The sequence below is a fragment of the Pseudorca crassidens genome, chromosome 18, assembly GCF_039906515.1.
Source record: "Pseudorca crassidens isolate mPseCra1 chromosome 18, mPseCra1.hap1, whole genome shotgun sequence".
NCBI classification, from domain to species: Eukaryota; Metazoa; Chordata; class Mammalia; order Artiodactyla; family Delphinidae; genus Pseudorca; species Pseudorca crassidens.
Genome location: NC_090313.1, coordinates 58,031,626 through 58,175,804, shown reverse-complemented (window position 1 = coordinate 58,175,804; position 144,179 = coordinate 58,031,626). Strand labels below are relative to the sequence as shown.

The 144,179-nt window shown below is 44.4% G+C and overlaps 3 long non-coding RNA genes across 3 annotated transcripts; 2 read left to right on the top strand and 1 right to left on the bottom strand.

Moving 5' to 3' along the window:
- Window positions 1–46,034: 46,034 nt before the first annotated feature.
- On the top strand, window positions 46,035–58,335 carry LOC137210878 (uncharacterized). The gene is made up of 3 exons (XR_010936767.1): window positions 46,035–46,099; window positions 56,400–56,475; window positions 58,102–58,335. It is a non-coding gene; the product is annotated as an uncharacterized lncRNA (long non-coding RNA).
- An 8,169-nt stretch (window positions 58,336–66,504) lies between these two features.
- Window positions 66,505–101,395, bottom strand: LOC137210875 (uncharacterized). The gene is made up of 3 exons (XR_010936761.1): window positions 101,291–101,395; window positions 68,388–68,466; window positions 66,505–66,672 (listed from the first exon to the last, which is right to left on the bottom strand). It is a non-coding gene; the product is annotated as an uncharacterized lncRNA (long non-coding RNA).
- Window positions 101,396–106,850: 5,455 nt separating this feature from the next.
- Window positions 106,851–108,646, top strand: LOC137211185 (uncharacterized). The gene is made up of 3 exons (XR_010936940.1): window positions 106,851–106,978; window positions 107,141–107,265; window positions 108,392–108,646. It is a non-coding gene; the product is annotated as an uncharacterized lncRNA (long non-coding RNA).
- The last annotated feature ends 35,533 nt before the right edge of the window (window positions 108,647–144,179 follow it).

Genomic DNA, 144,179 nt, shown 5'->3' with positions numbered 1-144,179 from the left:
ATGTAGGTCCTCTAAAGCAGGGACAAATAAAATGCACGAGACGCAATTAAGCTTGACTTCAGATAAACTAGGACTAATTCTTTAGTGTAAGCGTACACCCCAATTGCATAGGATATACTAAGATATCCTACATGTACGGATATATACTGATTTAGTACAATTCCATACTTATACTAAAAAATTGTTCATTGTTTATCTGAAATTCCAAGGTAGCTGAGCATCCAGTATTTTTATTTGCTAAATCTGGCAACCCTCAGGGCAAAGAAGACGCTCTCTCTTGCCCAGGACTAAATGCAGTCGTGGGCTCCAAGAGTTTTATATGGAACAGAGAAAAGAGACAAGCAGATCCCTGAATTCTGAAAATCTTAGCCGAGACTCCTGTGGGAGGAATGTTAAATATCCTTTCTAGCTATTGCAGAGGTAGGCAGAATCAGAGAGGTTAATTTCCTACCAGGAATGTCTGTGGGAAACCAGGAGATGAATTCTTCTCCCCCAAATGTTTCTTTAATCATGAAGCCACGGAATGTTATTGGTTCATTCTGTCATAAAGCTTGAATAATCCTCAACTCTTCATTTATTTATTCATTCATCCATGAAATATTCATAAAATCTTTTTTTGTCCCAGGCACATAATATTTAATAGTTGAACAACCCTATGAGGTAGATGTTATTATCTCGATACAGAAATGAAGCTCAGTGAAGTTAAATAATTTGCCTAAGATCACCCACTTTGTGCATTACAGAGGCAGAGTCTAAGCCTATGTTGTTCTGACTCCCAGCTCCTAGGGGAGATGCGAGCTGGGGTGCAGAAGGGAGAGGAAAACTAATCATTCTTTACTGCTTATTATACCCCAGGCATAACTGTATGTGCTTTAAACTACTAACAATCTTTGTTGTTTGTCAGATTGAGTTCTGACCTTTCAGGAAAAAAAAAAAAAAAAAAATGGAAGAAATACAGAATTGTTTCCATAAGATAAAAACTGTTTCCATAAGCTAAAAAAAAAAAATTGTTTGCTCTTCCTTAAACATATTTGGAAATGCAAAGGACATAAATTGCCAAAACAGTTTCGTGAAAGAATAAAGTTGGAGGACCGACACTACCTGATTTCAACCTATTATAAAGCTACAGCAATGAAATACATGCGGTGTTTGCATAAGGGTAGACATATAGGTCAATGATAGAGACTTGATTCCAGAAATAAACGTATACATTTGTGGTCAATTGATTTTTGAAAAGGGGGGCAAAAGGTGAAAGGATAGTCTTTTCAAAAACGGTGCTGGAAAAATCGGGTATCTATTCGCAAAAACAAACACGCACAGCAACAACAATAAAATACTTAGACCCTTAGCTCACACTATACACAAAAATTCACTCAAAGTACACCATAAATCGAAATACAAGAGCCCAAACTATAAATTAAAAAAATTTTTTTGAAACCTGCTGTTCTTCTTAAGAGCTGAGGATTTAGTAGTGAATAAAGTGTCAAGAACCCCTTCCACCGATGGGCTTACATCCTAGTGGGGATAGACAGATACTAAACAAAATAAGTTTAAAATTGTATAGTTTATTAGTTGGTGATAAGAGCTATTGAAAAAAACAAATCAGGGAAGAGATTGTAAAGGGGTAATAATTTTTTTTTTTTTTGGCTGAGTTGGATCTTCCTTGCTGCACACGGGCTCTCTCTAGCTGCGGCGAGCGGGGGCTGCTCTTCGTTGCGGTGCTCGGGCTTCTCACTGCGGTGGCTTCTCTTGTTGCGGAGCACGGGCCCTAGGGCGTGTGGACTTCAGTAGTTGTGGGGCGCGGGCTCAGTAGCTGTGGCACACAGGCTCAGTTGCTCCGTGGCATGTGGGATCTTCCCGGAACAGGGATCGAACCCTTGTCCCCTCCACTGGCGTGTGGACTCTTAACCACTGTGCCGTCAGGGAAGTCCCAAGGGGTTATAATTTTTATAACTGCTGTCTGGAGGGCACCATTGGGAAGATAAAATGTGAACAAAGACTTGAAGGAAGTGAGAGAGTGAGACACAAGTTATCCTGGGAAGAGCATTCCAGGCAGAGAGAATGGAAAGTGCAAAGGTCCTGGGGTACAAGGAGTAGCAAGGAGGCTTGTGTGGCTCCAGGAGAGCACATGAGGGAAGAGGGCTCATGGCTCAAGTTGTCGTAGGTCTTGCAGCCCATCAAAAGGACTTGGGCTGTTATTTCTAGTGAGGTGAAGAGCATCACACTTGATGGAATTAGAAGTTTTAAAAGAAAAATTCTAAGAGAATAATGTTTTTCACTATGCGATTATATATTATTTTTCCCTGTTGGAGAACCACCCAAAGACCCTTGGCATAAGCACGCTGATCCTCAGTACCTTTTGGAAAAAACTAGTTCATAGGAATCAGTTCAAACTCCTTACCAGGACCTCTAATGCTCTGTAGCCTAAATCTCTTTAAAAATTAAAACTCCTCACATTGTGTATATACACCCTCCAGGTGTAGACATCGTATATGTACACATACACCAGACCGCATTCCACTCCCCAGGCCCTTTCACTTGGCTCAAATGGCGCTTCCACTACGAATGTTTCCTTCATTTCATCAAATTCCCTCTCTACTCTCAGTGAACTTAGTAGACACCTGAATTAGTCAGGAGAGGTGGATAACAAACACTCCCTAAGTCTTACAGGTCTAGAAGAACCGCGATGTACTTCTAGTTGATGCAGAGTTGGCTGTGGTTTGGGGGCCTCTCTTGGGTCGCTGACCTCATGTGTTGACTTAGCGTTGCACTTGATGGCAACTCATCCTTCCACAGTCACTAAGACACCAGATGAAACCTCTGTGGAGTCTCACACTGGCAGCTAAATGCTTCTGCCCATATCATTTTCTCTGACATTTATTGACTAGAGCAACTCGCCCCTGCCTGGAAGGGTAACTAGAAATATCGGTGGATGGCGTCCCGGTTACCATAGACCCTCTTTAGGACTGCTTGTCAGGCTTGTGGTGGTTTGTTTATACGTGTGTCTCCCACACCCCATCACATATGAGTGTCTCTCTCGAAAGTATCACAATTCATCTTCTTGATTTATCTTGGCCTAGCCCAGCACTGCACCTGGCATGTAGTAGGTGCTGAATAAATGTTTTGTTTTAAAACAAAAATATATGTTCTTTATGGAAAGCTCACAGGTGTGGTTCAGAGAAACTGTGTTTTCTGCATTTTTGCATTTTATTTTCTTCCTAGTGAAAAGCAGCCCCAGTAAAGATGCAGACATAGAGAATGGACTTGAGGACATGGGGAAGGGGAAGGGTAAGCTGGGACGAAGTGAGAGAGTGGCATTGACATATATACACTACCAAATGTAAAATAGATAGCTAGTGGGAAGCAGCCGCATAGCACAGGGAGATCAGCTCGGTGTTTTGTGACCACCTAGAGGGGTGGGATAGGGAGGGTGGGAGGGAGACACAAGACAGAGGACATATGAGGATGTATGTTTATGTATAGCTGATTCACTTTGTTATACAGCAGAAACTAACACACCATTGTAAAGCAATTATACTCCAATAAAGATGTTAAAAAAAAAAACAAACCAAAAAGATACAGGTATCCCAGGGTGCATAGCAGCACTATTTACAATAGCTAAGGCATGGAAGCAACCTAACCATTATCAGATGAATGAATAAAGATGTGAGATATATGTATATATATATATATATATATAAAATACATAAACCCATGCACGCAATATACACACACACAATATTACTCAGACACAAAAATGAATGAAATGATGTCACTTACAGCAACGTGGATGGACCTAGAGATTATCCTACCAAGTGAAATAAGTCAGAAAGAGAAAGACAAATATCATATGATATCACTACATGTGGAATCTAAAAACATGATACAAATGAACTTATTTACAAAACAGAAATAGACTCACAGACATAGAAAACAAATTTATGGTTACTAAAGGGCAAAGGGGGGAAGGGATAAATTAGGAGTTTGGGATTAACAGGTACACACTACCATATATAAAATAGATAATCAAGAAGGACCTACTGTATAGCACAGAGAGCTATATTCAATATCTTGTAATAACCTGTAATGGAAAAGAGTCTGAAAAAGAACATATATATATATATATATATATATATATATATATATATATATATATATATATATATATATATAAAAAACTGAATCACTTTGCTGTATACCTGAAACTAACACAACATTGTAAATCAACTATACTTCAATTAAAAAAAAAAAAAAGCAGCCCCAAATCCTCAAGTTTCCATTTGTTATCCCATAAATCAAAGGATGATCAACTGCATTTCTCACCACTTGGCTGTGTCAAATCATAAGGGACATTTCTCACAACTTGGCTGGGTCAAATCATGCAGTTTACGATTTTCAAAAATTACAGAAAAGGACTGTTAGTTTCTCACTGTTGTTGGAATATTTATAACAGTACGATTTTTGCTCATACCCTCTCTCCAGAGAGCACAATGTAGTTACAGGCATTACCTAATGCAGGCAGGTCTGGGGAGGGGAATGGAGGTACAATAACCTCCGTTGTCTGGGATGCAAACTCAGCAAGGTCTGGTGATTTACACAGGTACACATGGGAGCCTGCAGCTCTTCATTTCCTGACTTTGGTTGAAACGTGTCTCCATTCCCTCTGGTTCTGTCTTAATTTTTCAAATCCAAAAAATGTACAAAAGAGGCCAATTTTACTTGGCCTCTTTGTAAGGAATTATTTTCCTTTTCTAGAGTCTTTTTCATCTTCTGAACAACTTGGGTTCAAAATAATTAATATAGTAACATATCCACCAAAATGGCAAACAATATTGCTCTGAAGCCAAGGTCACTTGTCAGGTTGGGCTGGATAAGTTCAGAGCATCAAATTAAATAACCGCACAGGACCCATCCTCTTTTAAGATTCCATGACTCCACAGTAGAGAACGTCTCCAAATGAAATCTATCCTCATTTTAGCAAATATATCCAACCCGCTTTCCAACGGCTGTCTCAGGATGTTTGCCCAGTGCACTAATGGCCTTGGGTGGTCAGTCAGCCACTCTGGTTTCTATATTTTTGGGAAAAAGTGATTCAGAGGCTAAAAAAACCCCACCATATAACATTGTGAGTCATCTGGCTTTTACACCTTTTTCCTTCTACTTCATTTGTCAGTTCATTCATTCATTTCTTTATCCATTCATCAAGAATGTACTGAGTGCCTGCTCTGTGGGGGATTACTGCAGGGCACGGAAAAGCACCTGGTCTCTGCCCTCTGGCATCTCATCATCCAGTAGGTGTACGGATAATTACAATCCAAGGTGGTAAGTGCAATAATATGCACAAAATATTTTAAGAGTCCTGAGAAGAGGCTCCTCACCCAGTCCTGGGGTGGCTAGGGAAGAAGTCAGGAGGGCTTCCTGTAAGAGGTGACACCTCAAGGCCAGTGTTCAGGTATGAAATACGCATCCAGGAGAATGAGAGAATGAATGGAGAGGGATGCGATAGGATTGCCTGGCAGCACTGAGGGTCTTTTTGAGTTTATCGGTCATGAATTTAAACTGAGACTGAGGAGCCTGACAGAATGTTTTCCTCCAGCCCAGTTCAGATGCTTGGGTACAGGTACAGAGTAGGTGGGGCGTTGAATTTTCCAGGGCTTGGTTTTTCCAATGAGTACGAAGAAGGGAAAGAGGAATAAAGATTTAAGGGTACATGTAAGGAATGACTGTATTTATGGACAATGACACCAGAACTGGGAAGAGAATGAGGGTAAGAGAAAATGAAACTGGAGGACTTTTGGAGTTTGAGTTCTGGACTTAAGGGAGTGAGGTGGAAAACTAAGAGGAGTGGAGATTGGAGAGGGCTATACTTGAGAGTGAGATTACGGAAAGGCTATGGTTTGAGGAAAAGGCAAGATCACGAGAATGGGGCCTTTGGAGGAGGGAAACTCAAGGAACTGAGGGATTGGAGGGTATTGGATGGACTGTCTACCCCATGCAATGTTAAAGTCGCCAAGGCTTATGACAAGAGTTGTATTCGTTTCTATTGTTGCTGTAACAAATGACACAAATTTAGCGGTTTAAGCAACACAAGTCAATTATCTTACTTTTCTGTTGGGTAGAAGAACAACACAAGTCTCATGGGCTAAAATCAAGGTGTCGGCAGGGCTGTGTTCCTTTCTAGAGGCTCCAGAGGAGAATCTGTTTCCTTGTCCTTTCCAGCTTCTAGAGGCTGCCTGCATTCCTTGGATTGTGGCCCCTTCCTCCGACTTCAAAGCCAGCAACAGTGGGTCAAGTCCTTCTCTCATCATATCACTTTGACCTCTGCCTCTTGGGCTAAAAGTCCAAGACCAAGTGTTGGCAGGTTTGGTTTCTCCTGAGGACTCTCTCCTTGCCTTGAAGACAGCTGCCTTCTCACTGCGCCCTCACGTGGTCTTTCTTCAGCGTGTGCATCCCTGATGTCTCTGTGTGTCCAAATTTTCTTTTCTTATAAAGACTTCCATCGGTTTGGATCAGAGCCTAACTTAAGGGCCTCATTTTAACTGAGTCACCTCTTTAAAGGCTCTGTCTGCAAACGCAGCCGGATGCTGAGGTGCTAGGGGTTGGAGGTTTAATATACAAATATTGGTGAGATGCAATTCAGTCCATATCACCATGTCACATATTCACAGGTTCCAGGGATTGGGACACAGACATCTTTTTTTGGGGGGTAGGGTGGGGTAGGGGGCAGGCATTATTCTGTCCATCACAGGAGAAATGTTGAAGAGATTAGCCATCATCCCAGTGCTGAAAACTTCCAAGAGCGGGGATGTGCCCAGGATGTGTGTAGGAGACACCCACCAGGAGTTCTGGTCTGAGAGTAAGTGTGTGAGGGTCGCTGGAGGTTGGAAGGAGAGGCTGGAGGAGAAATGAGGAGACTGGCCGCGGGTCGCTGGGGGGTATGTGTTCAAAAGCACTGCTGTTTGAAGGGGCTGCATGAGAATCAGCTTCTTTCCCGTGGAGCCAGGGGTAGTTAGGGCAGGAAGGTGACAAGAGCTCTTAGAGAAAGAGGATCAGAGGGTATGGGGAAGGGTGAGGTAGGTTAGGAAGAGAGTGAGATTTGGTCTGCATAGAAGGATGCAGAGCTGTTCAGGGGACGGGACCTGGTCTGGGAGGCTGGGGTTTCCCTTGGTGACTGATGTAAACAGAGACATCAGGGACCTTCCAAAAACCTTTCCCCAGCTTGCACTAATCTCATTCCTCTCAGTTTCTTCACAGAAGATAGCATTTGGGTTTGTACTTAGTTTTTCTTTGTCTATACTGTTAGACACCCGTATGGTTTGTCTATACAATTTGACCACAGCCTCTTCTAGGGGAGGGGCCCTATTTGATACCCCCAATAATGCCAAGGACAGTCCTGGGCTTGTAGTTCAGTTGTTCAATAAATAATTGATTAAGTTCCCTGTGCATTTTATTTTTAGAAGGGAGAACAGGCAGGATACTTCCACCATCTTCCATGCCTCCATTTTCTTTCTTACAGTGCCCAACCTTCCAATGACTTGAGAATTTTGCTTCTTCAAGTGTAGAGTGATCTTGTTTCCTTCCAGATGCAAAATGACAGCTGACACTTTCTGAGCACTTTCTTTGTGGGGCTGCCGTGCTCCAAGCACCATCTCATTGAATTTAATCCTCCCAGCAACCCGATGAGGGGGTTACATTTACTCTCCTCATTTTACAGATGAGGAAACTAAGGTCAGGACAAGTTAAGCAACTGTTCCTGAGGCCGCACAGCTGAAAGGTGGGTGGAACCCAGAGTCCATTCCTTCTACCTTTTGATGGTCAGCCTTCCATTTGTCAGTCATCCTTTCTTCTTTAATCATGAAACAGCAAACAATAGTGCTTAGAAAAGTGTTACTTGCACAAGACGACTGCTTTTAGACTTTACTGTAAAGCTTAATTTTTGTTGTGCAAAATATAAACCTCCAGACTCCAGTTCTTGCTATGACTTCAGGATGGGTGTGTAGCCAAGGGGCTTCTGGACATGAGGAAATGAAGTTTAGAGTAGATCTTCTCTGACTTGCCAGGAGCTCCAGCATCCTTTCTGGTCTACTCTAGAGAACTCTGCTTCCTGTGATGTGTAAACATGCCAGTGAGGTTGAGAAATGTTGCTACCAGGGACATAAGCCTTGCGATCAGTGTCCGCTCCACAGGTCTTTCCAACTGAGGGAAGAATGACACATGTTTTCTAAGCACGTCATTTAAAGCTATTGTTTATCAAACTTGAAAAAAAATAAGTAATTATTTTAATTTCGGTGTACTTGTACAATTTTTAAAAAATTTTATTTTATATTGGAGCATCGTTGATTTATAGTGTTGTATTAATTTCAGTTGCACAACAAAATGATTCAGTTATACATATATTTATTCTTTTTCAAATTCCTTTCCCATTTAGGTTATTATAGAATATTGAGTATAGTTCCCTGTGCTCTACAGTAGGTCCTTGTTGGTTATCTATTTTAAATATAGTGGTGCGTATATGTCAATCCCAAACTCCCCATTTATCCCTCTACTCCTCCGCTTCGGTAACCATAAGTTTGTTTTCTAAGCCTGTGAGTCTGTTCTGTTTTGTAAATACGTTCATTTGTATAATTTTTTCAAAGATTCCACACATAAACGATATCATATCGTATTTGTCTTTCTCTGTCTGACTTACTTCACTTAGTATGAGAATCTCCAGGTCCACCCTTGTTGCTGCAAATGGCATTATTTCATTCTTTTTATGGATGAGTAATATTCCATTGTGTATATATACCACATCTTCTTTATCCATTCATCTGTCAGTGGACATTTAGGTTGTTTCCATCTCCTGGGTATTGTAAATAGTGCTGCTATGAACTTTGGGGTGCATGTATCTTTCTGAATTATAGTTTTGTCCAGATATATGCCCAGGAATGGGATTGCTGGATCATATGGTAACTCTACTTTTAGTTTTTTTAGTTTTTTTTTTTTTTTTTTTTTGCGGTACGTGGGCCTCTCACTGTTGTGACCTCTCCCGTTGCAGAGCACAGGCTCTGGATGCGCAGGCTCAGCGGCCATGGCTCACGGGCCCAGCCGCTCCGCGGCATGTGGGATCTTCCCAGACCGGGACACGAACCCGTGTCCCCTGCATCGGCAGGCGGACTCTCAACCACTGCGAAACCAGGGAAGCCCTAGTTTGTACCTCTTAATCCCCATCCCCATTTTGCTTCTCCCCACTTGGGTCTCCCCACTCGTAACCACTAGTAAATGTCTTTTTTTTTTTTTTTTTTTTAAAGCAAAAAAGTTTATCAGTTTGTTCTTTATGTCAGGGTGTGGGGGCAATTAACTTGGGAGCAGAAATTCTGTCAAGGTCCAGAGTATTTCTGCCTTCATGGTCTTTCTCCACATTTTCTATTTCTTTTTGCTTGTGTCTGGAGAAGTTGCATTTCAATTGTACCAGCCTGTTTGACCCAGTGCTGTAGGATGGAGAAAATGTTCTAAGCCCTTCCAGGAAACAGCCTGATTCTCTCTGAAGGTCACAGAATTTCAAGTCACATATGTGTAGCCAGAGCCGCTCTTTAAACTCCTCCAGAGAGAGGGCTTAATGAACTCCTGAAGTCTCCAGAGAAGGAAATGCCAACAGCATTTTTTGCAATGAATTTCAGTGTCTCACAGCACTGCGATTGCAGAGTGAGTTTTACTAGCTAACAGAAATCTCCGCTTCGGAGAAAGCCAGACTTGGACTTTGTTTTCCCCTTGGTGTGCCTTGCCTTTCTCTCTCTGATCTTCTTGTAGATTGCGTCTCTTGGGAGCCATGACCCAAACATTATCCCTGAGCCCCTCTGAGTGCACAGCACGCAGATGCATGAGCTGATGCAGAAACTCTAAGAGCTTGTTTGCTCTGGTCCACTGTTGTAATTAAGCATTGGAGAAATCTCCTTAGTACCCCTGTGAAAAGTCAAGCATTGATCTGATTTTGATGGGCACCAGCAGGTGGACACTTGGGAACCACGGCTTTGGTTGGTTATTCTGTTACAAGTGGATACAGGGTCTGGTAGTGATTCTCCAACATTGGTGTGTCCCAAAAGAATATAGAGCCTCTAGCTCTTTGAGGACAGGGCCTGGATCTTTGTACTTTTAGGAAGTTCCCCATGAGATTCTGATGCAGATCAATGTTTAAGAACCACTGTTGAAAGCACAGCGCTAATTATGAAGTTGCATGATGGTAAGATGCTGTGCTTATAAAGGAAACTATGTTTCTTGTGGGTTACCTTTTATAAAAATCGTTTCTTATTACATCTGGAAGAGAAGAAATAGAAGGTACCAAAGGTACTATCCTCTTACTGGGCAATCAGGAGAAAACATGAATCGTTGATAAGAACAGTTGCTAAGCAACCACTTGCGGCCAGGATGATAAAAATACTTCAAAATAAAAACTCTGCTCAATATTCTGTGACAACCTAATTGGGAAAAGAATTTGAAAAAGAATAGATACATGTATATGTATAACTGAATCACTTTGCTGTACACCTGAAACTGAACACAACATTGTTAACCAACTATACTCCAATATAAAATAAAAGGTTAAAAAAACAAAACAAAACAAAACAAAATTTGAGGCCTGGGGAGAGGGAGCTTTAGGCTCCAGTGAAAGAACTGTTCTTCACTTTATTTGGCTTTCTTCCTTCCTTTCTTTCCTTCCTTCTTTCTTTCTTTTTCTTTTTTTCCTCTTTATTGGAGTATAATTGCTTTGCAATGGTGCGTTAGTTGCTGCTGTATAACAAAGTGAGTCAGCTATACATATACATATATCCCCATATCCCCTCCCTCTTGCGCCTCCCTCCCACCCTCCCTATATTTGGCTTTTTCTTATTGCTGGTCAACACAACTGAAGGCAGCATCCTTGTCAAATACTTAAAGAAATGATATATCTAAATATCTAAATGATATTTCAAATGAAAAGTAAGTACAAGAGTTAAGGAAATAGTTCTTAATGAAGGGGAACTGAGTAAACTTTTGAGTTTAAAAATTGAGTCATTTATACTTGTGTGTGAAGTTTTGCTAAAGGACCGGTTTCTCATAGAAATGTGCAATGGTATTGCCGTGAAGATAATGAAACCTGGTAAGGGAGCGCTTTAGGCAGCAGGCTGCCCCAAAGGCTGACCCTTATCAGCCCTGCTGGGATTTGAACATTTGAACCTCTGTTTCTCAGAGTGTACAGGGGGGTTTCCATGCTGCTCCAATATATGGCTACAATATACTCTTGCTGTCTCACTCTCACTTCCATGACAGGCCCCATCAGGCTGTTTTTTGTTTTTCAATGGGAATTGAAAAACAAAACAAAATATCAAAACCAAGGGGAAAACTGCTACTAAATGTTCGAAGAGACTCTGCTGGAAACATTTTCCAGGGACCTCATAACTACTGGCATTCCCATGGACAGCATGTGTGTCTTTTTAAAAAGGTCTGGGCTTAGACCTCTGCAAAGAAAGCGACGTCCAGTGACATCCTTCAAGGCAAGTGTTGGCTTCCTGTTAGCGCCTCCAGGACACACTCGAAGGCTCTACAAGGCTCTTTCCAGGCCCAGCCGTCAAACCCAGTACTGATGGGGCCTCTTAACACAGTGGACCTGTGTCTGCCCAGCCGCATCTTTCTAAATTCAAATTTATAACCTGGGCAAGTATTTGTTTGGGGGGCAACGGCATGGGATATTTGAAATCACGTCTGTTGTTCAAAACTGCAGAGGTATAAATATTTTGTCCAACTCCGGTGCTGGTGTTCAACCACCATGTTCTCAAACTTGAGGCAAGTAGAAGACGGTCTTGGACACAATTTTCTCTCCAAACATGCTCCACCTGGGAAAGATTTTGAGGGGCTTATTCGAGGTTGTATTTACCAGGTTTGCTAATGTTCTGACTTTAATCCTATAAAGAAAATGTGAAAGGGAGCCTTTTTTCTTTTTCTAAGATGCCCTGATTTTTTTGCATTTGGAAGAGAATACATTTTCTGTATTACAAACTTAAATAAATATTTGGTTTGGTTTAAACAGTTAGAAATGCTGGCCTGGGAAAAGTCTCTTGCCCTTTCTTGCTTCTGTTTTTTTTGCTCTCATACTGTCAGCTTCACGTGGTCAGCTCCACAAAGCCACGGCCCTTGGCCTGGCGTCCCCTCAGTTCAGGTGGGCAGAGTCAGCCAGGAGCGCGGTGTTTCTGGCTCCAGCAGGCTGCTGGGCTATGTGTGTGTGCTGGGCTGTCACACCGTCCACTCGTGTGTTGTTTGGGCCCAAATCTAAGCTCCCAGTGCTCCCTTGCTGCAGAAATGCTGATGTGATCTCAGCCTCCCTCCCTTCATCGAACAAAGACATTCCCGCCACTGTGGCCAGCGCTCACGGGGCTCCAAGCTGGAGATGTGGTGGGTCAAGGACATTCAGAAACCTGGGATGGAAGGAGAGAGGAAAAGAGCATTTATTGAACTCCTGCTCTGGGCCAGCTATTTTATGTTTGTACTTCCTTAAAACGCCCCCAAACCATTTTGTGAAAGACAAAATGTCACCCCCATTTCATGGATGAGAAAACTGAGGCCGTGACTGGTGAAATCATTTGCCTAAGGTCATGCAGCCAGTAAGTGGCCAAGCCAAGAATGGAGCTCAGGTCTGCCTGATTCCAAATATACAGCATCTCTGCCTCATCCTGGAGTTGGGAGGTTAGAATCCATCTGATCTGGTTGAAGGGCGAAACGTTTTTCCAGTGAAGCTCCTTCTCTCAATGGGCCTTTGCCACTGGGAGACTGACTGACACAGCACGCCATCCTCCTTGGGGAGAATTCTCCCCGGCACCCTGTCCTGGGTGGAGGCAGCAGTGGGGGAGGGATGTGTTCAGGGTTCTGAGGGCTTCCTGTGACCCTGCATAGCTGCGCTTCTTGTCTGTGTACTCAGCTCCCCAGACTAACTATCCTCCGGTCTTCCCCCCAAAAGCCTTTCCAATACACCTTCCCTGCTGAGCTTAGCTGGGTAGCTTTCTGTTACTTGCAAACCAAGGACTCTGACAGCTCCGCCCTCCTAGAGATAATTCCAAACCTTCACCAAACAGGAGTGAGGATCCGAGCTCAATGAATGGGAGACCCCCTGCTCTGTTTTCTCCTCTCCACTCCCCTTTCCTTTTGGACATGTTTCTCCATTCCTAGGGAGTGTGCAAGCTCCAATTGCCATGCATTTTCCCAACAAAACTACCCCCAGGAAAGATTCTGAAATGTGTTTATCTTAAAGTGAAAAGGCTGACAAGAACTTTAACTAGACCTCTCCCCAGGGGAATTTGCAATTTAACAGGCCAAGCCTAAAGGCAAAGGCTTGAGACATCTGAGGAAACTAGGCTCCAGGGAGACTTAGGAGGGGTCTTAGAAAAGGAGATTATCCTCCAGTGGTCCTGTGGATATGACCGAGCAGGCCCACATTAGACCCCTAGCCAGGACCTCTGCAGAAATGTGGGAACCTCTGAGCGTTCCCACATCTGCTGTCAGGGCTTGTCTAGCCTCTAACGAAGGAGGTGGACTTAGTTCCACTGCACTTGTAAGCAGACAGGGTAGGGGAACCAGGGGAACCAGAGAAAGAGAACCAGGCGTGGCTTTCTTGACATAAGAGAAGCCATTTTTACCCTAAGCCATTTTGTGATCTAAGCCTGGCCAGACAGAACTAAGGCCCCCATCCAGGTGGAAGATGGAATGATGATGTTGACCTTTTCTGACCCTCAGGACTTCAATCGACTAAAGTTTGGACTCTGTCGACCTTTGCCCCAGTTCTGTGCTGAATTCTCCTCTGTTCAAGCCCCCTCGGGAATATGCATGTACCCTTAGCTTAAAACTTCCTCAGTTTTACTATTCGGGGAGAGAGTGTTTTGGGAAAGATCCCCAAGTGTTCTCCTTCCTCGCTGCAAGTAATAAATCCTTCCTTCTCCCAGTCTTTGGCTTGGTTGTGTCTTTTGGCTCGATACCCACCAAGAGGCGAATCCAGTTTGATGAGGCCATCAATGAGACCCCAGTCCTGAAGCGGGGCAGGTGGGGAGACCACAAAAGGAGATTTCTCTGCTGGACACTATCCATCACCAGAGAATTTTAAGGCCTCTGTATTCAGACTCCCTTCACACGCTGGTCACGCAGAAGTGACTGAACCACTCTGAACTTCAGTTTCTTTTTCTGACAAACAGACAAAATAATGACATCTACCCCAAAGAGCTGTTTGAGAGGCCTCTAGGAGATAATAATGCTCTAGAAAGCATTTAAAAAATAGTAAAGAACTGTTCACATATATCTTTCTAATGTGATATTATTCCAATACTAAAATGAATGAGACTTTTTCATGGTAAGGGAGCTTTCTCTACACGGTCTCTTTTGAGTTTCTGTGTAGGTAGCTTTTTGTTTCTCCAGTTCCCCAGAGTGATAACTGTATTTGTCCTATTCGGCTGGGTCTCCTTTTGTCCTCTGACCCCTAGGTGGGAAGAAAGGGTCTGAGGCTGCCAGGGAATAAACCCTTAGAGGAGAGTGCCAAGTCCTCACACCTATAGAACTACGAAAGGACTTTGAAAGGCTTCAAGGGAAGGATGCTGCCTTAACAGATGATTTTTTTTTTTTAACAGGATTTAAAAACTGGAATCTCACTTAGGAAAGTATGATGTGATGGCTAAGTGTAAATGCTTGGAGTAAAAGCCTGAGAGGAGAGTGTCTCCACAGTGGAGCAGAGTTTTGAGTTTCCTCTTCGAATGGCCAGGCTTTGCCCTCTATCTTCCCAGGGCTCTGCACTCTCGCTGGGAGGGCTCGTGGGCAACGAGTCCAACCAAGTGGATCAAGAGAATCCTGACTCTGGATCCTTAATGCAAGAGGTTGTTTTGGGGGCCACAAGCCTCAAGAAGCCAGGCGCCCAGCCTGTGCACCTCTTTGGAGCCGCGATTGGCGGGGAGCGGATTTGGGGGTTTGAATCACGACTGAGAGGTGCAAGCTGTGTGAGCTTCGATAAGTTATTATTCCCCAGGAGCATCATTTTTCTCATCTGTTCAATAGGGACAATGATAGAACCAACCTCATAGGTTGTGAGAGTTTGTGAAAATGCATGTAAGGGCCTGAAATTACACAGAAAGCATGTAGGTAGGGTGACAAGCTGTCCTGGTTTCCCCAGGACAGAGGGATTGCAGGGGTGTGGGACTCACAGTTTTAAAACGAGGATAGTCCCAGGTAATGGGGACAAGTCGGTTGGATACCCAAATACAGGTGTTCAGTACGTGGTAAAGTCACTGGCCACAGGGATAGATGTGTGAGAAGGAGCCCTGCTTCTTACAGTAGCTGCAGACACAAACCCAATGCACAAGTTAGGGAAAATGGCCCGGGGCCCAAGGCTAGTACCAGCTGGGGGAAACCTCTCATGATGTGAGGACTCCCAGTGGTGAAGAGCAGGTAGGAGTAGCCCTGGGCAGGTGGCAGGGAGTCTGTTCTGCCGGCACTGCCAGCAGCTTGGAGTGGCGGAGGTGGGGTTTGTGTGAGATCCAGAATAGGGCTGCCCAGCTCCGACGCAGCCAACCAGGACGCGGCTGGCCTACACGCCAGCTTTGCTAATCTGCTTCTGATCCACGGGGAAACCAAGTCAAGCATGCTGCCGGCAACAGCAGGGGCAGGGCCACCGCACCAGAGGCCATGAAGGCAGATGTCCCCAGCACACCAGAACCTTCCTCCAGAGGGCCTCAGCCTCCTGGCCAGGATGGGAGACGGATGGGCTGGTAAAGACAGGAAGTCTGCAAAGCACATACAAACAATCCCTCAGTGATTAGAGACTTTAAGAGACCTAAAAGTCAAAAAGAAGAGTTAGACCCGCTACATTCAAAGTTGAGAGACCCCAGATCTTGCCCTCACCTCAACATCGATGTGCACTCTATCCTGCAGAAAGTCTGTTCTGTGTTCCACTTCTTGGACCCCAGGACCTAGCTGTGAAATGAAGTTGTTGGATTAGATTATCCCAAAGCACCTTTCAGCTCCCAAATTTTTATTCCAAGAGGGCCCAACTCAAAGAGAGGGCGTAGGACCTGCCTGTTTTCTTTCGCGTGTCACCATCGTGGAATATTTGAATTTTGGAGTTTAAAATATATATTCTCAACTGAAGGGAAGAGTCCTCTGCAGCACAGGTGTAAGCCCCTTTTATTAACCACCCTCCAGAATAACTCCTGAGTTCCATGTTTGTGTCACCCTCTTCCTTCACGACGCCTAACACAGCCTGTTTCCATCTCTCCTGCTCAAAGGCGCCTTGCTTGACGCTGCCATGCCAATCTGCTTTTGCTATCACCAATGGCAACCGCACTCACGACAAAAACCGTCCACGGCTGCCCCTCATCACAGGGACCAAGTCATCACCCAGCTGTCCCCCTGCCAGGCCTAGCTGCCCTATCCAACGTCTCCCCTTCCTCAGGCCACAGGACTTTCTAACGCAGCTTCCTGCTCCCAAAACGCTCTTGGTCTGACCCTTCTCCAAGCCTTTGCTGAAGGACTTCACTTTTTTTTTTTTTTTTTTTTTTTGCGGTACGCGGGCCTCTCACTGCTGTGGCCTCTCCCATTGCAGAGCACAGGCTCCGGACGCGCAGGCTCAGCGGCCATGGCTCGCGGGCCCAGCCGCTCCGTGGCATGTGGGATCTTCCACATGCACTTCCACAGCACTCCCTTCTCTCAGCCTCGAGACCATCAGTATTCACAATGTAGCCCACCGACCACCAGCACTGTGTGACCTGGAAACTGGTTAGAAACGCAGAACCTCAGGTTCCACCCCGACCGACTGAATCGGAGCTGCCTTTTAATAAGATCTCTGCAAGATTCTCACAAATATCAATGCTTGTGAAGCGCTGTCCAGGACCACTGGAGGCTTTAACTTTTCTGTACTGGTTTGTTTCCAGGCTCCTCAGAGGCAAGATCTATATATTATAACTTTTTGTTTCCTCAGAGGACTTAGCATAATAATGTCTTATGGAAGGTGTTCAATACATTCCTTTTAATTTTACCAACTAAAGTGGGATGGACCTTCTAAGGGGTGGAAGAGAAATAGCAAATGGATTCTCCTTTCTCCCTTCCGCTTCCCTCCACTTACACACATCCTGGCCTGAAAAGGTCATGGTGGTCAGGGACTCATACTCCTTAGAGAAGCTAGTCTGGGTCATGACCCTAGGTAAGCCACTAGGGCCAGCAGATGTGGTGGCTGAAGATAAGAGGAATCAATCAAATAGAGATGGCAGAAGACAGAGATGCTGAGTAACGGCCATGAACCTGAAAACAGATGCAGGGTAGGGAGCTATAAATTAAATTTCCTGATTGTGGTGGGTATAAAACTCTAACCATTTCAGCCCCGTGGGGGACAACCATTATGGGTCGCATATGCTCCTGAGCTCACTGTGGGATTGGACAAGGTTTTCTTGTGCCTGTATTGGTTTGACTTTTCTCTCTGGCCAATCCTACCCCCTCCCCCTCTCTTCCACAGCTGTTGATCCCTAATTAATATCCTGTATGCCAAACTCCATCTCAGAGTCTGATTCTAGAGAAACCAGAATCACTACCAACCTGCAACAATTGGTGCTGAGAGGCGTCCAGGCAATAAGATGGAGTTTTTTTTTTTTCTTTAGCGGTACGCGGGCCTCTCACTGCTGTGGCCTCTCCCGTTGCGGAGCACAGGCTCCAGACGCGCAGGCTCAGCGGCCATGGCTCACGGGCACAGCCGCTCCGCGGCACGTGGGGTCTTCCCGGACCAGGGCACGAACCCGTGTCCCCTGCATCGGCAGGCGGACTCTCAACCACTGCGCCACCAGGGAAGGTGAAGCCCCTAGGATGGAGTTTTGAAGCTGCATCACTTGCCATCCACCCAGTGAAGAGGACTCCATCATTAGTGAGAGCTGGAGCACAGAGAGCGCCTCACACAATGTGGTGGTCCAGTTGCTTAAACTCTCACCAGCGGTGAATTGGGAGCGTACATTGTTTGAAGAGAATGCATCGACTAGAGCAATTTGTCGGGCATTTGAGAAGAGAAGGAGAGTCATTATAAGGACTGATTTTGATCAGTGACTTTGAGTAAAATCCTCAGCACAATGGTTCAGAGGTATCTATGTCAAAAATCATAATACAATCTTATCGTGAAGTTCAAAAAATTTCTTGGAGGCCATAAGAACTTTTATCATCCAGGAAAATGTCACTGTCATTGAAATAATGCAACTGAAAGTTAAGAACTTCAATATCTAGGCATCCTCTGGATGCCCATGGAATATGAATTGACTCACTTTTTTAAAAAATTAATTTTTATTTTATATTAGAGTGGATTTACAATGCCGTGTTAGTTTCAGGTGTACAGCAAAGTGATTCAGTTATGCATATACCTATATCCATTTTTTTCAGATTCTTTTCTCATATAGCTTATTACAGATTGAGTAGAGTTCCCTGTGCTATAAAGTAGGTCCTTGTTGATTATCTATTTTCTATATAGTAGTGTGTATATGTTAATTCCAAGCTTCTAATTTATCCCTCCCCCAACCTTTCCCCTTTGGTAACCATAAGTTTGTTTCGAAGTCTGTGAGCCTGTTTCTCATTTGTATATAAGTTGAATTGACTCACTTTGAATAAAGAATTGAAAAACTGGTACTAGAGATCAAAATTTAAACTCCTGAAATTACTAGTTAATGTAATTTAGCTTATTCAAATTTAATTTTCACGGGTGGAGGTGACCCACCCTCTCTTTGGTAAATACCAATGCCTAGGTATCAGTAAGCAGCTTCATGTAGAAATTCTGATTCCCCATCACTGTCCTCCACTCTTTGAGCTGGAAAGACAACTGCCTAGTGAGTCCTGCCTGCACCCACCTCCCTGAACCCAGGCTGGGTTGAGTGTTTTATGAGATGCATACCCTTTGGATCCCTTGATGCTAAAGAACATATTATAGAAACTCTTGCCCCTCTGCCTCAGTCCAAAGACTTTCCAGCTTGCATTTCAAGATGTGTTCCGTCGTCAGCTGCTTGCAAACCGTTCTGCGAAGCTCAGCTTCATTAATCGGCAGCTGCATTTACTCTGGGCTGAGTTTTGTTGCATGGAAACGAGAGGAACCCTGGGTAAACTTGAGTGTTCACCTATTTACAGAGATAATGACGCAGTCAGGCGGGTGGAGTTCTGCTGTGTGCATAGGGATCCCCAAGGAACACATCTAAGTTGTGAGTCATTGCTCTTTACCTATAAGAACAGTTCTGCCAAGAGCCCTGGGTGTGGAGGCCCAGAGGTAGATATCGGGCCGCTGTTTTGCCTTTTCCTTGTGTCTGTTTTATAATAAATACTGTTTTATCTCCTTGATCTTACGTAGCACTTTATGTCTTCCAGACCTCTTTCAACTGTTATCTCATTTCACCCTCTTAAATAACCCTGCAAAATAAACAATTATCATCTCCATTTGATATATGAAGAAATAAACTTCAAGTTCATTGAATGTGATGTTTAGAAAACTTGAGTAATGAATATCTTTAAATAAAGTTCTCATAGACTCTAAGTGTTGACAAATTATTTTTCTATAGAGTTATATAAACATGTACAAATATTATTATTTTTTTAAATTTGTTTATTTATTTATTTATTTATTTTTGGTTGCGTTGGGTCTTCATTGCTGCGTGCAGGCTTTCTCTAGTTGCGGTGAGCGGGGGCTACTCTTTGTTGCGGTGTACGGGCTTCTCATTGTGGTGGCTTATCTTGTCGTGGAGCACAGGCTCTAGGCACACTCAGGCTTCAGTAGTTGTGGCATGCAGGCTCAGTAGTTGTGGCACATGGGCTTAGTTGCTCTGTGGCGTGTGGGATCTTCCTGGAACAGTGTTCGAACCCATGTCCCCTGCATTGGCAGGCGGATTCTTTTTTGGGGGGGGGGGCCAGCACCATTTTATTTATTTATTTTTGGAATTTTATTTTATTTTATTTTTTTATGCAACAGGTTCTTCTTAGTTATCTATTTTATACATATTAGTGTATATATGTCAATCCCAATCTTCCAATTCATCCCACCATCAGCCCCTTCTCCCCCCGCTTTCCCCCTTGGTGTCCATACATTTGTCCTCTACATCTGTGTCTCTATTTCTGCCCTGCAAACCGGTTCATCTGTATCACTTTTCTAGATTCCACATATATGCATTAATATACGATATTTGTTTTTCTCTTTCTGACTTCACTCTGAATGATAGTCTCTAGATCCATCCATGTCTCTACAAATGACCCAATTTCGTTCCTTTTTCTGGCTGAGTAATATTCCATTGCATATATGTACCACATCTTCTTTATCCATTCGTCTGTCGATGGGCATGTAGGTGGTTTCCATGACCTATCTATTGTAAATAGTGGGCAGGCAGATTCTTAACCACTGTGTCACCAGAGAAGTCCCTGTACAAATATTCTATATGCTTATATTCATTACACAATCATTGAAAATCTACTAATTAAATATAAACAAGACAAAAATATTGATAACTTTTAAATTAATAATATTTGTTTGGTATGTTAGCTGATGTTTTGCTGAAAGTAAATTGCTAATATTGGTCTTACTAGTAGACCCATGTATCTACATTTTTCATACTTGTCAACATCATTCCTTTTATTAGTTTGAGTCACAGTATTTATCATAGTCACCACTCTCCCATTTTAACCTGACCTTATTTTATTTATTTATTTATTTATTTATTTTGCGGTACGTGGGCCTCTCACTGTTGTGGCCTCTCCCGTTGCGGAGCAACAGGCTCCGGACGCGCAGGCTCAGCGGCCGCGGCTCACGGGCCCAGCCGCTCCGCGGCACGTGGGATCTTCCCGGACCGGGGCACGAACCCGTGTCCCCTGCATCGGCAGGCAGACTCTCAACCACTGCGCCACCAGGGAAGCCCCCTGACCTTATTTTAAACCATGCATCCATGGTTGTGAAGGACAAACCAATTGAAAGGTGTAAATCAAGATGCCTTACTCAAAGTTTAAAGAGTTAGTATTTAATGAAAAATCCTCATTGCGTATTTGCTGTAAGACTGTTGACGAACCATTGGAGATCGGTACAAACAGGAACAGCATCCAACGAAAACGTTTACTCACAAAGTGATATTACTCTGAATGATGACTCTGGGATGAGGCCTCCATTCTTCCACCATATTTCTCCATTTCAATTACCCCCTGTTAGCAAAGCATTCTAATACCTCCCTGCACGGCACTCCCTTCAATGTTTATTAAAATCTGTTCAATCCACAGGGCTGATTCAGATGCTTCCTCTTCTTGTATGAATTCATACCTCCTCTCCCCACAATCTCACAGTTTATCTCTGTGATTTCATCCTGCCTTGGGTTACAGTTAGCAGTTGCCTGGTTTCCACACTGTGTGGAAAACTTTTAAGCCAGATACATTTTCATCATCTTTGCGGTCCCCAATACGGATGAAATGTCCTAATTTAGGGGGAAAGCAAAGTAAGGGACCTTCATAGGATATATACTTGAGCTGCACAAGAAGCAGAAATCAAATTGCTTGCTTTCTGACATAACGGAAACCTCTCAGCATGGGTCGGTTGACAGAAAACTTGAAATATTCAAAACCTGAGCAGATTTAGGCCTCCTCTAACCCAATTCATCTCATCCAAATCTCTTGCTTTATAGAGGGCGAAACCGAGTCTTGGAGAAATGAAACGACTTGCCCAAGGAGAGGTCACACAGCTAAATATTTGCAGGACCAGTATTAGCTCAGAGCTCAGCGGCTCTCCTTCATCAGGCAGCTCCTTGCATTCAACGCTTCACTGATCCCTAGAGAAGCCATTCAACGCTTCACTGATCCCTAGAGAAGCCATTCAAAACAGCCTGTCCTGGACTCAAAAAATAGGCTCGATCCCATTGCTCAGTAGAAGTTCTGGAACAGTGAGTTATGCTGCCTGCTACTATCCAACTTTTAATTTTCTTAACCGATTCTATCTACATCACCAAAAAATGAAGTCTTGGGTCATATTAACAGAGACAAGGCGAATTAACAACAGAACTGTAGTGTAGGCAGCATACAGTATGCACCCTCCAAAACTTTTATGTTAGAATGAAGGAACCAACCCTCCATATCCTAAATCTCATGACATTATAAATCCAGACACGAATGAAATGAACATAAGCGCTTGCAAGAACAAGTTGCAGACAGTGAGAGTACAGAGCTGACAGTTTAGGGGGTCTTCCATTTTACCGTTCACACACGACATCAGGGCTTGGCAAACTATGGCCCTTGGCTCAAATCTATTACTACTTTTTGTTAATAAAATGTTATTGAAACACGACCATATCCAATTGTTTAAAAATTGTCTGTGCTGCATTTGTGCTGGAAGAGTTGAATGATTGTGACAAAGACCCTATGGCCCACAAAGCCTAAAACCTTTATTATCTGGCCTTTTACAGAAAAAAACCTCTAGACCCTTGACCTCGATGTGTTTCTTCATCTGGAGTTTGTCACTCCAGTAGGATCTGTAGACATACTTCTAGAATTATACCAGAACTTAAATAAATAAATATATATATATATATTTTTTTTCTTTATTTTTGGCTGCATTGGGTCTTCATTGCCGTGTGTGGGCTTTCTCTAGTTGTGGCGAGCTGGGGCTACTCTTCGTTGCGGTGCGCGGGCTTCTCATTGCGGTGGCTTCTCCTGTTGCAGAGCACGGGCTCTAGGCACGCGGGCTTCAGCAGTTGTGGCTCGCGGGCTCTAGAGCACAGGCTCAGTAGTTGTGGCGCGTGGGCTTCGTTGCTCCGCGGCATGTGGGATCTTCCCGGACCAGGCTCGAACCCGTGTCCCCTGCACTGGCAGGCGGATTCTTAACCACTGCGCCACCAGGGAAGCCCTATACAGGAACTTTTAAATGTTGTGTTTCATGTCTATGATAATCTGGAGTTAAAGTGAACATGAGCATGCTCTGTGTCTTCCGCACGGCTTCTCCAGAACCTGATCGCAGTGCCTTGTGTTTTAGTGCCAGCAGTTGGATCTGGGTTTATGGTTGTTAGAAACATGAGGAGGTGGAAAGACCTCACAGCAGGCTAGACAAACTCCCTTTAGGAGCATCCAGGGCTGTTCTAACCACTTTGCCTGTGACTTAGAGGCATCTACCCACAAGTCAACTCAGAGCCAGAGAAAAATACACAAGCTTTCTCCACCTGCAAGAGACTCATCCTGGCATAGCCAAACACGCTTTCCCAGCTCCAAGGGAAAAGGAAGGTAGTTGTTTCTGCTATATGGAAAAGGAAGGTAGTTATTTTTCCTATATGGAGGAATGTAAGGGGGGTCTACATTAAACTTTGCATGGGGTGCATTTTTCTTAGTTACTGGACCTACAAAGTTTCCAGATATTCATGAAGTGGTCAGTAGGTTTCCAAGGACCTGGCCTTTTGCCAGGGGAAACCAGTGTTACTCCATCTGGATGGAATGATTGTACCACTTTTCTCCCAGACTAAAAATGTGCCTCTTGCAGGAAGTATAAAGTTGGGCTTGATCATCCAATTAAAATGGTGTTCTTGAGCCGTTTATGCATCCTTGGGGGTCTACATCAATCCAATCAGATTCATGAAGAGAGACAAGGAGATAAAAGCAGACAGCCTTTTAAAAGTTCACGGTCTATGAAAGATAAGACTGACTGGTTTGAGGGGGAATTTTCAAAGCAAGAAAGCAGAACTTGACTTATAAATCTTGAAACCCATGATAAGGCAATCAAAATACTGATTTCCCCAAAGTAAAAGACCTTTGTGGTATTTCAAAAGTAACTGCTTAGAGAAACTCAATTTCAGTCTTGACTAGTTAAGATAAAATTTACAATTGCAAATGGGAATAATCCTTTGGGAAAGAGTTTTATATGTAGTAGGAGACAGAAAGATAATAAATGCCTCTAGACCCAGTAATTCTACCCCTAGGTATTTTTCTTAAGGAAATAATGCACGGAAACGAAAGAATGTGTCAACAAAAATGTTCACTGCTGCATCATCTTTAAGATAAAAAATAAAGAAACATTTATGTAAAAATATCAATGCTAGGAGAATGTTTAGTCAATTATGCTGTATCAATATTGTAAGACTCTTAAAGTGAATAATTATAAAGAACATGTAGAAATATGGAGGAAAGTGCTATAATTTAAGTAAAAATAACAGTAAACAAAATAGAATGCTCACTGTAATTGTAGATATGTAAATATTACATGCAAGAGGTAATATCAAAGAATGAAAATAGTTTAATTAGGTAGTGTGATACTAAGGGTGACATTTTAAGTAGTTTGTTTAATGATGTTGTGTTTTTTCAAAAAAGAATTAGGACGGTCACTAATTCAAAAGCTCAGGTAAGGGCAAACATGAAAGAAACACCACATTTTAATTTTGACATAGATTTGATATACCAGGAGAAAATAAAATCACTTTATTCAAAACATCACAAGGTTTCCGAAAACAATCTAGGCACTAAAAGTCATGCGACTCTCTTGTGGGAGCTAGTGGGAAGTGGTCACTTACTGTGTGGAAATGTACTTGAGTCTTCAAACATCCTTTGCAGCCAGCACTAATACTATTCCCATATTTCAGAGGAGGCAATAGGAGTAAAGAAAGGAGGAGATTTGCCCGCGATCATACAGATAATCGGTGGCAGAGCTGGGATTTTATCCAAGTCTGACTTGAGGGCCAGTGCAGCTGTTGAGTTGGAAACCCTTCAAGACTTTATGCCCAGGGAGACACACTCTCAGACTAGAAAACTCTTGGGATGAATAGGTACTTGATCATCAGACAGACCTGAGTTTGGATTCCACTTTTTGCATCAGCCAGGCTGCTTCTGATGAAAGGGAAATAGAATCTGATTCATCCTGAGGTAGACACTTAGGAAATTTACTAGCTTGTGTAACTTGGAGTCCAGAGGTTGCCCTGGCTGTGGGGTGGGTGGGGTTGGCTGCTCAGTGATGCCACCCAGGACCCTTGCTGGCTTTTCCTCTTGCTCCTCCGCCATCCTTGGAGTGATCTTTGCTGGGGAAAGGATGCATCACAGCCTTATCTGAGGAGGAAGAGAGAGCACCCCATCTAGGACGCTGTCTCAGGAGAGGGAAGCTTTCCTCAGAAGACTTCCAGCAGAAAAGTGTCCCAGGATCATTCCTGAGCTAGTTCCTGGCTGGAGATGGTCTGATTCGTTTACAGTGGCGTGGAGGCGTGGACATCAGGGAGTCAACCACGAGGTCCACTGCTCTCTTCTCTCAGTTACCTAACTTGCTTGCATTGCCATTTCTCTGTCTGTAAGAGGGTGGAGCTGAGGGAGGATTCAATGGGATGAAGGTTGGATGTGCCTGGTCAATGGGGACATTCAGTCACTCCAGCAGCAGTAGAGGGATAGTTTGATAAAGAATGAGGTGCTGGGCTTCCCTGGTGGCAGAGTGGTCGAGAGTCCGCCTGCCGATGCAGGGCACACGGGTTCGTGCCCCGGTCCGGGAAGATCCCACATGCCACGGAGCGGCTGGGCCCGTGAGACATGGCCGCTGAACCTGCGCGTCCGGAGCCTGTGCTCCACAACAGGAGAGGCCACAACAGTGAGAGGCCCGCGTACCGCAAAAAAAAAAAAAAAAAAAGAAAAAAAAAAGAATGAGGTGCCAATAGTCCTAAAATTAAAAAACAATTTTTTTCTCCTTTTTTTTAAAAAAAAAACAGCTTTATTGAGACATTATCAACATATAAAAATTGTATATATTTAAGGCAATGTTTTGATATACATATACATTGTTAAAAGATCACCACAGTCAACATAGTTAACATCAATCACCTCTACATAGTTACTGTGTGTGTGTGCATTCACACGTGTATTGAGAAGATTTAAGATCTAGCCTCCTAGCAAATTTCAAGTATATGACACTGTATTATTAGCTGTCATCACGTGCTGTATATTAGATCTCCAGAACGTATTCACCCTGCATACTTGAGTTTTCTCCTCTCTTCTTGTCCTGGGCCGTCATCCTACTTCTCTATCAAATTTTTTTTAATTAGTTAATTAATTAATTTATTTTTGGCTACGTTGGGTCTCTGTTGCTGCGCATGGGCTTTCCCTAGTGCGGCGAGCGGGGGCTACTCTTTGTTGCGGTGCATGGGCTTCTCATTGCGGTGGCTTCTCTTGCTGTGGAGCACGGACCCTAGGTGCGCGGGCTTCAGTAGCTGTGGCACGCGGGCTCAGTAGTTGTGGTGCGTGGGCTTAGTTGCTCCGCGGCATGTGTGATCTTCCCAGACCAGGGCTTGAACCCACGTCCCCTGCGTTGGCAGGCAGATTCTTAACCACTGTGCCACCAGAGAAGTCCCTTGAATTTCTCTAGTTGATGAGAAACGTGCATACACCCAGAGTTTTAAGATGTTATGAAGTTCCATTATTTAAAAGGTGGAAATGAGATTTCACAGAAAATTCACAGTTTTCAACATCCAAGCTAAACTAACTTTTGCTGTTCTCCTCCACTCTGCTGGTCTTTGTTACTGGTGTTTCTCTCAGGCTGTTTCAGTTTAGCCTTGAACAACAGAATTTCTTGCTCTGTGTTATTACTCAGTTTTTATTTATAGTAAGCGAAAAGACAATGAGTTTTACAAATTGTAAAATTCATGGGCCTTAACATTCGCGGCTCTTCTCTCCCTGGTCCCCTCCTGCAAAGGCAGAGGGCATCCACTTTCTCAGTGAAATGTTTCTGGATGCCCCAGTCCCCTGGAGGACTATCAGGGCACCCCGGCTCTGACTGCTTCACATACTCATGTACAGGCTGAGCTGCTCTCTTCTGCTCCGTCTGCCCCACCCCCCATCTCTGGTGACATGCGTGTGACAGATAGAATGACCCCTGGGGGTCAACACAGGAGCTATAAGTAAAGAAAAAAAGAAAATAATTGGCAGTGTTTGTTAGCATGAATACATGATTCCTCCCCTCTTTCTTCCTTCCCTTCCTTCCTCCCCCTCTCCTGGTGTCACGTGGACTGAGCCCCTGGATGTAAGTTGTAGTTCCTGTCAAATCAGTCAGTGGGGTTTCAGAAATCAGAGGCACATCTCCTTATCTGAGTGACTGTCAGCCCCACTTTGAAGCCCAAGTCCTGGTGTAGTTTCTCAGTGTATATGGATAGAAAGACATACTGATTTTGGCGTGTCTAGTTGAATGCCGTAGAAAGTATGATGTGGTTAGCTCTGTACCGAGTTCCTGCTTAATTCCCCAGGTTTCACCCATTTATTGCAACCCAAAAGCCCTGCACACACATTAAAAACTATAAAACCAATGGGCTAAAGGCAATCGAGTTCAACCTAGAAGAACGTGGCTGTAGAGTAGTAAATCGTTTGTGTGAACTTTATTATAAAATGACAATATAATACTTAATATTTTAAAAGGAAAATGTTACTGAGAATTCCTTTGCTCAACACTACTGTCTTTATTTTGTATTTCTAGGCAGCATTAGCCATATGTCTACATTTTCAAATAGTTATAATCATAATGTATATGTAATATTATATAAAATATATGTAATGCGTGTGTATATATAATGTGTATACATATGTAATATAATTTTATATATTATGAATAATAGTAGACTGTTCACATTCTTGAATTTGACATTCTCACTTTCAGTTGTTTGCCTGGGACATCAAAGGTCCCAATAGTTTGCAATTTTGCAGGGGATTGACTTTGAAATGGCTGGGTCTAAAAGCTGGTGTGCAAGAAAGGAAGAGATCACATATGGTGAACAAGCCCGCCCACCATTGCTGGGAGCAGCGTTTCAATACAGCTTGCTTTTGTGCTTGCCTAGGAGCTGGTAAGGAACTCTCATAAAGTGATAAAGATGTCGTTTCTTTGCGGATTTAGGTAAATTTAGTAAGTACACTAATGATGTGATATAATGCAATCTAGAATTTATTTTATTGGCATAATTTATTTTTATAGCTTTATAAGCAAATCCTTAGCTCATAGATTCATTAAGAGTCTCGGGGGTTCCTTCACATTTTTAGTTATTGCATTTTAAATGGGGCAGTTGTATGCTACAATGTTTTTCACTTATCTGGGACTTTGCAAAGGTATTAGGCTATATTCCTCACGAATGTCAATAGTGTACTCTATTCTACCTTTTCACGTGACAGTTTACTTCCTATAAATATTTTCCCATGGTGTTACATAATCCACATAAAGACCATGTTGAATGACCACACAATAGTCCATGGAGTTGTTGTATGATTGTTTAACAAACCATTGTCCTGTCACTCCACATTCAGTTTGTTCTCAGTTTTGCACCGTTAATGTTGCAATGACGAACTTTGAGTCTATTTTTGAAATATTTTCTTTGGATAAATTATTACATTGTTTTCCAAAAAATTTATATAAATTTACAATATGACCATCAAAGTGTTACCGAGTCCAAGCTCATACCGAGTCCACACAACAGGCCAATAGTCGAGAGATGAGTTGTTGAGGCAAGGAACAGAGACTTCATTTGGAAAGCCAGCAGACCTAGAAGATGGTGGACTCGTGTCCCGAAGAACCATCTTACCTGAGTTAGAATTCAGGCTTCTTCTGTACTAAAAGGGGAGGGGGTGTGGCTGCTTGTTGCTAACTCCTTTGTTCTCGCAGCTCTCCACTAGGTCTGGTCACAATGTTCCTATAAGCCTCCAACAAGACAAATGGCATTCTCTATTCTGCAACTTTTTATCTCTATACAAATGGAAAAGTGCTATACATTTAAAGGTCAGAGCTTTGAGAATGGGCTATCCTATATATTTCAGGCTATAGGCAACAGTCTTTTATAAGAGGTGCAGAGCCAGCATGACTAAGCTCAGGCAACAGAGCACAAAGGTTAAAGCTAAAGGAATAGATCCAATATGGAGTCATGTTGGTTCTTCTCTGTTACAAATGTACTGATGTCCATTGAGTGATACAAAACAGATGGCATCGTGCATGGTTAGTAATGTTTTGCTAGTTAAATGGGTATAAAATGGTTCAATATTATTGTTTTACTTTTTGATGCTTTGACTTGTGCCCAGGTTGAACATTCTAAATATATTTAGAATTCAAAGTTTCCTTTTAAGTGATGTATCTGTTCATATCCTTTGCTGGGTTTCTTTTAGGGGGTCCTTTTGGGCTTTGGAGTTGAGACAGGTAGAGAGTTTGAATTCCAGTTCTGCCACTTACTAGCTGTGTGACCCTGGGCAAGTTACTTAACCTCTCTGGTCTCTGTGTCCTCACCTGTAAAGTGAGCATAACAATGTGTCTCTCACAGAGTTGTTAGAGGATGAACCAGGTTAGCACATGTGAAGAAGTACTGAGCACACACATTAAAATCATTTCATGAGTTTTTAGTCACACAATATGGTTTTGGTTTGTTGGTTTTGTTGGTTTCTATCTCAGCCTGAGCCATCAGTGGCTTCCCAATGCTCTCAGGATAAGCCCTCCGAGACTTCCCAGCAGCCTGAGTGCCTCTCTCATCTCTGTGTTCGTTCTCCCAATTCACTCTTCACAGGGAGTGTCTTGAATGTGTCTTTGTTGTTTCAGAATTCTACCTATGCTTTCCTTCAAGCAGCTCCTCCCATCATGCCCTCATCAACCTTCTTCATCTAGCAAACTCCTAATCATCCTTCAAAACATCTTCTAGAAGTTTCTCTGACCCTCCAATCTAACTGTACTCTTCTTCCTCCCAGAGACCCCCATGCCTGTCCCCATCACAGCATTTACGGCACTATTCTATAAAGCCAATTTACTTGTAACTTTTCTCTAATAGGCTTTAAGCCCCGTGTGAGTAAAAGCTATGTTTTATTTGATTTTGCAGCTTCACTTGTAGCACAATCCTTGGCGTGTGGAAAGCACTCAACAAATATTTGTTGAAAGAATGAATCAATACCTACATTACTCATCAGGTGTGGATTCAAATGTCTCAAAGAGGAAAGGAAATCACTTTCACAGGACAAATATTTGCCGTCACTGGGATTGGTTGGCTTTAGGGCAGTCCTCGTGGGAGAAAGGGTTTTATCAATCAATCAATCACCTGAATGATTCCCTAAAACCTCAAAGGAAAGAGAATTGCTGTAGGCTGTTTATTGTGTTCAGTGGTGTATGATACGTACTCTAAAGTCAAACCCAAAAGAAGAGTCCCCAAATTAGGATGGGGAGTGGCCTTACTGGAGGAAGTGATTAATCGCCCAAGATGAGTACTTTGAAAAGTGACAACATCTATTCGATGATTAAGTTCTGATGTAATTGTCTAAAAAATAAAAGTAGGTACATGTTTTGACGTATCACTTAAGTGCTAAAAAATACACACATAAGGGGTATGGGCAGAGTCTGGTTGGCAAAGCTTGGAGTAAGTAAAACTTGAGTTAGGTCTCGAAAGAAAGGAATAAGTAGAGAGGAAGCTGTCTTAGCAGGAGAAAGAACAATAAGACATGCGGTGTGGAAATAGAGGGGGCGCAGTTCTGGCTGGAACAGAGGAAGCTAAGGAATGGGGGTGGAGCAGGTGGCATGCTGGGAACTGGAAGGCTACCCCAGGGATTCCTTAGTGCATCTGTGCAGCTGCAAGAAGAAAAGGCAGAGGCTTATGCTGGTTCCCTGGAAGCAAAGCGTGAGATAGAGATGTGCGCGCCTCTGACTTGCTGAAGAGGTGTTCTCAGGAAAAATACCCCAGAGAGCCAGGAAGCAGGTTAGGAAAGGGGAACGAACTTAGCAGAGAGTAGCCTTAGGCTGATCCTCTGGGGCATGGGGTGCAGAATTTTCCCCATGCTGAGGCGGGGGGGGGGGGGCTGGCCTTTTGTGCCCCTGTATCAGTCTGTCCCTGGCTGTCAGCCATCCTGTGAGGCAGGAGTGGCTCTCTCTCCGCTGGGGTGCTGTGGTCAGCCAACGGCAAACCTCAGAGCTGGGGAACAGCTTGGAGCCATGAGCAACAGAAGCCCCAGCTGCCCTACCCGCTGAGGGGATCCGAGCGAGACCTCAGCACCTCCGTTACATCCGTGGAAGCAGCTGATGAATTCTCGTCCTCCCCAACGCCGCATGCCTGTATCCTTACCCCTTTGAAAGACTTAGCTGAATGCCTGTCCTCCATAAAGCCATGGTCTCTCCACCGTAGGAGTAATCTCTCTCTTCGCACTTCCTAAAACACTTCATCTGCACCTCTTTTGTGGCACTTTCCACTTAATGGGTGTCGTTTCACTCGCTGGTGTGTGGTCCTATCTCACCTACTAGCCTGTCAGCCTCCCCGTGCCAGGAATCATGGCTCATCCAGCTCTGTATTACGTTGACCCCAGCATGGTGGCTGGCACATGGGGTTCACAACAAGTGCGTGTAAAACGAGTGTTCAGAGAACGCTGTTGCTGCCCAAATTGGGAAAGAACTTCAGCTGTAAATCCCTTTTTTCTGGGTTGGCTGCTAAATGCTCTTGGTTTATCATCAGATCATAGCTCTGCAAAGTCCTTCATAATCCCACCCCCCTGAACGTTAATATCATCTTTTTAATATCCTTTTGCCTGTGTGCTATTAGCATGAACAGCAAAGTAGTGAAATTACAGTAACTTTGGAATTGCAACCTTGGGTGTTTTTTGGAGGATGCTTTCACACATGCTTTCAGTGTTCAATTTCACAGACCCACGTTGGTCCTATGAATTGAGCATACACATGCTGTTTTTGACATGCCCATCAATACATAATATCCGTTACACTGTGGTCTGCAGCCAGGCTGCAATTCTGAGCCTGCCTTCCAATTTTCTAGAATTTTCTATAGGAAGTTCTGCTGATCGCTTACCAGCAGAACGGAGCAGTGAGATGCTGTGGAAGTTGTTGCATGGAGCCTTCTTACTTTTGTCCTTCAAAGCCCCCTCGTGTTGGCACTGCTCTCACACATGCAGGAGAACACAGGAGAGATGGTATAGAGCATCTCAAGGCAGTACAGGGCTCAGTCAAGGTTGCCTGCACGCTCCAGCTTGTTGGGTGTTTGGACTGAAGGTGGAGAGCCACGGGGGCTGGGGAGGAGCTTTTATTCTAGCACAAGGGCAGCCTTTTCTGTACACATTCTTTTGGAAGAAGGTCCAGGATGGTGTGTGTTTCATAACACCGTGCAACATGATACATCCTGGACAGGTTGGATTCATGGCTTACCATGTGTTTTTTAATCAAGCCCAATCTCCTTAAAAATGTTATTGGCAGAGCTGGGGAACAGGTATTCCACAGAGCTTCTGTTGCTAAGTGTGGGAGTGCTGAACTTTTCATAACCTGCACCCTCCGAACACCAAACATGTTACCTATGTAACAAAGGAAATGAAATAATCCAGAAAAAAAAACCCCAGTGAATTCTGACTTGTTTTCTATACTTGGAGACCTGCATTCAGTCAGGTTCTTTCCTTGAGCAAAATTACTCACTGGCCAGAGAGATCATTAACCACAGGCGACCAGGATGCCCATGTGGGATAGGTGCTGTTTGTGGTCCTGGGAATAATTAACTCTGGAGATGCTGACCAGGTCACAGTTAAGGCCTTTTGTAAATTATTGATGCCAGGCTCTTCCCAGGCATCAGTCCCTGTGCTTCCCAGAGCCCTCAGTCCAGCTACTGCAGGATGCAATCAACCAGTGGCCAGAGGGACCCAGCTGACGCCATCCGGAAGTGATGAAAACGGACGGCACCCCAGAGGGTGACACCTTCTTGTCCTTCTCAGGGGCCACCACTCCTTTCTATCTTCAGTCTGGTTAAGCCCAGAAAATTTTAAAATGACTCCACTTATTAGATTTAAAGTGTTGGCTCTGTCTATATTTCATTTTTTTTAAAATTTTTATTTATTTATTTATTTTTGGCCGTGTCGGGTCTTCGTTTCTGTGCGAGGGCTTTCTCTAGTTGTGGCGAGCGGGGGCCACTCTTCATCGCGGTGCGCGAGACTTTCACTGTCGCGGCCTCTCTTGTTGCGGAGCACAGGCTCCAGACGCGCTGGCTCAGTAGTTGTGGCTCACGGGCCCAGTTGCTCCGCGGCATGTGGGATCCTCCCAGACCAGGGCTCGAACCCGTGTCCCCTGCATTGGCAGGCAGATTCTCAACCACTGCACCACCAGGGAAGGCCCTGTCTATATTTCTTGATTGGCACTTGTTAATTTCATCTGCTTTGGCTCACTTGGAGTCTCGTAGACGTATGATCCTGATGAATAAAGCACTCAAGGGCCAAATGTTGTAGTGAACGTTACGGACGTGAACATTACAAACTTGATGTGAACGCTACTGGAGAGTGGCATGAGGTACAGATCAGGTCCTGGAGATGCATGTCTCCCAGAGGAAGACGCGGAAACAGCTGTGCTGCAGTGGACCGCATCCTCCACCTGGGGTCTGAAGACTTCCTTCAAATACTGAGTCTGCCACTAACAAGATACTGGGTCAGGCGGTTGCTTCACCTTCGTTTCTTTGTGCGACCGTGTGATACATAGTATTAGTGTTTGTAATTTTGCTGTCTCTCTCTGGGGGAGGATTTTGTATCCTGGTCCTACGGTGCCAGGCGTGGCCATGTGATTCTTGGCACCCATCCATCGTTTCGAAGAGTAGGCATCCCTGCCCTGTTGACATCAGGCTCGACTATGGGATTTGCCTTGGCTGGCAAAAGCGAGTATGAATAATTGTGTCACTATTGTAGAGATACCTTAAGGGCCATTGTGTGGTCTGCCACCTCTCCTTCTCTCTGTCATTGGGGCCTGGAATGAAGAAGACATGAAGATGGGCCGTAGCTGACCCATAGCGCATGTGTGATGGTGACATTGGTGAGAATCAAATCTGTGCCACAGTAAACACTGAGATCGCCAGGTTGTACGTTATTGCAGCGTAACTTAGCTTAAGCTGATTAATACAATTGAGAATAGTATGATATATCGGATGGGCTTCTTGTGAGAATCCAATGAGAGAATTAACTCAGAAATGTACGTGTGCTTACCGGGTACCAGGTACTGTGTTCTGGGTAGAAGAGTGACAAAGGTGCGTAAGGCAGGGAGCTCATCCTCCAAAGAGCTCATAGTAGAAGAGACAGAGGTTTCTACAAAACGTTAGTAACACTGTGTAGTAGACCTACAGCGTTTGTAAGGGATTCAGCCTGGGCGGCCACAAATCCCCCAGTTCAAGAAAACCTCTTTTTTTATACTTTTTAAAATTTTTTATTTAACATCTTTATTGGAGTATAATTGCCTTACAATGCTGTGTTAGTTTCTGCTGTATCACAAAGTGAATCAGCTATACGTATACATATGTCCCCATATCACCTCCCTCTTGTGTCTCCCTCCCACCCTCCCTATCCCACCCCTCTAGGTGGTCACAAAGCACCGAGCTGATCTCCCTGTGCTATGCGGCTGCTTCCCGCTAGCTATCTATCTTACACTTGGTAGTGTAAGAAAACCTCTTAACAGATGATTTTCCTCAGAAAATGCTTGCAGAACAGTGAGTTGAGAACGGCAATAGTGCACCATGATGGTGCTGGGCAGCTGTGTGAGATACCTCACTCGTTGAGTCACTCATTTCTTTTGCATCGAAGCGCTATAGATCAAAGTACCAAATCTCATGGAAATATTTTATTTTAGTTGCATGTGGTTACTTGTATGTAGTCAAAATTTTAAAAGTAAATCATTCAAGAGCCGAGTATACATGGTATGTTACATGGCAGTACTTGATACCCAATATGTTTATCACTTGGTAAATGGCTTAGAGAATGGGGCAACTTAGTGAAAGCCACAATGTGTTTGTTATAATCAGAGGAGGTTGGGTTCCCAGAAAGAGAAACCCGCTCAAGCCAGCTGAGCGAAGGAGGGGGATTGGAGGGTTTCAGGGACGTCTCATGGGCTCCGCAAGTCCTCCAGGCGGTACCTTCTCCACTCATCATCTTGATTCCTCGCTGAAAATGCCCAGTTTCCTCTCTTACAGCCTTGGGTTTCCTCATTCAGTCTTGCCTGGGTTCTGGCCCCTCTCTACGTAATGGTTAATTTTATGACTCTAAGAAAACTGGTATAATTTTATGAATAATGTTTGATCAAACATCTGGGCACCCCATTTCCCAACTTGACTGGACCCCAGATATTTGGTCAAACGTTATTCTGGGCATTTCTGTGAAGGTGATTTTGGAGGAGATTAATATTTAAATTGGTAGATTGAGTGAAGCAGCTCCCCTTCCCCAGTGTGGGTGGGCCTCATCCAATCAGTTGAAGGCCTGAATGGAACAAAAAACCTTGACCCTCCCCTGAGTAAGAGAGAATTCCTCCTGCCTGACAGCCCTCAGATTGAGACATTGGCTCTTCCTGGGTGTCAAGCCTGCCAGACTTGCCTAATCACTTTGTCGATCTTGGGGCTTGCTGGCCTCCATAACTGCGGGAGCCAATTCCCTATAATACATTTCTTTCTATATCTGTATGAGTCCCATTGGTTCTGTTTTCTTGGAGCACCCTGACCAATGCAGTGATTGTACAGCTGCAAGCTCACAGATGCTTTCATTGTCCTTTCTTTTTTTTTTTTTCTTTTCTTTTTTTTTTGCGGTACATGGGCCTCTCACTGTTGTGGCCTCTCCCGTTGCCGAGCACAGGCTCCGGACGCGCAGGCTCAGTGGCCATGGCTCATGGGCCCAGCCGCTCCGCGGCATATGGGATCTTCCTGGACCGGGGCACGAACCCGTGTCCCCTGCATCGGCAGGCGGACTCTCAACCACTGCGCCACCAGGGAAGCCCCTAATTGTCCTTTCTATGTGTCAAATCCAGTCCTGTGGGAGAGCACCTCTGACTTACTCTCAGTGGTGACTCTCGCTGGTCCAATCAGCTCTGGAGGAGGGGTGTGTGGGTCAGAGACCCCGGGCATTCAGAGTAGGGACACAGCAGGTGCTTGAAGGTGCTGTTATTCTTGAATGAATAACGTTTCTCTCACTGTTTTCCTCTCCTGCGAATGCAACTAACCTCACCTCTGTAGACTGAGGAAGAGGGTTTTACACTATTATGAGGTCATCTTGGGGTTGACATCTCTGAGTGTTCCACTTCTCAGAAGCCTGACATGTTACATGGTTCCCCCTTACCCCTTTTGTATTGCTTCCCAATACAAAAAAAAAGGCATAGCAACACTTTGAGCTTGTGACTGTAAATGTACTTTTGTCATTCTGGAGACAAGGCTATTGTCCACGATTGCCCTTCCAGAGCACTGGACCAGGAGGTGCTGGATGAGGGTTTGTTACAGGCTCTGCTATCTACCAGCCCTGTGGCATTAGGCAAGCTACTTCTCCTCATGGGGCCTCAGTTTACTCCTCTGTAAAATGGGGTTAATACCCACCGCCGGAGATACAATGAGGTGCTGTGGTGCGAACCCCCTTGACAATTTCATTATGATGTACAACGTTTAAGAATTCCAGGATATCCTAGCTAGAAGGTATCATAAAGAACACTTAGTCCAACCCCTTAATTGTAAAGAGTATGAAACCGAGGCTCAAAGAGATGTTATTATTGCTGTGAACATAAATAATCATCCTCATAATTCTGGGCTTGTTCTGGTCCAACTTTTCCACCCTCCACGAGGCATTTGTTTTCATAGCTGGGAAGGTTAGGATCCCCAGGCTGCCTTCCCTCCTTCCCCTTTTAAGGGCTTTCTTTGTTTCCTCCAGGGCCACTTGTTGGACCCCCTCTGAGGTCAGGTGTGTGATCTTCCCTAATCAGGAAGCCTGCGCAGACCAGCTGCTCTTCTGGGGGCAGACTTGCCAAGGGTGGGCATTCAAACTCCGACGGCAAGAAGACTCAAAAGCTATAGATCTGAGTGAGGATTAAGTCGCATGGCAGGAAAAAAACGCACAGCACACAGGCATGCAGGCCCTGTGGCCGGGGTTTCCCGGGATGGGGATGTGCAGTTCGGCAGAGACAAGCCTGGGGTGCCCAGCAAACAGCTTTTGATCTAGCGCCATCCTGGTTTTTGAACTCAGAGTGCAATGCCTTTAATCGTTCCTGGCTCCGATTTCCCAGGTTAATTTCCTGACATCTAAGGAGCTTTGTTTAGTGTGTGTAACTTCCTGCCTTTTATGTCAGAGCCTGTGAACTGACGGAATCAGGGTACGAGCCAAGATAACCTGGCGATGGGGGCAAGCATTTGAGACTCCTTTCCTAGTTTTCTTTCCCTTTAGTCACACACTCACCCTTAGTCACTTTTCCCCCTGATATTAACACAATAGGAGGCTCTTATGTAAGATGTTAGAAGGGGTAAGGAGGGCCCTGGAGGGAGCGTGGAAGGAGGCCGTCATGTTGGAGTGAAGGGCTGGAGGGGTTTTATCTCAGCGTTCTGACTTTGCACTGATGTCTCAAGCCTTTGGGGGGCAGTCATAGAGGGCCCTTGTCCTGGGGCCTGGGTCCCCATCTCGGTTCTCACTACCCTTCTTTTCTCCACCATTCCAAAGGACCTGGCAATCCTGGGACTTCCCTGGTGGTCCAGTGGTTAAGACTCTGTGCTCCCGATGCAGGGGTCATGGGTCTGATCCCTGGCTGGGAAACTAAGATCCTGTGTGCCAGGGGAGGTGGGGGGGAAACCTGGCAACCCTGGACTAACAAAAACACAGCTAGAGACTTCCCCACCCTGTTGCGTGTTCTATAAGCCCCTCTCTCCCTCCACTTTCACCAGTTCTGCATTTGCATTCCCGTCGTTGGTCTGACAGCACCATCTTCTCAGAGTTTGCTCTGTTGTTTGTCCTTTCTATGGGCAAGCTCCAGGGTTTCTAGAAGCATCTGGACAGCTGGGCTGTGCCTCTTTGACTTAGAGCACAAGACGCCCCAAGCACACCGGAGCCTAATGAGTGTTTCTGGGTGTGGCAGACGTTGCCACACTCACCTCTCCCCAGGGGCTCTGGCGAGGTTCCATGACCAGCTCTGACACTGTGAGTGCCAAGTGGTTAAATCTGGGAACGCAAATGTAAACAACTAGACAAGAAAAACATGATTCCTTTTACTTAGTAGGGGCTGAATTCTTTAGCTTGGGAGATAGAAGGAAGCCCTCTGGCCACTAAGAAAATATTTAGAGACTGTTGGATGGGAAAGGCCCTTGGAGGGTGTATCTTATAAGCCTGTTGATGCCCGGGTCCATGCGGGCTGTTTCGCTTTGTGTTTCTATAACCCAAGGCTGTCCCTGACATCCAGCAGGGTCTCAGGAAATGACTGTTGGATCAAGGACTGCAACTGCTCACACCCTGACATCTCAGAGGAGCAGACTCGCTCCACAGAAGCTGTGATGGAACCGGGAAGATGAAAACCTGTCTCCGGCCCCTCACGCTAGAGCTGCTTAACTGGCTTGTTTCTGCTGTGTGCCTGGTGTGGCCACTCAAGCTGGGTCTGAGGGCCCTCCCGCTTCAGGAAGCTCTTCAGAAGCCCACTCCTTGATGAGAAGAGGAGCCCAGCAGGGCGCCAGCGGGAGACCCGCTGCCGTCCTTGGGGCCAGTAGGAAGCCCTGGTTGGGAATCTGAGGGAGTCTCTTTCACACTTGACCGGGTCCCGACCATCTGAAGATCCAGATATATCTGGCCAGGGACAAATGCTCTCAGAGACAGTGTTCTCCAGCCAAAGGTCTCCCCACAGCCCCACTCAGGGCTGCCTCCAGAGGCAGCTGTTAAGAGGACACTGCGACACGTGGTCTGGCTTGGGTGGAGCCCAGGGCTCCCCGTCAGGAAGATTTATCTTATAAATCTGCCCTCCCACCAGTTACAAACAAACAATAAAATTCTGACTCAAAAACAAAACCCCTCCAAAGAAAATAATTCTTGTGTTCAGGAATTCTCACAGCTTCAGTAAATCATTGCCTCTCTCCTTTCTCTGTCTCTGTTTCTCTCTTCGCCTTTGTTTCTGACACACACACACACTAATCAGCACATGTGTAATTGCTGTGAGCTCCTTAAAAGGAAAGTGCTATATACATACAGAACATTTTTATGTGTGCATATAAAATATGTCTTCTCTGGCTAGAAGTTTCTTATTCATGGAGCTGAATGAAACAGGTTTAATTTCAAAGAACAGCTACCCCAGAGGACCTGAGTAGTGCAAAAAGCTTGTGTTTGGGGAACTATCCGTCACTATTAGAAACTGTTTTTACAATTAATTTCTTCCCCTCATTTGTGGAGTCTTAGTTTCTGCCTTATTCTCTTTGCTTTACCTTAATGAGACTCCGGACCCATACTCACACAAAGACTTTTCTGTACGGAACATGATACAGTTTCAGGTAGTGGTGTGCTGGCTCTCTGGGGATGGGGGTAGTCTGAATTTATAGTTTTTGCGATATCAGTTTTCACGATGTAAACACTCCTCCCCATGGCTGATTTCAAGCCAACAATACGGCTGATGTCAACAGGAGTTGGGCAGAGATGCACCTAGGACACCTTTATATGATTTTTCCACCAGGCTTATAAAATAGATATAAATCACCTCAAAAGCACAGATAATAGTAAACTATAGTAAAGTAATTAGGAAGTGGAGAGCTTTGAGAATTTATTATGCTTGGGTTTTTTTGGGGTTTTTTTGTTTTTTGTTTTTTTTTTTTGCGGGACGCGGGCCTCTCACTGCTGTGGCCTCTCCCGTTGCGGAGCACAGGCTCCGGATGCGCAGGCTCAGCCGCCATGGCTCACGGGCGCAGCCGCTCCTCGGCATGTGGAATCTTCCCGGACCAGGGCATGAACCCGTGTCCCCTGCATCGGCAGGTGGACTCTCGACCACTGTGCCACCAGGGAAGCCCTATGCTTGTTTTTAAAATTATTTACGTGTAAGTTTTTGTGACTCAATTTTTAATGATGGCTGTATTCACTGCCAGTTTGCAAAATTTCAGGAAATTTACGCACTGCCTCTCCCACGCTGGGATGAGCTGGCCCTGCCACACCGCTGTGCTGGCATACTGAGGTGCTGGGTTTGGTATGGTCTTGACTCTAATGCCCCTGGAGGCTCTGGCTCACTTTGCCGAGCATCTGTTGGGTGTTTCCACCTGGAAATCAAACCTGAAGGGTAAAGGGCTCTGAAAATAAATTCTTCGTTTCCACATTAGCATCCCTTTCTGACTTTATCCAAGTTAAAAACCGTAAGGTTAGGTAGCCTCATCCACAAGGGGGCAGACAGCAGAAGCAAGAACTACAATTCTGCAGCCTTATTAGTTATCTATTTTATACATATTAGTGTATACATGTCAATCCCAATCTCCCAGTTTATCCCACCACCACCACCCCACCGCCACTTTCCCCCCTTGGTGTCCATACATTTGTTCTCTACATCTGTGTCTCTATTTCTGCCCTGCAAACCTGTTCATCTGTACCATTTTTCTAGGTTCCACATACATGCATTAATATATGATATTTTTCTCTTTCTCACTTACTTCACTCTGTAGGACAGTCTCTAGATCCACCCACGTCTCTACAAATGACCCAATTTCGTTCCGTTTTATGGCTCAGTAATGTTCCATTGTATATATGTATCACATCTTCTTTATCCATTCGTCTGTTGATGGGCATTTAGGTTACCTCCGTGACCTGGCTATTGTAAATAGTGCTGCAATGAACATTGGGGTGCATGTGTCTTTTTGAATTATGGTTTTCTCTGGATATATGCCCAGTAGTGGGATTTCTGGGTCATATGGTAGTTCTATTTTTAGTTTTTTAAGGAACCTCCATACTGTTCTCCATAGTGTCTGTATCAATTTACATTCCCACCAACAGTGTAAGAGGGTTCCCTTTTCTCCACACCCTCTCCAGCATTTGTTTGTAGATTTTTTGATGATGGCCATTCTGACTGGTGTGAGGTGATACCTCATTGTAGTTTTGATTTGCATTTCTCTAATGATTAGTGGCGTTGAGCATCTTTTCATGTGTTTGTTGGCAATCTGTACATCTTCTTTGGAGAAATGTCTATTTAGGTCTTCTGCCCATTTTTGGATTGCGTTGTTTGTTTTTTTGATATTGAGCTGCATAAGCTGCTTGTATATTTTAGAGATTAATCCTTTGTCAGTTGCTTTGTTTGCAAATATTTTCTCCCATTCTGAGGGTTGTCTTTTCACCTTGTTTATGATTTCCTTTCCTGTGCAAAAGCTTTGAAGTTTCATTAGGTCCCATTTGTTTATTTTTGTTTTTATGTCCATTTCTCTAGGAGGTGGGTTAAAAAGGTTCTTGCTGTGATTTATGTCATAGAGTGTTCTGCCTGTGTTTTCCTCTAAGAGTTTGATAGTGTCTGGCCTTACATTTAGGTCTTTAATCCATTTTGAGTTTATTTTTGTGTATGGTGTTAGGAATTGTTCTAATTTCATTGTTTTACATGTAGCTGTCTGGTTTTCCCAGCACCACTTATTGAAGAGTCTGTCTTTTCTCCATTGTATACTCTTGCCTCCTTTATCAAAGATAAGGTGACCATATGTGCGTGGGTTTATCTCTGGGCTTTCTATCCTGTTCCATTGATCTATATTTCTGTTTTTGTGCCAGTACCATACTGTCTTGATTACTGTAGCTTTGTAGTATAGCCTGAAGTCCAGGCGCCTGGTTACTCCAGCTCCGTTTTTCTTTCTCAAGATTACTTTGGCTATTTGGGGTCTTTTGTGTTTCCATACACATTGTGCATTTTTTTGTTCTGATTCTGTGAAAACTGCCACTGGCAGTTTGATGGGGATTGCACTGAATCTGTAGATTGCTTTGGGTACTGTAGTCATTTTCACAATTTTGATTCTTCCAATCCAAGAACATGGTATATCTTTCCATCTGTTTGTATCATATTTAATTTCTTTCATCAGTGTCTTATAGTTTTCTGCATATAGGTTTTTTGTCTCCTTAGGTAGGTTTATTCCTAGGTATTTTATTCTTTTTGTTGCAGTGGTAAATGGGAGTGTTTCCTTAATTTCTCTTTCAGATTTTTCATCATTAATGTATAGGAATGCAAGAGATTTCTGTGCATTAATTTTGTATCCTGCTAGTCTACCAAATTCATTGATAGCTCTAGTAGTTTTCTGGTAGCATCTTTAGGATTCTCTATGTTTAGTATCATGTCATCTGCAAACAGTAACAGCTTTACTTCTTTTCCCATTTGGATTTGTTTTATTTCTTTTTCTTCTCTGATTGCTGTGGCTAAAACTTCCAAAATTATGTTGGTGAGAGTGAACAACCTTGTCTTGTTCCTGATCTTAGAGGAAATGCTTTCGGTTTTTCACCATTGAGAACAATGTTGACAGTGGGTTTGTTATATATGGCCTTCATCATGTTGAGGTAAGTTCCCTCTATGCCTACTTTCTGGAGGGTTTTTTTATCATATATGGGTGTTGAATTTTGTTGAAAGCTTTTTCTGCATCTATTGAGATGATCATATGGTTTTTCTCCTTTGATTTCTTAATATGGTTTATCACATTGATTGATTTGTGTATATTGAAGAATCCTTGCATTCTTGGGATAAATTCCACTTGATCATGGTGTATAATCCTTTAATGTGCTGCTGGATTCTGTTTGCTAGTATTTTGTGGAGGATTTTTGTATATATGTTCCTCAGTGATATTGGCCTGTAGTTTTCTTTCCTTGTGACATCTTTGTCTGGTTTTGGTACCAGGGTGATGGTGGCCTCATAGAATGAGTTTGGGAGTGTTCCTCCCTCTGCTATATTTTGGCAGAGTTTGAGAAGGATAGGTGTTAGCTCTTCTCTAAATGTTTGATAGAATTCACCTGTGATGCCATCTGGTCCTGGCCTTTTGTTTGTTAGAAGATTTTTAATCACAGTCTCAATTTCAGTGCTTGTGATTGGTCTGTTTATATTTTCTATTTCTTCCTGATTCAGTCTTGGAAGGTTGTGCTTTTCTAAGAATTTGTCCATTTCTTCCAGGTTGTCCATTTTATTGGCATATAGTTGCTTGTAGTAATCTCTCATGATCCTTTGTGTTTCTTCAGTGTCAATTGTTACTTCTCCTTTTTCATTTCTAATTCTATTGATTTGAGTCTTCTCCCTTTTTTTCTTGATGAGTCTGGCTAATGGTTTATCAATTTTGCTTATCTTCTCAAAGAACCAGCTTTTAGTTTTATTGATCTTTGCTACTGTCTCCTTCATTTCTTTTTCATTTATTTCTGATCTGATCTTTATGATTCCTTTCCTTCTACTAAGTTTGGGGGTTTTTTTTGTTCTTCTTTCTCTAATTGCTTTAGGTGTAAGGTTTGGTTGTTTATTTGAGATGTTTCTTGTTTCTTGAGGTAGGATTGTATTGCTATAAACTTCCCTCTTAGAACTGCTTTTGCTTCATCCCATAGGTTTTGGGTCTTCGTGTTTTCATTGTCATTTGTTTCTAGGTATTTTTTGATTTCCTCTTTGATTTCTTCAGTGATCTCTTGGTTATTTAGTAGCGTATTGTTTAGCCTCCATGTGTTTGTATTTTTTAAAGTTTTTTTCCTGTAATTGAAATTTAGTCTCACAGTGTTGTGGTCGGAAAAGATACTTGATATGATTTCAATTTTCTTAAATTTACCAAGGCTTGATTTGTGACCCAATATATGGTGTATCCTGGAGCATGTTCCATGAACACTTGAGAAGAAAGTGTAATCTGCTGTTTTTGGATGGAATGTCCTATAAATATCAATTAAGTCCATCTTGTTTAATGTGTCATTTAAAGCCTGTGTTTCCTTATTTATTTTCATTTTGGATGATCTGTCCATCGGTTAAAGTGGGGTGTTAAAGTCCCCTACTATTATTTTGTTCCTGTGGATTTCCCCTTTTATGGCTGTTAGCATTTGCCTTATGTATTGAGGTGCTCCTTTGTTGGGTTCATAAATATTTACAATTGTTATATCTTCTTCTTGGATCGATCCCTTGATCATTATGTAGTGTCCTTCTCTGTCTCTTGTAATAGTCTTTATTTTAACGTCTATTTTGTCTGATATGAGAATTGCTACTCCAGGTTTCCTTTGATTTCCATTTGCATGGAATATCTTTTTCCAACCCCTCACTTCAGTCTGTATGTGTCCCTAGGTCTGAAGTGGGTGTCTTGTAGACAGCATATGTACAGCTCTTGTTTTTGTATCCACTCAGCCAGTCTATGTCTTTTGTCTGGAGCATTTAATCCATTTATATTTAAGGTAATTATCGATATATATGTTCCTATTACCATTTTCGTAATTGTTTTGGGTTTGTTGTTGTAGGTCTTTTCCTTCTCTGTGTTTCCTGCCTAGAGAAGTTCCTTTAGCATTTGTTGTAAATCTGGTTTGGTGGTTCTGAATTCTCTTAACTTTCGCGTATCTGTAAAGGTTTAATTTGTCCATCGAATCTGAATGAGATCCTTGTTGGATAGAGTAATCTTGGTTGTAGGTTTTTCCCTTTCATCATTTTAAATAGGTCCTGCCACTCCCTTCTGGCTTGCAGTGTCTGCTGAACCATCAGCTGTTAACCTTATGGGGATTCCGTTGTATGTTATTTGTTGCTTTTCCCTTGTTGCTTTTAATATTTTTTCTTTGTATTTAATTTTTGATAGTTTGATTAATATGTCTCAGCATGTTTCTGTTTGGGTTTGTCCTGTATGGGACACTCTGTGCTTCCTGGACTTGACTGACTATTTCCTTTCCCATGTTAGGAAAGTTTTTGACTCTAATCTCTTCAAATATTTTCTCAGATGCTTTCTTTTTCTCTTTTTCTTCTGGGACCCTTATAATTCGAATGTTGGTGCATTTAATGTTGTCCCAGAGGTCTCTGAGACTGTCCTCAATTCTTTTCATTCTTTTTTCTTTATTCTGCTCCTTGGTAGTTATTTACACCATTTTATCTTCCAGCTCACTTATCCGTTCTTTTGTCTCAGTTATTCTGTTATTGATTCCTTCTGGAGTAAATTTAATTTCAGTAATTGTGTTGTTCATCACTGTTTGTTTGCTCTTTAGTTCTTCTATATCCTTGTTAAAGTGTCTTGTATTTTCTCCTTTCTGTTTCCAAGATTTTGGATCACCTTTGCTATCATCATTCTGAATTCTTTTTCAGGTAGGTTGCCTATTTAATCTTCATTTATTTGGTCTTGTAGGTTTTTACTTTGCTCCTTTGTCTGTAACGTATTTTTTTGTCGTTTCATTTTTTTTTTTTTGATGGGTGGTGCTGTATTCCTGTCTTATTGGTTGTTTGGTGTGAGACGTTTGCAGGAGTGGAGTTTGCAGGCAGTTGGATAGAGCTGGGTCTTGGTGCTGAGAAGAGGACCTCCGGGAGGCCTCACTCCACTTATTCCCTGGGGCCTGAGGTTCTTTGTTAGTCCCGACGTTTGGACTCAGAGCTCCCACCACAGGAGCTTATGCCCAACCTCCAGCCTGGGAACCAAGATCCCGCAAGCTTTCTGGCACGGTAAAGGAAAAAACAAAAAAGGAAGAAAGAAAGAAAAAAAAGAGCAGTACAATATCAAAGAATAAAAAACAAAATAAAATTAGAAAGATAAAAAATATATTAGGAAAAATAAAACTATAATTGAAACAACTGCAACAACGTAAAATAAAACCACCACAGAAAAAAAGAAAAAAAGAAGTGTGGGGGGGGAACAACCCAAAAGGATAGAACAATAAGAAAGTATAAAGAATAAAATAAAATTAGAAAAATAAAAGATTTATTAGGAAAAATAAAAATATTAAAAAATCAACAATAATGAATCTACAAGGTAAAACAGAACCCCAATCTAAAAGAGGAATAAAGGGCTTCCCTGGTGGCGCAGTGGTTGAGAGTCTGCCTGCTGATGCAGGGGACACGGGTTCGTGCCCCGGTCTGGGAGGATCCCACATGCCGCTGAGCGGCTGGGTCCGTGAGCCATGGCCGCTGAGCCTGTGCGTCCGGAGCCTGTGCTCCGCAACGGGAGAGGCCACGGCAGTGAGAGGACCGCGCACCGCAAAAAAAAAAAAAAAAAGTGTAAAAGAGGAAAAAAGAAAAGAGGAAAAAAAAGTCTTGGCTATGGGGGTGGAGTTTAGGGGGGTGGAACTTAGGGGTGGGGTTTTGGGTGGGGCAGGACCTAGGCTGGTGGGGGCGTGATGTTTGAGTGTGGGGCGGGGCCTAGGTGGGGTGACGTTCAAGCGTGGTGCGGGCCTCTGCTTAGGACCGGAGCGGGGAAGGGGAGAGGCAGCACGTGGAAAGGAGCGCCTCTCCAGTGTGGAGTTCGGGAGTCTGGGGGTAAGGCCCTGCCTGAGGGTGTGTGGGTGGGGCTTAGGCCCAGCGCCTTGGAGGGGGTTTCAGAGGGGGTCTCTGAGTGTAGAGGTGGGGCCCTAAGGGGGCATTAGGGGCGGGGCTTGGGCTCTGCACGGCAGGAGGGAGGCTCCCAGGGCAGAGGATTAGGCCTATGAGCCCAACAGGCTCTCCGGTGCCTAAGTGGACAGGGAAAGCGCTGGCCCTGTTCCCTTCCATTCCTTTGCTCCCCTCCCCCCATCTCCCCCAGGGTCTCCCCCGTCGCCGCTGGACCCCTAACCGTGGGTGGGTCCCGCTGGCTGTAGGAACTTCTCCCATCCCCCAGCCACCCCTCAGGGGCGCCAGTCCCGTTCCACCTCCACTTGTCCTCCCCCTTCACTTCCCCCACACCCTACCGTCCTACCTGGTCGCTGGGGGTTCCTCCCGTCCCCTTAGATGTCCATGGTCCCCCACTGGTACCTGGTAGGTGCCCTAGTTGTGAGGAGACGCAAATTCCATGTCCTCCTAGCTTGCCATCTTGACCCCGCCCCTACCTCCATGCTTTGTGTCTGCTGTTCCCTCCCCTGGAAAGCCTTTCTTCTCCTGGCTCACCTGGACATTCCAACTCACTTGTCAAGGTACCAGCTACACAACCTTCCTTAACTGCCTCTGACAAAATTAATTATTCCTTCTCTGTGTTCCACGGCCCTTGGTACAAACCTTATTCAGCACTTGGCTGCATTGTTTTGTTTTCCTATCTGCCTTCATTCGAAGGCAGCTTAGTCATCGTGGTATTCCCCCGTGGCCCCATGGGAGGGAGGAGCTCTACACCTGTTTGTGAAATTAGCGCATTTCCTGTCTCACGTTACACGTGCTCTCTCCTGTCCTCTGCCAGAGATATGCCAAGAGACCGAGAGGAGAGAGCCTACCTAGATTAGACAGCAGTACTCACAAACATCTCAAAAGCTCTTTGTATGTCCAGGAAAAGCTTCCTTCCAGAACCCATGTGGCAAAGCACATTGAAGCAAGCTCTAGCAGACACGGGAAAAGTCTACCTTTTACCCTCAGAGAGGCTGTGCTTGGAAAACCCGTGTTGATTTTTAACTTGTTAGTCACCCGTGAAATGCTGCCGGAAGTCTCTCTGGGGCCGGCCCAAATTGCAGATCGTGTGCAGCTTGTTTTCTAAACTGTGCTTTGTTAAAATAGCAATTCCCAGTTTGCCTCAGGTGTGGAGTTTAGGTTCATGGTTCACTGGATATTTTAGGAAAATACGAGCAAACATTCCAGCCCCCGAATTCCCTGCCCGACACTATGTGAGGCTTAGGTTGTCTGTTCGTGTGGCTGAGATTTTTCAGAGAAGAGATTGCTGATAATGGCCGTTCCACCTCCCGGCCCTCTCCCAAAAGAACCATGTGTAAGTGCTCTGTGGATTTGAATGTCCACAAAACATCACTCTCCAGGGTGAGCCTGGAAGTGAGGTTGGGGGACTTTGGAGCCCCGGACAGAACCAGAGCCCTGGGCCCACATTAGAGATAAGGCCACACTTGGCCTTTTTCTGGGAGATCTAGCCAGATTGAAAGAACAAATGAATGCGTGAATGAAGGAATGAACAAAGGAATCCTTGCTCATAATTTGAAAACCCAGCTCTATATTTAATGGTATTTTCCCCTCTCATCAACCTTCTCCCTACTCTCCCCTCTGGAGGTTCACCCCCTTGCTTTTGAGCACTGACTTGGTGAAGTCACTCACCAGTATTTACTTGGCCAGATTGACCTTCAGTGTCAGACAGTAAAAAAGACCACCAGTGACCATTGTCCAGAACCAGAGGCTGAATGACTTTCCGATGAATTCTAGCCGGAAGGCTTTTGAAACAAAAGTAGGAGGAAAAGGTCAAGGAATGATGGTATAAAAATATCTTCATTCACTTCATTGGAGAAAATGACATCTAGGTTGGCTGTCACTCTTCATCAGCCAGGTGTGTGTGCTGGAGGTCATGTTGACGGAATGGTCTGGGTGCTGGCGAGATGTTGGGGAAACAGCAAGGTGGTGAAAGGGGGAGGGGTTTGGCGGAGTTCTGGCTCTGGCAAAGGGGAAGAAAATAAATCACAGTCATGGAAAGGAGCTGCTCCAACTCCATGTCATCAGGTGGATAGCCAAGGGAGTCTCGGAGAATGAGGTCCTCGCGTCTGCCTGGGCAGGTATTGGTGACACCACTTGTCAGACCCTTCAGGAATTAAAGAGTGTACGTTAAGCTAAAACAGCTGTTCTTAGAAGTGCACATCCAATTTAGTTACATAAATCAATTAACGATTATTATATAGAACAGAGAAAAACGTTGTAGGAATGAACAGCTGTGGTTTGGGGTATGCTACCCCACAGACGGGGGTAGCAGCTACCTACCGCCTGTCAACTCAGTCAGTCAGTGGAATCAAACTTCTTTAGACTGCTTCTTGAGGAGCTCGGAAACTCATGCCATCTTGGGGGGTTTCTCACCCTGATCACAAGACAGGAACGGGCAAGTTCTCTTTACTGGCTGTACCCTGGGATGGAGGTGGAAGTTCTCAGAAGGCACAATTGTATTATGGGGCCAATGAAACACCCATATAATGGAGTACAGAAAGCCACACCCCTTATCTCACTTGATCCTCACTGGGTCCTTTTGAGGGTAGGCAGGGCGTTGTTCATTCATTCATTCAACATTTACTAAGCAACATGTGTCCAGCTCTGTGTTAGGGATTAAGAATGTAATAAGACAGACCCAGGCTTTAAGATGCTCAGAGCATAGTAAGAATATTAGCCATGATACCACAGTGTGAAAACATGGGTCTAGAGGTACACGTAGGACGCTATGAGAACACATCAGACAGGTACTGGATTCAGCCTTGGAGAGAAATTCAGGCAGGCTTGAGTTGATCTTGAAGGATGAATAGGAGTGAGTCAAATTACAAGGTGGCAGGGGGTGGGGTTTGGATTCCAGGAAGTGGGAATAACATTTATAAAGATATAGAGGCATGGGCTTCCCTGGTGGCGCAGTGGTTGAGAGTCCGCCTGCCGATGCAGGGGACACGGGTTCATGCCCCGGTCCGGGAAGATCCCACATGCCGCAGAGTGGCTGGGACCGTGAGCCATGGCCGCTGAGCTTGCACGTCCGGAGCCTGTGCTCCGCAATGGGAGAGGCCACGGCAGTGAGAGACCCGCGTACTGCAAAAAAAAAAAAAAAAAAGATACAGAGGCATGAAAAAAAATACAGTGACAGGGAAGCAACAGGTATTTCAGTATGACAGGAATAAAATTGGTGAGATTCTAGTAGGAAATAAAGTTGGAGAAATAGAAAGGGGTCATATCATCAAAGACCTTGTGTATAATACTAATTTTTTTTTTACTTTATTCCGAAGTAACGAGGAGCAATTGAATATGTTTTTCTTTTTAAATGAACTTTATTAAGGTACATTTAAAATACAATAAGACACACCCATTTTATTTTTTTCTTCCATTTTATTGAGATACAATTGACATGCAGCACTGTAAAAATTTGAGGTGTATAGCATAGTGATTTGACTTACATACATCAGAAAATGATTATCACAATAAATTTAGTGAACATCCATCATCTCATATAGTTACCAAATTAAAGAAACAGAAATAAAAAAGTTTTCCCTGTTATGAGAACCCTTAGGGTTTACCCTCTTCACAATGTTCATATATAACATACAACAGTGTTCATTATATTCATCATGTTGTACATTACATCCCTAGTACTTATTTATCTTAGAACTGGAAGTTTGTACCTTCTGACTGCCTTCATCCAATCTCCCCTCCCACCATCCCCACCTCTGGTAACCACAAATCTGAGCTCTCTTTTTTATTTTTAATTTAATTAAATTAATTAATTTATTTATTTTTGGCCGCCTGGCTTATGGGATCTCAGTTTTCTGACTAGAGATTGAACCCTGGGCCATGGCAGTGAAAGCCCAGAATCCTAACCACTAGGCCACCAGGGAACTCCCTGATGTCTTTTTCAATGAGTTTGTTTGTTTGTTTGTTTCTGAAGCATAATTGACCTATAACACTATGTTACTTCCTTTTACGCAGCACAGTGATTTGGCATTTCCACACATTTCAAAATGATCAGCACAATAAGTCTAGTTACAGTATGTCACCATACAAAGATATTACATGGTTATTGACCATATTCCCCACACTGTACACTTCATATGCGTGACTCATTTATTGTGCACCTGGAAGTTTCTACCTCTTAATCTCCCTCACCTATTTCTTTCCTCCCCCTAACCCCCTCCCTTCTGGCAACCATCTGTTTGTATTCTGTATCTATAACTCTGTTTTTGTTTTGTTATGCTTGTTCATTTGTTTTTTAGATTCCACAGGTAAGTGAAACCATACAGCATTTGTCTTTCTCTGTCTGACTTATTTTACCTAGCATAATACCTTCTAGGTTCATTCATGTCACAAATGGCAAGATTTCATTCTTTTTATATAATATTTCGTTATATATCTTTATCCATTCATCTATTGATGGGCATTTGGCCTAGTGTGTGATCTATCCTGGAGAATGTTCCATGTATATTTGAAAAGAATGTGTATTCTGTTACTTTAGGATAGAATGTTCTATTAATATTAAGCCATTTTGTTTTAATGTGTCATTTAAGTCCTGTGTTTCTTTGTTGCTTTTCTGTCTGGATGACCTATCCATTGATGTAAGTGGGGTGTTAAAGACCCCTACTATTATCGTATTACTGTCAGTTTCTCCCTTTATGTCTGTTAATATTTGTTTTATGTATTTAGGTGCTCCTATGTTGGGTGCTTGTATGTTTACAATTGTTATACCTTCTTTCTGGATCGATCCTTTAATCATTATGTAATGTCTTTGTCTCTCTTTACAGTCTTTGTTTTAAAGTCTATTTTGCCTGACATAAGTATTGCTAACCTGGTTTTCTTTTAATTTCTATTTGCATGGAATACCTTTTTCCATCCTCTTACTTTCAGGCTGTGTGTCTTTAGATCTGAAGTGAGTGTCTCGTTGGCAGCATGTATATGGGTCTCGCTTTTGTATCCATTCAGCCACTCTGTGTCTTTTGATTGGAGCATATAGGCCATTTACATTTAAAGGAATTATTGATAGGTATGTACTTATTGCCATTTTGTTAATTGTTTGGGGGATGATTTTCTTCTTTTGTTCTCTTCCCTTGTGATTTGAAGACTGCCTTTAGTGTTATGTTTGGATTCCTTTCTTTATTCTGTGTGTATATCTACTACAGATTTTTGCTTTGTGGTTACTGTAAGGTTTATGTATAGCCATATATGTGATTATTTTAAGTTGCTGATCTCTTAAGTTCAAACACCTTTTGATAATCCTGCATTTTTATACCCCTGCTCCCACTCCACATTTACGGTTTCTGACATATTTTCCATCTTTTTGTTTTGTGTATCCCTTAACTACTTACTGTGGATGTAGATGATTTTACTACTTTTGTCTTGTAACCTTCCTACTAGCTTTAAACATGGTTGATTCACTACTTAACTGTATATTTGCCTTTACCATTGAGCTTTTTCCTTTTGTAATTTTCACGTTTCTATTTGTGGCCTTTTCTTTTCGCTTAGAGAAGTCCCTTTAACATTTCTTGTAAAGTGGTGGTGCTGAACTCTTTTATCTTTTGCTTGTCTGTAAAACTTTTGGTCGCCCCATCAGATCTGAATGAAAGCCTTGCTGAGTAGAGCATCCTTGGTTGCAGGTTTTTCCCTTTCTAAAATACACCCATTTTAAGTGTGTAGTTTGGTGAGTTTTGACAGACATATATACCTGTGTAACTACTGCCCCAATAAAGATAATAGTACATTTTTCCATCTACCCCAAAAGCTTCCTGTGCTCCTCTGCAGTGCCCTCCTCCATTCCCAGCTCGAGGTAGCCACTTAATCTGTTTTCAGTCATAATAGATTAATTCTGCCTATGCTAAAATTTCATATTGATAGAATCCTACAGTATGCTCTCTTTTATCTCAGTATGTCTTTGAAATTCATCCATGTTCTTGGGTGTATCAAAAGTTCCTTCCTTTTTATTGCTAGGTAGTATTCCATTGTATGAGTATATCACAATTTGTTTATCCATTCATCTGTTGACAGGTATTTGGGTTTCCGGGTTTGAACTATTGTAAGGTTGCTATAATCATTCATGTACAAATCTTTTTGTAGACATGAGTTTCTAGTTCTCTTGGGTAAATAACCATACAAATATATGATAAGCACATGAAAAGATGTTTAGCATCATTAATCATAAAGAAATGTAAATTAAAACCACAAAGGATACTAGTAAATACCTATTAGCTTGCCTAAAATTAAAAGACTGACCATAACAAGTGCTGACGAAGATGTAGAGGAACTGGACCTCTCAGACACTGCTGACGTGAAAATAAAATGGTCCATCCGCTTTGGAAAATGGTCTGGCCGTTTCTTATATACATAAACATTAACTAAGCAGTCCCATCCCTGAGTTTTTAACCGTTGAATCATTTTAAGCAGGGTAGCAATATGAAGAGATTTTATGTTTAAAGGAATACTCTAATGGCATTAAGGATGATAGATTCTGTATGTTTAAATAGTCTTCACAAACATTAATTTTTATTGATGAAAAATCGTCTGTCATGTTTTAATACTATACGTGGGTGATCATTTCCTTAGTGTGAATAGTTAGGTAACATTAAATATTTCATTACTGACTATAATTCCTAATAAACATAAGTGTTGTTTCTGCTGAATTCATTCCTTAAAATGAGCTCCTAGGATCAGAATCACTGAGTCAATATTGTTAAAAATTTGTATGCTTTTTGCTGCTAAGTGACATTCTGACTGACTAAGGATTATACCAGTCAACAACAGGTTATATATTACTAGTTATTTTTCATAGATCAGGAAAGAGAAGCTCAGATAGATTATGTGAATTAGCTAACATAGGTGGAAAAAGGTACAGCAGTATTTTGAGCCTGTGTCCTTGATCCCTCCCTAGTCTTGGGTTTCCTTATTTTTCTGTTCACACTGTGCTAACTCAGAACTTTATCTGGAGAACCCCTATTCTGTGCCGTAGACGCCTCTAGCGTTAGGAGTACAATGAAAACGCATAGTTCCTGTTTCCACAGAGCTTATGGGCTAGTGACATTTCCAGATTCCTTCCTCTCTATCTGGAGAAAATCTCGAGCGAACAGACTGAACGACAAAAGGAGAAAGAGAAAAAGTGTTCAAGTCATATAATGGGTCACAGCTCAGGTACTCTTTTTTGACCCAGCTTCCAGGACCATGTCAAGAGACACGAGGGAATTGCATCTTCTGTTGTGCCATTACTTGGTTGGGCCAGTCATGTGGGTGGAGGTCTGGAATGAAGAAACCCACCTCAGTGGGGATTAACTACAGATATTCAGCGTGAGTTTAAGAAGGAGAGAGTATACAGAAGCACTCCGTGGGGGGAATGACAGGTTGCAGCAATAACGGGGGAGTCTGACAGAGGCATCTGAATTGAGTGCATTTTATTTTGAATGACTCACATTTCTTGAGTTCTTTCTGCGTGGTTGGCATTGTTCTAGGTACTGGAAGAAAGTAGAAGTGAAAAGCTCTGGGGGCTGGAGATCAAGACGTTCCAGGAAACGTCTGGCACAAAGCAATGCAGGTGAGGTAGGAGGCGGAGTGCAGAGGTGGTGGTGTTTCATTTGCGTGTGCTCCAGCTCCCTCCCTCCCTCCTTCTGGAGGCCCTTTTCTATGTCCTCTCCCAACATGCACCCCCTGGGCCTCCAGACACCAAGCGAGCACTGTTGTGTTATCTCAGCCCTTTGCAGAGGCACCTTGCCCAGGCCTGCACACCTACTTTGGGATCAAACCGCAAATGCCTACAGATATCAGCCAGGTCAACCTAGTGAGTAAAGAAAGATGTCGTGGGGAGCCAGTGGTAGGGGCTGCAGAGAACTGGACAGCTTCTTGTCCATCTCAACAGGGCAGCTACTGCTTCAGGTGACTGAAGCCAGTCATACTAATGAAACAGGGCATCGCAAGATGGCCCAAGGTTCCAGGAGTATGGGAAAACCAGTTTTCATCTGAAATTTTATTATGTTTAAATATTGGAAATCCAGTTAATTTAACCTTTTGTGTTACAGTTTACATTGGCCAAAATAAAATAAGAGTTTAGACTGGATTCCACCAGGAGCCTCTCGTCTGCGCTTCTGTCCTAGGCGATGCCACGTTCCTTTTTCTTCCTCTCTCTAAGCCTATCTCTCAATCCTGGGAGGTTACTGCTCAACTAATTAATTTCCAAGGGTGATAATGGCTTAATAGCAATCAATTTCCTTTCGTCTTCAAAGGCATGATCTGGAGGTACTGAAACTGATGGGGAAAATTGAGGCTTCATGGGAGGTGCAAGTGATGAGTAGGTGGGCGGGCCCTTTTTGTCCCAGCTCTCATCAGACCATTTGCGAAGTCTGTGGGCTCTGACCATGTCTAGGGTCAGCGCCCTCTTCAAGGGTTCTGGGGACACTCCATGATTCTTTATGAGTAGGTTCACTTGGGTCTGGGGCTTGGAATGGAGAAGGATGGCTCTAGGGCATGGTACCTATGGAAAGACAAGGGCGACTCGGAACTCCTCTCTGTGCAGCTCGGGTTTAGCACTAAGGCCCTACCTGCATTGTGCAGTATGGTAGCCACTAGTCACACATAGCTATTTAAATTTAAATTAATTAAAATCAAATCAAATCTAGGTCCTCAGTTGCACTAGCCACATTTCACGTGCTCAATAGCCACTTTAGCTGGAAGCTCCCATATTAGACACTGCAGATATGGAATATTTCCATCATCATAGAAAGTTCTATTAGTGCTGCTGGACCACCTGCCTCACGGGGAAACAGGCATGGGAGTCAGGAGAACTGAGTTTTGGTCCTAACGCAGCCATTCATTGGCTCTGTGTGACCTTGGGCAAATTATTTAATTCCTCTGTCTTTCTTTCTTTATTGATAAAATGGAAATGATAACATTTTCCACAAGATTCCCTTGAGCATTAAAGGAAAAGACAAACATATTGGCACTATAGTGATTAATAATGTTGCCCCTCAGGCAGAATGTTGTCCTGCTCGAGGGGCAGAGCTGAGCTGAGGAGGAACATTTTCTCCCCTCACTGTGGTCTCCAGTCTGGTTCTAGAATCTTACTATATTAGTTTCGCTTATTATCATAAGCTCAGAAAGATCCCCTAGGTGCATGTAGGCAGGGAGGATAAGCAGGAAGGAAGAACTAGGCTGCCGCAAGACTTGCGTAGAGCGCAGTCTGCACGACTGTCCCAGGTGGCCTGAGGGAGGTTCAGGGTTGAGCATGCACCTGGGAACGATGAACAAAGGAGAATCTGAGGGGTCAAGCCGGTCTGGTTAACAGTGGACATGGGTGATGCTGGGAAGCAACAGGGGACAAGATCTAGTGCTTGGCATGTAGTAGGTGCTCAAGAAATACTTGCGGAATGAATGAATGTACAAAGCACACAGAAGGTAAAGGCCAACAGTCAGCTTCTGGTGACCCTGGCTGGCTTCTGTGATGGCTTTCCCATAGGTATAAAGCCTTGAGTTAATGGAGAAGGGGGGGCAGTGGAGGGTGGGATTCGCTTTCAAATAGGATGCAGTAAATACAGGGGAAGTATAACAGCCTCTATTTATTGGCCGTCTACTATGTTCCAAAGGTTCTGCATGTTTATCTCTACTCCCTGCAAATACTCTGCAAGGTACATGTCTTTATTCCCATTTTGAAGAAGAGTGAGTTGCCCAGAGTCACCTGGCTTTGTGCGAGCATCCGAGATTCAAACCTAAAGTCCACTTCTTTCCTGCAAAGTCAAATTACTCTTAAACAGGTAACGCGTTCTCTCTGAGGAGGCCTGCGTTGTCTGAGCTTTAATGCGAGAAGTCGCAACAATGTCCACTCTTCAGGTGGACTTCTGACTAATGCTCTCTTCGGTTTGGCCCGGTTGGTGGACGTTCCATTTACACGAGTATTTCACAGCACTTTACCATCTGTGCCTTGAACATACAACAGCAGTGAAGTTATTTCTCTCAGTTGAAAATGGAGAACCTGCAGCACCAGGAAGTTATATGACTTGTTCGAGAGCCTAAGAGAGCAAGTCGCTGATGGAGTGTATATGGAAATGAGGACATTCAGGAGACTGTTCGGGGAACTGAAATGGATCTGTGACACGTCATTGTGTGTATCTATTGCTAAGTTATGGAATTATTTAATGCTTTTTGCTTCTTCCGCCTCAGTGCTTTTAATTGTGTATTCCAGAATGCAACAAAATAACGCCAGAAGACTGTGGACCACATAGAACACAAGTGTCAATCACAGGCCATTCTGCTTGGAGGTTGGTTTGTCTTGCGCAAAGGGAGTGTCCGGTCATCAGACCCTATCTGTTACCCATGTTTCTACTAATACCTTTGTGGATGTTCTACTTACAAGAGTCTCTACATGGTTCAGGGTGTGTGGAGGAGCGAGCAGTCAGAAAGAGGCCGGGGGAGTCTTTCAACCAAGGTCTTTCCTGGACTTTTCCTTTTACATTTACCACTTAGGTGATGTCTTTCATTTGTGGATATAGCCACATTCCCTCATGTTGCAGTGAGGACAGACCTGGGGGTCTAGTGGTCCTGGACAGGGTCTTCTAGGTGTGGGGTGCCCAGTTCTGTTCTGGGAGTTGTTGGAAGGCACCCTGGAAGAAAGAGAAGAGAAGGAAAATGGAAATCAATCAGAGCAAGTGATAGTTGCCCTGAGGCAGTGTTCTTCAAAATGGGTTACACAAACACTAGTTCCGTGAGCTGCTCTGTGATAAAAGGATTCTGATTCAAAGATTTCAGGGGGCGCTTCCCTGGTGGCGCAGTGGTTGAGAATCTGCCTGCTAATGCAGGGGACACGGGTTTGAGCCCTGGTCTGGGAGGATCCCACATGCCGCGGAGCAACTAGGCCCGTGAGCCACAACTCCTGAGCCTGCGCGTCTGGAACCTGTGCTCCGCAACAAGAGAGGCCGCGATAGTGAGAGGCCCGTGCACCGCGATGAAGAGTGGCCCCGGCTCGCCGCAACTAGAGAAAGCCCTCGCACAGAAACGAAGACCCAACACAGCAAAAATAAATAAATAAATTAAAAAAAAAAAAAAGATTTCAGGGATGTGGCATATTATATCACCCACGTGGAGCTTCACAATTCAAATTAGCATATCAAAGCTTACAAAAAGCCTTTCAGAAAAGAAATTCATTTCTTTTCATTTAATAGAGTTCTTCTAAAATTTACTGGAGTGGGGAACCCCATCTCTCCACCCCCTGTGCCCAACACATCTCTTAGTATCCCAGGAAAGCACTTAGCATTGAAGGAAGATGAAGATACAGGAGAAGACGAATCTACTGCCCAAAAGAATGTATGCGCCCTCTTTCATTGTCTGTTGCTCAAATTAGTAAATCCCAAACTCCATTTAGTAAATCTTCAAGGTATCAGAAAGCTCACAAAACATTATTAAAACTTGGAGAGGTGCATTCACGTTGACTGGAAAACCCCCCAGCGCCATATGCAATGTTTAGCAGGAAGCAAAGGGCCATAGGACTATCCTCCCTGAGTCCTGCTCATTGAGTCATGTCCTCAAAGAATTCTTGCTGACTCCTCTCTAGAGGTTGTTCTCCTTCTATGTTCTCATAGAACCTGCTCTTTCTTTCAGAGAACTCATCTATTTTGTAACTAGGCATTCATTAGCATTGGTTTATGGCTTCCACGGGCCTAAAAACCGCAAGAGAACAGGGACCTGCACACAATTAGTGTTCTATAAATTTTTGCCAAAAATTTTTCTTAAATCCATTAGAGATCATGATAAATTCACCTTCCTTGAAACTCATTATACCAGACACACTTTACCCTCTAGGCAAAAATCTGTATTAGATTCATAGGGCTTCCATAATAAATAGCCACACACTTCATGGCTTAAAATAACAGAAACTTACTCTCTCACAGTTCTGGAGGCTAGAAGTCTGAAATCAAGGCAAGGTTGGTTCCTCCTGGAGGGTCTGAAGGAGAATCTCTTCTGTGCCGCTCTCCTGACTTCTGGTGGCTCCTGGCAATCCTTGGTGTTCCTTGACTTGTGGCTGCATCGCTCCGATCTCTGTCTACACCTTCACAAGACCTTTTTATCTGTGTGTGTCTGATCAAAGATGCCTGTATGAAACATTGGAATCCTTCATACACAGCAAAAGCCTAAATAAAATGTATTTTTGTACCACCCTGTCCTACTTTCCTGCCAACAACTATACACCCACACCCTCCTGCCTTTTCCCCCAAACCTTCGATGTTTTCTAAAAACTTGGGGCTTACACATCTTACCATCATTAATTCTGTCAACAGGAGTTTGTTGGACAGCCTTGAAGAGGTGGTAAGATTTTCCCAGGTGGAGAAGACAGAGAGGCATTTCAGGCGGCAAAACCATAAGGAATAGAAGTTTGATCCAGGTGAGGAAGACAGAGTATTTTCCCTCTCTCTTTTCTTTCATATTTTTCACTTTCCTTGTACCATCAAGCCACAGAGTTCACAAACTGTACATCGTACAACTTGTCCTCAGCTCCAGAAGTGCCCGGTTGGTTCGGCTGGAGCTGTAGACAAGACACTTCCTGTGGAAGAGGCGGTTAGGCTGTGAGTCGGAAACAGGGACAGTTAACAGAGAAGACCTAGAATTTCTACCTTCAGTCTGGGAAATTGCCTCTTGAATGAACTATATGAGGACTATGAAATCTTGGATAGTTTCTGTCCTTGAAAAAAGTAAGACTGAATGTAACTTCGATTGGGAACTTTAGTTCTGCTCTAGACTTTGCTTCGTTTGGGGGTAAGTTGAGAGCAGAAGTTCTTATCTGGCCAACTGCTACTTCATACAGGATCTGAGGTCCTTGTAAGAGGACCCGATGCCCCCGTGGTCTATGATCTCTAAAAAACGGAACTAGAAGAATATCCTTCCCCTACTTTTAACAAACTGTAGAGCTCATGGCTTACTTTATGAATTAACATCTCAGGTGAATATATTGACGGAGCTTGGGATGTGTTCTAGCTTTGCGTGATGAAGCAGGGAACTATTTGGACCCATGGTCACCTGTTGGGCTAGGATTCCTCATGAAGGCCCTCTTCTTTGTGACTTTCTTTTATATAAACCTTCATCTTCCCTCCCTACCCCAACCCAAAATAGACGCAGTTATAGAGTAACACCACCAGGCAGACATACCTGGTAAGTATTATGTATTCTTATTATCCCAAATGACTTGAGAAGAGGAACTGAAGGCATAATGATTTTCCATCAATATACCAAGAAGAAGAATGAAGGATGGGACAGAGTTTGGTCCTTTCTTGGTTAAAAGGAAGGAGAGAGGTGGTATGTCTGAAATAATTCATTTTTTCCATCTACTGCCTTTACAAAAAGCAAAATATTAACCTACAGATAAGGAAGAGCTTGAGGAAAACAAATGAAATGCTGAGGCATTATCCTGATGAATGCCCAAAACACACTCCACCTGAAGAAGATATATTCCCAAGAATTTTGTGAGGAAAGAGGAAGGAGCAATGCAGTAATGTCATTATCCATGTCTGTGGAGACAGGAAATATTTTTTGAAAATTAAATTTCGAACAGATAGTGATGAGGTTGATATTGAGACACTTGAACACAGAAAACTCTGATGAGTTTCAAAATTTTGTTTTCTAATATTCATCTCCTTTTCTTCTAGGAAGGAGACATTGATGAACTTCAGAATTAAATTCAAAGGATATAGTACTTGGTGTGCTGGAAATATTCACTGGCAAATATGTCAGACCCTAACATAGATTGGTCTGACGTATTTCCATGGGAAAAACATCACGTCTTTTCTATTCTTTCAAATCGGGCACGTGAAATGCATTTCATTAAACTTGATGTATTACGGGGCCCTCAGCTCACATATTTTATTTAGCAAAAAGGCACAATACACCTTTCTCTCCTAATGTCTGTTTGCTTTGAGAAATCTTTTTGCCCTTCATGCACACCTAAGAAGCACATCTCCAAGGTACATAAATTTCCAGACTATGTTTTCAACCAGGTGAATTGCAAAATCGATCAGTCAGTCCTTCCAACCCAGAAGAGAAATTGTCATTGGAAAGTTCCATTCCCAAGGCTGGATCTTAGCATTGAGGCAGACCTGGATGGGGAAGGAGGGTGGGCTTCTGTTGGGACAAGTGATGGGAGCTTTGGGAGTCTTCCACTCTGTGATTGATGAAACCCCCTCATCTGAGATAATACTCCTTTGGCCAGATGTGGTGAATTCTGGGATTGCACAGTGTGAGTGCTAATGGGAGTCAAGTCAAAGACAGCGGTCAAGGAGAAACGAGAGGAGAGAGGATATTTCCAGATGAGACTTGAAATGAGATCATGAGTTGATGTGGCGAAGACAGTCAGGATGGCTGTTCCAGATGACAGGAGCTGCAGAAGATGTCACTGCTTGTTTGTCTTTAGGAAGAGAGAAAGCTTAGAGGGGCAGGAACACCAAGTATTAAAAGTACTACATGCAACACAGAACATTGTTTTAAAATCTGAGGACTTCCCTAGCAGTCCAGTGGTTAAGAGTCCATGCTTCCACTGCAGGCGGTGCAGGTTCGACCCCTGGTCAGGGAACTAAGATCCCATATGTCGTGTTGTGCAGCCAAAAAATAAATAGATAAATAAATAAATAAATCTGAAAATACTACAAGAATACAGATTTCATTTTAAATGGATTTGCTGACATGATTTTCAAAAGTAATTTTACATGGTAGAGTGGTTGAATTGTGGTCCCTCCAAAAAAGATATGTCCACATCCTAGTACCCGGAACCTGTGGATGTGAACTGATTTGGAAAAAGCATCTTTGCAGATGTTTAATTAAGTTAAAGATCTTTCAATGAGTTTATCCTAGATTACCTGTGTGGGCCCTAAATCCAGTGACAATTGTCCTCATAAGAGACAAAAGAGAAGACGCAGACACACAGAGGGAAGAAGTCCTCGTGAAGATGGAAGCAGAGATCGGAGTGATGCAGCCACAAGCTGATGAACGCCTGGAGCCATCAGAAGCTGGAAGAGGCAAGGAAGGATTTTCTCTGCAAGATTTCAGAGGGAGTGTGCTCTTGATTTTGGTCTTCTGGCCTCCAGAGCTACAAGGGAATAAAGTTTTTTGTTGTAAGCCACCGAGTTTGTGGCCATCTGTTACGGCAGCGCCAGCAAACAAACACGGGTGGTTATGGCAGGGTCTTAGCATCGAGGCAGAATTGTGGTCCCTCCTCTTCCTAACCTTTTGAAAGGCCCTTCTCTAAATATAGCTTCAGCACCTGTGAAATTGGTAAGGCAATAGTATCTACCTGATAGGTTGTGGGGAGAAAGGGGATCAATGTGTGGAAAGGATGGAACACAGGGGATGTCATATAGTAGATGCTCAGTAATGGCAACTGACATTGTTATAGTGATGAATATCTTCCTTACTCCAAACCTCTTGCACTGGTGCTGACACATAACCCACTTAGGCTGGTTAGGATGCCATTCTCTCTCAGCTCCAAACACACACTCCTGTCCTCTGCTGTGTTGGGCTGGGTCTGGGCCTCTGCTAACCACACGTCTCCTCTGCCAATTAGTGACACTACAGGGAGATCTGGTGTTGCAAGGAGGGGAGAAGGACTTGCTCTTTGTGTTTGCTCCCTTTTTCTGTCAGTATTGCCCCAGCAGTGACCTTTCAACCGGAAGCAGCTTTGGTTCCAATTGGTTGCTATTTCCAGCCTCTTTCAGTACTTCTGGAAGCAGCCCCAGCACTTGTGTTCTGAGGTACCAGCACCAGTGGGGCAGTGCTCCCTCCTCAGAAGCCTGAGTCATAGCTCCCAGGGCCCCTTCTGCAAGCTTCTAGGGTCTGAGGACTCCAGCCTCCTCTCTGTTCCTTTAGCCCTAGATGTTTCCTTTGCTACTACCTACATTTACAAGCTTCTGTTACTTAGGGTTCCCTGTTTGCCTTTCTAGTTCCTCAATACCTGTTTCACCAATTCTCATATTAAATTCCCTCTGTTAAAATCACTGGTGAAGTTTCTGTTTTCTGACTGTACCTGCGGGATACAGCACCCTTTGTGGGTTTCACGGTTTGCTGTATGTGTAGGAAAGCGTTGGTACAGCCGACCCAGCACTGAATTGAATCCAGAAAGACTTAGTTTCACATCCTGGCTCCTTTACTTTCCAGCTGAGACATCTTGGCCAAAGTACTTGGCTTCTTTGAGAGTCCAATTTTCTTATTTGTGAAATGGGGTTAATCATGTTTATCTTGTAGGGTTATATATGATTGAATGAGATAATGTCTAAAAAGGGCCTGGCACCTAACAGATATTCAACAAATGTTGGCTATCATGTTATATGTGTTAGAAATATATCTTCGCATCTGTATATCTCTTACAGGTTCCTTTGCTTTTTACCGTTGAGCATATGAGCTCCTCTGGGCAAGTCTGGACTCTCTTACTTCAGCTTTCTTGGTTCATTTAGGATGTTTGTTTTAGATGAGAAGACTGCAGTTCTGTTGTATTAATTAGCTTGATCCCCAACTGATTTAAGAATGAGGAAGTGATAGTTGTGAGTGTGAAAAGAGTTGGATTTACATTGTGCAACGAATTAGGATGAAAAACAAGCCCCCTGTTGGGAAGCGCCACTGGGACACTTTTGACAGCCTGGTACTCACCACGGCTCACTCAGGGCTCTTTCTCACATGCATGTGCTCCTGACTTTTAGAAGCCCGTCCAGTAAGAGGTCGTGACATTCCTGGGGGTGGCAGAATGTGAATTAAAAATTCAATGAATAAAATCTAACCCGGACTGTTTGCGTAAGACTTAGTCAAAACTCATTTGAAGCCACTCCCAAGGTTAAAAACTATTTCAATGCCAAAGAACAAGGTCTGCAAACCACCAAATATTCTCTGGCCACCTGCTGTAGGTAAGGCAGCATTCTGGAGGGGATGTCAGAATTAAAGGCAAATGAAAACTGTGATCTTAGCTGGTGTGGGGTTTCCACTATAATGGGGGAGACCAAACTGAGAAGTCCAAACACATTTGCATATGTGATTTCTCTAGATTTTAGAATTTTCTGGAACTCCCAGAAAGATTCCTGAGCTGGCAGGTGCAGGACCTAGGGCATAGGAACCACCACTGAAAAGTATTTTTCAGAGTCTAGTGGAAATTATTAATCCCATTCTCTCTTCCTACCCACCTCCAGCTGACCCCAGTGCCCTGATACTGCTGCTAGCCACAGAAGGCTCCGTCCATCCACTTGGCTCCCAATTAATTCCCCTCCGCCACCATCAGTGTATCATCCCTTCTCTCTCAGGACCCTGCTTTCTTTATGTGAGAACATTCCATCAGTCAGCTGTATAAACCATGTATAAAACCAGACACTGGGCTAGGCCTGTTGACACAAAGGCACACGTGAACCAGAGATCTTGGCCTCAAGGAGTTTATAGTCTCAGTAGGGGACACAGACAGGTGAACAAAGTGTATATTAAATGCGCAATGATTTGGGGTCCTAGGATGGTGAAACACGAAGAGGGTGTGGGCATTCTAACAAACACGTGATGAGAAAAAGTTTCATAGATACTTCAGAAAGGGTAGAAATACAATGCTGTTAATTGTAGGGAATCTGAATCTGGAGAGTGAGGAAAAGGGAATCGCAGGCCCTATGGCAAAAGAGAGGATGGGCAAACAAAATGGTGAGGTCTCAAAATACATACGCGTGGCAGGTTCTCACTTCAGAGGACTGAGAAGGAGAAAGGCCAGGCTAGTGGTGAAGGGGACAGTTTGGCAGACAGCAAAGGAAAAAGGGTCCTTGCTTTTTTCTTTAGCGGGTTCTTGCTTGAGCTAACTTTGTTTCACACCTCACAGCCTGGTCCCTGATATTCCGATCAGGTGTTTGGCACTGTCTCCTTAATGTCTGTTTGCCACAGACTTATCCACTACCATGTCATGATTCTTGGAATGGAGTCACATTTGAAAAAAGTGTTTAGAAGATGCAACCAGGCTTCATACCTCTCTTACCAGCTAGGACTCTGATGAAAAGTCTACTGTGCTCCCCCTCGCCTTCCATCCCAGGAATCAAGTCCTAAAAACATCCCCTGGGTATCTGTTGCAACCTGCTTTCACGCTAGTCACCATGGGGAGGGGAGTAGCTAGTGCTTTTTGAAAAACATTTACTGTTTTCCAAGCACCGCGCTAGCTGCTTCGAAGGCAAAAAAAATAGGGCACAGTCCCTTCCATGAAGAGCTTGCAATTTTTGTTGGGGAGTCAGACTTAAACATGGATTTTCACATACTATAGTCATGGCCAAGGGAGCCCTTTGCCCAATCTGGAGCTTCTGGGAAGGCTTCAAGAAGTGGTTGAGGCTAAGATGAGTGTTGAAAAGTGAGTAAAGGGTAGTTATGCCAAAAACAATGATGGACCAAAAATTCCAGGCTGAGGAAAGAGCAACAGCACAGAAACTTGAAACAACAGAACGCATATTAGGAGATACAAATGCTTTAGCACAATTAGAGCATAAAGTGTGAGACGGGGGGGGGGGGGGGGGGGGGAGGAGCAGAAGAGGAAATAGGAGGGTAGAGGCTGGTTCATACGGGACCCAGTAGGCCAAGCAAAGAACTTTATTCTGTCACGTTGGGAAGCCATAGGGTGGTTTCATGTTGCAGGCGACGTGGTTGGATGTTGAACTGCAGAATAGAAGATGGATCCAGGCAAGAGGTTTCAGGACTGGGAGCAGGGAGTCAGTTAGGAGTCTTGTTCAATAGTCCAGGCAAGAGACGCTAAACTCCCGAGCTAGGAAAAGGGTGGTAGATGAGGTGGGAGGAGGGGACAAGTCTAAGGGCCATTTAGGAAACAAAAGAAGCAGTTGGGTTCAGTGATGGATTGGCTAAAGTGGGAGAGATAAAGGAGGAGGCCTGGTGAATTAGGTTGAGGCTGGGCTGAATGGGTGCCTGAGGCTTTGAGGGGCTGGGACTGGGAATACAAGAGGGAGAAGAGAATATTTCGAGGAAGTGCGGGAAGGCTGTGAGTTCAGCTGTGATGGCTTGAATAAGGAGGGCTTCGAGGGCCTGAAAAAGGGAGTTGGCCATATAATCTGAAACTCCTAAGAGAGGTGGAGTGACCCGTGAGCATCATCACCATATGGGTGAGAAAGGCCCCTGTGACGGTGACTGGAATCACCCATGAAGAGAAAAACCGGAACTAGAAAGAAGACCAGCACATTTCCCTTTCCCCGGAGGGACTCTACATTCTACTGGGGGAGATAAGACTTGTACACAAATAACTAGAATACAAGGAACCATGTAATAATTCCTGCCATTACAGCGACTGCATTTTCCAGGTCAAATGTGGGACCGTGTGGTCTCATCAAGGTCTGACCACAGACACAGATTTTGAAGGAGAGTTGTGTCAGAAGTCCAGTTGCCTTAGTTGTAATAGAGGTACAAACGGAAGTGCTTTTTTTTTTTTTTTTTTTGCGGTATGTGGGCCTCTCACTGTTGTGGCCTCTCCCGCTGCGGAGCACAGGCTCCGGACGCGCAGGCTCAGCGGCCATGGCTCACGGGCCCAGCCGCTCCGCGGCATGTGGGATCTTCCCGGACCGGGGCACGAACCCGCGTCCCCCGCATCGGCAGGCGGACTCTCAACCACTGCGCCACCAGGGAAGCCCAGAAGTGCTTTTAAAGAGCAGAGTAAGCAGCCATAAAAAAGAACAAAATGCTGCCACTTGCAGTAACGTGGAAGGACTTGGAGGGCATTATGCTAAGTCAGACAGAGAATGACAAACACTGTACGATATCACTTATATGTGGAATCTAAAAAATACAACAAACTAGTGAATATAACAAAAAAGAAGCAGACTCCCAGATACAGAGAACAAACTAGCGGTTACCAGTGAGGACAGGGAAGGGGGGAGGGGAAATATAGGGGTAGAGGAGTAAAATGTACAGTTTCCCGAACCTTTTATGGTTTTCCATCACGTGGAGATCTTTGAAGGGTCCAGGCCTGGTGCTTTACAGATCCTCAACGTGGATTTTCCTGATTGTTTCCTCGTGGTTAGGTTCCGGTTAGGCATTTGGGTCAGACTGGTTTTTGAGCTCCCGAGTCAGGGTCACCTGGCCTGGGCAAGGGAGCTCTTCCTGGTCAGGTACATCTCAGCCTGCCTCCAGCATCCTGAGAACAAAACAGCCTTGGTATGGCGGCCGGTGCCAGAGCTCTGCAGTCTGGATGTGACCAGGGTCCGTGGCACAGAGCAGACCCGGGGATGGTGGCTTGGAGCAGCTGTCAGGGACTTCAAAAGCCTGGAAAGAGGCTTAGAAGGGGAGTCGGGGTGCTTACCAGAGAGCAGAAGCACCCTTGAAGTGGATGCATCTGTAAAAGGTACAAGCCTCCTCTGGGGTTCCAGAAACTTGGGACTGGTGTTCTTCAGAGTGGAGGTTTCTGGATTGTTGCTACGCTTCCTGATTCAGTAGTGGGGTAGAATTCAATTGTCAAGTGAATGTTAGTGGTTTATAATCTGCAAAGGCGGAGAAGGTACGACTTAGCAGATGGGAAACGAATGAATAATTGGAAGAAAGTACTAAGATTTTCATTTTCCCGAGAGAAGAAGGGACCGCTGTGGTGGAGGAAGGGCTGGAAATGTCTTACAGTCAGAGATCCTAGGCGAACTTATTTTTAGGAGAATTTTTGTCATTAGAGGTTCAGGACAAAACAGGAAAGGCGCACTTGTATTTCCTTCTAGAAGAGAGATTTCCTGTTCCTGAGATTTCCATTCACCATTTTGAGAGACATGTAGGAGGCAAAGAGCATGCCCTTCTGTGCCCACCAGGTCATCTGTCTGCCCTCCTTCCTCCTGACATTTTACCGGGAGTGCTGTGTGCATTGGTTGCTTCCCGGATTTAGAAGGAAATAAAAATGGAGACCAGGCTCGCTGGGGAACAATGAGGAGGGAATACTCGCTGTTTCGTGGAGCTGGGCCTCTCCGGGATCACCAGGGGAGGCAGAGCCGGGCTTGGCTTCTGGATTGCAGAGCCTTTTGATCTCAAAGCAGCCCTTTGGTCCCAGACATCATTCAGGCCAGGGGGGATGTAGCTGGTGGTTTGGGTAATCATGTGTTAATTCCTAAAATCAAATCCTACCTTGCGGCCATTAAAATGGTGAACAAAATGCTTCAAAGCAGCAAATTATTTTCTGTTGAATTTATTTTTTTTAATAAAGCGATGATGCCTTCTCCTTGTAAAGCATTTTACCAATTACAAAATATTTTCACAAATCGTGTGTGGCCCTCACATCAGTTTCACAATATAGGTCAAAGGAGGAAGCAGCCCGTCCTGGAATCTGGGGCTTCTGTTAGGGCTCTCAGCCCAGGGCTCAATCCTCTGCCCTTTGCTTTCTCCTCTCAGCAGGTAGGTACCATCTAAGATGTTTGCTAAGGGAGCCGACTCCTCTGTCTTTCACCCTTCAGCCTCCTATGAGTTCTTTCTTCCACTTGGTACCAGGTCTGCATGGAGACGTGACCTCGCTCGGCACCAGGGAAAAGCCCAGGCCTCCTTGAGCAGCTGTTGACCCCGAGGGAAGAAGCCGCCTCGGAGGTTTTCCCCTCTTGTGAAACATAAGTCCTCATGTGATGTGGGAGAGACACACCCGATCTTCTCATGAGACCGCTTGGGAGGAATGAATATGCCCCACAAATGTGGCCAGTAGAACGTAGGTCCCTATTAAGGTGAGCTTCTGCCTGGCCTCTGAGTCTGGGGTGATGGATTTCAGAAGGTCAGCAGGCTGTAGACACTACCTGCCAGATTTCTGTGGTGTGTGTGTGTGTGTGTGTGTGTGTGTGTGTTTATATGTGTATGTGTGTGTGTGTCCCCACTCAGGCAGCTATTGGGGGGTAGCACTCTAAGTGATCGTCCATAAGTGATAGCACATTTCCTGTGTCACGCACAGGAAAGATGTCGTGATGGGAAGACATATCCTCCTGCAATTTCAGCTAACTTTGGGGTGACTTGGTCACTTACAAGGGAGGTAGCTTCCACTGAAGTCTCTGTGAAATCCCTGAACTGGGAGGCTGGTGAGGAAAGAGCCGCAGCTCCACGGCGGGGTCCTTCTGAGGTCACACCAGGATATTTCCACAGTAAAGTGAAGTCCTGTGGCTGGCTGCTGAGAATGACACGTTAGGACCCACGCCACCTAATTCTCCTCCGGGAGCTGAATCAAACATCATTGTCTACGCACATGTTTACACGTTCTTGCAGAGGATGTTCTGGCGTCCCGCCCATTACAATCTGTCATCCATGAAGCTTTGTGTCCATGCCTGGAAGCAGAAAGCATATGAAATTGTACACTGGAGGAAAAACAGCACCAAATCTCAGAGGCGCATTCTCTTCAGGCTCCAGAGGAGATTGGGAAATCTAAACAATTTAGAGGTCAGTATGGTAGACCCAAAAGGCCCAGCCAATGCAGTAAAAAAAACAAAACAAGGCACAGCCACGTTCGGGGCAGTACTATTCACAAATTCACACTCGCACACTAGCCAAAAGGTGGAAGCCACTCAAATGCCCACCCGTGGACATGAATGAATAGATAAACAAAATGTAGTGTGTATATATATTATTCAGCTATGAAAAGGAAGGACATTATGACATATACTACAATGTGGATGAACCTTGAAGACGTTATGCTAAGTGAAATAAGCCAATCACAAAAGGACAAATGCATATGAGCCCACTTATGTGACGTACCGAGTGTAGTCAGACTCATAGAGACAGAAAGTAGAACAGTGGTCGCCAGAGGCTGGGAGGAGGGGGAGATGGAAAGTTGTTTAATGGGAGCAGAGTTTCAGTTCTGCAAGATGACATTCTGGAGACGTTGCACAACAATGTGAAGGTACTTAACACATCTGAATGGTAGACCGAAAAATGGTTAAGATGCTCGATTTTGTTATGTGTATTTTACCACAAATAAAACAACAACAGAAGAAACGAACAAAAATAAGGCAAGATAAGCCCATTGTATAACAACGGAGCTTTGTTAGCTGGTTGCTTGAACTTCCTGGAGACGCAGCCACGTGTGGCTAGCCAGGGAATGGGGTCAAAAGAGGTGACGATCTCAGCTGGGAGGGAAGCTGCCCCGGGGGAGGATTTTTTGAGGAGAGAGTTGAAACGAATGTTCTCTGCCCTTTGCCTTCCTGGGAGTTCTTCCCTCCATCCATAACTTCCGGAGGAGAACTCAGTGTGAAGGTATCCGCCTCCAATCTCTGTGTTTTACTCTAAAGAGTGACAATGTCCTGGGCAGGGAACTGCTATCTCATCAAGATTCCTGGAGACTGGGGTGGGTTTATCTTTCCTTGGACACAAAGTGTGATCAGACTGGTCGGACAGTTAGGGAAATGTCGCCTGGGTTGGTGGTTGATCTAACAGAATGTTTCTCAAACCAGAATCCATAGGTTCTCTATGCAAATTTTATAATTTATCGTAGTCTAACTTTTATGATATAAAAATAATTTAAAATTATACATTTAATTGAATAGTTGGAGCATCAGGACGCTCAACTTCTCACTAGTTTGCTGGCGTCATTCCAGGACCCACATTTAGGATTTTGTCATCACTCCAGGGAAGGGCAAGTGACATCTTGAAGCTTGGCACGCATGGAGGTATAGCACCAAATTAAACTGAGGAAAGGGGTGGGAGAATTGAGTCATCCCACAGCACGGGCCTGCCACACTCAAAAATGCCAATATCATGACAACACCACCCTCGTATTTGTGCTGTGAATCAGTTTCAGCAAAACATTACTGGTGCCATGAATGTAATGTGGTTCATTTTCATTTTGTCGACCTCTGAGGTTTTGTTTCCATTTAATTTGTAAACTTCTGTTGCTTTTCAGTTATATTTGAGCTCTAACCATAAAGTGTTTATATCTGTGCTAATGTTGGTATATTTCTAAATAGCTGTATAAAAAGGTTAATTTATAAGAAGCTTAAGTTAACCCTTAGGGTCCAAGATGCTTTCTTCTCTGTAGAAGCTCCCACAGCTCCTGGCGTGAGAAGCCCGTTACATGGAAGGTCAACTGGCCCTACTTGTGTTTGATCAGACCTAGAGGGAGGTCTAACTCAGGACTTTATGAGGTCAATACAGTGACTTATTGAGGATGGACTAACTTGTGTTTAGGAGTTCTACCCATTATCTCCAACATGGATACACACAACTCTAGAATATAATTGGTAGCTTCCAGTTTCTGTTCACAAAGAACCCGGGGGCTCTGATTGCCTAGCCTCTTCTCTCAGGCTTAGTTGACTGTCTTCTCTGTTCCACACCCTTCTTGTCCTTTCTCATTGGAAGCTAGGTTTAGCTGCTCCTTTTATTCAAGATGCTTGTTTTATGTACAGAAACTTCGAGACTTAACGTTAGTGCAGGCTCAGATTTCACCTTAAGCACCGTTCTCATCAAGCAGTTTGGCTTCCCTAGGACTGCAAACTGCTACTTTCTTACTGTGCCGATTCCCCCAAGACGTGCTTTGTGTTCTTCTTGCTTTCACAGCTGTCCCCGTCTCTCTCTATCGAGACACACTCGGCCCCACCTTTGCTCTCTCCCTTGAGATGCAGACCCTGTCCAACAGTAGGAGGGGTTCTCTGGACAGGGAGTCACTTCCTGAGCCAAAGCCAAGTTGAAAATGGATTCCCACTTAGGAGAGGACTTGGGCACCCAGATGCTTTCTTTGAGAAACCATGAATGTTTCTGCTGTCAACAGGAGTTAGGAGCTACTTCTGCTTAACTTTCCATGACCTGCATCACGGAGGTCTCCATGTTATTCATTCACTTGACAAATATTTACCAGATTCCTTCTATATGACAGTCACTGCTCCAGGTTTTGTCCATGCCAAGATGAATAAGTAGTATTTGTCCTTCATGAGCTGGTGGTCTCACTCGGGATGCCATGTGCATCTAAATAAGTTGCAGCACAAAACCAGAAATATAGATCCATGGAGCAGGATGGAAAGCCCAGAGATAAACCCACGCACATATGGACACCTTATCTTTGATAAAGGAGGCAGGAATATACAGTGGAGAAAGGACAGCCTCTTCAATAAGTGGTGCTGGGAAAACTGGACAGGTACATGTAAAAGTATGAAATTAGAATACTCCCTAACACCATACACAAAAATAAACTCAAAATGGATAAAGACCTCAAAATGTAAGGCCAGACACTATAAAACTCTTAGAGGAAAACACAGGCAGAACATTCTATGACATAAATCACAGCAAGCTCCTTTTTGACCCACCTCCTAGAGAAATGGAAATAAAAACTAAAATAAACAAATGGGACCTAATGAAACTTCAAAGTTTTTGCACAGCAAAGGAAACCATAAACAAGATGAAAAGACAACCTTCAGAATGGGAGAAAATATTTGCAAATGAGACAACTGACAAAGGATTAATCTCCAAAATTTACACGCAGCTCATGCAGCTCAGTATCAAAAAACAAACAACCCAATCCAAAAATGGGCAGAAGACCTAAATAGACATTTCTCCAAAGAAGATATACAGACTGCCAACAAACACATGAAAGAATGCTCAACATCACTAATCATTAGAGAAATGCAAATCAAAACTACAATGAGATATCATCTCACACCTGTCAGAATGGGCATCATCAAAAAATCTACAAACAATAAATGCTAGAGGGGGTGTAGAGAAAAGGGAACCCTCTTGCACTGTTGGTGGGAATGTAAATTGATACAGCCACTATGGAGAACAGTATGGAAGTTCCTTAAAAAACTAAAAATAGAACTACCATACAATCCAGCAATCCCACCACTGGGCATATACCCTGAGAAAACCATAATTCAAAAAGACTCATGTACCACAATGTTCATTGCAGCTCTATTTACAGTAGCCAGGACATGGAAGCAACCTAAGTGTCCACTGACAGATGAATGGATAAAGAAGATGTGGCACATATATACAATGGAATATTACTCAGCCATAAAAAGAAACGAAATTGAGTTATTTGTAGTGAGGTGGATAGACATAGAGACTGTCATACAGAGTGAAGCAAGCCAGAAAGAGAAAAATAAATACCGTATGCTAACACATATATATGGAATCTAAAAAAATGAAAAATGATTCTGAAGAACCTAGGGGCAGGACAGGAATAAAGATGCAGTTGTAGAGAATGGACTTGAGGACACGGGGAGGGGGAAGGGTAAACTGGGACGAAGTGAGAGAGTGGCATGGACTTACATATACTAACAAATGTAAAATAGATAGCTAGTGGGAAGCAGCCGCACAGCACAGGGAGATCAGCTTGGTGCTTTGTGACCGCCTAGAGGGGTGGGATAGGGAGGGTGGGAGGGAGACGCAAGAGGGAGGAGATATGGGGATATATGTTTATGTATAGTTGATTCACTTTGTTATGCAGCAGAAACTAACACACCATTGTAAAGCAATTACACTCCAATAAAGATGTTAAAAAATAAATAAACACATAGGTTGCAGTGCATTGTGACAAATGCCCTACCGTATAATACAAATGCCATACTTTATATTAGCCCTCCAGAGGCGAAGAGGAGAAGCCCCCTGACCACCAGCGGAGGTCAGGGGAGACATCAGAGAGCATGACACTGAAACCCCTCTTGAAGGATGACTGGGAGTTCCTTTGGTGGGAAAGTTCCACGGGGGTGAGTGAGCATTCAAGGTAGAGAAGAGGTTGTGAGAAAGCTCAAAGCTTCATGGAGTTTGGGTGGAAATGTAAGTTGTTTGGGATGGCTGGAGTGTATGTTTTGGTGTGTGTATACGTGTGTTGTAGGAGAGTGAGGGTGCCGGCTATAGATTTGGAAGAGGCTTATACTCCAGGCCAAGCAGAGGCAACGGGGTACCATGCCTTACTGCATTCCACAGTGTATACCACTCCTGCCTGGGGCTGCTGTTTTTTCCCCTCCCTCTCCCTCCCTCCCTCCCTCCCTTCCTTTCAACAGCTTTATAATTCACATACCATACAATTCACCAATTAAAAGCATAAAACTCTGTGGTTTTTAGTATGTTCACAGAGCTGAGTAACCATCACCACAATTTATTTTAGCGCATTTTCATCACTCCAAAAAGAAAACCCAGACCCTTTAGCTGTCACCCTCCTACCCTCATCCCCTCCACCTCAGCTCTAATTAATCAATAATCTACTTTCTGTCTCAACGGATCTGCCTATCCTGGACATTTCATATAGATGGAATCATACCACATGTGGCCTGTTGTGGCTGGCTTCTTTCACTCAGCGTGGGGTATTTTCCTTAGCAGCTGCAGAATGGGCAGCAATTCAATTTCCCCTAAACTTGCAAAGGGTTGGTGAGTTCATGGGAGAGAGAGAAAAATAGAGAAAACAGTGATGGAGTATTTGGGGACTCTGAAACGGCAAGACTAAAAAGGCATAAAGTTTCATTTAAGACATTTCTTTCTGGGACCGTGGCTTCGCAGGTGCAAATATTTCTCTTACAAAAGACTTCTTGTTTTGAGCCGTGGTAGTGTATCTGGAAACCCACGGTTTACAGTTTATGTCTTTGTGGACAGGTTGGTAGAGACAATCCCTCTCTTTCCCACTGCTGTGATGCCATTGCTTCCATGAAAACACCACCGAATTTGGCATTTATGCTACTAGCTTCACTGTGAGCCTTCTGCCTGATATCGGGTCAACACAAAATTGCTTCTTCTCCAGAACAAACTTGATGAACTGGGAAGTGGCATACGCTGTACCCGGAACTGTTCTCACAAGTGCGGTAAAGGTCACATTTGCAAATTCAACAGGACAGCCCTCGTTCATTTCGTATGTCGCTGTGCAGAACTGCTGAGTTCTATAAAAGGTCTGGTTTCTCTCTCTTGCTGGAACATTGTCAAAGACCACATCAGTCAGTGAGAGCAGTCCTGGGTCCTTTCCACGCAGCTGCCTCGGGGTTTTATAGACCCTGAGACGGAATCTCGTAAAGTCTGGTTGCCATTTTGAGTTGCAGTCTAATGATTCTCTCTCTTTTCCTACGTGAAGATTTGATTTTAAATCCGTTTGGAAAATGACATGGTCAGCCTGAATCATCTTAGTTTTCAATGTTAAAATAGAACAGAATATGCGGTAGTTGACTCACAGTATTGTAGTTAAACAACTTGTCACTTAATGCTACGCAACTTTAAGGATTGTTTTAATCAATAGTATTTTTATAAGGTACACAGATGCCAGAGAGTTCCATCCAACTTGTTCTCTTCTTTGGCGATGTGCGTCATTATTTTTCCAAGTAGCATGTCTTAAGAGCCTGCTGTGTATAACTCTGCTTTCTGTTTCTTTCTGTCTCTCTCTCATTCATACTTATATTTAACAAAATATGATTCCAAATATTCCTCTAATATTTTCACTGGGACGATTTGGGCATGAGGCTTGCTGTTGTCCTTGAATGGTTTTACAAGTGCTCAATGAGAACGGGGAATGCGAGAGGCAGGTGTGGAGCAGCTGGGGGAGGGAACGCTTAGTGCTCCCAGGGATCCCAGCCTAGTGATGCGAAGCTTCCACCTGAGGTTAAAGACCAACTCGGCTCATCAGAACAGCTGGGACCCAAAATCTGATCTGGGAGTTGATGTTTTCTAAGAGCTCAGCCATGTGAGCCTGGAGCCCCAAAGCCAGGCGTGGTGGCAGCCCCACACTTATCCTCAGGTATCAGTGAGCTCCAACCCTCTGGGGGGCCTGATGTGCTGGGAGAGCACAGGTGTTACACTCTATGGACATGGGATGGAGTTTGGGGCTCAGCCACTTACCGGCTCTGTGATGTTGGACCAGCTGTTCAATATCTCTGATCTTCTATTTACTTTTTTTGTAAAAGAAATATGATCGCGTCAATAACTATGGAGGTTATTGTGAAGAAGAAATATGCATGGAAGATTACTGGTTTGGGAAATTCAGAGTCAAGATTTGTCTCTGTCCCTTAATAGGACAATGTGGTATGTGATTCCTTTAAGAATACCTGACCAGAGATTTAGCTGGAAAGTTGCTTTATCCACTTGGTTTCATGAATCAGTTCTTTCATTGATGTATGTTCTCAGTTAACCTAGCTGGGGAGGGGTCCAGGAAAGTGGAGGCCCCAAAGATGAAAAGGAGGTAGCCAGGTGAAGGTGAGGCAAAGAGCAGAGAATGACACACAGTGGGCAAAGAGATGGGGATAACGGGGCTCCTGTAGAGATTTTGGCATATGTGGAGTGTCGAGTGTGAGGGGAAATAGATAAATACGGAGATATGCAGAGAACACAAGCTTCCTGCGCCCAGCAGTTCGCTCCTTGCCTCCCCGATGGAGTTCCATACCTCCGATGTTGATACCATGCACGCTGTCATCACGAAAGATAGGATGCTAGGACATTCCTGACATTCAGAGTTAGAACTTGAAATACAATTTCTACAGAGGCAACATGTTAACTGGTAGTTCTTTGTAGTTAGGATAGTGTTAGAAATAACAACTTCAAGTGGATTTTAATTTAAACAAGTAAAATACCGAGAAAAGGGGGGGGATAGGTCCTGTTTCTTGGTTAGGGGTCCTTTGCAATGCAGAGCACTGGGTGTCTTACTCTGGCCATCTGAGCCCAGATCAGACCTGTAGGTTGACTCTGCTTGGCCCATGTACTTGGAGTCTTTTTTTTTTTTTTTACCAATTTTATTTTAAATCGAAGTATAATTGATTGACGATGTTGTGTTAGTTTCAGGTATACAGCAAAGTGATTCATATATATATATAACATATTCATATATATATGTTATATATATATGAATATATATGTGAATATATATTCATATACATAATATATGTGAATATATATATTCATATATATTATATATGTGAATATATATTCACATATATATTATATATGTGAATATATATGTGAATATATATATTCGTATATATTATATATATGAATATATATGTGAATATATTCATATATATTATATATATGAATATATGTGAATATATATATATTCATATATATATTATATATATATAACTGTTTTAGATTCTTTTCCCTTATAGGCTATTATAAAATCTCTGTGCTATACAGTAGGTCCTTGTTGTTTATCTATTTTATATATAGGGTGTATATGTTAATTGCAAACTCCTAATTTATCCCTCCCCTTCGGTAACCATAAGTTTGTTTTCTATGCCTGTGGGTCTATTCATGCTTTATATATAAGTTCCTTTGTTTCATTTTTTAAAGATTCCATATATATGCGACATCATATGATATTTGTCTTTCTCTGTCTGGCTTATGGTGTTTGGATTTGAGGGTTTGGTCCTGTGAGGCTCTCGTCACAGTGCTCCCACGGCTCCATCACTGCCTGCTGTTTAATACCTGGCCCGCTTCCTCACTTTGATGGTACCTCACTTGGTCCCTGGAGGCACTGGACTTGGGAACCCCATGTCTGGGCAGCAGAGGTGAGAGGTACCATCATCGTTTCCATCTGATTCATTATCAGCTTGGCGTTTGTCCATGTCCAAAGTCAAGCACGAACATTGAGGTGGTGTCTGGAGGTGCCTTCTCACTTTCCAACCAGTGCTTCTTTTTCTTTTCCTCTAATCCTTCTCCCAGGTCCCTTCTCTTGCTCTGCCAGCATGTTTGTTTTCTAGCTCAATGAAATTCAGTTCAGCAAAGGCACATCAACCATGTGCCTGCCACTTAGGCTGAAGCGGTTGACAGAGCACAGTGGTTACCCTCAGGGGGTTCATAGTCTGGCCCGAGGGGGTGGAGGACAGACAAGTAGAGAGGCCAGCCCTGCTTGCTGGGGAATGGGCCTGCTGGGGTGGAGTCTATCCAGCATCAAAGAGGAGAACCTGAGCCATCTTGGGGAATGAGGAAGAGGCTGGAAGGACCTGCAGGAATTAGACAAATGCAGATGAGTTCCAGCAAAAGATAAGCTACAGCTTCATGCACTCAAGATATTGCAGGATTGGGCCAAAGGCTGGGGGAAGAGACGGGAGGGAGTGGAGAGCAGTGAGAGGTTAGGATGAGGAAGCCAGCTCTGCCTTTCCTGTCTCTCCCCAGAGACACTAGGATGGCACTTAGCACCTCCTGGGAGCCCCCTGAGCTGAGATGGGCACTCACTCCTGCCCTATGGGAAGCCTGTATTTTTCAAAAGTTTCCTTAGAGAAGAGTCCCAGGGGAGTCGAGGGCCTGAGCCTGCATTGGCAGGAAAAGTGGATTAAAAGAAGGCCAAACCCAAAATAGCTCCTGGGGGTTGACAAGATGGATATTGGATTGCTGGTCTGTGTGGGTATAACCCTGTGGAGGCCAGTAAAAGGGTGAGAAAAAGGGAGTGACCACTTCTAGAGAGTGGGGGAGAAAATGTTGCTGCCTGGGTCCCAGCTCAGCAAATGCTACAAAAGAATATTACCCCAAAAATCCATATCTTTAAAAAAAATTCAAAATGCAAAGGATTTTCAGGTGTCATAGGAAAAATATTTTATTAATAGATGAGTATCAAAAAGATTACCAGCCTTATGCTTAAAAACATTAATATCTGGACACGTTTGGGAAGTAACGATCTGGAGGCTGCTTTCTAATCTTTTTTTTTTTTTTAATTTTGTAATTTTTTTTTGCTAGTCTTTCTTCCTGGGCTGGGAAGCATTCAGCCATTCTCCTGAGGTTACTGTCTCTAGGCATGTGGTGTCCTGTTTGGAAAATGCACCTGGCCTTTAGAAAGGGGCTGTTCCGTGACCTTGTAGGCATCTGTCTCTGGTCTTTATGCAGAAGGCCACCTACCGGGGAAGACCAGGGTGCTGTGTAAACACGTAATGCCTATGCCGTTTTTGGTTTTCTTTTCTCATCACTGTGTTGTTTTGGGAACTCAGTTCGGGGAAGTGATGCTGCCAGCCTTTCAAACCGCCCTGGGCTGTGCAGCCTCCCAGTGGGCACCCCGAGGCAGGCACGTCTGATTTCCTCCTTTCAAAGCTGCAGGAAGTAGCAGCCCCAGGACGAGCACACATCTCAGCCTCGTGAGAAAGATGGGCTTTGGGAAGGGAGATTTAGAGTTAGAATAAACAAGAGAGAGGATTTCATAAGCTTCTCGGAAACGCCTGGACCCGATGCTTGTCATCTGCTACTAAATTTGGCCTTTTCATTTTCTTTGCACAGGATACAGTGGCAACCAAGGCACGAATTCCGGGATGTATTTAGATAAACAACGTGGCGGTGGAGGATTTTTACCTGTCACGGGACCAAGAAATGTCAAGGGTTATAAGCGTGACTCAGGACAATTTCAATTAAAGTGTCAAGAATAGAAAAAAAATCAGCAGTCTAGCTTATCTGTCTCTCTTTTTTCTTTTCTACCCTTACAATGTTCATTACTCTCAATGAACTGCTGGAGGTCAAACTGGTTTTGTCCTTTCAGCTTTTACGCTGTGTGTACGTTGCTTCACGTGTTTGCATAATACCGTGGACAGCTTCAGTATCACCTCCGCCCTCTTCCTGGGCAGGTAGAATGAATCTCTTCCACCTTGACTACCCAGGGCACCCGTGCACGCCTCTATTACAGCACCCATTGCTTGTAGTGTATTATTGGTTCGTGAGTCCGTTTCCCCCGCCGGTTCCAGAACCCCAGCGTGGACCATCTCTGGTTGACGTTTGTATTCTCAGTGTGCGCACAGGGCCTGGCACATAGTAAACCGACATTTGATGCTAAGTGGTCATGCTGATTCTGGGGGATGATGCTTTCGGCTGCCAAATGACAAAAGAATAGAGCCAAAGCCTCATGAAAAGAGCAAGGAGCAAAGGGTTTGAAGACCAAAGATGTTTATTTTGTTTACTGTTTCTATTGCCTTGGGCAAATCACCAGTTCGGCATTTTGTTACCCAGGAAGTGATAATACTGCTTTCTTCTAGGTTTTGGGGAGAAGTTTAAATGATGTAACAGATAGGGATGTGGTTTCTCAACTGGGATGAGCTCTATGCAGGAGAAGCACAAATGGAAACAGTGGAAAGTTTCTATGCAGGAGAAGCATAGTGGAAACAGTCATCTGGACCTGGGAGCTGAGACAGCCATGCTCCTGGGCGGTGCTCTCACTTTCTATCTGAGTGATCTGGGGGAAGGAAATCACTTGGCCTTTGTGGATTCCTCGTCTGTCAGGAAACTCAGTTCTCTTTCCCAGGGTCATTAGGTGGATCAAAATACACATGAATGTTTTGGATGGTTATTAAGGTCTGTGAACTGGAGCCCCAATATTATTAGCTAAGGTGGGATGAGCACATCCAGATCTCTCTCTGCTCACGTTCACTGTTCTCCTCCTCTCTGCCTTGGTCTTCCCACCATCGACTCAGGACATATGTACATGTGTGTGTATGTGTGTGTGTGTGTGTGTGTGTGTGTGTGTGTGTGTGTGTGTGTGTGTGTGTGTAGCGTCAGGGCAGGGGGCAAGAGCCCCTCTGACTCTGAATGCCAGCAGAGCGGCCCCTGTCCTTGCTGAGCAATGACCCAGGGGGGCTGGATTCTTCACAGTCTGCTACTAGGACAGGAGGGGAGAGGTCAGCGAAAGCTGCTCTGATTAAATTGCACATCTGGGGGAGCTGCATCCAGGTGTACAAACAAATGCGTACATTTCTGGTATATCTGCCCCCAGATTGGACATCGATGATGTTTATCGTCCTTTAATGAAGAAGATCAGCTTTCTCCACCGGCCAAAGCATATAAGCAGTTGGTGTTCTTACCTGTGCACAAAGCACTGGAAATCACGATTAGTAGAACCTTGCTAACCAGGACCCTCAATTCACCGGAATTACGTCGCTGCATTTAGTAGTCATGAGAAAGATTGGCAAGCAACACACAAAGGCTGTGTGTCAGGGTAAGGTGTGAAGGTATTAATTTGTGCTTTGGTTGTGCTTGGATGGAAGAATGCAGTTAAATGGGACACTGCTGTGTTTTATTCATTTTATCCCACCTTTGTCATTCTGAGAAGAGAGACAGGTCTTTTAGGGTCACTTGATTGTGAGCTCCCAGGGCAGAAGAGAGAGGTGAAGATCTGTGGGGTGTGTGAATGTGAGAGGAAAGGGGAGCTATCCTGAGACTGGGGAGCTGGTGGAGATTGCTGGGTCTGCTACATCACCCCTTCTCTGCCCACACCCCAGATCATCATTGACACCTTGGACAGAAATGGTTGCGTAGAGTTCCCAGGGGGCTAAAGCCCAGGAAATGGGGCTCCTGGCCCCAGCAGCGATTGGCTCGCTCAGCCCCAGCACAGGCGAGGAAATACCAGTCCCTAGGACTTCAAGAGACCATGTTCACTCTTTGTATGATGGTGGTAGATTCGGAAGCCCTGATAGCTACTGAGATTAAATTTTGGAATTATTGCTTAGAATTGGGTTGAAGGCAAATAAATACACGTGATATTTCTCGGGTAGCGGAATATGTTTGCAAACCTACCCTTGGCTACTTGGTTAGCAGGATTTATTTTAGAAATGCAATTTTCAGGGCTTGCTATGAGGTCAAGTGATATCCAGTCCAGTTTCCAGCATCTGCATCTTCAGGACTGTAGGGGCTTGGAGAGCTGGGGGTGGAGCAAGAGGAAGGCTGACAGCCAAGCTTCAGAGCTCAGGGTGAAGGGATGTGGAGAAGACTGGGATTCACCTGCGCCAAGGGTGGAAGTGTCCCTTATCTCCCTCTCACAGGGAATCCCTGAAACCCCTAGAGGTCGTGACAATGGCAAACCAGGTAACCAGGTACTGTGTTAAGCATGTTGCATACATCAACTCATTTAATCCTCGTAACAGCTTTGGGAGGTGGGCACTGCTCTTCATCTTCCATTTTACAGATAAAAAAACTGAGGTAGAGAGATGCTCATGATCACATAGCTAGTGAGGGGGAAATCCAGGAGTGAACCAAGCTATCTGGCTTCAGAATGTACGCTCTTGGCAACCACACTCTTCTATCAGTCGACCTTGACTTGTAACTGACCAGATGGGATGTTGTTACTGGACAGTGCTCATGGGTGCTCAACGTGCTTGTCCAGCAAGACTCTAAATCATCAAGGGAAGGTCAAATGTGCATATTCTTGGGGCTTCCCTGGTGGCGCAGTGGTTGAGAGTCCGCCTGCCAGTGCAGGGGTTCGAGCCCTGGTCTGGGAGGATCCCACACGCCGCAGAGCAGCTGGCCCCGTGAGCCACAACTACTGAGCCTGCACGTCTGGAGCCTGTGCTCCGCAACGGGAGAGGCCGCGATAGTGAGAGGCCCGTGCACCGCGATGAAGAGCGGCCCCCACTTGCCACAAGTAGAGAAAGCCCTCGCACAGAAACGAAGACCCAACACAGCAAAAATAAATAAATAAATAAATTCCTACCCCCAACATCTTAAAAGAAAAAAAAAAGAAAGAAAAGGGAGGAGTATTTTTAAAAAATGTGCATATTCTTGGTGGCTATTAAGAGATAAGCTATTTTAATTTTTGTATTTTTATTTTTTTAGGACAAAATTTTATGCATACTGAGAAAAAAGGGATGTCTGGGCAAGCCTTGTTGGTCTCATTTCAGCCGTACTCAGCAATTCTCTTCTGAGCACAATTTTGGTGACTCTGGATTTTACTTCAATAAATGACTTTGGGTAACTGAGGCCATCTTGAAGTGGACGAGGCCAATTTTTTCCTATGCTACTCTTTAAGCAAATCTGGTTTGGTGTGTGGGGCTGTCCTGTGGAAACACTGGAATATGAGGCATGCCATGAGAACCTCAGGATGAAATCGCAAAAACAGTCTATTAGCCTCCTGGCGAGAATACTGAAAGTTGGCAGAGTGTGGGATAAACACAGAGAGGATGGTGTCATTCGGATCATTCCACTTAAATGAAATCTGACTAGGGATATGGAGAGCATTACTACAACCTTTACAATTGGGAATTCCTGAGTGGATGTAAATAGAACTTAGTATTTGTTTTTAGGTAAACACCCAAAAGGTCATAACAGGTAAGGGTTTGGAGGATACGGCAACAATAGCGTTTTTAAAAAGAACTTCATGTTTGGGTCCTTTCCATGTAACACTGCCTTCTGGGTCTGAAGATGATACCTCTCATGGTCTTCTCAACCCATGGTTATTACGGCAGAGGGTCACATAAAAATAGATACATTTGGGCTTCCCTGATGGTGCAGTGGTTGAGAGTCCGCCTGCCGATGCAGGGGACACGGGTTCGTGCCCTGCTCCGGGAAGATCCCACGTGCTGCAGAGCGGCTGGGCCCGTGAGCCATTGCCGCTGAGCCTGCGCGTCCGGAGCCTGTGCTCTGCAACGGGAGAGGCCACAACAGTGAGAGGCCCGTGTACCATGAAAAAAAAAAAGATACATTTATACTCTATTAATTTTATCCTCACTAGGAGAGAATAACGGTCAAGTGACTAGAAGCTTCCTTTGTTAGATGCCTTTAGACCACCCCTTCCCCACTCCCCTGCCTCTCCAAGGGGAGCTACCATAGGGCCGTCTTCTGCTTCAATAACTCTAGGTCTCAGCAATGAACCAAGCATTGAATGAAAGTCATCTGACAACCTTTTCCTCCTTAGTACCTCGCAATTACCTTTTATTTCTGACCCAGCTTTCTCTTTGGACTTGTGTTTCTGACTCTGATGCAAAGCCATCTGTCCATCTGTCCATCCGTCTATCCATCTATCCATTTATTCATCCATCCATCCATCTGTCCATTTATTCATCTATTCAAGTATTACCCATTACCTGCCTTCTCCGGGATGGGCTTCCCTCAGCACCCCAGATGATTGTGCTCTCCTCGGAGCGCTTGGCGGCCCCCTGCAGGGGAATGCAGGGCCCTGGGAGGCCCCCTTCATGGACCCCTCCGTGGGCAGCATGAGTCCACTGTTGAGCCAGGTTGACTGGTCTGCAGTTTCGGTCCAACCCCCCCTGACATGGTTCTGAGCCCACAGGTCTGGTGTGGGAGGATGGGAGGTTCTGGGGGAGGGAAGCCTTAGTCCCATCTGGACTCCTCTTCTTCCTGTGCGGTTGGAATCACCCTTATATCACACTCTTCCCTCTTTCATGCCTTTCTATGTATGGCCAGCTCACAAAGCTTTTGGTTCTTTGTATGTTAAAAAGAAAAAGAGAGAAGGCCTTCCCTGGTGGCACAGTGGTTGAGAGTCCGCCTGCCGATGCAGGGGACATGGGTTCGTGCCCTGGTCCGGGAAGATCCCACATGCCGCGGAGCGGCTGGGCCCGTGAGCCATGGCCGCTGAGCCTGCGCGTCTGGAGCCTGTGCTCCGCAACGGGAGAAGCCACAACAGTGAGAGGCCCGCGTAACGCAAAAAAAAAAAGAGAAACCAATAGAAGAAAACACAAAAAAACAAAAAACTTTGAGAGTTCTGATAAAACCATTTTTTCTTAACAGTCTTACAAATTCTGTTGCCTTTAGAGTGAAATACAGTTTGAAATTCACAGCAGAAGCAACGGTGTCTTTACTCCAGTTGGCGTATCCCCTTCCTGGGATGTCTGTCTGAACAGCATGGTTCAGTTTTAATGGCAGATGAGCTGTGGAGTTGGGTGCAACAAACAGTCACTGGGAAAATACAGTGGGTGATAGTTCAAAGCATCCTTGGACACGTGGACCAAGGGTGTGAGCCGCCCCGCCCCCCCTCAAGTGGCCCTCACCTTCTACTGACATTGCCCTGAACGGTGCTCTTTCATGTGACATAGAGAAAACGCCTTCTTCCTTATATTGGGTTCTAATTTATGTGACTATCTTGAAGCTCAAACTTGAACTGCAGCTCCTTACCTGGGAGCCCCCCACCCCCCACCCCCCGCCGTGTGTACGGACAGCTTCTGCGCTGCACTCAGCAGTCATACCACATCGTCCCTTTCCCACTGCCCTCAGGCAACTTGGCCCCATGTCCAAAAACAGCAGCCCCGGGGGGTCGCCATCTGTCAGACCAGCAAAGTACAGAAGTTTCTCCAGTGGACGTCTCTCAACCTACACCTCTTGGATTTTGACTGGCATCAGATGCAAGCGCCCTCTCAAAATGTAAGCAGCTGAAAGACAGCTGTTTCGGAGTCTGGGTGACGAGTCTGCCTCAAGGACAGTTCTCGGCCGTGGCTGTGGCTATGACCTGCTCCTTTGTCTGGCACTGCGGCCCCTCCCAGGCCTCTTAGGTGGAGGGTCTAACCGTGACCTTGCGGGCAGCTCTGCCTAAGTTCTCCCTCATCATTATGGCTCGAGGATTCAAACATTCTGTGCTCTGTCATGCCTCTGTGCCTCTGTGTATATTATTCCTTCTTAGAATACTTTGTACTCACAGTCCTTGACTCAGTATAACATTCACTGAACTAGGCGAGCACTTCTCTGGGTACCAAACGGCTCTAAGTCCCATTTGTCCCTTAGGTCTTGGCTTGCCATACAATTCCATCTCTTGGGGGACTACCTGGATTATTCCCTCTCCCTTTTACATCCCTTTCTCCCTTTCCTCCCAGCCCTGAATTCGGGGCTTCTCCTCTGCTCCCTCAGAACCTGTTGCAAATATCACAGCATTTTTCAGGTACTATAATCGCTTTCTCGGTCATCCCCCTTATTTTGATCCCCGAAAGGGCAAAGATGGTGTCTGTTCATCTCTGCATGTAGCACCCAGCACACTGTCTGCAAGTGGAAGACCCTCAATAGAATGTACTAAATGAATGGATAAATAAATGATTGGTTTTAATGTATTTTCAAAATCACATCCTGATGAAGGGCTGACTAAGAAGATATTCCTGGAACTGGGAAAACAAACCAGAGCAATTTAGTGCGATTTTAATTTTAACCTGACCTTGAGGCTCTAGGCTGAGTAAACAGAAGATGAATGACAAAATATTGGATTTAAGAAATGGTCATTTTCTCAATGTTTAAAGTTTTAAAAACCCCATGCAATTTTGCCCACAGAGAGGAAAAAAAGAAACGCTGCCACGAGAGAGCTGTGAATTTTATGTCTCCGGGGCAACAAAGTGAATAATTTTAGAGAGAGAAGGAGAGAAATTGAGACAGAGTCTCGCCGAATGAATTCGCTGTTGAACCGAAAGTCACTTAAATTTTTTTTTTCCCCCAAACAGAAGTATAGGAATCAAAATGAAAATAAAAGGAGATAAGGTAGTTTCCCTATTCATAATGTTCTCTTGGAGGCTGAGAAGGAGATGGTGAAACAATGGACATTTTATGAGCGTTCGACTCTGTGGAGACACAGCAGGGCCATTTTTCTGACGTTTATAGCAGGGAAGAAACATCAAGTCGGAACCCTAAGTATAAGCCATCTCCAAGGCCAACTGCGAAACGCCATCAGCCCCGGGAGGTGTGTGAAGGAATACGGTGACGGATTTCCCTGCAGAGGGCTGCGGGGGAGCAGAGCTGCTCTGAAGGATTGCCCCCCGCCTCTCCTTTGCTGTCCTGCCTGGGGCGCCTCATTTCGTGTGCATGAGGAACAAATTACAGGTCTGTTTCCGGCGTGGTTGTTGCCTCCTGACTCTGGCGTTCTGCGAGTCAGCTCGTTGTCATGGAGACCACCGTTTAGCCAGTTCTTCTGAACAGGGCCTTGTTAAGTGGGCGAAAAGGATTCGCAGCACTATCCTCTTTGGTGCGGGAAGGGTCCCAGTCAGGAGCGCTGCGTCACTGCTTGGGTAGCAGCCACGGCGTGTTGTCACAAGGCTTCCCAGAGCCTCCTCGGGTCATCCCTTCATCTCTCCATCTCCTCAGAATACATTTGTTTATTGCTCTTTACGTGCCCTCGATGTGTGACTTCAACAGAGATGTTTCCGACCGCTCTGATTGTCAGGACCCTCCTTTGCACTGGGCTCCCACATTTAGGCATCACACTCCCAAGGGTTCACCCCGGTCACGTCCATCACAAGTGTTTCATGTTTAGCGTGTGGACGATGAGCTGCTTCTTACTCACTGTGTCATCAGTTGTGAGATCTCTGAGTGCTGTGGGCCCTCTGAGCAGGTCCATCTGCAGTAGTGCCCATAGCTTGCAGTTAGACGGCCAGCATCCCATCATGGCGGGGACGGGAACCCTCCAGGTGCAAGACTAGTGCCAAGGACAGGTTTAAAAGCCATTGGGGACAGACAGCTAGTCTCCCAGGGCCTGTGCATTTTATTCTATGTAACAGACGTGAAGCCATTCTGAGGGCTTCTCCCTGAAAACCATGTGAACTAAAGCAATGTGCAGGATTCTGGGGCAACAGATCACATTCAACACGGAGAATAACATCTAATAGGAAACTGGAAGAAACAGAAACTTCAAGTCTGTGCCTGTGTTCTCAGTTTGAGAATTACCCGTAGCTTGGGGTCATTTACCACCCCCAAGTGAAACTGGAGGCAAAGAATATTGCATATCTTGGAAGCCACCAAAGATCTTGTTCTATTGGTGTTCAGAATGACACCAGTACATCATCAAGAAAAGCTAAATATATATGTATACAGACACATATGGGTTTTTTTGTTTTGTTTTGTTTTGTTTTGTTTGCGGCATGCGGGCCTCTCACTGCTGTGGCCTCTCCCGTTGCGGAGCACAGTGGCCATGGCTCACGGGCCCAGCTGCTCCGCAGCATGTGGGATCTTCCCGGACCGGGGCACGAACCCGTGTCCCCTGCATCGGCAGGCGGACTCTCAACCACTGCGCCACCAGGGAAGCCCGACACATATGTTTTTTAAGGAGGTGAAGTATGTAGTGTGTTTCAGGAAGATCTACTACCAAATTGATAAAATAAGAAAGGGAAAAACATCGGTTTTGTGGAAAATTAAGTTATGTGAACTCCTATGTGTAATTCTACGTGATAAGAACTACTTCCTGTTATAAGACCAGTGGAATGAAGAGTTCTTATATATGGATTTCACAGAAACACGGCTAGTGCGGCAGGGATATTTGCAATCATATATTGTGGTGGCTTGAAAATAATTATCAGCCTTGGAACCCTTTCTGCAATGGAATCTTACGCAGGGGCCTCACCTTATGTGGAAACCCGTCTCTCTGCCAGCATGTGAGGAAGGAGCTGAGCTGTAAACCTGCTGCTTTCAGATTCTGGTGGTGTCTGTCTTAGTCTGCTCAGCTGCCATAACAAAATACCACAGACTGGGGGTCTTGAACAACAGAAATTTACTTTCTCACACTTCTGGAGGCTAGAAGTCCAAGATCAAGGTGCCAGCATGTTTGGTTTCTAGTGAGAACTCTCTTCCTGGCTTGTAGATGGCTATCTTCTGGCTGTATTTTCACATGGAAGGGAGAGAGACAGAGAGATCTCTAGTGCCTCTTGTTACAAGGACACTAATCCTATCATGAGGGCCCCACTCTCATGACCTCATCTAACCTTGATTACCTCCCAAAAGTCTTATGTCCATAGACCATCACTTTGGGGGTTAGGGCTTTATCATATGGATTTTAGCGGGACACAATTTAGCCCATAGCAGGTGTGAAAGCAGAGGTCTAGGGAGGTTCTGTGATGGAGGGAATTGTTCTCAGGTGATGATGTCCAGTCCAGGGCTCCTCATTTTCTTCTGCACAGCCTAGACTTCCAGAGCAACTGCCCTAGGGTCTTGACTTCCTCAATCCCTTCTGCCTTTTTAAGGGCTGGGTGGGTTTAAGGAAGGATTTCTGGAGGCTGCCTTTTCCAAATCTCATCAGGAGCAATGTTAACAATTATATTAGAAATAGCTATCATATACAGGGCCTTGACTAACTGTTCTAAGAAGTTCACAGATAGTACCTAATTGAACCCTCACAACAACCTAGGATAAGGCATTCTTTTTTTTTTTTTTTTTTTTTTTGCGGTACGTGGGCCTCTCACTGTTGTGGCCTCTCCCGTTGCGGAGCACAGGCTCCGGACGCGCAGGCTCAGCGGCCATGGCTCACGGGCTCAGCCGCTCCGCGGCATGTGGGATCTTCCCGGACCGGGGCACGAACCAGTGTCCCCTGCATCGGCAGGCGGACTCTCAACCACTGCACCACCAGGGAAGCCCATAGGATAAGGCATTCTTATCTCTTCTTCATTTCACAGCCAGAGTACAGAGATATTACATGATCGTGCAAAGTCACACAGCCAGAGGCACCACAGTCAGGAATGGAACCCAGGTGTCTGGCTCCAGAGTCTGTGCTCTTAATCAGCACCACCCTTTGGGATGGAATAGAGAACACCATAATCAGGAGATGGGCAAGAGTCACCCTCCCCTGGGCTACGTGTGCTGGAACACATCGACTGTGCCCTGGTCAGCGCTGGAATGACACGAGAGGCTGATTTTGAGAAAAATCAAAGTGTAATTGACATATGGGTGTTTCTCAAACTGAGAACCAGGCATAGACTTGAATTTTCTGCTTCTTCCAAAGTCAAATAATGAAGTAGACAGACTTATTCTAGCCATAATCCCAATTTCTTGTTTTCTAGGAGGATATAGGCCAAAGGTTTCTGGACCTAGGATCACAGACTCAAAAGACTAGGATTATTAAGTCACCTGAGACCTTTCGGTGCCATTGGACAGGACCACATGAAGCAAGATGCCGTTTTAGTGTTAAATAGTAAGCGCTGGTCTATCCCCTAGGGGTGGTAATCTCCCCTTCTTCTGGGTGACATTCAATAGTCATCAAGGATGTTCATTGTGCTGGGTGTCCACGGCCTAGACTTCCGGTCCTGTGCTGTTGAAATCTACATCTCGACATTGATTCATGTCAGTCCCTCCCAGGGCTCTTATCATCAGCTGTTGCTCTGGTTGGATGGCCCACAGTATGTCTATGTGTCAGATCCGGGAGTTACATTGACGAGGGTTCAGTCCTGGCTTGTCACTGGGTCACTTTGGACAAATGACTTCACCTTCCCAAATCCCAGCTTCTTCCCTTAGAAAGCATAACAACTGCATTGCGGGTTGTTGTCTGGGTTAATTTAAGGTGTCTGCCTTCTAGTTGGGGCTCAATAATGTTAAGGGTTTTTCCCTCGGGTGCTCTAGGTTGTGCATTTTTACTTAACAAAATGCTTCTGCTAGAGTGTAAGTGATGCCATATTTCTTCAGTGGGTTGTTTGTTTGCCTTTGACTGTGAGTCTTTTTATAACTGAGATGCATTCGTGCTTCTGGGTAAAGAAACAGAAGTTAAACCACGGAAGAAGCAAAGCTGGGGTTTCAGGATAGTTTTGGAAATGTAAGGATCGCCCATTGGCGGAAAAATAACAATGATTTAAAAAGAAAAAAAAGAAAATCCTGGGGGGAAAATTGCACTGAATTTCATTCCATTGTTTCAAGTCTTGGAGGGCTTTTAAAATTGTTATTTTATGTCATGGTCTCAAAGACGAGCGCCACAAAATATCACTGTCTCCTAGAAAGATTCAAGCAAGTGAAATTAGGGAATTGGAAGATCAAGACAATAGCAAGTAATCAGTCATCAGAACAAGAACAAGGAGAGAGAAGCATCCTCACAAGCTCAGAGTAATATTTCAGAGCAAATTCTGCCTGAGGTCAAGATGCGCTCAACAGTCCTGCCCCAGGCAGCAGAACTGGCTAGCAGGAGATGGATGGTTTAAGAGTTAAAACATTATCATTTACTCTCCTTCCCCGCAGATCTCAGCTTTCAAAGATGATTTTCTTGCTAATTCTTTAGTAACAGGGAGCAGCTGATGCATGATGCTGTTTCTCTCCTAGGGGAACATGCACTTTGCTGGCAGAAAACACAGGAAAAAAGAAAAGCCACACAAGCGGATTGATGAAAGATCGTGATTGGCCGAGAAAGGAGGTTGGGAAGTTACCCGTGGAGATGAAGCACACAGATTTAATTTAATATTGATTTCAGTTTTGGGAGGAAGAAATTGCCCTTGCAGCTGAGCGTGCTGTCATGCAGAAGTCACTGTTTTCTCATTCTGACCAACACTCTCCGCTCCTCCCAGTAGCCTCCCCACATGCACGTGTCTTACACTGAGAGCATTTTGAAGGGTTGTTCATTCATTCGAAGCCTATGGAGAGGGGCATATTAAGTGCATTCCATCAAAAGCACCTCTGTACAGTGACCAGGAAATAGACGAGTTTCCTGAATAGGATGCTTTTCTTTTCAATACCATTAGCATCTTCTCTAACAAACCGAGAGCCTGTTCTTACAAATGATTTTTAAGAAACAAACCATCACTCTGGTTTTGCCTCCTCCACACAAAAGGATTTAAAAATAACCAGTGTTAGGATCAAACACTGGGTTAACTATTTCTGGTGCGTGTTTTCCTTTCAAGTCATGAAGGGCATGATATCATTCAGCGCCATACCTGTCTCCTGTGGCATCTTTCTGTATCTCTGTCAGCACAAACACTCACCCCTTTGTCCCCTCACTGCCTGACCACCTGAAAACCATTTGACCGGCACATAAATTGCGCCAGGCAAAGGACAGGAGGGTTAGCTGAGCTTGGGGCCCTGCCAGCCCTCCCATCACGTAATAAGAAAGCTCTCAAATAAACACTGTATGATTTAATTGAATCTGAGCTAGGAGCTATGGCTTTACAGAAACTAATTACAGCAGGCAGCTTGGCATATTAGTGTAGTAAATCTCACTGATGTCAAGCCCTTGAGCTACTGTGTCGGTTTCTTTGCTCTCTCTTCCACTTCTTTTGCTTCTGAGTTTCTTTCATTTGGTCTCTTTCCACTTAATTTCATGTCTCCCTCTTCTTTCTGGCATGTTTAGAGCTTGAATAAGGGTTCAGCACTGGTAGCCCACTGATTCCTGCTTCAGATCAATGAACGTGTATGGATCTGTGTATGTGCGTGTACACGTGTGTGTGCGTGTGTGTGTGTGTGTGTGTGTGTGTGTGTGTTTTGGTCTTTCTGCCTGCAATGGACATGACAATTCAGGACAGAGTGGTGTAAGGGTGGGGGCAGGAGGCAGTGGATAAAAAAATTATTCAAACTTCTTGCCTTCAGATAGCTTTATCATGGGTGATATGGGGGTGGGAGTGGTTATGAAAAGGGGAAGAGGCCAATTATGCAAGCCACTAGGCTTGAAAACATCAGGCAGAGTGAGGTAAAGACCACGTGTCGTGAGAGGGCAGATGGAGGCGTTTTAATTCTGATCAGACGAAGCTTTAGCTTCTTTCCTTCAAGGCTACCGTCTGTTTCACTTAGGAACAGAATACTCGATTAAATATTATGAGTGAATGAACTCATAATTACATTTATTATTTACTTAAGAAGTCTGGAGCTGGTCTCAGACTTTGTTTAGTTACTTGGTTATCCTTCCATGCTTTTTCCATCCTTCTTTGCCATCCTCAGTGTTTATGGCTTTTTGGTCTCCTGCCTCATGGCCTTAAGATGGCTGCCGCAGTCCAGATAACACATGAGCATCCCAAGCTTAAAGGAAGCAGCAAGGGCAAAAGGCCTTCTCTTTATTAGGCTCTAGAAAGAAAAGTTTTTCCTATAGCCCCCAAGAAAAGTTTTCTTATATCCCCATGGTCTGAACTGGGTAGCTGGCTATAAGGAAGAACGGGAATGTGAGTATCTGGCAAAGGAGAATGAGAGGGCCATGATTCATTTCCTAGGGATGGATGCATTGTCATTCTAGTAAAATTGAGATTCTGTGAGACAGGGGAAGCGGACTGAAAGGGCAACTGGGATGGCCAATGTATGATGTCTGCCATGCTTTCCTCGGGTATATTTGAGAAAAGGGCTACCTGTCTTACATTAGTTACTGAGCTGCCTTCTTACAACCCCCAGCCGATGCTCCTCACGTAAGTACCCTCCTCTGCCGTTTGCTTTGCTGCTGGCCACCGCAGGAATTTTTCAACTACAACCCTCTCGAAACAATACTGCCTTCTTCACACAGGCCTACACATAGGATTTCACATCAGACAGACCTGGGTTCAGATCCTACCCCAGGGGTACTACTCACTTGAGTCGTGCCCTGGGTGAGTTTCTTAACCTCCTTACTCAGTACAAATGCACATAATAATTTGTATCTCCTTGAGTAGCTATGAGGATTAAATTACGAATGTCAAGTGCTTAGCGCTAGGCCCGACCTAGAGAGGGGCTCAAAAAATGATAGTTTTCTCTTTTCTCCACATTTAAAAAATAATAATAGCTGACATTTACTGAGGGCTTCCTATATGCCTGGCACAGCTCTAAGTGCTTAATACAAATTAACTCATCTAACCCTCACAACAGCCCAATGAGGCCTGTACTAACAGCATGTGCATTAAGAGCTGAAGCGATGAACAAGAAAAGTAAATTTGTCTAAGATTCCAGAGATAGTGAGAGGCAGAATTAAGATCGAATCCAGGCAGTTGGTGTAGAGCCTGGGCACTGACCACCGTGTGTATTTTCTCCTACTCACGATGTGTCCCTCCTGGAAATGGGTTCATAATCAGCTAGGACCAAAGTTTCCTATTAGGCAACAGACATTCAACAAGGGGCGACCTGAATAAGCACAGGCGTGTGGGTGGAGAACGGTGGGTTCCTCTGTGGGGCAGGGGCTGCGTCCTGTCTGAGAAGGGGGCACAGCAGGAGAGCAGGGTCACGTGAGGGAGTGGGGGGCAGTGACGCCCCACACTACACGTCAAGCTATATCCCACAGAAGGGTTTCCTTCCACCACTGTAAGCTTAGCCAGCCTCAGTGTGGTTACAGCTCCCGGCTCCCTATGCGAGGAGCCTGCCCTCGGAGAGGTGGGATACACGTTTCCTGCCTCCAACCGTTAGACTATTTTCCAGGTGAAAAGCTCAGTATTGGAACCCAGCAGCGTGAGATCCTTTTGGTATTCCAGGTGAAAAGCTCAGTATTGGAACCCAGCAGCATGAGATCCTTTTGGCATAGCTTTTCTAATGGAAAGAAGACAGAGCAGTGTTTTATAGGGGGAAGTGGCCAGCTTTCCTTTGGCTTCTGAAAGGACTACTCAGTTGCACTGAATGATTCCAACCGACAGACATAGGCTGCAACATCCAAACAGTAGGTGCCCTGGGGGGCTCAGGAGCTAAAGCACCTTTTAGTCTGAGATCCCAGCCAGACAAGGGAGAGGGGAGATCAGAATGGGACAGTGAATGGGACACTGCTCTGTGGGCAGTCCTAAGTTTAAGCAATTTCAATTTGATTCTTGGATGGGAATGCAAACATCAGTGTCTGTATTGATATACACTCCATTTAAAGAAACAGATGAACCACAAACCACACTGGAAAGGTAATTGATGAGGACACAGCATTTTTCTTTCTTTCTTTTTTTTTTTTAAATGCTATCGCACCGGAGTCCGTGAGGTTGGCCGGAAGGTGGTGGGTAGGGAACACGCAGGTGTTGAAACAGCCTCACTTGGAGGAGGTAAATTCCCCTGCACATCCCCTGGCCCCTCGGTTGTGGTTTTGCTGCCTTTGGATTTTGTTTACTTGTTTGAATAAAGGATGAGCCCTCACGAGGATGGGCCAGAAAGTTTAGATAGTGGAGTAGCATAGGCCTGCCTTGAAATGAGTCTCTGCATTGCATGTGATGAGTTGCATGTGAACTTTTGACATGCCAGGCATAGAATCAGCTGTTTACTTAGGCCTCTCTGAGCATTGCTGAGCCCTAGATAATGAGAAGTTTACCATTTTACAAGGGATTTCCTGGTACCCTATCTCACATGATTTCCGTCACCTTGGCCGGAAGTAGGATAGGGGAGATTTTAGTGTTGTCCCCGTTTTTACAGAGGAACCCTGGACTCGGGGCAGCTAAATGACTTGTCGTCGGGGAAGGACTCAAACTTCTTGTCTTTGGAAACAAATCCCACCACACCCTCAAGCCGTTTCCCTAGTGGTTGGGAGTTCTCCCCAGGCCTCCCTAAGATGCTGGGACTCAAGCTCCCGGTGTGTCGGGAAGGTGTTGTCCGGCAGAAAGGAGGATGGAGAGGCTGATGTTTTGGGTCACCAGCTTGCTACCTCCATGGGGTCGGAGATGCAGATAGGTTCAGCAGGGCTTCGGAAATAAGTGTGGCTTAGCAGGAGGGCAGGAGTGTGCCCATATTATAGACTCATAACGATCTGAACACTGGAAGGGACATCAGAGGTTTCCCAGGCTTGTTCTCACAAATGAGGAAAATGAGAATCTAATTCTCTACCCAGTTCCAAAGAGTGGGATTTTTTCCCCCATACCAAGCCGTTCTCAGACACCAGCTGGGGGTCATAGAATTCAACTCAGTCCTGGCACTATGGACCTGGAGAGAGCGTCAGACCCCGCAAGTCAAGGGCTCTGTCTTACCAGACTGCTCCCCTCACCCACACTTCAAGAGGCAGGTTCAAGGCAGAAAGAAGGCAGAACGGTGGGCTCCTGCTGGCCAAGACTGTTCCTTCCGCTCAGGAAAGGAAAACCCATTCTGGAAGCCGCATCCAGGAGTCTTCTCCTTCATTCTATGGGCCAGAACGGCGTGCTCTGGCTGCCTAGCTACAAGGGAGAGGGAACCGTAAGCTGTGGCCTCTGCAGTGGAAGGCAGCGAGGGGGCAGGGGAGGGGACAGGGCTCCTGGGGGTCCATCCACAGTGTCTGCCTCAGGGCCCACCCTGGATTTCCAGGAGGAGGGACATGGGACACAGTCGTTGACTCAGCCTTATGTGTAACCCAGAGCATTGGGTTTCCTACTCCTTATTTTTAAGAACCAGGTAGAATTGGTTCAAGTCTCCGTTTCTTGGTACTCCCAAGGTTGTCTCCAGGATGTCTTCGTATTAGAAGGAGGTGTGTGTTCTCATGGTCACCTCTGGCTTGCAGCTCCGTGTCAGCGGCAGGACCACATCGCTGCCTGTGGGCGCTGTCCACCGTTTCCCTGCAGTTGACCCAGATGTGGATCTCAGAGACTTTCTTTTCTTTCCACCAACCTTCCCGGGCTCCAGGTGTGTGCATTTTACTCAGGAGTGAGTTTAGAGTCGGGTCCACTGACATCAAAGCCAAGGAAAATTCCATGGAAGAAAGCGAACTTGTTGCACCATTGTTTCTGTAACAGTTTAGTCAGAATGAATTCTTTTCATTGCGTTTTCCCCTTTAGGACAGGCTGAGTCTGTTTTCTAAAGAGCTGTCTATGCCATTGTTTATGGGATGGCGGGTTCCCAGAGCAGGGTGGGTGTTTAATAAATTACTTAAATAAAAGGGAGGGCAGTCATGAGTCAGGAAGCAACCACTCAAATACAGGAGAACTTTTGCGAAAGTTTGGAGAATCGGAGGCAGAAAAACCTCTCTCGGCTGCTCAGTGTTTAAAAAGGCATTTTCTCCTTGCACCTTTCACGTTCTCATGTGAAAAATGTTCTTACTGTTATCTTGGTGGAAGGACTAGGTTTCGGTGTGAAACTGTCATGGTGTCAGTGGCACTTTGATGATAAAAATACTTGTATATGTCGTTCAAAATATTTTCCTGGAACTTATCTTTTCCCACCACCTACCCACTTACCAGGATTCTTTGCAGACTCTACGTGTGCTGCGTTTCTGAGGCTGCCTTGGAGAAAGAAGCTCCAGGATCTTGGGCCATAAATAAGGGCACTAAATGTTTTTTTCTTTTCTGCTGGGGAGTGTCTTTGGGCCTGAAACATGTCTGCGTATTTACTGTGGCTCAGTTTCCTTATGTGAAGAGTGGAATTGTCATTTCAATTCCATGGATTCCTCAATGCCCTGAAGACTTTCTGATGGGCAATTTTCAGCCAGCTTGTGTAAGAAACACTGCTGGGCTACTAAGACTTCAGGAAGTCGAGATGTGATTTCGGAAGGTGCAGAGATCAGATTGGGCACTAAGGGAATTTCACTGCTCACCGAATATAGATAATGCCCTTCTAGGACCAGAATGGAGAGAAGCCACCTGTGTCAGGACACTCTCGTTGATGGGTCAGATGATGTAATAGCTCCGTCAACTCTTCACTTAAGGCTCTGATAGATTTCAGCTGCTGTTCTTCTTTTTTGTTTCTGTTTTTTGGTGGGGTTCGGGAGAGAAGGATGGGGGACGAGGGCTGGGCTGAGCTGTAATGCAAGATCCCTTCTCGGAGGAATCAGAAGTGGAAGCAATCGTTCACATTTGATAGCTCATCAGCCTACAGGAGGGAGCAGAGTGTGACACGGAAAAATCACATGGGGCCACGAGGAAAGTGGGAAAAATCCATTCAAGATGTTCATTACCACGTGTGAAAAGTCGAATTGATTTCCACCAAATGGCTTTACATGGTCTTCTAGAAGGGTAGGTTAAACAGCCGCTTAGCTAAACAATGCCCACAAATATTTTTCTCACCACCAGTGGGTGATGAGAAACTGAGATTTGCATGAAGTTCTTGCAACACCAACACACCAACACACCTCAATTTCATTTTTAGATAAAGAAACTGAACTCGAAGTTTACATAGCAGAACAGGAGCTGAGAGGATCAGTTACATCGAGTTAAGACTTGACCATTGCCCCATGACTGTCTTCTTGCCTCTGGAGCCGGGGGTGAGGGAGGCTTTGAGGGTGGGTGCCACGCCAAGTGGACCATCTCATTGGTAGCTCGCTGAGTGGCTGAGGCCAGACTGCCACAGCAGCAGAATAGATCAACCACCATCCTGTCTTTCCAGAAGAATTCCTCCCCATTGTGTTCCAAACACAGAGAACTAGTTACACGTCTCCAAACATGGCGTCTGCTTGGCTCTTTTTTGCACCTTTGCGTATTCACTCCGTCTAGAATCCCTTCCTCATTTGCTCTTCTGGGTAAGTCCCTCTTCATTCTTCAAGCCCCTTCTCCAAGGTCACCCCTTCTCAGATGCTTCAGCCACTTTACCTCTCCAGCTCCAATCACCCTGAATGCTGTCCACACCCAGACACGTATCTCCCTCTCTCCCGTCCTGTGTCTACAACTTTCATTTCTGTAGACCTAACACCTCAACAATGCCTGGCATTTAGGATACAGTTTTTAACGGATTAATTATTGGATCAATCTCACCATGCTCAAAGCTGGAAATGTACCAGTGGCATCACAAGTCCCACAGAAAAACCCATATTAATTCACTCTTGTTACATCTGAACTCTTGGGGGAGTTGCTGGGAGCTCACTGAGACAAACCCCAGCCACTGGGTGTGTGCAGAAGGAGAGCAGAGAATCAGCATTCTACAATCAGGTTCTACACCTGCCATCTCATTTAATCTTCATATCAGCACTGCAAAGTAGGCGTTCCTATCCTTACTTTACATTTGAGGAAACTGGGGCAAAGCGAGGTTTCCCATGAGGGCTCCCCAAAATGGCAAAGCCAGATTTGGACCTTGTTGGCTAAAGGCTAAAGGTGATGCTGTGGACCACTGGGTTGTATTTATTGCCTTTTAACACAAGCATCACCACATGCGTTCAAGGGTACAATGCTGGCAGTGGGTGGGGAGGGCTGGGGAAGGGTGGCTCAGCCTGCGCTGAACATATTTTTTTTCACCTCCAGGCTTAGAGTAAGACTTCTTAGTAGATCAGGCCTGGGGGCTGGACTGGTGCTCAGGTCATCTATTTGGAAAGAGACCCATGGGCCTCCCAGAACCAGGACATCTGCAGTGTCTATAATCAGATGTGTCATTATTGAAGACCAAGTATGAGGGGCTTCACACACAAACACACACACACACACACAAGCGCATTCCCCCAAAGAACTGCTTGTTGGAGACCAGGCAACCAAGGCTCCGCAGTCTTTCCCAGTCAGTATCAAGGGGAAAGATCCTGCGTGGGGTGGGGCGAGAGGCAGCACAGCCGTCTACAAAACAACACCAGTAAGAACAAGCCCTAGGAGGCCAAATGCTCCGCCCCTGCCCTGCGTTTGCTCAGAGTTCTGGGCAGGAGCTTGGGGTGGGAGGGGACAGGCTTTCGGCTGCTCTACACCAGCCCCAGGCAATGGTCGGAGTCCAGGATTTGTCTTGGTTTTGCAATCCTGGAGGGCTTTGCTCCTTGCTGCAGACCCAAGAGCTGCCAGGAAGCCCCAGCAAATGCCTGAGAACGAAGAGGCAAGAAACACGCTCCGAACCCTTTTACCAACTGGCTCCGTCCCAAACCAAAATGAGAAATGAATTGCTGGGGTGTGTGTGTGTGTATGTGTGTGTCTGTGGTCTCAAGCTGGTGGGAAAGGAAAGCCCTGTTTTAGATGGGAATATTCCGTTTGGACCATTTAAAGGTATGGTCAAGTGAGTACAGCAAATGAAGTTCCTGTATATTTGTCCCTCTGAAAAGCTGACCTGATAAGCTGTAAAATTTTAGCACCTCAAGGTTTCTTAAGTACTAACATTGCTCGGGGAAAGGCGAAGTGTTTGTTTAGCTTGAGACTGTGTTTTCTGAACAGGGAAGATTATCACCCTCATCATCAACTCCATGTCATCTCCATCACCATCTTTTGTTAAGCACAGTTTATCAACAAGCAATCTGCTGGAAGTTTACTGATACCATGTATCACTTTTGTAACAACACTGCTGGGTTGCTACCCTCGACCTTATTTTACAGAGGACACAACTGCTGCTCAGGTTGCATAAGTGATTTGTCAAAGACCGCACCGCTGGTAGTTACATTTAAGTCTTTCAGGCTCCAAAATCCACACTATTTCTGCTTACTTCTCTATGTGCAAATATTTATTATTATTAATACAATGTCTCAAGCCATAGGGTATGGGAATGACTCTTCAGCAGTAGGGTATGGGAATGACTATTTCCTCAAGGGATTGGGTTCTTATAGGAAACTTTGGGTGGGTGTGCTGTTACCCCAGCCAGGGATCCAGGAGCCAGGGCCTGCATTCCGTTTCTGGTTCTCAATTACTTTTTCTATTCTTCTTTTTGATAAAATAAATGTGATGCCACTTACCTTTACATGATTTTGTAAGACTTGACGGATTCATGTCCATAAGTTGCTCCAATCTCTTAGTTTTAAGGTATTCACACATTTTGCTAGTTGTTTTGCTTGTTTTCTTTTTTAATTTAATTTTTTATTGAAGTATAGTGGATTTACAATGTTTGTTAGTTTCAGGTATATTTGTTTGCTTGTTTTTGATTAAAGTTAGACCATATTTACTTCATTTGTGTCTGAGCTGAAGTTTTTGGAGCCGTGTAGGTGAGAGGCCTGACCTATGACCTCAGGAGATCGGTATGATCAGCTCACCATCTGGAAAGCTCTTGGAGGCCTTCTTTCCATGAAGTGCTGGCTTCTAGGGAATCATTAGTGTCTAGGAGGTGGCATGTCCTTGTCTTGTATGAAGGGGATCAAGTGTCCAAATGTAACTAGCTCCTTTGGTATCACAACTCAATCTGAACACGAACATCATACTTCATGTAAAATAACGGGGTTAAAACCAAGGCACCCTGTGCATATCTGACTTTTTAACAAAAAAAAAAATCAAGCCAAACAATAAACAAACACCAACAACCCCAACCTTTCAGGACTTTTCTGATAGCATCATTTGACTGAAATAATTATAAGATAAAGCTTTTAAATTGCTGAATATCTGACAGTCCTCTATGAGGACATAAGAAAAGCACCATTGATGGGAAGACGTATGCCCAGAAATATTTAAGATTAATCAGTACTGTTTTCAAGAGGTTTACACGATGAAACCAATCATTCTCACAACAATTCTATATCCTTTTCAAGATGAAGACCTGGGCACAGAGGAGGCAAGTAAGTCACCCAAACTCATTCAATAGATATTTATACTTTCAATAAATTTGTTCAATAACTATTTATTCACTACAAAGCCCGGCCACTCTTCTAGGCACTGGAGGTGGAGCAGTGAACAAACCCAATGCAGATCCCTGTGCCCAGGGAGCTGGTATTTGAGACAGGGGGCGACTCCCAAACTGCAGATCTCATGTCCAGCGGGACATCCTTACCTTTGGAAGCCCCAGGTGTGAAAATTCACACCTCCAGACCGGTGGCTGGATCTTTGTGGTGGGAGTTTGTTTTAGTAAACTGATTTTACACTGTGAGTTCCAGAGTAACAGATATTGACGTCTCTCTTGTTTCCCCTCAAACAGGTATGAGTGAGAGGGTGTTTGAGAAATATTGGCTCTTTTTTAGGATTATGAAACTCCTGGTCCCTTGCTAATTAAGACTCTTTGCCCCATAGAGCAAAAGCTTCATTATAATCAGAGAGACAGAGAGGGACTCAGAAGGGACGAAGGCCTGAAGCCGAGCTCTCAGTGTGGACACCTTGGTTCAGTCCTATGCACGGTGCAGGTTCATTTTCTGGATTTGTGCTGATTTGGTCTAAGCTGCATTCAGCTGAGAATGGGAACCACGGGGATGCTCTCTCTAAGCATCTGGAGGTCTCTCTCCCTTTGATGTCAGCTCCCCATGCTTCTTGCAGTCATAGCAACAAAGACTGTGGGCTCCTGAGGGCAGAGGGGCCTTTCCTCTTCCTATGCCTGGTTCCTCAGAGAACTGGCTTATTTAAGTGCTTGCCAAATGATGAATGGATAAGTGAAAAGATCCCAAGTCCAAGAGTCATGATAGCTAGTTTGGGGTCTTAGAAACTTAGGGCAGGGGCTCCATGTCCCTGCCCCCATATCCTCATCTATAAAATGAGAAGGCAAGTCCCCTCAAACTTAGGTAGCTGTAGATGGTTTCTGTTCCAGGAATTCTTATTTGCAACCATAGATATGGATAGCCTCTAACTTACATTGCTCTTCTGTTTCATAGTGAACCCTACGGAAAACCCCAAACGAAATTACCTCTGATTTTCTACAGGGTGCTGAGGGGCTGAAGATTTTTCGTTAGGAAAGAGGAGATTTTTATTAGTAGTAGTATTACTGTTATCGATCAGTTATTGAGCACTTAGAATATTCCAGGCGTTGTGCTAAGTGCTTTACAGATATTATTTCTATTAATCCTAACAGCGACACTATGATTTGGTCCTTTTATTTTCCTCATTTCATAAACAAGAAAACCAAGCCTCAGAGAAGGTTAATTAACTTAAGCAGGCTCACCAGCTAATAAGTGTTGGAGACACACTCGTGTGTGCACTTGTGTGCGTCTATGTATTTGTGCAGGTGTGTGCAGGTGTTGACGTCTTGGTGTAAGAGCATCTCTTTCTCCTTGTATTTTTCTCAATTCTCCAGGAAGGTCTGTCTATCCCCCAGAGGATACCAGACTCTGGCAAAGATCCACAGCTGAAACAAAGCCCCTTCCTGTCCGACCTGCTGTCTGAGTCTGTTCGGGCTGCTATGACAAAATACCACAGATTGAGTGGCTATAAACAACAAACATTTATGGCTCACGGTTCTGGAGGCTGGCCATCTGAGATCAGGTGCCAGCATGGGCAGGTTCCCGTGAGGGCTCTCTTCTGGGTCGCAGACTTCTCACTGCATCCTCACGCGGTGGAGGGGACTCAGGAGTGCTGTGGGGTCTCTTATAAGAACGCTAATCCCATTCATGAGGGCTCCACCCTTGTGACCTAAGCACCTCCCCGAAGCCCTACCTCCTAATATCATCATCCTCGGGATTTAGGATTTCAACATAGGAATTCTGGCAGGGACACATTCTGAGCATAGCCCCTGCCTGAGCCTAGCCAAGCCGAGGTGTGAGAGTAACTAGATACTTTACACAGAGGAAGGGCAAAGTGAAGGGCAAGCCAGGACCCTAACTAACCAACTTCTACCAGCCCCAAGCACCTCGGTGGTCAGGGGCATCGGTAATCTGTATGTAAGAACTAAAAATGACTCCCGGGGGAAACTGGGGTTGTTAAAACTTCTGAAAACTTTTGTGATCCTTAATTCCAGTTGCTAAAATGCCTTTCCATAGGTAAGCCAATTTCACTCAACTCTTCTTTCTCAAGGTTGTAACCATTTTCAACTCAAAGAAGAACATTCAGGCGTCTAGGAGTCCTTGATTTCAAACGAATTTGTCTTGCTTTCTGTTAATACTAACAAAGCTGTCATTGTTGGAAACCAAGGGCATTAAAACCCAGAGCACAACTACTGGCCTGGGGAAATCAATCAGATGATAACCGCTTTGAGAAACAGGCTCTGTGTTGGGACACACTGGCCAGTCTCCTTAGGGCACACCCAGGATCTCATTACAAACCACCCACCCCATCTTGTGTAGGCTCCTCTGCACAACTCACATGCACAAAATTACCTCTGTTGGTAGGACATCCTTCCCCAGACAATGGGTTTGCTGTGCGGTTTCACAGAAGAAACACCATAAGCCGAAGAATTGATGTACATGTCATAGTCTGGTGGCGGGGACACCTTGGTAAAGAGCACACAATACATTCAGGGGGGCTGATCACGCTGTGTTTTGTTGGGCAAAGGCCCAAGGCCACACACCAGCCCACTTGCTACCTACAATACCTGCATTTAGTATCATTGGAGAGGCCCTCCAGGCCTACCTACGAACTGAAATTATTATGCACAGTTTACCTGGATTTCAACATGCTGTTGTTTACTCTTGCTGCTGGGTGTGCAAAACAATTGTCGTTACTTCATGTTTGCCTCGCCTTTGTTCCCCTGAGCCAAGTGCAAGCCCCAGTCAGCCTCTGCAGGTCTGAGTTTGAGGGTAACTAACAAAACTTCTCATTTTACAGATGAGGATATGAAGGCTCAGAGACCTTGAGCACATGGCCAAGGTCCCAGCTACATATTCTTAGAGTCAAGACCAGAGTCTACCACCTATCATGCCTTTTGGTCTTGGGATCTTTTCACTCATCCATGCAACATTTGACAAGCTCTCAAGCCAGTTCTTTGAGGAACTGAGGATTTGGAAACGAAAGGGGGTCTTGTCCTGAGGAGGCTGTGGTCTCTGATACTCTGATTGCAAGAAGCGCTGGTTCCAACATCAAAGGGAGAGAGATGGCCGGAAGCTGAGAGAGAGCATCCCCACAGTTCCTATTCTCCACTGAATGCGCCTCAAACCAAATGAGCACAAATCCGGGATTCACTAAATAAAACCCCTGGAAAACAAGGTGAAAGTGACCGAGGCCAAGAGAACCGATACAAGTGCCTTCCTATCCCTCCTGAGAAGTGAGCCGAAGAGTGGCCCCCCGGTGCCAACGTGGGACTCATGGCTGGGCCTCACCGCCCACCCCGGCACCGCCTGGGATGAATCACACAACAGAGAACAACGGGGCTGTTTCTTAAGAGTCATTTGTCAAGTTGACATCCGTGCCTAGAGTTATTTAGGGCTCTCTAAAGACACTTCTTTCCCTCCCTGCTGCAGGAAGCACCTGCGCGGCTGTCGAGCTGTGGGTTTGCTCAATGGCACTTTGATATCCTTCAATGCCATCAATTACACTTCTGTCCCTGCCAGCATGGACTCTGGCTAATACAAAGATAGGGAAGCTTAGGGAGGATGATGGAGAGGAAGAGGATAGGGAGATCCCACCCCGCCCTGGGATCTGAGGCCAACACTGTCTGGAGGTGCGCTCCTTGCTGATTCTTGTGGGGAATCCTCCAGGCAAGGACAGTCTGAGTCCTTGGCTGGTTGGACTTGGAACTGAACTGTGATGCTCCCATGAGAGCAAGTCTCCCTCCTGTCAACTACTTAGAGGAAAAGCAGGCCCATCAGATGAGTGAGACTCAAGCAAGATTCAGGTAAATGGCTTCAGGGGGAGGGAAACTGGAGAGGACTCAGAGGAGAAAAATATAAATAATTAGAAGATCCGGTGAATGGACCTCTGAAAGCAGTTAGCAGAATTAGAGTTGTTGAGTCTAGGGAAGGCAAGGGTATACTAAGAACCAGTTTTGATTACAGGGAGGATAATTGTGAGGAGATTAGTGGTCAGTTCCACTGAAAACACGATGTGGGTTAGTGATGCTTAGATTGAAGCGTGCTGGCCCGTCTGGGCTGTTCCATTGTTCTTATTCATGAGGTGGTGGGGCTTCTTCTGTGGAGATGTACGTGAATGAAAATGACATCCTCCCAGCTGCAATGGTTTAGGGAAAGTCCTAATGGCCCATGGGTCTCCTTCTTTCAGTTCACACCACCCAACAGCCCAGTTTGGCCCTTATGTGTGAATCGGTTTGGCAGACTCTCGGCTGGTATCCAGACATTCCATCTCTATCTCCTCCAAACTGTTTTGCATAGTGAGGTCCTACTTATCTTCCTTAAATTCATCTTGGGTTATAGCAGTGTCCTGCTCAGAAAGTGCTGATGCTTCATTCATCCATGCAACAAATATTGAGCACCTGTTGCGTTGAGCCCAATACTGTTCTAAACTTTGCGCATACAGCGTGGTACAAAGTGCAATAGGGCCTCGAGGAGGTCTCTCAGTCTTCGTGTCCTTGTCCTGGAATATCTCAAGGCCCCCACTGCTTGGTTTTGACATGTCTTTCTGACTTTATGTCAACCATGAAACTTTCCCCTCCACCAGCCTGGTCTATTCACCATGCCCAGCTCACTCTGGGCCTTTCCTCTCACCACTACTGGGGCATGGACTAGCCTTAGCCAAAGCCCATCTCTCCTTCGAAACCAACACAAGTCTCCCCTCCATTAGCAGGACTTCTGAGGCCACATGGGTTTTGAGAATTCCAGCACCTAAGCCCCAATGGTGCTTCCTTGGCACTACGTACTTCCTGCCTGACGGCAGATTGCAAACTGGCCAACTGCTGTGCCTGCTGTGACCACTGCTGCCCTCACTCACTGTACATGAGACCCCAGAGAGCTGTGATCACGTGGACCTTCTTTCTGTATCCAAAACCCTGCTGTGAGCAGTGAAGATAGCTGGGGCTGGGGGACAGCTCAGGTGTCGGCAGGTGCTTCCAGAGCATTTTACACTATTAAGAGAAGCGCAATTATATCAAATCTCTGAACTTAACGGGAGAAAGGCTTTTGTGGTCGTTCAGTAAAACTACCTCATCTTCCAGATGTGGAAACTGAGGACCAGGGGAACTGGCTTACCCAAAGCCACTGGGTGAAGTCGTAACAGAGTCAAATCTGTTCTCCTTGTCCACTAAACTAACCTGTCTCTATAGAGTCCGGCAGTTGGAATCCTAAAGAACCTGCCATTTCAGGACACACATGAAAGAAATAGGAAATGCATTGGTTTCTTATTATGGCTTTAACAAAGAACCACACATTTAGTGGCTTAGACAACACAAATTTATTATCTTACGGTTCCGTAGGTCAGAAGTCTGACATGGGTTTAGCAGTCTCACTGCTAAAATCCAAGTGTTTGCACGACTTCATTCCTTTCTGGAGGCTCCAAAGGAGAATCTGTTTTCTTGCTTTTTCCAGTTTCTACAGGTGGCCTGCATTCCTTGGCTTGTGGCCCCTTTTATCGATCTTTCAAGCCAGCAACGGTGTGTTGAGTCTTTCTCACGCTGCATCACTCCCGCCTCCTCTCCTGCCTCCCTCTTCCACTATTAAGGACCCCTGTGGTTACAGTGGGCCCACCGGGATACTCTTCCTATCCTAAGTTCAGTTTAATAGCAACCTTAATACCTCTTTGCCATGTAAAGCAAGATATTCTCACGTTCCCTGGATTAGGAGGTGAACATCTTTGGGGGAGGTCCTTATTCTGCCAACCCCAGGAAAGGAACAGAGAAATGAGAATGAAGGCCAACTCTCTGTCGTGTTTTCTTAATTTCTCTAATTCTCTGTGACCAGAAAAAGTTAGTTTGAAGATATCTTAGATTAGGCTTCTCTTCTGAGCCGTGAGCTGGTTAATGGTCAAGACACAAAGGAAAGGAAAATGCCAAAATTTATAGAAAAGAAGCCTCCAAATGTTGGTGAAAATGGGATGAGAACCAAGGGAAGACCTCTTTAGTTTCTAAGGGCCTGAGAATTTCTAGGCTTCAAGGGTGTGGGCTTAGTTTACCAGAGGAGGGAGTTTACATGAGACATGTAGATGGAATCCCTGACTTCAAGGCCTGTTGGTCATTAAAATCAGTAAGTAAGAGTAGAGCAAGGGGGCTTCCCTGGTGGCGCAGTGGTTGAGAGTCCACCTGCCGATGCAGGGGACACGGGTTCGTGCCCCGGTCTGGGAAGATCCCACATGCCGTGGAGTGCCTGGGCCCGTGAGCCATGGCCGCTGAGCCCGTGCGTCCGGAGCCTGTGCTCCGCAACGGGAGAGGCCACAGCAGTGAGAGGCCCATGTACTGCAAAAAAAAAAAAAAAAAAAAAAAAAAGAGTAGAGCAGGGAAGGGAATGTCTTGGACAATTTAAGGCCGGAATCAATGAATTTTGGGTCAGGATGTTTTCATAGACTCCTGGCCTCTCAGAGTGGAAACAAAGGGCCTTAAGAGGTTCCTTGTCTGACCTCACAACTAATGCAAAGTCCTCTGTAAGACCTTTGACCACCCACCAACACCCTGCTTTGTGGAGCTCTGGCCAGAGGTAGAAAATCATCTAGATTTCCTTAGGTATTCTCCAATTTTCTGTGCTTATGATTTTCTGTGAACCTCAACTTTTATTTCTAATTAATTCTTGGAGTTGGTGGGAAAATCTGGCAAACTACCCCTCCTGATCTTTTCTCTATCAGGGTGGTAGGATTTTGACTGTTGTTCTATCTTCACATGGAGAGTCTGACACCTCCCTAGACCACATGTAGTATCTAACCTTCACTGATGGGACTGTGAGGAAGGGAGAAAGCGCCCAGGGAGGAGTCATCTGCCGGTGGATTTGGTTTCACAGAGCTCTCTTGTCCTCATATGCTGTAGTGGCTGTTGTTTAAGCTGCCTAGCACCCTTCCCCCACCTCTTTTGGTAACAGACCCTGTCTCCTGGTCACATGGGACACATGACCCAGGAGAGCCAATCACATACCTCACTTGCTTAGTCATTATGGCTGGACCAATCAGCATCATCACTTGGGGATTGTTTTCTAATCCATGGGAGGAGGGGGAGGAAATGCCCATCTGCTCAGATCCTGAGCTGTGAGGAGGTGAGATTTGCCCATGGCCACATCCGCACCTCCTGGAGAAGCTCATCTGGGAAAATGGCATCATCCAGGAGTGAAAAGAAGAGAGAGTGAGTATCCTCAGGGTGTTTTCAGGTCCCTCAATCCAACAATCCTTTTTTATGGTTTGGTTATATGAACAAATAAATTTCTCTTTTAGGCTTAAACTGGCTCAAGATGTGTTTCTTCCATCTGTAACCCATGAGTCCTAAATCATTTGGGACTTTTCCCAGTTTTCCTGTTTTTTAGAGACTCTGAAAAGTAAACTAAAGATCAGAAACGATTCGTCTCAGAGTCCAACCTGTCCATGAGGGTTTGGGGAAGAATGAGTAGAAAGAAAGAGTGGAAAATCATGCAGGTGAGAAATAAAGGCTCTTGTGTGAAGCCAGTGAGATGGAATCCATGAGTGATTCATGGGGTCCCTCACCCTTTGGTCCTTTTGGACCTACACTTGCTTAAAATAAATCATAGCCCTAAGCTCACATAGATTCAAGCCAACCTTGGGTTCCCAAAGGGAGTATTTTTCTACTTTATGGAAATGGTACTATTTGTTTGGTGTAAATCCGAGCTTTAGAGAGTACCCAGTAGATTCACTGTTAAGCCCAAGGGAAAGGGGAGGGAAGCAAGAGAAAAGTCTAGCAGTAAAGGAGAAAGAAACATGACTCCACCAACAAGATGCTGACTGAATATCTCCTATGAGTGTTGGTCTGTGCTCGTTTCAACTTGTCATTCCAAAGCACCAAGCAGAAACCTTATTCGTGATGACAGACGCTAAGAATTAGGTGTGTCTGGTCGAAGAAAACTGCACACTCAGGTAGGAATGGCAGGCAGCAAAGTGGACAATTACTCATGAAGGCTATTAAGGAAGGAACAAGGATGAAAGGGCCCATGTTAAACTACACATTAAGTTAAAACATATGGAAAAAAATTTTTTGGATATATATTTAAAGCCTGTAACGGTCTATACAAAGAGGCTGTGGCGTCTCCCTCAGAGGGAGGCTATTGAGGACAGTTTAGACTGCCTCGTGACCGCCTCTCAGGCTTGATTATAGGTCTGCAGCTTGGCCCTCACATCTGCTTTTCAGTATCACCGTGGGGGAGGGCAATTTGTCCCTTTGGACTCTGAAACATAATCTAAGGCTTTTGCATTTTTTTTTTCTGGCAGAGTTGGTTTTCCATGTTTACTTTGTCAAGAATGGCTTTATATATATTTTTTATATATACTTTTTTTTTGCAGTAAACAGTTGAACAAAATGTACACAGTGTTGTCCAAACTTCTTAAGTGCTCCCAGATTTGGAAGCAGTGTTTATTTATGTAGCTTTCAGAAAGTCCGAATGGGTCTGATAGGTCAGAAGACACCTGAACTTTTGACTCTGCCCTTCAGCTCACACACTGTTCTGTCCATTGTTTTATCTTCAAAATGGGAAAACGAGGAACTATTCTTTGGCCATATCTTGCTCACAGAGCCTTTCCCCTCCTGCAGACTGTGCCACCACCCGCAAGCTTGAAAACACCCAAGGAAACCATCCCGGCATTGTGAGTAGACTAATCACCACGTACCACTCAGTTTTCCCTTCCTGGACTGCGTCACTGGCCGTAGCCCTGTGGTTCCCACGTTGTTTCTGTCATCGTCCCAAGGAGCATAATTCCTGATCCTGAGTCTGGGCAGGACAGCCTGTCTCAGCATGAGCTCTTATGTAAGGTGGCTATGGGAAGAGTTGGCAATAAACAAACATATTTCCAGCCATTGTTTTCTCTGCAGTCTTGAAAATTATTTTCTCTGGGGCAGCTGCTGCTCTCCTGCCCCAGGATGGAAGATTCCCAGCTTAGAAATGTCTTGCGCTGCATTTCTAGATTCTAAAATCAGAACGAAGTGAGCCACAGTGTTCAAAGAACTTATTGAGCACGGGAACATTTAGATGGATTTCTCTGCAAGGGGATTTGAGGCAGCATTTCAGAAAGTTTGTCCACCCATCTGTGCTGCTGGTGACTGTTAGTAAATCACATGGCCCTTCAGAGCCACGGGTAGGGAAACCAGAAGACGATAGGAACTGACCTGGGAATGGAGAAGTGATTTCATGGCTACCAGGTCCTGTCCTCCAGTGTCAAAGTCAGACTCACTGCATGAACAGATTCCACAAGTATGAGAAAAATGGGACTATTTGCAGACTCCATTTTTCCTTGAACCGCTCCATTAGAAACTCAGAGGAGGGACGGTTTCCAATACTGCCTTAAAAGACTCTGCCTCTAACTCCCATTACTGAATTTAGTGAAAATCCCACCCAAGTAGGCAGTTCCTGGGAGAATCTTGTAGGGACACTCAGCCGGCTCCTGGTTCACTGGGGGGTATCCCTGGGCTTCCTGTGGTTGACACAACATCACCCCCCCACCCCACCCCACCTTAGTAGTCTCCATTGGGAGGCCCCCGCCAAAATGATCACGTCCCCACTTTCCCAGCAGTGGCCAGCTGCTCTGGGGGTACCCTCTGTGCTGAAAGCCAGGTTGATTCCTCTGTCTCTCTGAGTAACTCAAGTCATCTCACAATGAATTACGAAGTGCATTTGTTATTTTTTGGGGGGTGGTGGTGATGGGGGTGGGATGCACTCCCAGAGTCTCTTTTAGTTCTCCTTGAGCCTCCTGAGACCCCCGAGAGAGGACTCATTGCCTGTAGCCTGGACACGTCACTACACACTTGACCTCTCTGACAGTGACCACCCTGCTCACTGCCAAGGCTGGGTCTGTGTCTGTATTCATCCTGCCTCGCTCACTATCATCTCTGTAACATCCACAGGACGAGGACAAGGTTACTTGAAAAGGAAGAGGCTCACGCAGGCCACTTGGCTCGTCCTCGGTCACCTGGAGCTAAGATCAGCTATGTAATTTGCAGGGCCCAGTGCAAAATTAAAATGTGAAGTCCCGTTCTGAAAAATTATTAAGAACTTCACGATGGTTAACAGTCAAGCATTAAGCTAAGCATAGGCCCTCCTGTATAACTACACAGGTAACACACCCGTGGAGCCTGTGTCGTTTTATTTGAAATTGCCAGTTTTCTGAGTGGACTGACTGGAAGAGACAAGTACTTTGAAGACCACGTAAGAAAGTCTATGACAGAGAGGCGTCAGCTGGCTGCCTTTAGCAGCGTGCTCCAAGTGGGGGAGGTCTTCTGGGGACACCCTGCCTAGCAGGCACCATTCTCAGTACTTCCATATGTTAAGTCATTTCATATACATACACGCATATCATTTACATCTGTTACATCACGAAGCCTCACAGCAACCATAGCAAGTACTGTTATTTCCCCCTGCTTTACAGCTGAGGAAACTGAGGCACAGCAGCATTTAAGAAAACGTTGAGAGTTTGCTTCTCAGCGTTCTGGTACAGGACCTCTGTTTTTCAAGTCTACCCAGACCTTACCAGACCTGGAGGGACTGAATCATGGTGAACTCATGGATCATTGATTTCTATGCTGCAAAAACACATGTGTGCCTCTACAGTGATAGGCGCTACCATTCCAGTAATTCAGTTCCATGAACCAGGGCACCCCTTTGGGTATTAAGGTGCCTGGGGTGACTAAAGTCAGAAGGTTTCTCAGGGAGCGCAGAATCAAAACAAAGCTAGCTGCAAAAATCTCAGGGGAGACCTTGACCAGACTAACGCAGAATCCGGGAAACGGTCCTCCTTGTCCTTAATGCCCTTCTTTCTGGTGGGTGGAGCCCCTACCTGCTGAGCACAGAGGCTCTGTCCTGTGCATGGAGTCACTCCCACCACCTCATGCCAGGCCAGTGACATTACACCCGAGGGGGGTGTCCCTTTCTTTACATTGTTGCAATCAGGTCTGGGATTTGATCGCAAACATCACAATCCCGGCAGTAGTTTATTTACAAACCAACTCTGAGGATGCCCTATCCACAGAAGCCCTGCTGATTTCCACCACTTTCCATTTCCAAGGACAAACTGAATCTGGCCCTCTATGTGCTGCCTAAACTTAGCACTTAAGTAATTCCAAAGAGAAGCAGCATGTTAACATGTTAAAATGAGATTGTGTTGGTTCCATCAGGAATGTAGGATAAAGATGCCAAGCTGGCCCCTTGGAGGTAAATTAACTCCCTAAACGCTCCTACCTGAGTAGCACTGAATAAATAAACAACAAAACTACACTTGGACAGGTTTCAAGTGGGACTGAGGAAGTAGTCGTAAAATAAATGACTTTTGCATCATCAGGAAATTCGTTTTTGTTTTGTTTTGTTTGTTTGTAAACCTCACTTGAAAGTTGTCTTCTCCCTGCCAAAAGCCAGGATGATTCAGAGGACCCATCTTCTGACGTACAGAGAACCTGCAGCAGGTGATTTTGAAGGGCATCTTCTGGGGGCCAATTTAGAATAGCACGATTGGATTATAAAGATGATGATGATGATAGCTAACATTAAAAATATTTTTACTATATAGGTGGCAAGAATTTGCTGAGTAAAAATAAGTATTTTCTAACAACACTATGAGATTATTCTCATTTTACTGAGAGAAAATGGATTTGGGACCAGCAATTGTAATAGAGATGAAGGTGATGATTCTTAATCTCTGAACTAAAAGCATTAAGAATTGGCCGCAGTTGGAAACTTGTCTTAGATGGAAAGGATGATTCCAGGTAGACGAGTGCGGGCTGGATAGTGGTGGGGCACATGAGGAAGGACGAGAGACTAAAATAGCCACGTGATGAAGATGGAAGAGGGTCCTAAAAGGACGAGGGCAGAGAAAGCACCGGGGCAGGTATTTCTCTGGGTTAGGTCCACCTGGATAAAATTCTCCTGAGATCCCTCACTGAGAAGGGGTCAGAAAGGCCAGCAGGACCATCTAGTCTCTAGTTAGGTATGAATCTTAATTGTGACTGATTATATATGTGCTCATTTATGCTCAAGTTAACTGTGAGTAGATCGGTAGGATGTCATTCCACGGTATGGATTTGGCTCTCTTTCCTAATCTCTTTTGCTTCATTAGAAACTCCAGTTAATGGAACACTTCCAATACTGTGAGAAGCAGAAGCCAGCTGACCAGCACATAGTCACTTAGCCTTCTCTTTCTTCCCGGGAGGCGGTTACATCATATCCATTTGTAAACAGGAAAGAGTGGCTTGGAGGTACTCAGTAATTTTCACAGTGAGGTAGTTCACAGGTGAGCGGTGCAGATATGGGTCTCAGATCTCTCTGGCTCTTTCCCCTTCAGTGGAGAATCAGTCAAACAGCAATCCTCAGATAGGAGCAGTCAGCCAGACTTCTTCCTGTCTTTGGCATGCCTCCCACTGCCCTGTCTGCAGCTACCCTGCCCGCAGACCACACCCCCGCCCCGCCCACCAGGGTCTAACCTCAGGTACATGGTGGTCTCCTTTAGCTCATTGCTTTGCCTACTCAGGTGTGGTAACTGAGAAAAACAAGAATATGACTGTGATTTTCTTAGCTACTTTTTAATGTTCAAATCAGCTCTTCGAAAACAAAGTCAAGATGCAATAATAATAAGTGTTTATAGTTAAAGTAGGGAATCAAACAGCGCTTCTATAGCATCTCCTATGTGGCAGGTACTGTTACCGGTGTGTTCCATGAATCAGTTTGCCCCTGGCTCCATAAAGCAGTCTGTGTGTGTGTGTATTTGCCTCTTTGCGTGTGTGTGGTATGTATGTGTGTGTGGCAAAGGATGCTAGAATTTCAATTTTCTCTTGCTCCCATCTTTGAACTTCTCAGAATTAATTTTAGCCGGGCTGGACCCAAGTAGAATCTAATTCTTACTTGTGGCTCCCCAAATGGTCCCACTCTACAGGCTGCCTGTTTGGCAAAGGGAGGGGCCAGACAAGACACGAGGGTCTGAGGCCCACCCTGGAGTCCCCCAGGCCTGACCTCTCTGGAGGTGTTATCAGAATCTGTGGTCCCTGTTCTGCTTCCTCTCATTTTGCTTCTTCCCCCGCCATCACGAAGTCTTTCTTTTGACGGTGAAGAGCCATGTGCTAGTTCCCTTGTATGCCAACAGTCTCACCCTCCTCTGGCTCTCAGGGCCAAGGCCCCCGTCCCATGGGACCTTGTATGCTTGGTTTCCCTGCACCCTAGGAGGCCGGGTGCCCACACAGCGATGTGAGACACATGTGTACAGTCGGGGGAGAATTTAGCTCCCAGGATTCAAAGACATTCAAAACCAAGCTCTGTGTAGTAATTCCCCACATAAATCTTGCCTTTGACTACCAATTATTTAGACTATCCCATTTCACTTCCTTCTCCTCTCCCATCAGATTCAAAGGAGTTTAGACTTAAGAGAAACATTGGGTCTGAATTAAGCTGAGTCATTAACTTGATCATCTTTTAGACTCTCGTTTCACCGGGGAAACCTGGGAATAGGGAGATGTAGGGGCAGGGGCTCCCCAAAGCAGGGACTCTGAAGATATCTATGTGAAAAAGGCATTTGCAAAGCCAAACTTGCGTGGACTTTATGATATTGAAGATGGTGCAGTCCAAATGAAACAGAAAACATAAGGCTGGCCCACCTCACTGTGACATTATGGCCCTTAATAGCTGTCCTGGGTGGTGCACCTCCAGAAATTTGAAACAGGAAAGAAACAAGATTCCAGGGGTTCCAGCAAGACCGTAATGACAGCTTTAGAGAGCGCTGCAGCCACCTTTTTTTTTTTTTTAGGCCTCTGCCCCGCCCCTGGGGTCGAGGGTAGTATTTGATCCCTACAGCTTTCTTTCCATCCAGTTCAAGTACCTGCTTGCAGGCTTCGCTGGCCCAACATGCAAACAATAAGTGACAAAGGAAAACTCCGGCAGCAGGTTCCGAGGCAGGCCTGAGGCAGGGATTTCCCAGAATTTGTTATGAGAGGCAACCTGCTCTCCCCACCAGGTTGGGCGTGGCCAGGAACCAGGTTGGAACAGCCATGAGTCAGGCCTAGAGAATTTCAGTTTCAACATCTCTCTGCAAGAGGTTGTTTAATTATATCTGTTACCTTCAATGAAAAGGTCACCCACCCTGTAGTAAATGATTAATTGCTGGCTGCTGAATATACTGTTCCGATTCTAATTCCTTTACATTTCTGGTTAATTTCTGTAGGAAAACCAGGATGTGATTCATTTTGTTTTAGGGGATGGTAACCGCAGTCGATGGTCAGCTGGTGAGCTGTTCCTGTTTGATGCATCCTTTGCAAACAGCGCTGTGTAGGATTGAAGGGTGGGCGTGCGCGGCATGGGACCCAATTTGTAGTTCAGATTTTGGTGTAAATTGTTTCACCCAAGTCTAAGGTTCACTGAAAGGTTGGAAACAAGTTGAATAATCACTGCGGTCTGAGCAGAGCAGGAAGGAAGGATGCAGGGTTTCCAGAGAGAATCTTCATGCACGCCACACCGGGCTGCACTCAGGACCCTCCAGCCCCCAACTCGCTCTCCCCAGCCCTTGGAGCAAAGGACCCAGGAAGATCAGCGGTCCCCTCTTAGGACCTGTCAGCACTATTCCTGAGACGACACCGTGGTCGAGTCACACTGAGCACCCGTCATGCTTGCTGGCTTTCTTTGTTACGGTGATGGCAAAGGGGCAGGCAGAGAGCTATAGAATTTGATCTACAGCTCTTCTTCACAACTCAGCCCCTTCACTTCCCTCAAGAGCATAATTGTCAAGAGTCCAATTTGTTGGAGATTATTTTTTGGATCGAAGAGGGGCGTGGGGGGATCAGTAGATGGAGGGAGTGTCAAATGTGTTCTAATCATTTCTTCACCTCTTTCCCTACTTTTTTTCTACGTGGGACTCATTTAATGTCTGTCGTAAGCTCTTGAATAAGCAGAAGCACATCATCTGTACCTAAGAGCTGACCCAGTTTCCTGGGGCTTGAAGCTTAGCAACTCTGGGGGCCTCACTGAAGAAAACTGAATATTCAGAATTAGGATAGAAATAAAAATAAATGATAATTTAAAAAATACAAATACCACAAACACTGACAAAAATCCCATGCTGTTTTTATTAACTAACTTCCTGGCATACCTCTATAATACTGTTTTCCCCACCCTTTTTTTGCCTACATACTCTTTGATCATCTCTTCACGTAACAATAATTTTATAGAAAAACAATAGGAGGATAATTCAGTCTTTCCTCTAACACAGTTGATCAAAAACGTTTTTTTTCAACTTTAAATTAAATAGTTGGGACGTATAAACAACGTATCAACTCACACGGGGAGAGACACGCTTCCTATTTATAGTACTACTAGAAGTTTGTGCCCTACAGACACAGCGAGAACTTCCCTTTGGATGAGACATCCATGAGAACTGAAAACTCTGCTTACAATTTTACATGTTTGATGATTGGTAGAATTCCCACAGACCTGCGTCTGCTCCCATAATCTCAAACCTCCGTGACTCTCCATTTTTCATAGATTCACAGGCAAGACTCTGCACGGCACATTTGTATCATGATATAACACCTGGCTGTATGCCTTAGCAACACGATGATGGATGAGTCGGCACAATAGGTTCCAGGAGTATTTATAGAAGAAATTCCTACACCACAGTAACTTGCAATAACTTAATCATAATACGCAGAGGTGACTGGGAACCATAAAAACATATCCCGTTAAATCCAAACCAAATTTATCTCCAGCTCACCTTTGCCTCAGCAGAATTCCCAAATGCTGCGGCCACTCCAAGCCAACCCGCACAAGAGTGAGTGTGGTGAAGCAGAAGAAATAGTCTTAATTGATTTCAGTTAAAATATTTTACTTTTGCAAATTTTACAGAACTCCTGTGACTGTGAACCTTGTGGCTTCATTAACATCACAGTCAATCTGCCTCTGCTTGTATCCATTTCAAAGCTCAGTTCAGTGCTGAATACATAGCTCTTAATTGAGAAGTGGAGAAATGAATCTTGAAAACACAGTGAAAAAAGAGGAAAGAGGACATGAAGTGTGAGGTTGCTGGCAGCCATGCAGGTACTGAGCAGCATGTCAGCCTGACATGGTCCAGGGAAGCAGCCAGGTGGCCAGCCTGGGATGCTCCGGGAACCTTCAAGGGATGCTCTAGGCCGGGGATCTGGCTTCTGGACCATGAGAGTTTCCAAAAGCACAGAAAAGTCTTGGCTGTTACTGAAGGTGAGAAGACATCCTGAATGTGCCAGAGAAAAAGGGAAGAGAGATTAGGAAGGGAGTGGGGAAGGAAGGACAAAAAATAATGATGATAAAGGAATTTTCCTCATGAGTCCTCCAACTCTTCTTCCTAGCAATGGCAATTCTGTGTGTAGCCTGGGAGGAGAGTATGTCAGAGGTCACTTGTGGGTACATGAAGTGACTCACAAATGACAGTGGTCTGCTGGCCCTGGAGAGAATCCTTTGCTGAGTCTGAGGACTTTCCTGTCTGTGTTTCTAGGAGGCCTCTGTGGTTGGTTCTTTTTATGGATAAGAAAACAGTTTTATGGGGGAGGGAGCGTGACTTGTGAGACTCTCGTGAAATGGATAAGACCCATCGCAGAGCTGGAGCAAAACCTCCTGTTCTCCAGCTTCTAGTTTTCTAGGGCTTCAGTATTCTCCTGTTCATTAGTTGGGTCGATGACTGTGTATTGACTATATACTGATAGCCTTACATGCCAGGTACTTTTCTAGAACTGGGGATACAGTGGAGGACAAGACGGGTGAAATCCCTGCCCTCACGGAGCTTCCATTCTAGTGTGGGGACAAATGGTATATAAGCCAATGAATATTATATATCAGCTCCAGTAGAAATAAGTCTTGAGAAAATGAAACAGGAGGATGGGATATGGGTTTAGAGGGGAGTGTGTATGTGGGGGAGACAATGGCAGTGTCGGGTGTGTGCTCACTTTTGAAGAGGTGACACCCGGCACTGGAATGGTGAGAAGGAGGGAGGTATGCAAGCATCTTGGAAAAGAGTTCTGAAAGGAAAGGGAACACCAGTCATGAAGGCCCCCAAGACCAAGAGGAGCTGGCACATTAGAGGGACAGAGAGTACATCCGTGTATCCACAGTGAGGAGGTGGAGAAAGGCAGGGGATGAGATCGGGGGAAATGGCCCAGGTGGTGATGAGCTTTGTAGCCTATGGTTAGGGTCGTGGATTTGTACAAATTAGCCTATCCATTCAGACAAACGGACTCCCATTGTACAATTCTACCCCATGAGCCTAGAAGGGTATGTAGAAAACGACTATGGTGAATGTAAAGGCCACCAGACCAGGGCCAGGAGTGGGCTCAGGGAACTATGAGAGTGATGAGAGGGGTCTGCGGACCCCAGGGGAACAATGGTGGCGGAGTAAATGGGTTTCACGTGACCCTCAGTAGGGCCTGCTTCAAGGTACCCAAGAGAGTGAGCTGGCACCAGGTGTGCAGAAATCATCTTCACAGTTTAAAAAGACTACTTTGAATACACAGGCTATAGTGAGATAAGAGAGGTAGCAGAGAAGCCAATTAAAGTGGGATTTTTGTGGTAGTTCCGGCCCATGGTAATGTTACGGAGTCTAAGCTCCTACTGCTTGCCACACAGCCAGTAAATCGAGATGGGTTGTTGGGACAAGGAATAGCAACTCTGTTTGGAAAACCAGCAGGCCGAGAAGATGGTGGACTCGTGTCCCAAAGAACCATCTTACCCGAGTTAGAATTCAGGCTTCTTTTATACTAAAAGGGGAGGGAGTGTGGCTGCTTGTTGCTAACTTCATTCTTGCGGCTGTCCACTAGGTCTGGTCACGATGTTCCTATGAACCTCCAACAAAGCAAATGTTATCCTCTGTTCTGCAACTTTTTATCTCTATATGAATGGGAAAGTGTCATACCTTTAAAGGTCAGAGCCCTGAGAGTGGGCTATCTGTAATATTTCAGGCTATAGCAAATATTCTTCTACAAACAGTGCAGAGCCTACATGACTATGCGCAGGCAGCATAGCACAAAGGTTAGAGCTAAAGGAATAGATTCAATATGGAGTCAGGTTTGTTCTCCTCTGTTACAGTAATACTTGCAGGCACATATCTTGGAGGTAGAGCTGAGAAGACTTGCTAAACAATTGGAAGGGGATATACGAAAGTGAGGAGGGGGATGGTTTCATGAATTGCTGAAAAAGGGAAGACGAGAGACAAAGAATTTTAGTGGGAAAATCTCGCTGTGTTGTGCTTGCGATACCTAATGATACGTTGACTAGGACAACGAATGGAAAACATGGAGCCCAAGGAGAAGGTGGGGCTGGATTTATATATTATTGGTTTTATTAGCTTCTATTGATTCTTCAACAATGTTGCGAGCAGCCAGGCAAATGTACAGTTCAGATCTTGCCATTTGCCACCTGTGACAAGTTGACAGTTGTTCATCAAAAATGGACATATATACACTACCAAACATAAGGTAGATAGCTAGTGGGAAGCAGCCGCATAGCACAGGGAGATCAGCTCAGTGCTTTGTGACCACCTGGAAGGGTGGGATAGGGAGGGTGGGAGGGAGGGAGACGCAAGAGGGAAGAGATAGGGGAACATATGTATATGTATAACTGATTCACTTTGTTATAAAGCAGAAACCAACACACCATTGTAAAGCAATTATGCTCCAATAAAGATGTAAAAAATAAATAAATTATCAACTCGGAAAAAAAAATGAACAAAGAAGAGTTGTTGCTGGAAGCAGCTGCCCACCAGGACTCATTTCTTTGCCCCTCTTACATTTAGGAAGAAATCAGTGATTAATGTTTCCAGGTCAAGGAAACAGAGTCACAGAACAGTGAGCCGCTGTATCTAATTGAGTCTTTCTCTTCCCTGTTTAGCTGGCCAGTTACAAAACATTATATGTCTCTTGGGCAGTATTTCTCAACCTTGGCACTATTGACATTTTGGACCAGAAAATTCTTTGTTGCAGGATCTGTCCTGTGCCTCGTAGGATGTTTACGAGAATTCCTGGCCTCTACTCACTGATGCCAGTAGTATCCCCCCTCAGAAGTGACAATCAAAAATATCTCCAGATATTGCCAAATGTCCTCCGGGGGCAAAAATCACTTCTGGCTGAAAACCACTACCCTAGAGGATGGTGAAGCCACAAAATGAAAGAGGCCGGAATCCCTGAACCTCTGCATGGAGAATATCCGTCACCCGCTGACCAGGAAAACCCATGTTGTACTGTCCTGTGAGTAAAATAAATGTTTATTGTGTTAAAGCCACGGCTGCACAGTTAGGGGCTTCTTTGGTACTCTAAACAGTCCAACTAGAATAATGCCATAAGCAAAAAAACAAAAACAAAAGCAAGTAAAAACCACAAGCTTTCTGTCTCTCCAATGCTGCTAATGAGCTGTGTGACTCCACGTAAAGCACTCAACTTCTCTGAGCCTTAGTTTTTTCTCATCTGAACATAAGGTAATGTTGGACTAGACACGTGTCTTCCAAACACTTAAGACTGCAACTCACAGGCAAAAATACGTCGTGGTCCAGGACACACGTAAGAGTTCCACAGAGCAATACTTACCATTACTATGAGCAAATAGCTTTAATATAGTTGGGATACTGCACCATCATTAAAGCTATAAAAAGCTATCATTATGGCTATAAAAAGTTTGTAGGAAAATGGAAAAATGATGATTTTACTGTGTCAAAAAGTAAGAAATTTTAACTGAGCTCTTTCCCAGGACGATTACCCCAGGCACCATGCATAAAAACCCATTTTTGTGTAGAAATGTTGTTTTTCTAATAGAAAGGAAACCCAATACTACATTTCAAATCCAAAGAAAACCTGAGTGTTGGCCTCCACAGTGCTTCTGACAGACTGTATAATCTATAAAAGTGGTGTGAGGAAAATATGTTGCTTCCACCAGGAATTCTGGTGGGAGAGAGAATGACATTATTTGTAGCACTTTCCAAGGACCAGTCCTATGTAAATATAAGGTGTTGTTCTCTCTGCTGTCATAACTAGCAAGAAAAAATATTATGAAACCTTTAATTAAAAAAAAAGAAGACTTTGAATCCTGATTAATTGCTACCATAGACATTCACTAGAGCACGGAAGTCAAACTCAAAGGGTAATAACCTATTTCCCTGTCTCAGACTCTTCTCCTTGGTTGAAAATACTCTGTCTTAAATCTACAGACTACAGCTGCAGTGGAAGGGAAGGAACCAGTCTCTGTTGAGATGTCCACCTTTCTGGAGCCTTCAATGGAAAGTTTTATGAAAAGTAAGATATAATAGAATTCATAAGAAGGTAGAGGGACAATCTTAAAGACTCCAATTTCTCCTAGAGGGCCTCACAGTCCCTTCCTTTGCAACATAGTCTAGTGGGGTTATTCATTACTTTGCCAACTGGTTTCAGAAGTTGGTCATCTGTTTTGATATCTCTCCAAGGAGTTATCTTTTGTTACCACAGATTCTTCCTAAGATTGCAGTTTCTTGGAGTTCAATTACCTGTGAAGTCTCCTTTGGAAAGGTTAAAACAAGTATCAAGGGCACCATTTTCTTGCTTTTTCTATCCAGGTACCTTAGTGTTTCGTGCCTCAGTGCATAAGGAGAGAAATTATGGAAGGTGAAAGAGGGAGATTTTAAACAGACTTAAGGCAAAGGATGAGGCTGGATACCAATGGAGAGTATGTATAGTGAGATATTTCTTACTTCAGAATCATAGAATGGAACGTTATGACTATCAACTATCCTAAAACTCTCTAACCTTGAAACTTCTGGGCACTCTTGTTAATAATAATTATTATGAAGTTTGTACTGAAAATAATAATAACTCTAGTAAACATTTAGTGATTTTTATAACTAAGGGCTGGATACTGTACCAAGCACATTATCATTTCATTTAATCCTCACAGTAACCCAAGAGGTAAATTCCATTATTATACCAATTTTGCTTAAGGATAATTCCATTATAATAATTCCATTATTATACCAATTTTGCTTTTAGTAACTTGCCCAAATACCAAAGCTAACAATTGACACTGTGAGGATTTGAACTTGAGTCAGTTAGAATCCAAAGTTCATACTCTTAGCCATTAAGCTATACTACCTTCTTGATACCCATAAGATATCCCCAGTGAAAAGTAGCTATGAATTCTAGAGAGGGTTTCATGGGTAATGGTGACAGCATCCCCTTCTGTTGATATATTTGTCTTTTTTTTAAAGAGATAATGCTTTCTCCAAAATCCTAATGTACTAGATCTGAGGCACTGTAAAAACATTTTTTTGCTCCTTTCACATTTGTCAGTTTATAATGTTCCCTAAGTGACCTTCTACAATCCTTCTTTCTTCTGGAAATAAATGCACTTCCCATGACCACGTGCCACTTGGCTATGTCAAGCCCAATCAAGTGTCAGCAATTCGTCCAGACTTAGGCTGGTGATTCAGCTGGGCCAATCAGAGTTCTTCCCTGAGACCTTTCTTACCAAGAGGTAAGAAGCCTCTTTATTACATGAGCCAATATATCACCTTTTGGCTGATCTTATTTCATGTTGAGTTTCTGAAAGAGTCCTGATTAATAGAACCTTATCCCCAGCTCTTTTCAATTTTTGTTTTATTGTAGGCCCCAGCACACTGGGGAATTCAGTTTTGTACCAGTAAAGACCAAGAAGTTCATTTGCGAGTAAATGAAAAATGAGATAAAGATGGGGAATGGGTACCGATAGGGATACACTCTCATTGTAGGTGTCTGAGGACATAGTGCCAAGGGAAGTTACAGTATTTCTTCTCGAAATATTTTTTTAAATATGGTAAGAAATTTTCACAAGGGGGAGGTACTAGGAAAGATGCCGCCCTGCCTAAATGTAGGAGACTCCCGAGGATTTGAAGACTCATCATACTTCAGGCTTGATAAAATATTTCTCCTCTGGGTGCTTCTGTTTGCGTAAATTTTCTATATTTGGTATGCATGTTTTTTCAATGGAAACTTTCTCCATTGTGTACATCTTTTTTCCTCCCCTAGGGACGTATAAGAAAAAGAAATCAGCTTGTTTTTCTATCTAAATGGAGGTTTGTACTAAACACAAAAATCTAGCTATGAGTAAATTATGCTCTGATCTTGAAGGAAAAAATAAACACAGAGCAATGCAGAGATGGGCTTTGCCAGAGCTAAATGGAACATGAAGTCCAGAAGTTTCCAATCGACTTCCAAAATTAGAATAAATCTTGGCAAAATGCATACACATGTTCCATTAGAAATTTTATCATTTGAACTCAGTGCTGGCTACTCCGTGCCCTACTCATTCCAGTAGCTCCCAGGAGGCCTGAGGACCTGACTCCATGTGTTCTGGAGCTGCCCTGGGCCTGCTAGTTTTAACTTTGCCTCAGTTAGGATGGAAATAGAGCATCAGAAACCCAACCAGTGATACCCACTTCCAGTCCCATTTCTTCTAGGAAGTCCAGCTGTTGCTGCTGAGTTTAAGCACTGGGTAGTTATCCTACTTGGTCCCACAGCTGCAGTCCTCTCAGATGTGCTTGGTGGTAGGTGCTGAATCTAAGCCTTTCGGCTGGGCTCTAGGTTCCTATGAAAGTCTCCTTGGATTATACATTCTGTAAGAGGTAGTTCATTTCTAGATTAGAGGCCTTCTTGGATAGGTAATCTGGTTCAAGTGTGAGAGTATGGGGGTTCCTTTCAGGAAGTTCTTAATTAAAGACAGCCATATGGTTGCCAGTTAGACAAGTTTCAGTACTTGCTGAGTTAACTTCCAGGGGCCAGGATGCCAAACTTCATCACCAAAATGGACCTGAGGCTCTTCCCTCTTTTGTTTGTGGGGCTTTGCAGCACAAGACTTCATCCTGTCTCCCAATGCTCATGAATCAGAGTGTAGCACTTCTGTCAGCCAGCATCCTCTTAGCCCCTTAAGGTGTTGTGTTCATGGAAAGCTCAAGATTTCATTCATTCCAGTTTCCCTCTTGGAATGCTTCCTTCCACTCCATTCTACATCTGCCATTCACTTCCCAAGCTCATCTCAAATCTTCTTACATCCTGTGTGAGGCACCCCTCTCAACAATTTCAGCCCACTTTGGTTGCTTGCCTCTCTATTTTCTCATTGCTCTAACATACAATTACTACTTCATTAATATTCAGCCATTTATTTTTCTGCAGTTGTGTCCCACAACTGTACCAAAGTATTTTGAAGTCAGGGCACATATTTCAGACTTACTTTCTTATATCTCTTGCAACTTGAAACATAGGTACTTGAGATCTGCTCAAAGTTGAACGTGAACCTAAGAAAAGATGAGCAAAATCTTTAGACTGAAAACTATGGATCATTACTAAGATAAATTAAAGACCTAAATAAAAGAAGGTATAGACCATGCTCATGGATTGGAAGCCTAAATATTTTAATGCAGAAGAATATTTTCATGAGCATGAGAAAGGCAAAGATTTCATAAATAGCATTTATGAATTTTATGACATACTAAAAATAAATTGATAAGTTAGATGACAGTAAAAATGAGAATTTCTGTTTATCCAATATACCATTAAAAGAGGGAAAAATTAAGCCATGGGTTGGAAGAAAATATCAGCAAATTATATATCTGACAAAGGACTTATATCCAAAATATGTAAAGATCTCCTACAAATTAATAAGAAAAAAGATGGACATCTCAACAGAAAAATGTGCAAAAGACCTAAAGAGGTAGTTTACAAAAGAGGAAATCCAAATGGCTAATAAACATGAAAAGATGCCTACCTTCATTAGTCATCAGGAAAATACAAGATAAATACATGTGCTTAAAAAAGCACAGAGACCAGAGAGGCTAAAATGAAAACAACATTCAATACCAAGTGTTGGAGAGGATTTGGACTATTCAGAACTCTTGCATGCTGTTATTATACAACCACTTTTCAAATCTATTTAGCAGGATCTACTAAATCTGAGAGTATATATAGCACATGATCCAGCACTTCCATCCTATGTGTATGTATTAGTATATATGCTCATCAAAAGACATGTAGGAAGAAGAGTCATAATAAGCTCTGTGCACAATCACCAAACAGCCCAAATGTCCATCAACAGTAGAATGGGTAGATAAATGTGTATACAGTGGCGTTCTTTCAGCAACGAGAATGAGCAAACTATTGCTACATGCAGCCATCTGAATGAATCTCACGAACATATTATTGAGCAGACGAAGTCATACACAAAAAGGATATATTCTATAATTGCATTTCTTGAAAGTTCAGAAAGAGGCAAAACTAATCTATGGTAACCAGGAGGGCTTTCAGGATGCTATGATGTTCTATTTCTTCATCTGGATGGTAGTTACAAGGCTTTGTTCTTCTTGTGCCAATTCACTGAACTGTATACTTACGATTAGTACATTTTTTCTGTTTTTAAGAAGTATTTATGTTTAAAAGCAGAAGGCTTTGTCCTAGGAGGATGAACTGTCATTCATCAGGGATTTTTACTCACTGCTCATAAGCTTAGGGGTGGAAAATGAGGAAAGTCTGATTGAATAAACAGACCCATAAATCTGATTTTAAACCTCATCTTGACCTTGAAAAGGATAAGCCGGTTTGAGCTACTCAGCTCCTCCTGCTTCAACAAGTTTACTCATAAAACCATTTCATAGATGTTGCTTTGCTTTCAACAAGGAAAGCATTTTTATTAATAATATTCACATCCTCATTATCTCCCCATTGTAGTTCATCTCCTGGCTTGGAATTGCCTAAGTCTCTCCCATGACTATGATCTTGTTCAATCTTGCACTTATAATTGTGTGTATTCTTTTCTTATTCCAGCATCCCTGCTCAGTTCGATACACAGGAGAGGCTTGAGGCTGGACTCCCCCAAAACATTTTAATTGAATTGAATTAACTGCAAGGTTCAGGGTTACAAGCTAAGTGGGTGGGCTTGGCTATACCTGGTTATGCTTCAAATTCTCCTTGTTGTGAAACTGAGTGAAAAGGTCACCATTCCCACCAAAACCCAGCCGGGTGCGGAGGCATCTTTGCTCCAGTCTGCAAGATCACGGGCTTCATTTTCTGAGGTTATTCGTGGGCACTTGGATTGGTTTAGGATATTCCAACCAGAACATTCTTGAATGTTGGAGGCAAATTAGAAAACATACTCTCCTGCTTTTGTGTAAATTCTATCAATTATACTAAAGTGAGGTAAGAGAACTTTGGACTTTAGAAGTCTTGAATTTAAAATGTTTTTACTTTAACACTCTGGAACTTTGGTAGTGGGGTTGGGGAGGGAAACTTAGCACCTGTTTCCGTATCTTCCCCCAATGGGACAGTAATGCCACCCCACAAGATTATTGGGAGGATTCATTCTTGCATACATGCATTCAGTTTTCAACATTCAGCATTTATTCCCAACACTATAGAGTGTCAACCATTCCATCAGCTCCAGGGACCCACAAAAGATTCATAGTCCAGTTGGTAAGAAAAACGTATGACCAAATCAGTTCCGTACTTCTCAACCGATTTTTCATTATTGGCCTCTAAAGGGCCTTCTTACACTCATTGTTCCTGACTCTCCCACCATGAAATGTTAATACCACAGATATACTGTATAAATATGTATGCATATCTGTGCTTCATAATACAAAGAATATGATTTTTCCAACCCCCCAACCCCCCGGCTCCAAGAACTCACCCCCTGGGGGGAATATCCCCTCCATTGACCATGAAGGAAACACATGATTACAGGCGAGCGTGACGAGTGCAGTAGGAGGAAAAGGTACCGGCTGTAGAGTGCCCCCAGCACCCACCCATGGATGGAGGAGACCACCTGTGACTGGTATTGTCAGGGAAGACTTCAGGGAGCAAGGGAGGTGCTGGAGATCACAAAGGACGAATCAGGACTGCCCGGCAGCCATGGAGAAAGGTGGTCCCTGCGGCTTTTGTCACAAGGCGGGGTGAGGCAGTGTGCCCACTCTGGATGGGAAAGGTGGGGGGCCAGGGGCAGCAGTGCAGGGCCTTGAACGTTAACCCCGAGAGCAGACCTTACCCCGAGACACCGGGGACCCAGGAAGTCCTTAAGAAGGGGAATGACTTGATGAGAGTCATACATTTACGAGGTTGCTTCTGTGTAGATGAGGCAGGGAAACCAGGTCAGGGACTGTTAGAGAATCTGAAAGCTAGGAATCGTGAGGACTTGAATGAGAGCAGGTGCCCGTGACGATGGGAGAGGAGGGAAGGAGATTTTGGAGACAGGATTAAGTAAAGCAGTTTCTGTGACGGCGCCTGGTATGCTGTCGGTAAGTGGTAAAAGGGCTTATCGCCGAAACTCAGCCTTTGGGACCATTGGGCGACTTGGCATTGCAGACGCTTCCCAGAGGCCTCAGAACCTGGCTGCCTACATCTCTCAGTGGCCTGAGGTTTGATAGCTGTTACATCAATGTTTTCCTCTGAGGTGAAACTGGGCAGAGTAAACCTAGCCAGTGGGCTGTGAGGGGACCACACGGGCTGGGTGCTGACCCCTGAGCTGAATGACTCCTGAAATTGTAAGTGTCACGACAGGACAGCACGGGCTGCGGGCGGTCCTAGACCCGTGCAGGCATTACACGTGGACTTCAAATCCTCCCTTGCCGCTCAGCACCAGCTGATCTGAACCCACTGACGTCATCAGATGCTGCACGTCCCACCCCTTCTGCCTGCTCTGCTCTCTTCTGGGCATCTCCTGATCTGCTACCAAGACCCTTGAGAGATGAGCACACTCTCCCATTTGTCTCTAGTTCACAATAAATTAGGCTGCTTGTGGATTAGCCAACAGAAAGCTATTCATTTCCTATCTGTTAGTAGCTTTTAGGATTATGAAGAAAGTAAAAGAAAGTGGCAGTGATGTAACACGTAGGGAAAATGAGGCACATTAATACGTGAATGGCTTTTCTATCAAGAGGAGCAGCGGGAGTCAGTGGCCTTTCGGCATTGGAGGACTGTTCGCCATTCCCGGAAGCCTGGGAAGGATCCAGGGAGGTGAGCCAGGGAGGGCAGCGGCTGCTAGTGGTGCAACTTCTCTCTGTGCTGGTGTCACTTCTTCCCAAAGAGCTGCCTGACCAGGCCTTGGGGTGGACAGGGAGCTGTCTGTCCACTGCCTGGGACCCTGTGATCTAGGCTGATACCCATTCCTTTCATCTTTATGCAGAGCACACTTGCTGCATTTGATAAGATGGTCTTGAAGTCTATTCTGGATCAAATCCATACACTGGGGGCCACCTCCTCAGCACTCCTCTTTATCATAGCACATCCCTTATAGGCCCTTCCAGAAGCCCGTCATAACGGCAGCAGAAATCAAGAACTGCCAAAGTCTCCCTCCCAACCATCCCTTTTAATGTCCCCTCCCTTTGGCTTCCCCATCTCAGCTTCATTTGCCTTCTTCTGCTCTGCCGAACCCCAACTCTACCGACAAGTGAGTCTCAGTGTTTCCCTTGGCTCTGACATAGAGTGCCTTTAACACACTGCCCTTCATGGATTTGCACTGAAACTGGGCAAGGGCCCTGGTCCTATGTCTGCCCAGGGTCTAGGAACTGGATTCAGCTGGGCCTACAGAAGCTTCCAGATTCCACTTATTTGTTAGAAGGTGGAAGCAACTGTGCTGAGGGATCCAGAGCTGAACATGATTAAGGAGCTTGCTAGGGAGCTCCCAGATGCTCCCAGGGCACCAGAGCTTCTGACCTGGCTCAAGCTCCGTCCCAGGCAGGGGCTACCTAACTATTGAAAGGATGTATCCAAAGAGCGCTGACTCGTGCATTTTGGTGTCTGGAGGGAGGTCTTTGGTGGGATGCCACAGTGCCTGACATAGTCCCTGTTTAAAAATTAACTGGATGAGGAGCTTTGGGAATATGTTAAATAAACACAGAGAATGCAAAGCTGGGAGTGGAGACCAGGGCTCTGTGACAAACTCTGGATTGAGAGCAACTTTGAGGGGCTGAGCAGTGTTATAAGATTCGGAGAAAACTGAGAAATGTTAGTGAGAAGTGTGAATGGATTTTCTATTAACTGCATGGTGCAAGAGAGAGGAGATACGGCATACTGTCATGAGTTGAAGAGCCTTCAGGGTTTTTAACGACCAGTAAGATAAGGGAATATAAAACACAAGATCCAGTACCTCAAATTTTAAATACACTGAACTGAGCATGTCAAATTTGTCCTTCCCTTGATGGTCCCAATATCTGTTGATCAGAGCTATTAGTCTGCTAGAATTATCTATTATATAGTTTGAATGATTTAATATATCATTGTAATTTGTAGCCAATTGTTTTTTTTTTTGAATTTTTAAATTTTATTTATTTATTTATTTATACAGCAGGTTCTTATCAGTTACCCATTTTATACATATTATGTACATATGTCAATCCCAGTCTCCCAATTCATTCCACCACCACCACCCCCCATGCATCTCAACGATTCTCTATGCATAGTATCATGTCATCTGCAAACAGTGACAGCTTTACTTCTTCTTTTCCTTGTATTCCTTTATTTCTTTTTCTTCTCTGATTGCCGTGGCTAGGACTTCCAAAATTATGTTGAATAACAGTGGTGAGAGTGGACATCCTTGTCTTATTCCTGATCTTAGAGGAAATGCTTTCAGTTTTTCACCATTGAGAATGATGTTTGTTGTGGGTTTGTCATATATGGCCTTTATTATGTTGAGGTAGGTTCCCTCTATGCCCACTTTCCGGAGAGTTTTTATCATAAATAGGTGTTGAATTTTGTCAAAAGTTTTCTCTGCATCTATTGAGATGATCATATGGTTTTTCTCCTTCAGTTTGTTAATATGGTGTATCACACTGATTGATTTGCGTATATTGAAGAATCCTTGCATCCCTGGGATAAATCCCACTTGATCATGGTGTATAATCCTTTTAATGTGTTGTTGGATTCTGTTTGCTACTATTTTGTTGAGGATTTTTGTATCTATATTCATCAGTGATATTGGTCTGTAATTATTTTTTTTTTGTAGTATCTTTGTCTGGTTTTGGTATCAGGGTGATGGTGGCCTCATAGAATGAGTTTGGGAGTGTTCATCCCTCCGCTGTATTTTGGACAAGTTTGAGAAGGATTGGTATTAGCTCTTCTCTAAATGTTTGATAGAATTCAACTGTGAAGCCATCTAGTCCAGGACTTCTGTTTTTTGGAAGATTTTGAATCACAGTTTCAATTTCATTACTTGTGATTGGTCTGTTCATATTTTCTATTTCTTCCTGGTTCAGTCTTGGAAGGTTATACCTTTCTAAGAATTTGTCCATTTCTTCCAGGTTGTCCATTTATTGGCATAGAGTTGCTTGTAGTAGTCTCTTAGGATGCTTTGTATTTCTGCACTGTCAGTTGTAACTTCTCCTTTTTCATTTCTAATTTTAATGAGTCCTCTCCTTCTTTTTCTCGATGAGTCTGGCTAATGGTTTATCAATTTGTTTATCTTCTCAAAGAACCAGCTTTTAGTTTTATTGATCTTTGCTACTGTTTTCTTTGTTTCTATTTCATTTATTTCTACTCTGATCTTTATGATTTCTTTCCTTCTGCTAACTTTGGGTTTTGTTTGTTCTTCTTTCTCTAGTTCCTTTAGGTGTAAGGTTAGATTGTTTATTTGAGATTTTTCTTGTTTCTGGAGGTAGGCTTGTATTGCTATAAACTTTCCTCTTAGAACTGCTTTTGCTGCATCCCATAGGTTTTGGATCACTGTGTTTTCATTGTCATTTGTCTCTAAGGTATTTTTTGATTTCCTCTTTGATTTCTTCAGTGATCTCTTGGTTATTAAGTAGTGTATTGTTTAGCCTCCATGTGTTTGTATTTTTTACGTTTTTTCCCCTGTAATTGATTTCTAATCTCATAGTGTTGTGGTCTGAAAAGATGCTTGATCTGATTTCAATTTTCTTAAATTTACTGAGGCTTGATTTGTGACCCAAGATGTGATCTATCCTGGAGAATGTTCCGTGTGCACTTGAGAAGAAAGTGTAATCTGCTGGTTTTGGATGGCATGTCCTATAAATATCAATTAAATCTCTCTGGTCTATTGTGTCATCTAAAGCTTGTGTTTCCTTATTAATTTTCTGACTGGATGATCTGTCCATTGGTGTAAGTGAGGTGTTAAAGTTCCCCACTATTATTGTCTTACTGTCAATTTCTTCTTTTATAGCTGTTAGCAGTTGCCTTATGTATTGAGGTGTTCCTATGTTGGGTGCATATATATTTATAGTTGTTATATCTTATTCTTGGATTGATCCCTTGATCATTATGTAGTGTCCTTCCTTGTCTCTTGTAACATTCTTTATTTTAAAGTTTATTTTATCTGATATGAGTATTGCTACTCCAGTTTTCTTTTGATTTCCATTTGCATGGAATATCGTTTTCCATCCCCTCACTTTCAGTCTGTATGTTTCCCTAGGTCTGAAGTGGGTCTCTTGTAGACAGCATATATATGGGTCTTGGTTTTGTATCCATTCAGTGAGCCTGTGTCTTTTGGTTGGAGCATTCAATCCATTCACGTTTACGGTAATTATTGATATGTATGTTCCTATGACCATTTTCTTAATTGTTTTGGGTTTGCTTTTGTAGGTCCTTTTCTTCTCTTGTGTTTCCCACTTAGAGAATTTCCTTTAGCATTTGTTGTAGAGCTGGTTTGGTGGTGCTGAGTTCTCTTAGCTTTTGCTTGTCTGTAAAGCTTTTGATTTCTCCATCGAATCTGAATGAGAACCTTCCCTGCTAGAGTAATCTTGGTTGTAGGTTCTTCCCTTTCATCCCTTTAAATATATCATGCCACTCCCTTCTGGCTTGTAGAGTTTCTGCTGAGAAATCAGCTGTTAACCTTATGGGAGTTCCCTCGTATGTGATTTGTCCTTTTTCCCTTGTTGCTTTCAATAATTTTTCTTTGTCTTTAATTTTTGTCAATTTGATTACTATGTGTCTTGGAATGTTTCTCCTTGGGTTTATCCTACCTGGGACTCTGCACTTCCTGGACTTGGGTGGCTATTTCCTTTCCCATGTCAGTGAAGTTTTCAACTACAATCTCTTCAAATATTTTCTTGGGTCCTTGCTTTTTCTCTTCTCCTTCTGGGACCCCTATAATACGAATGTTTTTGCATTTAATGTTGTCTCAGAGGTCTCTTAGGCTGTCTTCATTTCTTTTCATTCTTTTTTCTTTATTCTGTTCCACGGCAGTGAATTCCACCATCCTGTCTTCCAGGTCACTTATTCGTTCTTCTGCTTTAGTTATTCCGCAATTGATTCCTTCTAGTGTATTTTTCATTTCAGTTATTGTACTGTTCATCTCTGTTTGTTTGTTCTTTAATTCTTCTAGGTGTTCTTTATTTCTTCTAGGTCTTTGTTAAACATTTCTTGCATCTTCTTGATCTTTGCCTCCATTCTTTTCCTAGGTCCTGGATCATCTTCACTATCATTATTCTGAATTCTTTTTCTGGAAGGTTGCCTATCTCCACTTCATTTAGTTGTTTTTCTGAGGTTTTATCTTGTTCCTTCATCTGGTACATAGCTCTCTGCCTTTTCATCTTATCTAACTTTCTGTGAATGTGCTTTTTGTCCCACAGGCTGCAGGATCGTAGTTCTTCTTCATTCTGCTGTCTGCCCTCTGGTGGATTAGGCTATCTAAGAGGCTTGTGCAAGTTTCCTGATGGGAGACGATTAATGGTGGGTAGAGCTGGCTGTGGCTCTGGTGGGCAGAGCTCAGTAAAACTTTAATCCTCTTGTCTGTTGATGGGTGGGGCTGGGTTCCCTCCCTGTTGGTTGTTTGGCCTGAGGCGACCCAACACTGGAGCCTACCCAGGCTCTTTGGTGGGGCTAATGGCGGACTCTGGGAGGGCTCGCTCCAAGGAGTACTTCCCAGAACTTCTGCTGCCAGTGTCCTTGCCCTCACCGTGAGACACAGCCACCCCCCACCTCTGCAGGAGACCCTCCAACACGAGCAGGTAGGTCTGGTTCAGTCTCCTATGGGGTCACGGCTCCTTCCCCTGGGTCCCAATGTGCACACTACTTTGTGTGTGCCCTCCAAGAGTGGAGTCTCTGTTTTCCCCAGTCCTGTTGAAGTCCTGCAATCAAATCCCTCTAGCCTTCAAAGTCTGATTCTCTAGGAATTCCTCCTCCCGCTGCCAGACCCCCAGGTTGGGAAGCCTGACGTGGGGCTCAGAACCTTCACCAGTGGGTGGCCTTCTGTGGTATAAGTGTTCTCCAGTTTGTGAGTTACCCACCCAGCAGTTATAGGATTTGATTTTATTGTGATTGCACCCCTCCTACTGTCTCATTGTGGCTTCTCCTTTGTCTTTGGATATGGGGTATCTTTTTTTGTGAGTTCCAGTCGATGACTGTTCAGCAGTTAGTTGTGATTCTGGTGCTCTCACAAGAGGGAGTGAGTACATGTCCTTCTACTCCGCCATCTTGAATCAATCTCCCCAATTGCTTACTATACATATATTTGGCACATAATCCCATAACATGTTGTAGTGAATCATTTGATCATTGATTTATTCTTTTCTTCAATTTATTTTTTATTTATTTCTGGCTGCATTGGGTCTTCTTTGCTGCGCGTGGGCTTTCTCTAGTTGTGGCGAGTGGAGGTTACTCTTTATTGCGGTGCCCGGGCTTCTCATTGCAGTGGCTTCTCCTGTTGCAGAACATGGGTTCCTGGTGCGCAGGCTTCAGTAGTTGTGGTGAGTGGGCTCAGTAGCTGTGGCTCGCGGGCTCTAGAGCGCTGGCTTAGTAGTTGTGGCTCACGAGCTTAGCTGCTCCGTGGCATGTGGGATCTTCCCGGAACAGGGCTTGAACCGTGTCCCCCGCGTTGGCAGGTGGATTCTTAACCACTCTGCCACCAGAGAAGTCCCATTAATTAATTCTTTTCATATATATTTATTGAGTAAATAGCAAGTACTGTACACTCTGTTAGGTGCTGGAAATAACAGTAGTAAATGAGATAGACATAGTCCCTGACCTTCTAGACCCTGTTCTATCCTGGGAGACACTTCAGACTAGCAAATACACACATGATTATTCAAAATTATAATCTCCATTAGCTTTATGAAAGTACAAGTTTCTAAACAGCATATAGTAGGGAGATAGGCCTGGCTATGGGTGGGGTATTCAGGGAATGCCTCTTGAGGAAGTGAATTTTGAGTTCACTAAAGTTTGTAGAGTTATTCTGCCCAATATGGTAGCCACTAGCCACATGTGGGTATTTACATTTAAATGGCTTAAATTAAATAAAATTAGAAGTTCAGTTCCTCCATCACACTGACTACATTCCAGTACTCCATAGCCACCTTCAGCAAGTGGCTACCATATTATAAAACACAGACATAGAATGTCTCCACTGTTGCAGAAATTTCTATTGAGCAGTGCTGTTACATAGGATTTCACTAGCTGAGAAGGAGCCCAGGGGAGGGGAAAGGAAACAACTTGAGCCAAAAAAATATACTCCTGAACTTAGTGGAAATTGCTTATAATCTAAGAGAAATGTTTTTAGAATGCTCTGTGGATGATGACAGTGGATGATGGGTTTTGGTGAAGCATCAGAGGAGATGGGAAATATTCCCTCCTCTTGTTTTGTGAGTCAACCTTGGACAGATAATATCCAGCCAATCATTCGGGGCTTATTCCCACATGGGCCCCCTGTTCTGGACATTTAGCTTGGTTCCTGGGTATGTGAAATAGTTAGGACCAAGACAGGAGAAAGGAGAACAATATTGTGCTTGAATTGTTCAGCAAAATATAAAATGAGTGACATAAGAAGACAACTGACAGTACATTTCGAATTATATTGTAGAAACCACACATAACTAAATATTGGCAGTCACTGCCCTCTGAGTCGTCTGCCATTTGCCACAGGCCCTTGTCCTCAGCCCATATGAGACAGCCTGGGACCTGGGACCCTTTGCTGCAATGCTTGCACCTGGACAAATGTCTCCTCTCCTCAAGCAACAGAATACAAAGAAACTACAAGGGACAAAAAAATAACTGTGTGCATGTACGGTTGGGGCAAATTATGGATAACAAGATACAAAAAGACCAAAAAAGCCCAACTGCCACTTCTGAAGAGCCAGGAGCAAAAAACGGGTACTGAACATGCCCCCTGCACTCAACACCACCAAAGGGGTGGGCAAAATACCTAGGCCACGCCTCCGGCCCGACCCCTAGACACACTCCTACCCTCACGCCATGTAAGGAACAAGCTCGTGCGCCCTCCACGCTCCACCCGCCGGTAGTGAGCGAGCAAGGGAACCTGTTGCTTGTTCTTGCTTCCCCCTCTGCTGCAGCAGGGGCCCCAATAAAGTCTTACCTGAATTTCTTGTCTGGCCTCTTATCAATTTCTACTGATTAAGGGAGGCCAAGAACCCTGGTCGGTAACACACAGAGTAAGTATCAGTGCTCCTGAGAGCTCTGTCTTGGGCCCTATTTTCTTTTCACTTTACACCTTCCCTTGAGTGCGAGCATTCCCTCCCTGACTTCACATACGATCCACATTCTGACAGTTCCCAAGTCTCTGTTTCTAGTCCCAGGCTCTCTGCTGTGCTTCAGACCACTCAATTTCCACTAATAAGCTCTAATAGCGCTGTCCCACAGACACTGAAAATTCACCCCAACCGTGCCCACCCAAACTGCCCCTCCTTCTCAGGTCCCGACATCAACAATGGCGACACTTTCTGAACCAGAAGCCAGAAGCCTGGGTGTCATCCTTGACTTCTGTACTGAAATCCCACCAGCCACCAAATATCTATTGATTCTGCCTCCCAAATAACCTCTTGAATTTGTTGACTTATCTGCCTTCCCTTCTGCACTGTCCTAGTTTTTCATTCACTGCCTGAATTATGTAACCATTTCCTAACCATTCCCCTTGGTCCAGTCTTGGCTGCCTCCAAACCACGCTCCACGTTACAGCCATAGCCATCTCTTGAAATCTGATCATGTCCTTCCATTGCTTAAAACCTTTCAGGGCCTCCTCATTACACTGGTCCAAATGACTTTCTGCAGTTACAAGGCTCATCTTTTTTTTTTTTTTTTTTTGAGGTACGCGGGCCTCTCACCATTGGAGCACAGGCTCCGGACACGCAGGTCCAGCGGCCATGGCTCACGGGCCGAGCCGCTCCGCGGCATGTGGGATCTTCCCGGACCGGGGCACAAACCCATGTCCCCTGCATCAGCAGGCGGACTCTCAACCACTGTGCCACCAGGGAAGCCCACAAGGCTCATCTCGATTTGGCCTCGATTACTTCTCCAGCTGCTTCTCCTACCCATTCTCCTTGTACATTCCTCTGCAAATACACTGAGCTCCATTTAGTGCTAGGAATCCAGCAGGTTTACCTTTGTACTGGGATCTTTGCACATGCTCTTTCCAGAAGCACTTTCACCACCGTCACCCCCTTCTTTTCCTCTTTTCCTGGCTTATTCAGCTTAAATGTTATCTTTTTCAAGGCAGGTCACCCCAATTCCCCAGGGTGGGGTTAGCTGCCCCTGTCATATACCCTCTGTAGTGGGATGAACGATGGCCCCTCACATCCTAATTCCCAGAACTTGTGAATGTTATACTTTCATCAGAAAAAAGTGTCTTTGCAGATGTACTTAAGGATCTTGAGATGAGATCATTCTGGATTATCCAGGTAGACCTTAAATACAATGACACATGTCTTTATAAGAGACACAGAGAAAAGAGGAAAAGGCCATGTGAGGAAGGAGACAAAGGTTGGAGTGACGCAGCCGCAAGCCGAGGAACACCTAGAGCCACTAGAAGCTGGAAGAGGCAAGAAAGGATTCCCCCCTGGAGCCTTCAGAGGAAGCACGGCTCTGCTGACACCATGATTTCAGACTTCTAGCCTCCAGAACTGTGAGAAAAGAAACTTCTGTTGCTAGGCCACCAAGTTTGTGTCAATTTGTTTCAGCAGCCGCAGGAAACCAAGGCATCCCCCGCCTTCTTCTATGAGACCTCTTATCACAGTGCTTCAAAGTGGCCTTTTTATCAGTACTTGTTTGCCTTCCTGACTTGCAAAGTCTCATGAAGGCAGTAGCGATTGACCTAATCGCAGGCTGGGGTTCCGAAAATAAAGCCGGGTGAGCACTAAGGCAAACTACTAGAAACTTCTCCCGCAGGACTGAATTTTCCCAGCAGGTGAACTCAGCATCTTTGTGTGCTGAGAAAAGATTACAGTTTGCCATGACGTCTGTTCTCCCCAGAAGGGCTGGTTGGGACCTGGGGCTTCAGAGCAGCCCACTACAGCATCCATATATTAGTACGTTCTTTGTGTACCATGGATTAAAAATATTTGCCATGGATTGGCAAATACTGCTAAGGTTAGGAGTCACTAAAGCTTCTTGAAATTGAAACATGAATAGGACTATCTACATAATTTGTGGGCCCCAGTGCAAAACAAAAATGCAGGCCTCTGATTCAAGAATCATGAAGAATTTCAAGACAGCCACAGAAGAGCATTAAACCAAGTGTGGGCTCCTGTGTAGTTAATTGCATGAAGCCGACCCTGATCACAATAGAAAGATGTGCTGAAAATGGATACGACGTTGTTTTGTGAAATGAGCCAAATGGGTAGGAGGGTAGTCAGGGGCACAAGGTAAGGGACTACTGCAATAACCCAGGAAGGCAGAGGTGAAGAGACCGTGGGCTAAGGTGGTTTCATGGCAGTGCTAAGGGAAGAAAAAGGCAAAGCCAGGAGGTGATGTGTGCTCAGAGGCAGGGATGCTTCAGGGTCTTTCCAGACTTAGAGCAAGGAGAGGCATCGGGGAGCCCTGGAGGAATCTGGAACACTCATGTGTCATTGACATTGTCCTGGGAGCTGCAGTAGGCGGGAATGACTAGAGCTCAACGGAGACCAGAGTGAACAGGGGCACTTACTCCACAAAGGAACCACATACAGCTGTCAGGCTGTAGCCTAGCAACTCGACGGCTATAGTGAGGGTGGTGGATAGAAAAGGTGGCAGGGGAAGAGGACACACCCTCAGATGCTTCCAGGTGCCGGAATGTGTGAGGATGAGTTGTGGTGGGGACCATCGAGAGCTCAGAACCATCCCCAGTGACAGCCACCACCGTACATGGTTATGTGGGAACACAGGGGCAGAATGGCCAGAGATGCAGATTTTGAAAGAGAAGCCGGGGACCCAGAATGGTGAAACCTCCCAATTTTTAAGTGTGGACAACTAAGCTAACTATTCTTCTATAAATACTATAAGCCAAACTAAACGCACCCATAGGCGAGATCTGGCTCCTGGGACTCAGCTTGCAGCCTCTGCACAGGGGGCAGCGGAGAAGAGCTGGGCGGGGCTCAAATCCTGTCTCTGCCACTTGACCAGCGGAGCCCTTCTAAGCCTCACTTCTCCATATGGTGGGGACTATTTTAGGATCTGCCTCTCAGGGTAGTAGTGAGGAATAAATGCATCTTTTAGGTAAAGCACAGATGACAGTAACTGGTATGTAAAACTGTGCTGTGCACTTTATATATTCTATTTTATTTTATGCTCACAACCATGCAGTCAAATTGGCTTTATTACAAAATACCCATTTTCCAGAGGTGGGTCGGAAAGAAAGTCTCAGAGATGAGAAATCACTTGCCTCAAATCACACACACCAAGTCTGAGCAAGCCTGAAGGCCTTATTTCGGCCTCCAAAGGTATTGCTTTTTAAAAAGTCTCTCTTACCCTGTACTGACTCGTATTTTATTTTAGAGGTTTCTAGAAAGAATGTTCCAGCCAATGGTACTTTCACAAGACAAATTTTAATAATAAAAAACTCCAGAAAGGAAAAAATAGTCTCTTCCTCTTCAACCTCCACACTTAAACACACACACACACATTCAAAACAAAAGTAACGAAAGGTGCCAGAACACTTCCCCTCCCCACCCTACCCTCAATCCAATGGACTCTTAAATAACGTTATTTTAGGGAATACATTATTCTTTGTATTTTCCCAATTCCTCAGGACAACCACTGCAATCCTATTCTTTAAATCTTTTTTTTATTTTATACAATTTTTAAAGGTTACTTTCCATTTACACTTATTACAAAACATTGGCTATATTCCCTATATTGTACATTACATCCTTGAACCTGTCTTATACCCAGTAGTTTGTACCTCCAACTCCCCCATCTCTATATTTCCCCTCCCCGCTTTCCCACTGGTAACCACTAGTTTGTTCTCTACACAGTATCTGTGAGTCTGCTTCTGTTATGTTATATTCACTAGTTCGTTGTATTTTTTTAGATTCCACATGTAAGTAATATCATACAGACTGCAATCCTATTCTGCCTCAGAGGGGCAGGAGTTGATAGTATAATGGATAAGGGGCCTATGCACAGGCCCTAGGGCAAGAGATTAACAGGTAGGACCCTAATGCCTTTATGGAGTAGACCAACTCCCTTGTGTCCACTCAGCAGTGGTGACAGGTGTCAGCGCCAAGCATAGGGCCCTAGGGCCTCTGTGCCCCGGAAGGCAATTAGGCATTTGCTCAGTGGCGTATGCTTCATGTATACGCTCCAGTCCCACAAACTGATCATTCCATTTCCCGTTTCTTCTCGGGGCCTTTGCCTCTGGAGCTGGGTCTTCCAGCAACCAGATCTTCCAGCAACCAGAATTTCTTTTCTTAAAGAGAGAAAAGGAAAGAAAAGATTTGCATTGTTTGTAGGTCTGAAAGTAGCAGGAATTTTAACTTGTTCCTGGAACAAATTCTGGGGCATTTGAATTGGGAGTAGAATTGGGGTAGGCGTGGGGAAGGTCCCAGCTGGGCAAGCCAGAGTGATGAAATTCACAGCCAACAGCTTTGTTTGATTCTTTTGACTATGGCCAAGCCAGTAGGGCTGAGAGCACGATGTTCTCAATAATAGCCTTGACAATAACGTGATTTGTTTCCCTTCCAAAGCCAAACATGGCATCTCAGCCTGCAAAGGGGAGCTTTCTTCTGAACCTGTGGGATGGGAGCGCTGATTTCGTCCTCCAGACTAGGAAATGAAGGCATTAAGCGGGGAGGACTCAAATCGAAATGTCATCTGGCCATAACACTTGCCTAAACAATACATATTTTGTTTTGAAGGAACGTCTCTTCGGTCTTTTCATGGGTAGGATTTCAGACTAAGATGTTCCTCTTTCCTAACCACCAGATTGAAACTGAATATTGCCTCGGTCCAAGGGGTACAATACTGCTGTTATTTCTGTAATTCACAGCAGAAGCTAAGTCCTGGAGCTTGACCCAAGCCAGCTGACATTTTTAGGCCCTGGGCTGGTAACTACCAAATGGTTTTCTTTTCTTCACACTTTTCTGCATTCTTTCAGAGAATTGGGAGGCTGTTTTCTCCGTGTTTTCTCCACAGGGAAAACTGAAAGCTAATAGGTATTTATGCCATTAAGAAAAATAATGGTTGCAGTTAGCTAGTAGTTAATCATGATTGTAAGTGATTGCAAATCTCTTGAGTTGCACTAACGCTACAAACAAATAAATGAGGGTTTCAATGCTTTCCCCACTGGTGAAAAGCACGGATTAAGCTCAACTCTGGCCAAAGCCGTGCTCTAGTGCCGCAGGGAAACACTGGGTCACCAAAGACATGATCTCTGCCCCCACTGAAATTACAGGAACGCAAGAGCAGGGCACCCCCAGGCACACACATGCACACACCCCCAGTAGATAGCACAGTCTCCAAGGTGTACATGGGTGTGCAAGTTCATGTCTAAATCAATGGCTTGAATTCAGATTGCATTTGCCAATATAAATTATACCCTAAAGGCTGAATAAGTTCTTGGGCTGGCAAATCACAGCCCATTTGCTTCTTCAGACAACCGTAGGATTTGTCCACCTTTTGTAACATTGTTTCTATGGACTAACTTATTGATCTCCATGGTCCTGATAGTAAATTCCAGAAGCTTTATGTCACCACCCTGCTGGAGAGAGCGTCCCCTCCTCTCTCCTTTTACTGGGATTCTATTTTCTTAAGGGTTCCAGTGGGGGTGGGGTGATGGTACTCGACCATTGATGGGAGTATTGAGTGGTAGGGGACTTGGGTGAAGCTGGAAAATCCGGGAGGCCTCCGGGACATTCAGGGAGCAGTTCGTCTTTAGGAAGGAGTTTAAGTCTTAGCCGTGGCACTTATTAGTCCTGGAGCCTCAGGCGACACCTTCTTGTTGAGTCTCTCAGCTGGCCTGGACCCTATGAATCTGTTTCCACATCTGGAAAATGGGAACAATGATAGTAACAAAGGATGCTCCCCTCATGGGGTTGTCGTGAAGATAAGGGGATGGAATCTGAGAAAGCACCTAACATGATGTGCCGTCCCAGAGCTGGCATTCAGTAAATACCAAATTTGGATCTGTTAGAGGAAGAGAGAGCATGTACAAAAGTATAAACAAGTACAAATACATTGAATGCAAGCTATATACAGGCTGAGAAATAGGTGTGGAGTGGTGTGGAGATGAGGTAATTTGTGGGCCAGCAGATAAAGCTATCCAGGGAGACTCTGAGAAACTTCCACATGGACGCCTCTCTATAGGACATATCTCTTAGCATGGCCAGGCTTTTGGGGTTCTTCGCGGTCATGTGGGTTTGGTCAAGGCTTCCGTGTGCAGCTCTTGGCTCTGCTTCTGTTCCCGCTGATAAGAAGAAGCTCAGCTCCACCCGTGGAAGGTCTTAAGATTTAGAAGTCCGACCACAGAATGCTCAGTTAAATTTGAATTTCAAATAAACGGTAAATAATTATTTAGTATAAGGATGTCCTGTGCAATATTTGCAATGTACTTATATTTTTAAAAAATCCATCGTTTATCTGAGATTGAAATTGAACTGATTGTCCTGTATCGTATTTGGAGACCCTACCCCTGTCACCCCCAAATCGCAAGGGACCAAGGGCAGAACTCAGCAGGATACTCCACACTGACCTCTTGGGGAAGAGAAATTAACTACACCCTGGGAGGTTGGACAGATTCAGGAAAAATCATGAGGACAGTGCTGAAGGACACAAAGGACTTCCGTTGTCAAAAAGCTCTATCACCTCCCCTCTCTTCAACTCTCCTCTTTGCATCAGGGACACTCCTTGAATGAACACCAAGATTGATGTCCCTGGACTGTGTGGCTTTGGGAATTCAGCCCCAGAGGGAGAATGCTGCCTGCCTTGGTTACGGATCTGAAAGAAATTACGTGTGACCTTAGGCCAGGGTTTCTCTAGATTCCAATCAGTCCTCCACCTCAGAGTCAAGCCTGTCTTTTCGCCTGTCAAGCATGCATTGTACAGTTGCTTTAACCATTAAAGAAAAGAATGTATTTAAAAAATCAAAATGGGGTGGGCTTCCCTGGTGGCGCAGTGGTTGAGAGTCCGCCTGCCGATGCAGGGGACGCGGGTTCGTGCCCCGGTCTGGGAAGATCCCACATGCCGCAGAGCGGCTGGGCCCGTGAGCCATGGCCGCTGAGCCTGCGCATCCGGAGACTGTGCTCCACAACGGGAGAGGCCACAACGGTGAGAGGCCTGCGTACCGCAAAAAAAATCAAAATGGGGTAACTGTGGTTTGAGCATTCAAAATGGAGCCGGGTAGCCATTGTGGATGCTGTTTCAGACATGTTCCTGCATCATTGAGAACTTGAATTTTCTAACTATATCAAACTCAAGGACACCACCTTGAGATATTGTTCTCAAAACAATATCCGCTAGCAGCCGCCAGCTGCAACCTTATGGTCTCTAGGTCTCCCTTTGTAACTATGCAACCATTTCGGACCCCAACCAATTCTTACTGTTTAACAGCACCCTTACTTCTTGCAGTTCCAATTACAATCCTTGATAAACAACTCATGTAACTAACTGTAACCTGGCAGCTTTTGCCTACATAAGCCTCCCACATTTTGTAATACAGTGAAACACAATTCGAGTGCTTCTTGAATCTGTGTCTCCTGGGCTATAGTCCTCAATTCGGCTTGAATAAAACTTTTCTATTCCTATGATAGATTGTTTACTGATTATTTCCATTCATCAGCAACCTGGATTTGTCCTCCTCCCGGCAGTTACACGGTGGTCCATTCTTTCCCCTACCCCAACCTCCTGCCACAGCAGTATCAGAAAAAGCCACTTAAAAACAGAAGGTTTAAATAAGATCCAGAATCTTGTAACATATTTTGATATACAGCTTTCTATCAGTTCCTGTGTCTAAAACAACCAATTACCACAAACTTTGTGATTTAAAAAACAGAAATGTATTCTCTCACATTTCTGAAGGCCAGAAGTTAGAAAGAAAGGTGCTGGCAGGGCAGCTCTCCCTCTGGAGGCCTTAGGGAAGATCTGTTTTTTTGCCTCTTCGAGAGTCTTGTGGTAGGTGGCATTCTTCGACTTGTAGCCACTCCAATCTCTTTCTCTGTGGTTACATTGCATCCTCCTTTTCTATCTATCTCCTCTGTGTGTCTCTTACAAAGACACTTGTCATTAAATTTAGGTCCCACCTGGATAATCCAGGATGGTCTCCTCATCTCAAGATCCTTACGTTCATTACATCTGCAAAGAACCTTTTTCCAAATAAGGTCACATTGATTCATTCCAGGGATCATGGCATGGACATATCTTTTGGGGGAAATACCATTCAACCCACTCTAAGATTTAGATCAATTCTATCAAAAATCTCAGCAAGATTTTCTGTAGTCATAGACAAGACTATTCTAAAATTATATGGAAAGGAAAAGAATTTAGAATAGCTAAAACAATTTTGAAAAATAAGAATGAAATGAAAGAAACCAGTCTACTGGATTTCAAGATGATATATAGCTATAGAAATCAAGATTGTGTGATATTGGTGGGGGAACAGACACATGGATCAATAGAACACAACAGAGAGCCTAGAAATAGACTCACACAAATATGCACTACTGGTTTTTGACAAAAAGTGCTCCCCCCCCAAAAAAGGAAAGAAAATAAAAGAAAAAGGAAGGATTGTGGTTCTGGAGTAATTGGACACCTACAGGCAAATATATGAAACTCAACCTAAGTCTCACATTTCATACAAAATTAACTCAAAATGGATCATGAACATGTAAAATGCATAACTATAAAACTGCTAGAGGGGCTTCCCTGCTGGTGCAGTGGTTGAGAATCTGCCTGCTAATGCAGGGGACACGGGTTCGAGCCCTGGTCTGGGAGGATCCCACATGCTGCGGAGCAACTAGGCCCGTGAGCCACAACTACTGAGCCTGCGTGTCTGGAGCCTGTGCTCCGCAACAAGAGAGGCCGCGACAGTGAGAGGTCTGCGCACCGCGATGAAGAGTGGCCCCTGCTTGCCACAACTAGAGAAAGCCCTAGCACAGAAACGAAGACCCAACACAGCCAAAAATAAAAATGAATTTAAAAATTCAATTGTATATTAAGTGAAACTTAAAAAAAAAACTGCTAGAAAAAACAATAGAATATTTTCAGGATCTAGGGCAAAGAGTTATTAGACTTGACAATAGAAGTACAATGTATAAAAGGAAAAATTGATAAATTAGAAATTTAAAAAATTTGATCTGTGAAAGACTCAAGTGGAAGAAAAGGCAAGGTACATATTGGGAGAAAATATTTACAAACCTCATATCTGACAAAGGACTAATATCTAGTATATACAAAGAACGCTCAAAACCCAAAAGTGAACAAAACAAACAATCCAGTTAGAAAATGGGCAAAACATATGAAGAGCCATTTCACCATGGAGAATATACAAATATCAATAAGCACATGAAAAAAGTTTCAGCATCATCAGTCATATGGAAAATGAAAATTATAACTGTGATGAGATATTTCTACTCACCTATGAGAATGGCTAAAATAAAAAATAGTGACAACACCAAATGGCGGCAAGAATGTAGAGAAACTGGATGACTCATACATTGCTGTGGAAATGTAAAATGGTACAGCCATGGAAAACAGTTTGTCAATTTCTTAAAAAACTAAACACGCAACCATCAAATGATGCACGAATTGCATCTCTAGGAATTTATCCTAGAGCAATGAAGACTTATGTTTACGCAAAAAGCTGTACATGAATATTTATCGCAGCTTTATTTGTGACAGCCCAAAATAGGAAGCAACCCAGGTGTACTTAAATGGGTGAATGATTAAACAAACGGTGATACATCCATACCTTGGAACACCAAGCAGCAATAAGAAAGAACAATCTATCGATACACACAAGAATCTGGATGAATCACCAGAAAATTATGCTGAATGAAAAAAGCCAGTCCCCAAAGATTATATACTGTGAGATTCCATTTATGTAATACTTTTGAAACGACAAAATTACAGAAATGTAGAATAGATTAGCAGTTGCAAGGGATTATGGGGAGGGTGGGAGGGATGCAGCTATAAAAGGGCAACATGAGGGATCCTTGTGATAATGGAAACGTTCTGTATCTTGACTGTCTCGATGCCAAATGTCCTGGTT